Source organism: Tetrao urogallus (genome assembly GCF_951394365.1).
Source record: "Tetrao urogallus genome assembly, chromosome: 3".
Lineage (NCBI taxonomy): Eukaryota > Metazoa > Chordata > Aves > Galliformes > Phasianidae > Tetrao > Tetrao urogallus.
In genome coordinates, this window is record NC_136815.1 from 82,167,363 (window position 1) to 82,311,541 (window position 144,179).

The following is a 144,179-nucleotide window of genomic DNA, read 5'->3' on the forward strand; positions in this document are numbered from 1 at the left end:
GCTGCTTTTCACACAATTTAGAGTAAAATCTATGTATATTTTGGAAGAGACAAAATAGGCAATAAGGACTTTGTCCCTTACTCCCCTTCTGTAGTCGCTCTGCATACAGCCTGCAGCAGTAAAGAAATAAAACCTACAGTTATCTACTTTCATGCTCTGGTTTCCAACACACAAACAGAATTCATGGAGGTACCTTGCTCAGGGAACTATTTGCTTCATAGCAGGTACCACAGCTAAGCTACAGAATGGTAATGTGTTGCTAAAAATAATCCCCATGTGTTTTGACAGCAGCTTCAGAAAAAGCCTATCTAGTCAGGGGATTATCTTAATCTGGGTCAGGAGATACTGCTGAAAATTTGCAGAAGTCAAAAGCATTTGGGGTGGCATTATTCAAGCAGTTACAGAGAGGTCACAAATTCCGTAGATAGTCTAATTACAGAGGAAAGTCAGTATATCCCAAATGGGCAAGTACAGATGCTATGTTTGGTGTATGCACTATCTTCTGATGTGAACAGACATTTGCTAGCAAGGTAGCTCTTCTGTCTGGTGGTCACCCTGGAAGGACTCTGTCACACACCTGGAGAAAGAAAACGGTGATTGAAGCATCAGGGGATTTGCATTTGGGGATTTGCATTTGGGGATGGAGTTAAGAGCTGACTGTGCTGTTCAGAGGAGGCATGGGAAGGTGGTGGTGGGCTCAGTGACCTGTCTCTAAATCCCACAGCTTGGACTCTAATATCATGAAGAGTTGGCCAAAATTTTAAGTCATTGACAAATGAAAGATGATAGGAAAAGCATGAAAAGATAGAGATCATCTGGTGACATCTGAATGTGAGTGGTCTTTCACATGTTAGTGCAAACTGAATAATTTTGTTCATAAACAGAGTGGTGAGGCATAGCTGGTCAGATAGTAGGATGCACAGTGTTCAAAGATGAACGTAAAGTAATTTTATATTCTTTCTATCATAAGCAGAATTACTTTGGTCTTCTCTGTCAGTAAACATTTTTTTTTTTGATAGAGACTTCATCCAGCTGGTGAGAGGGCCAGCACTATCCTTTAAGTAATTGCATCCACTAAAAATCTTTTTGTGTGTCAGAGGATTCATCAGATGGCTGAGGGGCTTCTTTAATTGGTCTGAAATGATGATTTCAGTGATAGACATGGATAGCAATGATGTTAGGCTTGGCTAATTACAGGCTTTCTGAGTAGCAATTAACATGTCAGAAGCGTCGTAATGCTTAAGGGAAACGCTGAAACTTTCCTTGCCTCCTATTAAAAAGCACAAATGGAAGTCTCCTGTAAACTAATGAAAACAATCTGGCAGTGCTTGGGGAAACGTTTTGAGAGAACCTGTTTGTCACTAGTGTGACCTGATCCTTGCCTGTGATGGTTGTAAAGAGGGCTGCCAGCAGCTGTAGGTTTGCTGAAAACAAAGGAGATAATGCTGTGTGTATGAGGCTCATTAATGCCCCTGGCAGCTGTAAGAGTTTCCAAGACTGTAAAAGCAGCTTATCTCTTGAGAAGGAAAGCCCTATCCCCTCCTGTCCCTGTACCCGTCCCAATTTACCCCCAGCCCCCCAAATTAGATTAACTTCCTAAGAAATAGAGAGTTATTCCATCCTAAATTGATGCTGCTCACTCAAGCTAATCTCTGGAGGGCTGAAAGGCATCTTGTCTGTGATTGGAATCATATGATAAAGCCCTGCTTGCTTTCTGTTTTATTGTGCCAAAAAGTTTGTCTTGCTTTTTGATCTAGCTGAGAGCCAAAGCAGCTTTTAATGCATGTGTCGTATGGAGCATTTTGAGACAGGGTCTTGGACTTGTCTTGCTGTCCTCCTGGCTTAGTATGTCGACGTGTCAAACATGGTGCCCTCCTCAGGCCTCTACCATACTTCTCTTTCTTATTGACAGTCAATAGCACCTCTGAGGGGGCCTCTTCATGGACAGGGGGAGATTTTCAGACCCTTTGCAGAGTACTGGCAGTGAGCCTTTTCAACCCTGGTCACATAATGCAAGGCCTGGTTGAACAGCCTTGTCACGTGGGCTCCTGCACTGCTTCCAGGCTTTGCAACCAGCTGGAGTCTCAAGTCAGCTGTGCTGAGGGTTCAGTTTAAGAGGCTGTTATGTCCTCTTAAAGCAGTGATGGCTTGAGAAGATTGTGTCCTTGTCCCTAGAGGTTGGGAAAAATGAAGCCATGTCACCAAGCTCCACAAGAAAAGCTTCTGCAGAGAGAGGAGAAGGATGGCAACCAGATGCAGGACGATGGCTGAAATAAATTCAGAAGCCATAGTAAAGAGGCAGAAAATGTCACATCTTGATATAAAATAATAGCTTACATTTAATCACCCATAGGTTCCTTCTGCTCCTGCATAGAGGTGGACTGAAGAGGAATTAAAGCTGCTATCTTAATTTGCAGATTGTATTTTGAAGGCTGGAGAGAAGAGAATGCTGCAGGCCAGCAAAGTCATGTCTGCCCTCCTGCATTATGGTCCCAGACTGGGGTTGGCCCTCAAATTCACCACTGCTGTCCTTCGCAGCTGGACTCAGGCATGACCTGTAGAAAGTACTAGTGACAAGCACTGATTTGGGCTGTCTGCATAGTAATCAATAGATGTGAAGGATAATCTTTGCCCTGCCCTTCCCTGTAACCCACTAATCCTCACCTGATGGATGCTGATTTTAATTCTGAAGAAGAGAATCTGACTTTGGTGTATGCACTGTTGGAGGCTATACATAGTGTTGGTTTTGGTGTTTGTTTGTTTGTTTCAAAAAAGCAAAACAAAACAAAACTGATTTTTCCACTTTATAAAAAACTCAGTAGCCTTTTACATCAAAAATTTCTTACAGTATTTTTCCAAATTGCAAGCAGCCTTTCCTCCCCTGACCCTCAAAGAAGTCCCAAGTTAAAAAAGAAGTCTTTCCAGTGTTCAATACATCAGGGTTGTAAAAATGCAACTAACCATCAGCACAGGGGTAAAGTTTATGCTCCCCAGAACTGAATCCCCATGGCTCTGCAGAGCTAAAGCATGTAGGCTTTGCTTGATTAGGGAAAGATGGCATTTAAGAAGGAGGAGTAGTACTTCTTCCACACCATATTTTCAGAGCTGATGCTGATGTTGAGGTGTCCTCTGCAGTGCTGCAGCTGTAGGTGGTCATTGTGGGAACAGTCTTCCCATTTTGGCATGAGGAGCCAGGCTGGTGGGCTTATGACACAGCGTGGGAGTGCTAATGCCAGGCTAGTGCTGGTGGAAGCTTATGGAAATTGTGTGGATTACAGAGGGCCCCCCAGCTGGTTATTCTGTGCTTTCCCATGGTGCAGAGATTGATACCACTCCTGCTTTGTTTATTGCTGGCTGGGATTGAGAGTCCTGGGAAAAAACTTGTCCCTGAAAGCCCTGAAGGGAGGAGGAAAAGAGGAATTGCAGGGCATGTGGTTAGCTGAGCACTCTTTAATTTGGAAACACCAAGGCAGGCTCCCAAGCTCTCTTCTGATAAGATGAAACTTTCCAAACTGTGTCAAAAAATGAGGCTTCCAAAAACATCTGAATTCAGATCGCAGCTCAGACTGTGGCTCCCTTTCGACCTAATGTAAATCATGTAATCTCCCCTAAGAAGCATAAGGGGCTTTGCCCTTTGAAACAGTTCTTGGCTCATCCCCTTTCCTGTTAAAACTTCTGGAAGCCATTCTTGTTTGCGTTCGAGTTGTGAAGCTGACTGCTCTGTCTTCAGAATGTTTCTCAGAACAATGGGGAAAGATTCATTCATTCACTCAAAAGATGTATCTTGTTTCTGTCACAACTCATATTTTGAGTTCTTCGTTTTCTGTGTTGCTGGTCTGAAGTCTGTGAGTGAGTGACAATTCAGTCACAGTCTGATTAGTTTCTGTCATGTGTAGAATGAAACATTTGGAGGATATAGATAGGGAGGTTTGGTATGTTTTCTTGCACCTTGGGAAAACATGATGCTGGGGAGCCTGCATCCCCCACTGGACATCCCAATGCTCCTCTCCATACCAGGAGACAAATGTGAGAGAGCATAGCGTGTGCTTCATCATTTGAAAGAAACAAAAATAGAACGGAAAACATGTAGCACATAGTCTGTACTGTGCCACACACACCTATTTATATCTCTGTGGTTTTTAGGTTGGTGGATTTTTTTATTTTTATTTTTTTTAACTTTGCCAGTTTGCATTCACTGGACAGAGGTTTGATAACCAGTTTCACTTACTGGCTTTTGCGTCTTCCATCCATTTTGCAGAGGTCAACATGGATGTTATAATGACTGCTGAAGTGGAAGTGGTCATTGAGGGCCTCTCTTTATTTTCTCTTTCTGTGATGATCATAAAAACTTCATGTTTGTTAAAACATTTGTGGCATTTAATGCCTCACTGTTTTACTGCTTTACCATCAGGAAGAGAGAAATGTGTATTTTTCTTTACAACACACCAACCTTTGTCAATTGCTGACTCTCTTGGTCTTGTGCTGAACCACTATAAGTGAGTTCATTGTAAATGTTTAACAATGTGTGGCTCAGGCCTCGAGTTTTTGGGGATATGAAATCATATACTGATATACAGATATGTGAATGGCTCTGCTTCCATTCAACACAGGTAAGATTGTTATCTGGGGCTGTGATTAGCTTGAATAGAAGACTGGATTTAACTGCTTCCCTATGATAACTTCAAGACATTCAGATGCTAATATTTTTTTACATTCCACAGGTTCCTTTTTTCTCGCAGCTTCTTTCTCTTTTAAGTGGTTCAAAATACATGGCATTTTAATTGTGCAGATGCATCAGACACTCCAGAATGAAACCAGAAGTTTCCCATCTAGGGCCATGCAGTTCGCTTGTAATGAGAATCGCTATGAATCAATTACATGATACTTCATTACGATGAAAGAAAACAAACATGGGTTCAGCAGTCTTTGTTTCAAAAGAGAACTTGCAGAACCATTTAAGGCAAAATAAAATCCTAGAGAAGATCATCAAGGAGCTCAAATGAGAGCATAACGTACTACAGAACGAAAAATGTCACAAAGGCTTCAATGTCTTAGACATGTATGTGAAAAATTTCAGGCTGAGCCTTCCCACACTATGGGAGGTCATCAAGTAATAGCAGAGCTAGCACTGTTTATCTCTAGTCAAAACGACACATGACTTCGTTTGGGTCTTAGTCTCATTACTGCTGAAGTGTGAAGTGTCAGGTTAAAAAGACTACACGCTTTTTACCCATAGGGATTGGTCTGTTTTAATGGGCCAGGTCAGTGCAGTGACTCAAAGCATTGCAAACAGTTAATGTGTAATACATTTACAACATAAGTCCTTGAGAATACCAAGTTAACCCTGTGGATGCCTGTGAATAGGACTTGTAAATATTCCCCTTGTTTCAAGGATGACTGTGTGTGCCACAACTGCTGGCAGTGGAAAACTGAAATAAAATCAGAAGAGCATCTTTTTTTTTTTTTTTCTTAAATCCTATTGTTCTTCACAAAGTGGCCGTGGTAATCATTGCTCTTCCATCTTTGCACATTGCCAGGGTTGCCATTATGCAAACATGTCTTGGGCAAGTCTTGGAGCAAGTGACTAGTTTAGGTCAAGCAGGAAAGAACTGACCTCTCTTTTTCTTTCCCTAACACTTTTCCTTTTCTGACTCTACTTTCAACATCTCTCATATTGCATACCAAAGCTTTGGGAGATGGAAGGAGGAAGGGAAAACAACTTGTCCCGAAGAGAGGAGATATTTACAGCATATTCTTGAAATTTTTGTGGAGAAAGTTAGCAAGTAGAATGCTCTTGTAATGCCCACATGTTTAAAAAAAAAAAAAAAAGTTCTATTTGTTAAGAAAACACTGATGAGACTTTCCAACATACCACACGATACTTCTGATGGCTTGTGACATTCTGACTGTAGTGGTAGATGTCTAAAATGAGTAACTAAGAAGAAAGTGGTACATCTTTGTATCTTGCAGGATTGTTGCTTTTGTGGTGTTTTATCATGCCTTGATGTGTGAGAATGATTGAGAAAAGACTTGGTAAGAAACAACTTACTATACTGCCTTTTTTGGATTGGCGTGAGGACAATTTTCCTTAGTCACAACTTTAAAGGAATGCAATAGTCAATGCACTACAATGTTGAAAAGGAGCAAATTTTTTATGGTGGTAGCATTGTTCACTCGGACCTTTTTCTAACCTAGAGCAATGGGCAAATTTATTTCAGGAAGACATAGATAATGTCAGTGTTGAGTTCTGTGGCTGTATAAAACAGTGGGATGATGAGTTAAATTAGTGTATATTGATTTGTGGCTTGCTTTTTATATGGCTTAGTAAAAGGAAGCATGATTAAATGAATGTCTTAAAATTGAAGATCAGTGTTGTTCTTCTGAATGCATGATCTGTCAAGGTCCTCTTACGGCTCTTGTCATTCATATGTTGAGTGCGAAAGAAAATATTTGATCAGGAAGGCCTAATGGAAGGATCTTTCTAAAGCAGGATTATGAATCTCATAAATCTTCATTTCTGAGATATTTTCATTGTCTTGAAGCTGAAGCCAGCATGTCACAATCTGTCACTCTGAACAAATAGCTCTGTTCAGGTTCTAGTTTTGATTTTGTTTTGTTTTGAGTTGAACATTTGTTCTGAGGAAACTGAAAGACTAAGAATCACGTTGATATTTCCCCCTCACCACTGGCACTAGAGTTGTCTATTTTTATTTACTTTGAGAGACGGGGAAGATTGGACAATTGGCTGAACCACAGTAACCAGTGTCATCCGCTTCTCATTAATTTTGATGCTTCTTAAACTTCTGAAATCTTGAGACCATAAAGAAAGCCTACAGCCATTTCTTTTGAAAACCACACAAAATCTGGCAAAAATTCCAGTGCTTTCAAACAATGGCAGGATATACACTGTCGTCTTTGATGCATACATTGGGAAGGGCTTTACCCCCTGCCCCATTCCCACCCTCCTCTCTGCAGTTTAAATTGGGCTGTCAGAAGTAATTTCAGTGTATAACCCTTGGCAGACAGAAATAGATCAGCATCCCCATAAGTGTTAATTTGACTGGCAGTCCCCCCAAAAAATGTCAGCAGTCCTGATGTTCGTATCCCAGCTTATCTTTCTATGCTGTGTGATGAAGCTCTTTATAGGAGATTAGCTGTCCTGAAGATCAGTTGAGAAGCAGCTTTGGAGTTGGGAAAAGAATGCACAGCATGGATGTTATTTTTCTTTGTGGTTGGGTGCAGGCAGAAAAGGATGAAAATGTGGTTCAGAAATCAAATGCAGACAACCACTGTTCCCCTAAGAGGACTGCGCAGAAAATGTGTGTGTGCAGGAGGCACTGCTGACCACTCTCCACATCCCACTCACCATCCATTGGGGATTTTCAGAACCCTGAAGGAAGCCAATGGCAAGATATTTTTATATTTTTCCGGAGGGGCGATTTATTGTGAGTATCTCCTTTAAGCTTTTGCAGCTGCTGAATTGGTTTATATCTGAAGTTGAGGTTTCATCTGGACTGGAGGCTAGAATATTAAGAAAAGGTTCAGTAGACAAAGAATGGGGAGTTTATGCTGGGCAACTGCAAGTTCTTCCTGGGGATTTAAACTATTTGTAGATACAAGGTCATCTGAATCCAAGGTTTATGGAAGGGGCTTTGTCTTCCCTGTTTTTACTCCACCCCCAACTCTTTGAGCACAGTGGAATGAAGTTTTGAAAACACTACACTGAATATTCTTAGTCTTAAACGGCATTATTACAAAGTATAGTTGGCCATGGCCAGGCAGTGGCTTAAAACTCTTCAATTCTAACATATCGTACATAGCAATTTCTATCTGGCTTAAAACTTGTGTTCAGCATGCGAGCTCTTACCCCTGGGAACTCCCAGCCCATGTCCCAAAGTTCTGTAGGGTACATGGGTCTGACAGAGTTCAAGCATCTACTCTTCATCCTATGCTTGTGTGAGCACTGGTGCAACCAGTCAAACTGGAAAGGGATTCTTCCATCACAGCTCTCATTTGCATCACTGTGTAAGAGAGGCCAACGTTCCCACTTCCACTTGCAGAAGCTTTTCACAGCTCCACTTATTCTGGATGGTGTGCTTTTACAACTAGCTTGTATATGACTCAAAAAATCTTCTTCTCCTTGTTCAACTATTCAGAAATAATTCTAACAAACAGAAGTTCATGCTTCCAAACTTGTCAGCTCCTTAATGACCTCTCTGCTTGGTAACTTAAAGCAGGAGCTTACTGCTGCTGGTGTGGCAGGTGAGTGTGCTGGCGGGGGACTGGGGAATGGTTCCTTCTTGCACAAAGGAGCTGTGGATGCTCCATCCCTGGAGTCATTCAGGGCCAGGTTGGATGGGGCCCTGAGCAGCCTGAGCTGGTGTGTGGCAGCCCTGCCCACAGCAGGGAGATTGGAACTAATGATCTCTTCCAACCCAAGCCATTCTATGATTATAGAATTCTGTTATCTTGAAATGCTGGGAAGAGCACAATGTCTGCTCAGGATCTCACCTGTGATCTGTAAGAGTGAAGTATGCAAATGATCTGATGCTTGAAATGAGGAGGAAGGGAGGATTTAATTTTATGTTAATTTAATTTTTAAAAAATTGTCTTAATTTCTTATTTGACGAGCTAAGAGAAATGAATAAGTGTATCTGCCATGGAGACTCTTCTTCCTTCCTGACGGAGACAAGTCTTGATTGCCTGGAATTAGTACAGCACTGTGGATATCAGCTGTGTGCAAAGCCATTTCCCTCTCTAGATAATAGCTGCTGGTATAGCAAAAATAAGAGTTTCATGATGTGAATGCAAACTCAGCTCCTAAGAAGAGAGTTGGAAAGTTGCATAGTATGTCTGTGTGGACGCATTTGTTAACCAGTTCCTCATCACCAAAATGAACATAAGCATTTAACACGGCTGCCCAGGGAGGTGAGTGAGTCACTGTCCCTGGAGGTGTTCAAGAAATGTGTAGGTGCTGTACTCAGAGACATGGTTTAGTGGGGAAATATTGGCAGTAGGTGAATGGTTGGACTGGATGATATGGGAGGTCTTTTCCAACTTGGGTGATTCTGTCTATGATTCATTTGCATATCAACTCACTGTTGCTGGTTTACTACCTCGAAGAGCATGAGGCATGATACATGTGAAAAGAAACAGCTCAGCTGGAGGGTGCAGGAGCTGGCATGCATGCCCCTTTCCTGATTATAAAATGGTTATGTCTGTAGCAGAAATTGGAAATGAAAAAAAAAAGGGACAAATACAACCAGATTTTTTTTTATAGTTAAATATGTGATGTAGGCAAAGCTTAGCAAGTGCATGCACGTGTGGAGAATGATCAGTGTAAAGAGCAGATTTTTTTTAAGGTTAAATAGTCTATGAGACTGAAAGCATTAGGTAGTATTTGATCACGAGCTGTGATTTTTATTTGCTAATCTCTCTGAATGTCTACCACTGTCCCTTGTGATCTGAATGCTATTTCCTGCGAGTGCAAAATGTTGTTACAGTTTCCTACTATCTATAGAAATGCACAATGAAGTTTAAATAACTGGAAACTTTCTATTGCCCACATAGATGAAAAAGCAGATGTCAGTCTTTAGCTGATAATGGTGAACAGCCAAATAAAGGTCAGCCAATTCTATTGGGAAATAAGGAAAATCAAGGAGAGTATTTTCCAGCATTTAATTGCCTTGCTTGTCCAGCATGACACTGGTGTTAAAAATACAGATTTGTTGCAGATTCTAGCAATATATTTGATCTTTTAGATAGAAAAGGATTGAGGGAAGCTGAAAAATAATTTACGTTCTGGTTTCCGTGGCATTTTTTTAATAACAAAAGCAAATGCACTTCCATTTGTTTTTATGTAAGAAGCAAATAGCTGCAATTGCTAAAATGTTGGAAAGTGGAAGTGGTTTTACAGAGAACTCAACAATGCTCTGATAAACATGTACCTGCCACAGGCATGTGAAGGATGTGGCTGTTAGATCAGTTAATAAAAATTACTTATCCTGCAGTGCTTTTAGTTGAGGGACATTAGCAACAGTAATATGTGCATTGCTTTGGTGTTTCAATGCCTTGAAAGCACTATACAGCCTGGTGGTGTTCCTCTTTTGGAAGAGGGATGAGTGCTGCTTCAGAGGAATTGTGCTGGGTTTTTGTTTTTTCCCTCATGTTCCCATGGTGGTCTGACCTTCCTGTGGGGATGAGACTCCTCTTAGCGGAGGTGGCAGCCCCGGGAAGCACCCAGCACTGCTGCTGTGGTTGTACTTAGAATAAGTAATGTTTCTCAGGAGCCTGCTGATTTCATTAAAAACAAATGAATTAAACATCTTCATAACTATGGTGAAATGAGGCTGTTTATATCTTTTCATCTAGTGATTTCTGTTTTCTTGCAAGTTTGAATTTTCATGTACTGTTAAGCATAAAACCTCATGCGCCAGCAAGACATAAGCTTTTTTTCAAAACTTTATTTTCAGTATTTCAAGTCAGAGATATTCGGTCCCAATCTAATGTTAAACAGCATCCCCTCAGGGATGTTTAAGTTTTGGATGAATTATGGATTCCAGGACTTGTTGCTTTCCTTAATGCTCCAAAATAGAAAGTGAGTGGCAGTTGCAGCCAATGAACAGTTTTGCAAACTCAGAGCACCTAAGACTGAGTGTTAGGACATTGGAAAATCTCATTTGTGGTATGGAAGAGATGCTTGGCTTCTTAATCAGGGCATTGCTGAGTCTAGTTTACAGTTACCTGTGAGACATCTAAGCTGCAATGGTGTTTCCATAAGGTTTGTTAGTAATATCTAGTACAAAGGCAAATAGGAAAATCCATAGTGTCCCATGCTGAAGTTTTGTTTTCCAATAATGTGGAAATTAAACAACATAAAGTTTGTTAGCAAAGGCAGCTGAATGGAAAGGATTCTTTAAAGGAGGTGTCTTGCCACTGCCTAATGATGGTAAGATTGAGCTTGAAGTGTGTGTCTTTTTGGATCAGGCATTTCATAAGGTAAAGAGTAATATGTGCTGTGTTCTGAGTATGACATGTGTCTGCACCTGAGAATTTTAATTCAGCCCAGATTAGTTACTTAAGAGTGTGCAGCTTTCAAGGACATTCAGTTTGAAGAAGAAAACTAATCTATGTCAGGAAATGCAGTGTGTACAAGAAGCAGGTGTCTTTGAAGATGAGAAAGGGGACAGACTCTTTAAGATGGTCTGTTGTGATAGCTCAAGGGAAAATGGTTTCAAATTAGAACAAGAGAGATTTAGACTGGGTATAAGGAAAAGAAGCTTACTATGGATGATGGAGGTGAAGCACTGGAAAAGGTTGTCCAGAGAAATGATGGATGGAAACATTCGTAGTCAGGCTGGATGGGGCTCTGAGCACCCTGACCTATCTGTAGGTGTCCCTGCTTGCTGGAGGGGAGTTGGACTCAATGACCTTTAAGGGTCCCTTCCAACTCAAATGATTCTATGATTTACAAAGATATTTTGCTTTACACTGGTGAAAATACAACTGATTGGAACTAAAACAACTTGTATTTGATTCTGGCATATATATGCATTAATTTGGGAAGTTTATTAGTGCACATTTTGCCTGAAGCAACATAACTAAAATAAGAGGGCCCTGGCAAATCCTTGTAGTCTTTTATTTGTTGATTAGTAGACTAATTCATTAACTTTTTCTTTCTCTGACTCATCTATTCTGAAAGCATTGACTTTCAAAATGGGTTTTAACAGGGAGGAGGGGGAAAAAAAACAGTTTCTTTTAAAGATGTCTTGAAAAGTTTATCAGGAAAAGTGTCGGAGTGAGCCTTCAAAGATGCCCAGAGACCAGGGAACATGTACTTTGGCAACAAGATGTGAATGGCATCTGCATGGTCTGATGGTTGGTCATCCCATTGACCATGCCCCACATCTTGTCAGATGAGACGCAACTTGTGTGGGGCCTATGGCAAACAATGCATGTTAACTGTTCCAACTGCTGTTGCAGCATCAGTGCTGCTCTTGCTACACAAAACAGCTGTAAAGGAGCAGCAGAAAGATTATGACAGAGGAAAAAAGTTTTTCCTACAATTGAATCAGAAATATGAATTTAAAATGGATACATGGGAAGTCTTGTATCAGTTTTGCTGTTGCTGAGCATCAGCTTTTTTTTGTATTTGTAATCACAGAATCATAGATCACTCAGGTTGGAAAAGACCTTAAAGATCATAGAGTCCACCCATGACCTAACCATGCTACCCTAACCAACAACCCTCTGCTAAATCATGTCCCTGAGCACCACATCCAAACAGTTTTTAAACACATCCAGGGATGGTGACTCAACCACCTCCCCGGGGAGCCTGTTCCAGTGCTTAACAACCCTTTTTGTAAAGAAGTGTTTCCTAATATCCGACCTAAACTTACCCTGGTGCAACTTGAGGCCATTGCTCCTCGTCCTGTCACCAGTGAGAAGAAACCAGCCCTGCTCTTGCTGTAAGCACCTTTCAGATTTGGAAGAGAGCAATAAGGTCTCCCTTCAGCATCCTTTTCCTCAGACTAAACAGCCCCAGTTCCTTCAGTCTCTCCTCATAGGACACATTCTCCAAGCCCTTCAAAAGCCTTGCTGCCCTTCTTTGGACCTGCTCCAGCACCTCAGTGTCCTTTCTGTACTGAGGTGCCCAAAACTGAACACAGTACTCAAGGTGAGGCCTCGCCAATGCCGAGTACAGGGGCAGGATGACTTCCCTAGTCCTGCTCACCACACCATTCCTGATCCAAGCCAGGATGCCATTGGCCTTCTTGGCCACCTGTGCACACTGCTGGCTCATATTCAGCTGACTGTCCATCAGTACACCAAGGTCCCTTTCCATCAGGCAGATTTCCAGCCACCAGATTTCCATCCAGATTTCCCAAGCCTATAGGGTTTCCTGGGGTTGTTGTGACCAAAATGCAGGACCCAACACTTGGCTCTATTGAAACTCATACCTTGGCCCATCGATCCAGTCTATCCAGGTCCCTCTGTAGTGCCCTTCTCTCCTCAGGCAGATCAATGCTCCCTCCCAACTTGGTGTCATCTGCAAAGTTTCTGAGGGTGTACTCAATCTCCTCATCAAGATCATTAATAAAGATGTTGAACAGGAGTGGCCCCAATACCAAGCATTGGGGGACGCTGGCAGCCAACTGGATTTAACTCCATTGACCACAACTCTTTGGGCCTGGCCATCCAGCTACCATCGGAGCGTACGCCCATCCAAACCATGGGCAGCCAGCTTCTCCACGAGAATGTTAATAGAATAATAATGTAACAAAATAATAATGTAATAAAAGCTTGTCTTTGAACAGAGATTGTTTTTCCCACTAAACATATTTCATTGTGAGGTTTTTTCCCTAATTAAAAAAAAATAAACAATCCAAAGTATTAAGAACATGATTACAAGAAAATCATTTATTATGGAAGTACTTGTTAGTAAATCTATTGTTTCTACCAGTGTTTTTTGCATGCCCTGCTTTACCTCAATGCTTACAGCAAGATCCGAGAGCTTTCTTTCACCCAGACTTTTTCTGGCTCACCCTGAAGCAAGGTTGCTCAAACTTTTGATTTTTTCCACATGGTAAAGACAGAAATGTTGTCTTTGTCTCACAGAAAGTGTTTTCTAACTCTGAATGGAAAGATCTTCTAACACTTTGAATGAATGCTATCTCCAGTAAGTTTAACCCTCTGTCTAACATATTTTCCAGCTCAGATTTTCATCTGATGAAAACATATCATCTAGTGATTCTTTCCATGCATTTTGCTGACAGGAAAGGAAATAATGCTGCTAGAAACTCTTCGGGATCTTGAAATACAAAGGTGCCATTATTCAGACTTTTTTTTTAAATGGCCTTGGATGAAAAGCGTGGGTCAGAAGTAGTCTGAGAGATTGTATATGTCAACACCTCGCTGAGACATCACCAATGTGGAATTCTATATTGGGGTGACGACACTTTAAAGAATGCCCAGAAGGATTCTCTTCGGCTACTCAGGCGAGTGCATGTAAATCAGGTATTCACAGATCTTCAGAAAACGAACAGAAAAGTCCACTGAAAAAACCTCCTTGGAGTTGGCCTATTTCCTGTGATTTTCTAAATAGTGTCAAGTAGCCAAAATCTGTGGTCTAGACTGGTTTGTTCTGCTGCGTTTTTTTTTCTTGGGGATTTACAAACCACAGAGAGTTGGAATGGATCAGGACAAATATTTGCTCATGCACCTACTGACAAGAGCTTTCAAAATCCCCCGTCTCGTTACAACGCACACGTGAGCATTAGCACTCACATGGGTTAGGTAAATACAAGGAGTTTCCTCCCTACCACGACCTCTCTGCCTCAATTTTGATTTAATGGAGACAACACTTTAAACGTGGCGTGTTTTCATTTGGTCTCCTGTGGTGTTTTCTGCCTGGTAAATCTCTAAGAGATTGTTATTGTACCAGAGAGCGCATTTTTAGAAGCCTTTTTATCCCCCTCCTTTCCTATCAAGCATCTCATTACTCATCTTGGAGCGCTTCATCACTGCTGTTTCTGGGTTGGAGGTTTCTCCAAGTATGATAGCAGCTGCAGCTAATAACATAAAGTACACAACGTTGATGTTCCTGTGCTCCTATTTCAACTGGAGTTTACTAGGACGTGCAATGTCACTGCTGGTCGCTTTTGTGCATGTGCACGTTACACACAGCTTTAGCCTTGTTGCATGTACATGAGGACTGCAGTAAAAGCATCTGTTCATGCAGGCAAGAACCTCACTCGTTAGGGTGGTTTAATGAGCAGAGGTAAAAACAATTCAATACATGTGCATTAAAAATGTTTTTGCTTGTCAGATCTCCCTAACGTACGTGTGTTCGTAAAGAGAATGTGTTGAGAAGCTCGCCTGATCCAAGCTTTCTAATGATTGATGGTTTTCTTATTAAAACCCAACCAAAAATTGACCAGATGTGGCAGATGTCAGATCCGTAGCATTGCCATGTTGCAGTAACTTGAAAAAAAGATGTTAAAAGTCTTCTAAAATAGCTGATTTTTTTTTATATCCAATGTGCTTGCCACTGAGTCATAAACTAAATTCATTGTTAGATCAGTTTGGCCCGGTTGACAACGTTAAAAACACTTCAAGCATGATAAAAGATAAAGACCAATTTTAAGACCAACATTTGAAACTAGTTTGAGATTCTTATTCAGATATCCCTCTCTCTGTACATTTATTTACTAGAAATGGTCAGGGTCCTGATGGTTTTCTCCAACCATGGCATGTGAGTGGTCAAAGCAAGAGAGGAGGGCATTACTGAGGGAGAGGGAGTGGAAAAATAAAATCAGTGATGACAAGGCTGCATTGGGTGGGGCAGAGAACTTCTCAAATCACGAATCGCAGAGCAAAGACGTAGAAGCCAAATGTCTGAAAATTAATTTGTGGGCAAGCAGCTCTGCTGGGAATTTGAACACATTCCCTTTTGTTCTTTCTTAACTGCTGTCTCCAGGACCCAGATAACTTAAAAGAAAATGCTTTCAATGAAAGCTAGAGATGCCTATGTCCTGGCTGCTTTTTAAACCGGAGAGATTTATTAATATCTTGTTTGTTAACCTGAGGACTTCTTGAGTCAATTCACGTGCTGTTTCTTTAATACCATGTGTAACATTGATTTTAAATGCCTACATCATAAGGGTTGCCTTATCTATCTGGTGAAATTGAAATGGGGGAATAGAAAAAAAAAAAAAAAAAAAAAAAAAAAAAGCAAAGAGAAAGAATTTGGCAGAGTCTGTGCTTCTTCCTGCTGGATTTTTCTCAGGTGAACTACTCAGCTGTGCTACTGTGCTAAAGTCAGGCCAACTCTGGAGCTAAGGATTATTCCACAAATCCCACTTTAATAGTTCTTTTAACGGTGGTTTTCTGCAAGTCTTACTTTTTCCAAGCATTTCCCAACCTGACCAGGATTCTCCCACCTTCCATAAAGCATTATATCTCATGGGGCTTTTGGTCACGCCTGGAGCTACAGCCAAATGCTGAAGCTGTGTGTCCCACAGGTCCTCACCCGATGCAGGGCCGCAGCCTCCAATCTCTTTATCAGATGGACAGAAGCATTCCAAGTATGCTTCTGGTCACCAGGGGATGTGGGGATGTGAAAAGTAATGGAAAAGGAAGGCTTAGAGAAAAGCTGCTAGACAAAGTGGGGCTTTTTATTAAGGGCTTTTGCTTTATTAATTTTCTTTTAGGGATTATTTTTTTTTTTTTAAAGACTGAAATTCTTTATCCTTACGCAGGTCATTAAAGCAGTGTGATGTCATTTTCTAAAGACAGACTTTGAGAAACTGAAAGGCTGCAGACTAGGTAAAACTATTAATTACCATTTTATGACCAACTGCTCCAAACTGCTCCAACTCTGCTCCAACTGCCCACAGCGGCCACAGCTTTCTGTGTCTGACTGCTGCTTGGCTCTCATCAGTATTGTGTTGGTCAACAGCAGGCAAGACTTCAGAGCAAAATATCCACCTCAGGAATCTTTGTTTGCCAATGGGAGATGAGATGTGTTCACTCCAGGGTCAGGAAGATGCTTTGTCCATTTGGCTCGTCATTGGATATCCATGCTCTGTTTTTCCACATTTCTGCTGTTGTCTGCCCTGGGACCCATCGCAGAGGTTAGAGCAGCCCCAGGGCCTGTTTCAGGAGTTGGTGTGAGGTTTTTATTTTGCTCAGCTACGTGGCATTGCCTTACGTTATGATAAAATTGTCAACTGAGAAACTGATGTTTTGTGTGTATTTAGCACTGCAGTCATCTTTGGGTTTTGGAAGGCACGTTGTCATGATTATACTCTTTGCTTTGTCCTCTTGGAGAGCCTGGCTATGGAGGAGATAGGGGAGAACACTTCCCAGCAGTTCCTCAGTCTCCCTTTCACTTTTTCACTTTTTCCCTAGAGCTCAAGAGTTAGTACCAGTGTGAGAATTTTGAATATCCATGGGGTGTTCAAACCAGCATTCTCTTGTTGCTATGTGTTGTGAATGTGCTTCAGATTGTGTTTAAGATTAAACAGTTATTTAAGAGTATCGCCTAGAGATCTGCCCCAAGGTGGGATAGTTCTGACTGGCAGGGAGTCTAGGCAGGAGCCCGGAGTGGTGGGCACACACAGTGGCTTGAAACTCCACCTCTGAACAATTGTAGAATCCTGAAAAGCTAGTAGAAGATTTGGAAAAGTCTGCTGTCATCTTGGCAATTCTAAAGAGGCACAGACCACTGCAGCATGCTGGGGCCTGGCCTATGGCTATCGGGCTCTACTCAGTGCTATTCAGCATCCTCAAGGGTAAGAGAATACTTCTGGATTTGATGACAATGAAATGTACCCTCCAACTCCTGCAATGAGCCCTGTGGTCCCTCCAAACCCTTCAGTGAGCACCACAGTCATCCCTCCCCCTCCAAAAAAATAAGTAATTTGCAGAAGTGGAAGCCATCCAGCTGTCCATTACTCCGAATTCTGCAAATGCCACAGGCAGAAGGACTGAAAGACTCAGTTGAGAGACCTCCTATCACTGCCCGCAGGTAACTGGCCAGGTCAGAATTGCCTGTTGTGGTTTCACCTGGCAAGTGGCTCAGTACCACAGTTGTTTACTCACTCATCTGCCTTCTCAGTGGGATGGGAGAGAGAATTTTAAAAAACCAAAAACAACCAAAAGAAAACAACAAAAAATGAATTAGAATCTTCAAACACATCACTAATTCTCTGTCCTCATCTTTTCACCTTGCTTTGGCCAGACTCTGCTTCATGCAGTCGTTCGGAACTGCAGTCCTGTGTAAAATACTAAACTGTAATGCTCAGCGACACAACTCAGTGTCTGTGGGATTCACAAGTCACATCAGTGACACTGCTGTCACAGCTTGGTTGTGTAGCCTTTGGAGCAGCACTGCTATTTCTGAAGCACAGATGATTTTCTCTGTGTACTAGCATTCAAAGGACCTTTCTTCAGTGCTGGGTTAAACATTTTCAGTGATTTATCAAATCTTAAATGCTTTGCGCAGCATTTTTACAGGGACTGATTGCACTGTGTTGAGGAGGTACCTTTTTCAGTTGGGGCTATTAAAAGGAAAGCTGCCTATGATGCAGAGACCAGTGCTCAATAAAACAAAAGCAGATAAGATAGCTTGCAAACATTGTTACACTACCTGCTTTCCTAATTGCTGTTGGTTGATTTTCAGTCTTGCTGATCAACATTAAGTCTGTCTGATTAAAAAAAAAAAAAAAAAAAAAAAGGGAAAGAGAAATGTAATGAAGCTTTAAATGTTTTCCACTTTGCACAACTTCAGATTTGAAATTTAGTTCCAAGTGTTCAAGTGAATCGGTTGGGACTGCTGTAAATTTCTATAGAAGGGCAGATAATTTAGTGAGAGAGTGTGAGATAAGCCAGGTAACTGCTCACCATTTAAAAACTCTGAAAACATTTCAAGATTCAGTGGATTCACCCAGGGCAGCTGTTTGACTGCAGGGAGCTGCCACGTGAGCAGCAATTCCAGTGGTAAATGCAGCGTGACTTGCATCCATCCGGGAGCCTAGGACATGCAGCCATGGGTGCTAGCAAAAAGATGAGGGTTAGAAGAGGAACAGGACAGGGAAGTCCTCATCCCTTCATGTGTGGTGGCAGAGCGCTGCCAGTTGCTTGTGGCTGCTCCCACAAATGCTGGCTCTGCCTGCACGAAGCCTGGCTGCGATGTGTGTGTGGGGATCGGAAAGCATAATGTTATTTTAATCATAAATTATTTGGAAACTCGATACAGAAGTAGCTGCAGATCACTTATTCAAGAGGGGGGATTGTTTATTTATTTATTTATTAAAACTTTTTTGCAGTCGGGGTCTTTATCAGCTTCTCAGTGGGAAGTGCATTAATATTGCCACAAAAATGCAAACAGTAGTGCCTTGCTAAAAACAATCTGGCATTGCTAAGCAGAAAGATGTTTTGTTTTCCTAAGATACAACACTGTTTCCAGTGGAAGGACCTGCCATGTGTGCCAACATATGGAAAGAAAATACCGGTTTTGTTAATGTCTGCGTTCAGAAGCTTTTGGGAGGGGTTGTAGGAGGAAGCTACAAGGAGCTGCTACAAGGAGAGGGAAAGCACAGGAAAACTCAAAAGTTAATGCCATGGATAAGATGCCCATGGTTTGCAGTGAGCCTCCTGGACTTAACCCCCTGAAGCACCCCACAGATGTCTCCTTGCCACTGCGTGTGCTGATGCAAGCTGCCCCCCAGCACTGCCTGGCAGTGGGAACGCCTTGCTGACCGTACAGTAGGCGTCATGGTGGATAGCGTGGAAATGCCCTTTAATACTTTCTGGTGTCCCGTGGGTATTTTATGTTTGGCTAGTGCATTATTTTGATTTTTAAATGGCTTTTTGATTCAGGAATCCTGAAAGGAAGCTGTTGTGCAACTGTTTTAATCTGATTTTACAAGTCGGTTCCAGCTTGATTCCCAGCACAAAGAGGAGCTCAGTTGTATTTTTCAGCCAAAAGTAGAAGGCCCTCCTCTTTTGAAGCTTTAGAATGTTATGTTTAGAAAGTGATTTGCTATTGTTTGAATTTAATCTCCATAATTACATTGGAGTTGGATTAATGATGGGTTATTTTTCCGAATCATTGTTTTCTGGCACACACAACTGTGGAGCATAAAGCCAGGTTTTCATCGGATGTAAGCTGGCGTTGCTCCACAGAAGTTAGTGGAGTAATTCCACTTTATATTGTGGTGGCCCAGATGTGATATTATAGCTGTTTCTAAGAAAGTGCCCTTTTGGAGTTTGTTGGCCTTGACTCTTTTATTATTATTTTTAAGCTGTGTAGGCATTAACTTCCAATTGCATTACATTCATCTTAACATAACTAGACCACCTCAGCTGAACCCAGAGGGATAAACAGCAGGTGCAATATGAAATTCCACCTTGAGTATCTTGGCTTCTTACTGCTGAAAAGTTGCTTTTATCGTGAAGTATGTAAGCAGTTGTAAATGTGAAAGTTTCACTATTTATATCCAGTGAGCTTCAACTGGCTTCAGAATGAAGCTTAGTCTGTTCATGCTGTACTGCAGATCCAGGGGAGGTGTCTGAGAGTCAGAGGGCCCAGAGGAGGAAAGATCAGACCTTTGGAAGCCTGGAATATATGAGAGTATCATTTGGAAGTGCGGGGATTACACATGACATGGAAGATGGATCTGCCTCCGTGATCGTGGCCATCGGAGCCTGACGTCCATCTGACATTGGTGTACATTGTGGTTTAGTGCAAGAGAGACAGCAGCAATCCTTTACCTCACTACTTCCAGCAGCTGTCTGTTCCTGTTGCTGCTCTACTGTTGCACCTGCGGTGCACTCAGTATGACTCAAGTCCTGTTCCCTGTTATCAAGCACAAAGTACTTGTGAAGCATTTTACATTTCTAATCATTGTAATAAGCTGAATGGGTACATTGTACTCTTTGGGCTGTACTGATTGTTCTTCTTGTTCTATTTTACATAGTATTGAGGAAATATTGAGGAAATATTTCATATCTTAGCAATAAAAGTCAGTTTTAATCTGTCAGTTGAACTGTGGAAGCTGTGGTAATGCTTCAAGTATTTGTGACCTACCCAACAGCTTCACTGCTCCAGATACGATAAACATTGTTTACTTAATGTAGAAAGGGGTTGAAGTAAAATGGAGAAATTTTCTCTGATCTTTTTATGTTGCTATGGTGGCAAATCTCCTGTTAGTGACCCCAGTTTTCAGGGGCTTTCTTTACTAAAAAAGGGGTCATGGAGGCTGAGAAGAAATGGCAAGTAATATCTTTGTACTCAAATCTAATTCATGAATACCTGTGCAAAACTCATTGTGAAAAGTGATGAATGCTTGTTGCTCTTGCTGGATTTGTGGTTCCAGTGGGCCTACAAAGCCAAGTCAGAGCTGAAGCACTACGGGTGCAAAAGATTGTTCAGATATTTAATGGACACAGAATGTTCCATCCCAAATAGTTGTGTCTTGTTCAGTTGTGACCCCTCTCTTTCTTTTCCCCCCTCCAAAGAGCCAGGTTGCCACTGAAATTATAATTATTTAGCAGATAGTATATTATAAAAATGTTTGCTTGTGGAGCTGTATGTTTTATTATTTTTGGTTTGAGCTCCTAGAACATGAGCTAAAGACTTTCTTAGGCCACCACTGAGATTGTCACCTGAATACCTGACTTAACGCTTCCTCAACATCTAAGAACTTAAAAAAAATACCAAATATTATAATTCTTAGTGCTGTTGTTCTGAAAGAAAACTGTATTTACTCAGGAATGACAGTTGTGCTGTGTTTCTGCATTCTATTTACTTTAAAAAAGCAGAACATTCCTACATGTGAGAAGAGTTTATCTCGATGACTGCCATCAGAATTAGATTTCCTTTGGTCCAAGGTGTATGCAACTCACTCTAATGGAAGAAGGATGGCATTGTAACCAAAATAGACACATTGTGTTAATTTTTTTTTTTTTTTTTTTAATTATTATTGTTATTCTTGTGCACTGCTTTTAAAGTAACTAGTACTCTAAGCAGTGTGTTATTTTTAAACCAAGGACATTTTGTTCTGAAATTGACTATTGCAAAACTAATTCAGAATATACAAAATTCAAAACCACAGTAACCCTAATTTTGACATTCTTGTCTTTTTAACTGCTCAACAATAGTGTTCTGTTTGTATAGGATTTAAAAATATTTGTAAAGGGGGATGTAAAGAGCTACTGGCAGGCTTCTCTGTTAACGCTTTGTGTGCACACATCCATTCTGCTTAGAATGAGTTGTAACAAAAACTCCTAGGGTCCGTAGCTCAGAGCCAACTCTGTTTGCAGTGTGTCTGCCTGAATCCGTAGCCTTTAAGGATCTTCTCCTACAAGAGAGTAAGAGTGCTCAGAATAATAGTGTGAACCTGAGGATGAATTTTACCCAGTTGTAGTTTATGTCATGACCTGTTTTTGTCCCTATTTTTGCCTGGCTTGTTCCTAATGTGCTGGCTGACAATGAGGATAGGTTATGGAACGCTCCTTGCATTCAGCCTGTGGGGCTTTGTGAAGCTGAGACTTGCGTCCATTTTCAGCCAGAAATCAGCTTTGGATTTACCATCTCTCTGGTCAGACCAACCTGAACAAATTTGCGTGGAAAAAGATTGGAAAGAAGCTTGAGAAATGATTGCTTCTTTTTGCTGTTGTCTTGCACTTTGGCATGCGCTATCTGCATTTTGAATAATAGGTCATCTGATGTGATGTAATGCGATAGCAATACAAACTGGGTAATCCTGGGAACCAGCAGCTCGGATCTTCCCTTTCCAAAATTTACTGTTCTAAAACTTGACTTCTTTGTTAAAAATGAACTGTTTCCAGGGAATAAAAAGCCCCCAGAGAAGAACTGTTGGCATTTTATATTTTTAAGCTGTCTTGCTGAATGAAAACAGTTGATTATGAACTTGATGGGGTGACAATGAGTATATAGAACTTAAATATCTCACCACTCCCACAAGGGAAAAAAAAAAAGCACTCTCCATTGTATCATGGGAAGATACATAGCCAAAAAAACTTTCCAACTCATTAAACTTTTATGCTCCCTTCATACAAACTTAATGTAGGTTTTATTTTTCCATCCTGTGATGATGCAGGAACACTTCTGAACATAGTTGAGAAAGACACCATCCACTTAGAGCCGTTCTGAATGTGCCTTTGCTGTAACAGAAGAAGCTAAAATGCTTAATCTGAAGGATTAAAAAAAGGCTTACTTGTTTGTGTGTCTCAGGTTGTTTACTCTGCCAGCCCTGATAACAAAATCAGTCTGAATGCTTCCTCTGTAATCAGTGTGGTCAGCTTCTCTGATTGTCAGATGTGCTCGCGTAAGGACAGGGGGAAAGGAAGAAAGTTTAAAAAAAAACAGGAAAATACTATTGTAAACATATCACACAATTTATAATCTGGGAAAGGGTACTCGGAGTCAAACACCATACCTGCAGCTACTCCTGGTGCTCTGTGGTGGATGTTTGAGTGTTTTTTCCCCCTTCTGTGGCTTGAGTTTGACTTTTTATTAGAGGGGCAGATCTATATCCCATTTAAACAGCAAGTTTTGTAGCCTGCTGCCAGTACTGGCGGTGTTCTTCCTTCCCCTTGTCCTCATAGGTCTTTCTTTACCGTATGTGGTGAGGTTGTTGCCCATTGTCCTTAGCCATGAGTCTGGGGAAAAGCAGCCTTTCTGTGATGCATTGTGTCCTTTCCTGCTGGCCATATGAGAAGGGACGAGGGTTTCAGCAGGTTGTTACACCCGTGAGCAAGGATGTTGTGAGTTCTAAATCGAGACTGGTTGCTTCATCCCTCCGTCTCTCCAAAACAGCTGGTGTAGACGTTCTCTCACCATTAATTACATCCTCTCATGTTGTAGCTGCAAGCAAGCAGCCAGGCTGGGCATGTTGTTCTGCTGTGGACAGCCAAACATGGCATCTGAGTGGTTGGACCCTGAAAATAAGCAAGTACGCTGTTTCAGAATGCGTGCCCTGCATCGAGGCGTGGGGTCAACAGGCAGCTCTCCTTCCCCACAGTGCCCACATGAGTGACACCAACCAGTCCAACATTTCTGGGTCACTATTGGCTAACTAAGAGGCAGCAGATGCTCCATGTGGCGGGTGAATTAATTCCTTGATGGTGTTGCATCGTTTGACTTGGTGCAGTGACTGAGATGCTGAGTATTACCACCTCCTTTCTGGAAGTCACAGGCTCCAGTCACCCACATCTTTCAGTCTTTTGACATCCAAACTACCCAGATAACATTGTGAGAGTGCCAAAGGATCTGTTGGCCGGTAATTTGTTTCGCCCTGTGGCAGCTGCTAAGGCAGCACCTTGAGGCGCGGTGTCCCGCAAAGTGCTCGGCAGCAGCCATGCGGAGGTGAAAGGATTTCCAGGCGAGCTTCAAAGAGAAGGATGTGACTAAGTGTCTCAGAGGGAGCCAGGATGCTTGTCCAGCCAGATGAGGCGGCTCACACGAAAGGGCTGCCAGAGAAAAGGGAGAGGACACTGACGAAACTGAGACTGGGGGATGAAGAGGAATAGGCGCTTGGGAAAGGTAGAGAGGAAAATCTCTGTGGGCCATTTCCAGCAGCCAATAGATACATCTGCTCTCCAAGAAGGTCACCCATGAATAAAGCAACGAACATCAAGTGCGTAGGCCATCATTCCTGGCTCCGACACAAGCGGGACACATCGATCTCCTTGTGACTCAGTATCCTGTCTGTAAAATGGGGACTGCAGCTTACCTCATAGGGTGTTGTGAGCGTAGACTCAGGAACACTCTTGCACTTTGATGCATCAAAGAGGAGAAGGGAAAAGAAAGCAACAAAAAGTGAGCACAACACTGAAGTGAGAAGGAATCTATGCTTCCATCACTGCCGTCTCTGAGTTTGATCATCTTCTTAATGATAGTGTAATGGTGACTTATTCATCACTGATGTATAATGCCTCAGTTACATGGGTGGGAATGATTTTTTGGGTTTAGTTTTTCTTTTCCCTGGGGCCTCAAAAATATAGTTATGTGTGTTTATATAATGTGTTGATGTTTTAAGCAATTTCTAACAGAAAACTAGAAATATTGAGCAATTAATTGAATTCAAACTATAACTAGTTGCAGTCAAATGATACAAGCTTGGGATGAGAAGTAGAATTTGCAAAGGGCACCCCAAACAGAGAAAATACAAATCCTCAGGCAAGGAGAAGGAGGGTTTCTGGTTCACACCTGAAACTCTGTACATGGGAGCTTACCTGAGGAGGTCTGAGGCCAGGGAGGACGACTGCAGAAAAGATGATCCCTCCTTGGTTCTCTCAGGATCAAATAAGCTCCTGCAAAAGGAAGAGGCACCCAAATGTTTGGTTGGCCTTGGCCCTTGAGAGAAATGCCACGTTAATCTTGCTCAAATCACAAGGAGGTCTCATGGCTAAAGCACAAATCTGGGAGCAAGAAAACAACAGCTTTTAGGATCATTAGTGAACAGATTGACCTCCTGCTAGCACTTAATTTTGTCTTTGCCTTTATATACTAAAACAAAATGGAGCTAATGGTCTCCACTGCTGGAAGAGGCATGTGAGAATTATGGAAATGCCATAAAGAGTATGGAGATCCATGGGTGGAAAATGCCAAGGGAGGTCATAGCTTCAGAGTTCTTGTGGATTTAATCGGGAGAAAAATGGATGGTCATATTTCACTAGTCAAAGAAAGTAAAAAAAGAAATCTCAAAGGAACAGGCTAGAGAAGATGAACATTTATCTTTTCCAAGTACTGTATTTGAAAGGCCTTAGCTGCATAAGCTTTCCTGGCACATACCAAGGCTGTGTGTGGAGAATAAATATAATTCCTGTTTTGAAGGAACAGGTGGCAGCTTGTGGAGTCCATTTTTTAAAAGTTTTATTCACGGTTCATTTTTGTCTTTCCTTTCCCATCTGCAGTTGAGTACGACAAGGAGTTCACCCCTCACCAGCAGCACCACAAGGAGTTCAAGTTCAATTTGTCTCAGATTCCCGAGGGTGAGGCTGTCACAGCTGCTGAGTTTCGGATCTACAAGGACTGCGTTGTGGAGAGCTTTAAAAACCAAACTTTCCTTATCAGCATCTACCAAGTGCTGCAGGAACATCCAAACAGGTAGGCCATCACCTCCTGTCCTGGGGAGGGATGATGCCAGAAGGAATGCTCAGTGGGACTAAGTTTTGTGCACAAGAACAAGATGTGTCGCTGCACAGTCCTTCCCTTGTGGGAAATGGGCATACTGGATTGCAAAAAGGGCCTCAGCCGAGAAAGTCCATGCTGTGACTTTTTTGATGGCAGTACAAAGAGCAAGAATCTGGTGCGAGGCCGCAGAATTTTAAACCACAGACATTATATTCTGGCATTGCTCATGCGTACTGAAATACATGTAGCCTATTTCATCTTGATACTACCCAAATAAAAATCATACCCATTTTGCAAATTACAAGTGATTAGTGCAATCTTGACCAACTCTAGAACAAATAAGGCAAGAGAAAGTTCAACATGCTGACCACAGGTACAAAGCCACTCATGGGCTTTCAGTGGTGATGTGATAGGCGAGGAAGAGCTGTCATGAGGGCAACATCAAGCAGCTGTTATTCTGTGGGGAGTGTGGCCTTTGGGAAGGCAGAGAGAAATATTACACACGTGATAGTGAAGAACGTGTTTTTGGGGATATTGTTCCCTTTGTGAGTAGGCTGGAGTGTCTTTTGGGATAACAGTACCTCAGTGCCACGTGAAGAAAAGAAGGAAGTCAGATGGTCATGCACATTCCACAGATGTTATCTGCATTGTTCATCTATGGGGAAAAAAAATAATTGTGAGTGTTAGCTTGTTTTAGATTTCACATAGATAGACCCCATCTCTGGATCTAGAGGAAAATCTCTGCCAAGTGTCAATGGAAGTGGTAGATAATCTGTTGGTGATGGTCAGCAAAGAAGAGCACAGAGTAGGTCAGGCCTGTCTCTTTTAAAGCGAAATGATAACTTTTATGCGTTTATAACAGTATTTTAGAGTAACCTGAACAAGCAAGTAATACACTGCAAGAAAGAGAATAAATCACAGGATAGACAAACCTTACTAACAAATTCATGAAATCTTTGTTAGGAAGTTAGCTCTTAGTTCTGTATACAGGAATGGTGCTGGCACTTTGTATGTTTATTTCGAGCAACATGCCAGAAACTTGCAAGAAGCAGATTGTGCAGTGAAGTTGCAATTCATGTCCCTTGGAAGGAAGTGCTTCAGCCTTCATGTGTGCTGAGCAGAGCTGGCTGCAAAAGGCCTTTGCATGTAATGAGCAGGTTCCTGGATGCTGGTCTCCAAACTAGACTCAGTGGGAAGCTGGTGAGTGTATCATTTCTTTCATGATGAATAAACTGGTCCTCCTTCCTCCTGCTGTTTGACATGCAATTGGGACTGGAAATAGGGAGGTAGCTTCATCTAGGTCCAGAGTGCCAGCAACTCACCATCCTTCCTTTCATGGGCACACTGTGAACTGCTGACCTAGAGATGAGTGTCAGTAGTTCATTACTGACCTCTGACTCATCCAGTCTCTCCAAGCCCTCTTTTTCTTTCTTTTACTCCTTTATTTATTTATTTTTCCTGGTGGGAAGGAGGGATATATTTAGCTAAAGGAACTCGTGATTCAGGTGAATCTACAAGACTTGTCACACCATCTGTGAATCAGAAGTGGCAAAATGTGGCTCATTGATTCTTGCAGCTGTGAAAAGGAGGTGACCTTCTTCACACGTTGTCCTTTCAGCCCAAAGGACCGTATCATCTTTATATTAAATATACAAACACATGTGAAAACGTGCTTGTGTATAAATGTGTACACATGTAGGAATTCTTTGTACGTATCTGTATATAGAAGTATATATATTAATCAACCTCTCAGTATTAAAATAAGCAGGTGGTAAAAGACAGAGTATTAGAAGCAGCTTACCCTCAGTGTTGCCTTCAGTGTAAGTTCTGACTCTGTTAGCTGCTGTTCCTGCTGGAGATTCAAACATACAGCCACACTGACATGGTGACGTGGGTAGGCTGTGGATGATAAACATTCTTGAAGACAAATAGTAAAAAATCACAGTTGTTTGCTAATATCTTTTAGTAGGGGGAAAAAAATCTCTTCTCTTTGGTTGCTTGTTTTGCCTCAGATTCTTCTAGGATGCCTAAAGGAGTTTTCTTTTCTTGCTGAAAACTGTAGAAGGTTAAAAAAAAAAAAACCTAGCACTATTTTTTGAAGGAACTTGCTAAATATTTGAAAGGCTTCTGTTGCATTTTAGTGGACATCTTATGAGCCAAAAAATAACAGCTGCCTTTGACTTAAAAAAAAAATATTGTGTCACACTTCCTTTAGACTAATAGTTTGAATAACAGCCTGATATTTCCTGACATATGATGATATTTTATTGCATAAAGAAGAGTCTGTACTGATCTTGAAGTTTAACTCGTGAGCTAGCAGGTGACATATAAGGAGTTGAAGTAGCAACTTTCTTCGTCTTGTTCTGTTGGCAAATATTCCTTCTGCTTAGGAAAGTTCACCTCTGAAGGCCACAGAAAATGATGTTCAGACAGTGTTGACAGTCTCAACAGAAAGTTCAAAGGCACCATCATAATTGTGGCTTTTATGAGGTTAACAGTTGTCTGTGACAATTATTTGTAGATACTAAAATACTTTTGGTTGCAAACAGCTCTTACCAGGGCATCTGGCATAAATGGATTTTAACCTCCTCATAAAGGTAGTGTTCACCACTGAGGAAAAAAAGGTAAATGAAAAAAACTTTTCCATTCCTCTCAAAGAAATGAGTTTGCAAGGGTGGGAGATCTGTAAAGAGGGAAAGAGGAAGATTCAGTATATCCAAATTATCACCTGAGCATGGAAGTATCCCTTTCTTTTGATGAAGTTTAAGGGAGTGGCTGAGTTCAGAATTTCTTAAACAAAAAGCCAAGAGGATAATCTAGGGAATAACAGCGTCAGCGTGTGACTCCAATCCAAATGTGGGCTCTGTTTAGCAGAATCACAGGGCATTGCTGGTAACTCCCTAGGGCACAGCATGTTGGCTACAAGCAAAGCAAAACCTGAGACTGAAAATCTCTATCTTCTGCTGAATTATCAAACTTATTTTTGCCAACATAGGCAAGGCTAAAAGAAAAGATTATGTGCAGCAATTTGAGACAGTCTCTTAGGTAGGGGTGTGTACAGAAAGAGTGTGGATGCTCAGAGATCAATGCTTATTGAAACAGCAGGAAACCTTCAGGGAGCAACTTGGCACTCTCCATGTTAAAAGCAATCAGAAATATGAAAGCGATACTCACGGAGTCTCCAGGCAATGAAACACACATTGTGGACAGTGTGGTCTGAGCACATTCTCTCTTCAAAAAGAAAACATTTTTAATACTGACTCACTTGTGTCAGTAATATTTTCATCTCCCCATTCCTTCCACCCTTTCGTAAGGTTAAAAAAAATAGTGCCTGGAAACTAAGCTTTTGTTTTATAACCAAACCACGGCTCGCAGCCGCATTCTGTCGTAGCACAAACTGCTGGAGATGCCAGTGGGATGTTGCAGAGAGATGAATGAAACCTTCAGGATAGGTCAGCTGTTGGTTGTGTGGATTGGACTGCGGAGTGGAGATGAGCGTGGCAGTGCTGGGGTGGCCTCTGGTTTACTCTGAGTGGGATGGCTTTGGGGATTGAGATAGACTGTGGCCTGTTTGAAAGCTGGGGTGGGATTTTTTCTTCTATTTTTTTTTTTTCCCTTCTATTGGTATGTGTAGAAAGTGGAGAGATGATGCTTGTCCCTCTTGGGCTAAACACAGCCTTGTTTCTGAGGTGAAGAACTGGTTTTGTGGAAGACCAGCAAAGCCCTCTGTGACTTCCAATAGCTTTTGGGGTTGGATTGCTATGTAAGTGAGACCTTTGCAAGGGAAAAGAGGAAATTAGTTTGTCTCTGGAAACAGATCATTAATTTTTTCTCCTTTCTCCATGTTTCCTCACTCTCACCCAGTGAGGTGTCAGGTCAGGAGCAGGGAGGGAAGGCAGTCTGTGGCTGATCAAAGATGTTAGTCCTCAGATTGGATCATCAGTGTGTTTTCAAGTGTAAATATCCTGTTAATGCAGACCTCGCAACACTCCTCCACTGTCTAAACAACCCATCTATGAAAAACACAGAGGCCTGTGCTAGTGATCAAAGGCAGATACCATACCTTAATGGCCAGCGTTTATTAAACAGTTTCATTTGCACCTGGAATGAAATATGAGAACTTGAGAAAGATTCCTCCGATGTGATGAGACACATGTGGACATCAGGGCGCCCTCCCCAGCCACTGTCTGAAGAGCACGTTCTTCTGCTGAGCACAGCTCCGTAAGGGTTAAGGCTGTCATCACTTTTTAGCTGCCTGTTACGGCAGGCAATAAAGTCTTCCTCTTTGCAACAGGATATTTATACAAATACAATCCGAGCTTCTAATCTAAAGGGCAAAATGATTTGCCGGCAGTGTTTATAGCTTAAAAAATAAATAACTGTCCTCAACTGGATTTTGGACTGGGTTGTGTAACACAGATGACAAAGCCAGCATCAATCTGTTTCAAGTTAGGGTCAGGTTTGTATACAGTGTGCATATATTTGTGTATGATAGAGCTGTTTCCATGATGCTATAGAGAAGTGTCTGTCAGCATTTCAGTTCGACTCCCACTGTGTGTATGCAATTTGTTGTGTTGTCGGGTGGTTGTTTTTAGTAGTTCAAAAGTCACAGTTATTCTGGATGAGACTTAACAGTTCCATAACCAGATGGCTTTTTCTGCTAAAACTAAAGAATGCTATGTAAGCGCCTTGTTTCTCTTACATACATTTACACTCTCCTCCATGGCTCAGAAATGCTGAGGAGTTGTACTCTTAACCTTCACTACAACTACAATGTCCCTCTAGCGTCCTTAAATCATCGTCAAGGAAATAAGAAATATGTGTCCTATCCATCTGCTCTGGGCTGATTTCTTTTTTTTCACTGTTATTGTGGGTGAAATGTTCATTCCTGAGAGCTCTGAAACTCATAACCTGGATATGCTGGATGTGAGGAAACACCTTTGCATTCAAATATCAGTGCTGGCTTTGCTGGGATTTGTCACGGACGTGTAGGCTGAGCTTTCCCCACTATTGGGCTGGGGGAGCCACATCCAGCAGCCAGCTCAAGGTTTCTCACCTCTTTGCCAGGTGCAGCCTTAAAACCCCTCTGCTCTTCCAGTAAGTCTACAGGAGTTAACCCCACACCCCTGCAGACTTTACCTGCAGGGGCAATTGCAGTGACACAGGACAGCCTTTTCAGCGCCTGGGAGCTTTTATCAGACAAAGCAGTGGTGGGATGAGCAGTGTGAAGCCCAGCTGACCTGCCTGTCCCTTCAGATGTGTTCCTGCACTCCATTCTATGCATTTCCCTTCAAATTAGTACCCAGTTGCTGGCCTCCTGTTTAGTTCTGGAAATATCTTCATTTGCAGGCTGGAAGCATCTAATATTTTCTTTCACATTTCTAAAAACTTCTTACAGGATGGGCAAATCCTCTTCCCTGCCCCAGAGGCGGCATAGCTTCTTCAAGTCAGTTAAACAGATGCTTTCTTCTTTTCCCTATAACGATAGAGATTGCCTTTGCTTTCCATGACAGCCTGTTGCAGGTGCAGGCATTTCCTTGCCTGAAGCTCTGTGCATGAATGAGCGTTGATGGATGAGATTTTCTATGGTGCTTTTAAATCTCTGGAGTAATGATTATTTAAACATACAAAGTTGTTAGGACTTTATATAGTATCTGTTGGCAGTGCCTCATGCTGTATGAGCTTCACATACAATATGTTCTATAAATAATAACATTTTTTAAGAGTTCATGGACTTGCATCTTTTGAAAGGTGGCGGATCTACAGTTTTGAAAGGGCTGTGATTTCCAGGTTTTATTCTACGTAGAGCTCCATTCGCCTCTGTAAGAACTGTATAAGTGCAGTTATTTGTCGCTAGTTGATAAGAGCAAATAATCTTCATAGTTTGCTATGTGCAGAATCATTTCTATAGAGAGGTAGTGTCTGTTCACACTAAAGACTCATATCCAGAGGGACTCAGAAGAAAATAGTATTTACTAAGTGTGTTAATTAAAATGTAAATCCCATGCATTTCTGTTCAAAATTCCCTTTTGAGAAACTGCTGTTAGGCAGTCTAGACTATTATGTCAACTTGCCTTTGAAGAAAAGTAAACAAAAAGGTTCAGATGAGGAAAGTTTTAGAGATTTAAAGTAATTAATGCTTTGGTAAATGGCTGTTGATGCGTAACAATCCTTTAAACACCTGGGTAATTGCAAGCTTTGAAGTTGGGCCAAAAATGTTGTTCTGAGCTCTGTAATTAAAATAAGAGACCTTTAACTTGGTCATTTTGAAGGTGAGAGTTCTGTTTATTCTCACTGTCTCCCTGGTAAAACTCCTGCCTTCTCAGGGAAAAAAGGCCAGGGAGGGTGGGAAAGTAGAAAATTTAGCTCAACATATGTGTCTTTATAGTCAGCTTTTTATAGCTTTGGTGTTTTTGGTGTAGCAAAGTTCCATGTTGTAATGTGCAGCCAAAACAGAGAAATTACTTTAATGGGAATGTTTCACTAAGTATAGTTACTTAGATTAATCACTTGACCTGGTTACTAATTTGACTAAATTCTAATCTAATTAGTGTTCAATTAAAGAGAATTAACACCCAGAGACATTTTCTTGAAAGGTTTACACAGAGGTTTAAGTTAACAAAATATTTTTCTTACGGGGTAAAAAGCACTGAAATTAAATGCAAGCTGTTTCTCCTGTAAATGCCCTGAGTGCATGGTTGGGATGCCGGTTTTAAGAATAGTAGCTATATCTGATATTTATATCTGACAAATCATATTACTCTCCGTGGACACTGGAGCTAAATCCTGCTGTCTGAATCACACAGGCTCCATTTCTACAGTAAACTGTGTACTTTCTGTTTATTGCAGCCACTTGTGATTACTTTGTTGACCTTAGCTTCTCAGTCCTCCTCCGGTGTCTTCTGAAGGCCACGGGAAGACCTCCATTTCTTTCCTGGGACTTGAGGCAGTATCTTGGGCCCTGATCCTGGACAGAGAGATCCTAGTTTGAGTTAGACATCCTTAGCTTGCATCTTCCTCTGTGGAGACCACATTGCAACTTGTCAGCACTTGAAGGGATTACAGGAGAGGACTGACTTTATATGGCTTTAAACCAAAAGAGAGGAAATTAGGCAAGATGATAGGAAGAAATTCTTTACACAGAGCATGGTGAGATGCTGGCATAGCTGCCCACAGAAGCTTCCATCCCTGGAAGCTCAAGGCCAGGTTGGATGGCACCCTGAGCAGCCTGAGCTGGTGGGGAGCAGCCCTGCCCATGGCACAGAATTGGAGCTGGGTGTGCTTTAAGGTCCCTCCTAAGCCATTCTATGATTAATGTCCTGTCTTGTCTCAGGAAGCTTTTTCAGCTCATAGGCTTAGTTCCTTTTGTTTGTCTTTAATAACATATATTATGCCTACAGCACCCTCATAATGGAAGTTGTTAATTAAACTTATCCAGATGGTTAGGCAGACTGAAAATATAAGTGAGGCTGTCGAACAGTGTAGTAACAGTACCCTGAGGCAGGTTTAGGCAGAGAAGATTCACCTTCTCCACTCTTAAGACTTCACCTTGAATATGGATTTGCATTTGCTTGTGTACAGCACTCTCCAACATGATGTCTGCATTCTTCCCAAACTATTTCCTTCTTGACCTGGCTGTAAGGAGAAATTTGTGGCATTGTTTAGTGCAGACAAGAAGCTGATGCATATACCAGTGGGGGCAGAATGTCTCCACTAGGTTTAGTTGCCATTTTCAGATGCTTTTCCTTTATCCATCAGCATCCTTCACTTGCAGGAGACTCCTGCTTGTCTGCTGTGTGTGGGCTCCAAGTTTTGAAACTGGTAAGGTCAGAGAGTATGGACCCAGTAAGCAAAACCAAGAGAAAAAAAATGGTCCCTGCCAGTCAGCCTAGAGACCAGAATCAGGAATGGGAGTAAGGCTATGCAGCACCAATAGCTCTTACACTTCCCTTCCTTCTTTTGCAAACCTAATAGGAGAGGATTGGAATAAAAATGTTCTCTGTGGTCTTTAGAAAGCAGAATTTGAGGAAAAAACAGGAGGGAAAAAAAAAAAAAAAAAAAAAAAAAAAAAGATGGGCAAATGCATTTAGGTGGCTGCATTTCCATGTGAATGTATTAGGAGCAAGATGAGGAGTATGGGATTCACATCACTGGAGCCTGTCTTTCTGTTGGCAGCTGTGTTGCCACAAATGGCAGCAGTTGCAGGTTGTTCCCCTCTGTAAGCCATTCCTACAGGAAGGTTCCCGTGGTTTCCCACATAATTCTAGAAGCAGAGGAATGCCAAGTCACAATGTTTTGTAGCCTGGTGAGGTTCAAGTGACAAACATTAACTGAAAACAGACTTGGGCAGAAAATATGAGCATGTTACATGCTAATATCTATCTGGTATGCATGGTATCTGCAATACCTGAATCTGCATTGCTTCATCTAGCCAAGCAGGGCAAAAGCCAGCTGAATGGAGGAACTGACTAAAAAACAGTCCTGTATTTATGAACTCTTCATTTTTAGAAATTATTAACTGGATTGGAAAGACCACTTGTCCCTTTTTCTGCATTTAATGAATGAATTTAAATTTGCCCAGAGACAGTGTGAAATACTGGGCTGAAGTGGAGCATTCTCATTTGGTGGCACTGTACCTTGGTCAGACAGTTTGCTTATTATATTTTTAGAAGACACTGAGATGGGGAAGACCCAGTGGAAGGCAAATCTGTAATGCTGGAGGAAAAAAAAGTGTGATTTGGTAGAAAGAAGAGTTACATTTAGGCATGATAATTCATTGATGTAAATACACCCTAGGAATTGACTGGGCACTTTGCAGTTCAGCAGCATGAATATAAGGATTATAGTGAATCACAAGGCGATCATGAGTTAACAGCATGGGTTTTGTGAAAAAGCCAAAATACTGTTCTGTGGTATGCAAGTAGAAGTACAGTCTCTGAGACACGTGAAGATTATCCCTCCACTGTGCTCTGGATCCGTCGGATCTTGATCAAAGCTGGGTCTATAAAATAGCAATGAGAATAGTTGAGTCCAGAAAACATGACTTGCAAGGAAAGACCGGAGACTCGAGGTTGTTATGAGAAAAGATTTTTACATCATTTTAGTTAGAAATTACAGATAAAATAGAGAACAAAACAGAAAACCTTCAAGTGAAGCATATTGGACTTCCTGGAAAGATGGTAAAGTTCTAGAGACTGGAAATCCATGAGATCAGGTCAGGCAAATATCTCACAGGAGTGATGTGGATGTAGTTGATCCTGCTGGAAGTTCAGGGGATGAATGACAATTGGTCCTTTCTGGCTTTATAGGTCTGTGATGGCCAAGTTCCTTTATAAAGTGCAAGGCAATGGGAATTTGCCCAGGGAGGTTGTGGATGTTCCCTCCATGGAGGCATTCAGTGCCAGGCTGGATGGGGCTTTGAGCAACCTGGTCTAGAGGGAAGTGTCCCTGCCTATAGCAGGGGGGTGGAACTAGATGATTTTAAAGGTTCCTTCCAACCCAAACCATTCTATAATTGTGTGTGTGTTTTTCTGTGAATTAAGGTCTAAGCCTCCTCTTTACATTTTTGCAGAGTTGACTAATTCCATATGCTTGAGTGTTCGTGAAGGCCTATACAGGGTTTGATCTTAAAGAGCTCCAAGCAGCTTTGCAGCCAGAGCTATTTGATTTGGGATGGATGCCCTGACCACTCGCTGCAGTTGGAGAAGGTCAGAGTCATCCCTGAGCCCTCTTTCCATTAGAGGAGCGGTGGCAAAGACTCCTGTGGGGAAGGCTGCTGAGTCAACCACAGAGTGCGGCTACCAGTGAGGCAGAGGAAGGCCTCCACGTTGTAAAAATAGCCGCACGAGGAGCCCTAATATACTTAAGTGCTTATTTTTCCATGTGTGATGTCATGTAAACCAAACTGCTGGGCAGTATGACATAGCAGTTGGCCAAAAATAAAATGTAACCCAATCAAAACTTCTTTTTTTCTGAAGTTAACCTTTGATGGGTGGAAGGGGTAGGTACTCTGTTTTTCCAGTAAGTTATTGTTAGAAAAATAAATCCACAGGGGCATAGGCAAGTGGAGATGAGACTGGTGCCTGGTATCCACTTTGTGACGCTGATCTCCTGTTAAGGACAGGAATTGTAACTCTCTTATACAGAAAAGTTATGCGTGTAATATGTATACAGGATTTCTCTGGGTCCTTCTACAGTTGATTTCATTGAGCTAAATTTTTGGGCTTGCTTGATTCTGCAGAAAAGGCATAGATTTGAAAGCATTTGAAGCTGAAACCCAGGAAGGAGAGCCAGTACCAACATCCTTGGAACAACCCTCTCTAATCCATGTTTCTAAACCATAGCAAAATGTTTTTATGGGCCATATGGTAGTTCATCTTGTTTCAGTTTTTGATGCTTGGCATATTGCTTGATTTTTTTAATTTTTATTTTTGTCAATTGTGGTAGATCTGCTTTGTGGAAGTTGGGCTGAAACCACTAAAGCCCTTTCAAAAAAGTCATTGAATGCCTGGAAGTTCTGGTAATTTGACTGCTATCCTGCCAGGGCTAGAATTACTCTCTTCAGGAAGAAGAGTGGCTTATGAATTTCTTGCTGATGGAGAAACGCCCAGACCTAAGGACTGAGATTCCTTTTCCTCCAGCCTAGAAAACAGTGGAAAAAACTTTGCAATCTTGTTTCACATGCAGAAGCATGTGCATGGTGTGAAAGAACTCTGCATACAAACAGGCAGAGTTTGTGGGTTGTTTTTTAATAGCTGTAAATATTTCTTTTAATGATTTCTGCTTTTGTTTCCCCCAGCACTGTACCAGCAAAAGCTAGGGGAGAAAAACCCAGATATCACTATCTTGTCATTGCTCTTCTTTGCAGAGCCTCTGACCTGTTTCTGCTGGATACACGGGCAGTGTGGGCTTCGGAGGAGGGCTGGTTGGAGTTTGATGTCACTGCCACCAGTAACATGTGGGTGATGAATCCTCAGCACAACATGGGACTCCAGCTGAGCGTGGTGACCCGCGATGGTAGGTCATGGATCAGTTAATGCGAGTTCATCTCACAAGCCTTTTGGATGCTGTCTGGAAGTGGTGTTAATGGCGGCCAGTTTGATGTTGGGAATGAGCAACCAACCTGCCCTTGTGGGCTGGTGAGGGCAGCTGAAATGATAGCATTTCACAGGAATTTGAAAGGTGGAAAAGGAGAGAAGAGTCTGCAAGGGAATATGAAATTGGGTTTTAGAGGATAAGCAGTGGGGACAGAAAAGATCTAGGTGAGCACAAGATCACAACAAAAGGCAACGACGTCTTATCTCTACAGGAACAAGCCTCTAATTATATGTTTTCTTTTTATCACTTCATCTTAGAGTTTGGTATGCTTGTGGGGTCAAATGTGACCAGAAGGATTGTCCACTCTATTCCCTGAGGAAATGTTAGTGCCTCCCCAAATGTGCTGAGGGCCCGTTCCTGTGCTCTGACCAATACACCTTGTTTCTTTGCCCTCTGCTTTCCTCAAAGATCTCCTAAACCCTTCTCTGCTCCTTGTGTTTCACCAGCAGCAGAATAATGTCCTGAGACAATCAGGCTTTGTGTTTTATGTATCTTTCTCTATACCTATTTAAGACCTAAAATGGAGTAGAAGTACCACAGGAGTACAAAGAGCTGAGTGCCACGATGGAGCCTCTTGTCTCGGGTGGACAGGTTGCTGTTGTAAAAGTGTCAATAGGTTATAGTGGCAGAAGGGAAGCAATGGAAGAGAAACAGCGTGATCAAGAAGAGAGGAAATAGTGCTTCTGGGAATGCCGCAGCTCTGGAAATAGCAATCCAACTGCACAATTTCTCTAACTCTCCTGTTCGATTTGAAGGTTTCAGTGTAAATCCTAGAGAAGCAGGCCTTATAGGGCGAGATGGCCCTTATGACAAGCAGCCTTTCATGGTGGCGTTCTTCAAAGTGAGCGAAGTCCACGTCCGGACTACGAGGTCAGCGACAAGCAGGCGCAGGCAGCAAAATCGAAACCGCTCCACTCAGGCTCAGGATGTTTCCAGGGTGTCAACTGTCACAGGTAATCATGGAAAGCCCTTTCTGGCTGGGAATTGGGGTCGCTTCTTGGGACGTTTCTTTTTGCATTGATGTACAAAGGCAAGAAAGGGGATCTGAAGTGGGATGCTGCTCTTTGGGGGTGCAGGTTGCATCTGCAGTATAACGGGAGAAGGAATCTCATGTAAGGGGTCTTACAGGAGTCCTCAAACCCGGGCTGGAATACAGACCATCTGTGAAATCACAGACATTGAATTCAGTTTTTGCCTAGACTCACACCATGTGAAATACCAAATTTACAAGACTCAATATTGGTGTACACTGAGCTCTAGCATACTTCACGCATGCATTTCCAGCAGGATCTTCTGTTGGTTTCCTTTGGAAAAGCTGGTAGAACAACACAAGATTTCTTTTTTTCCCCCCAAAGGGAACAGCCATGTAAATGGTGATGTATGTTTTCAGGCATGCAAGCAGACTTGCTTGTTTGCTGTGGAAAGTTTGCACATTGCAGGTGTTGTACAACAACAATACTGCAGATGCAACCTGCACCCCCAAAGAGCAGCATCCCACTTCAGATCCCCTTTCTTGCCTTTGTACATCAATGCAAAAACACGCTGTTACGTGATGGTGGGATGTATGGGAACTGCTGAATCAGGGCCTCAACCTCTGATTGATCACCTGAGGCGAGCCATGAGTCAGCCTGAGGAGCACAGGTGAAGGCAATTCAGCTGTGCTGCCAGAAAGAGTGGAGCCTGGCTGTACCTCTCCTAGAGGTGGCTGCCAGTGGGGAAGGATCTCTGCTGGAGATCGCCTCTACTGGTGTTTTGTGGGTGAGCCCTGGATAAGAAGGCCTTCTATTTATTTTCTTTTGTTATCATAGTCTACTTTGCCTAACTCTCTTGTTTATTTTGTGACCATAATTTCCTAATATTCTTTGATTATACGTGGGACAACTCTGAAATTCTGACAAAACTGAGAAAGTCCTGCCGTGTGCATCTTGTCTGCTTTCCAGCTGCTCTGCCTTATATCACAGTGCTGCAGTCCTTCATTCATCATGTACCTTCTTTCCTCTCAAACATTTCAGCCCACTCCAAGCTACTTGATTAATTTGCCTATGCTGCCCCCTTCTTTTCCAATAGGATCCCTGCTTTTCCAGCACCTATAAATGACCATACCCCCAGGAAGGGAGGTGATTGCTTTTTGTCAGTGTACCTTCAGACCCAGCATGGGGAGATGAGCCAGCTTGGCCAAAACTGCAGTGAGAATTCTTTGGCTGCCTTCTCTAGCATGCTTGGGCAGTGGGCAGGCTGCACCCATGATGGCACTGCACATGCTGACAAGGTGCAGGTATGGCTGCCAGCGGTGCTGTGCTGGAGGCTTTGTCCTCTGGGGCTGGCAGGATAGCTGGGGAAAGTGGGCTAGGATGAGACACAGGGACCAGCATCCATCTGCCATGCCATCCTATTGCACTTTGTTGGGGTTAGTGGCTGGGTAACCTCCCTGCCCAGAATGTACTGTTTGTCCATATAGGTACTCGCTTCAGACTCAGGATAGGCTCAAGCTTCTCCTTAGTTCCATATGCTTTGCAGTGCTAAAAACAAGTTTTGAGTCCTATTAAATCAAAAGATATAGCTCAAAGCTCCAGAGGGAAAATATATATTGGGCCAAAGGGCCATTTTTACATTGCTGCCTTCTTTACTGCACCAGGCATCAGATTATAAAAGTATAAAAAGACAAAAAGGGAAAAAACGTAGCTGGCTGTTCTGCGGTCTTAAGTGCTTTTTTGAGCTCTCATAGCTCAAAGGCAGCTTTAATTTAAAACTTGGAATTTGGCAGTTCAGTCATCAACAAGGTATAGTTGAGCCTCTGTGGATTTAAGGCGGGGAAAGGGAGGAGAATTTGATGTTAAGATGTATGTTTGTTTGGTTTCTGTGTTTAGAAAAGAGAGACTGTGTCAGCTTATTTTCCTTTCTAAGTGTGACACTCTCAGACTCTGTTCTCCTTAAAAAGTGGTCAATTTAATAGCTTGAGAGGCACCGGGCATCCCGAGGAGGGATGACTTCATGAACTAATGTGCATTTTTAGCATTGGTGAGAAGAAGGAAACTTCTTTTTCAGTTGAGTGGGTTCCTGTGTCCGTGCTGCACTGATGCACAGCAGGCCTGGGGAAGCATTTGCCATGGGACAAAAAGCAAGATGCGGGTCCAGAGGTTACCCTGACAGTCATTTCACTCCTGGGGGTGCCCAGATGCAATAGGATGCAAGGCAGGCACAGTATCATGCATGGTCCTGACCTGCACAACTTCCTCTTTCCGTCTATCTTGCATCTCATCATATGTTTGGTGCATGCTTGTCCTTCAGCAGGGATTGATACCATCTACCAGGCCTTGAAGGCAGTTTCTCTCCTGGAGAGTTTAGCAGCTGGCTGGAGCTGGTGCTTCTCCCTTCCCTCTCTTAGTGATCACTTGGTTTGTTGGTTGGGTTTGTTTTTTTTTTTTGCTTCATTCCAAAAGTGATCCCCTTTTCCAAACGATGCTGTAATTTAGGTCATGGTAGTATTTAAAAAAAAAAAAAAAAAAATGCAAAATGATCTAAAAATGGAAAGAATTCCAAGTCTCACTGTTAGGAGCCCTTGAAATGTACTGCTGGATTTGGCACTGGATCTGGGGAGCCAGGGATTGTGCAAAGGCACGCTGCTGCCTGCAGGGCTGGGATCCTGCTGTGTCCCCTGTGATGTGCAATTCTTGTCCTGCAGTCATTACCAAGCATTTAGAAGCTAAGGTTATGGCTGTGGCATAAGAATCCAAATAGTCTGTAGTTTTTTGCCAAGAACACTTATTTCCCTGAATTACAAACACGTAGTTACAACTGGAACCGACTTATATAAAGCAGAACTCAGTAACCCCCATGGCTATGAACTGCTTTGACATCGAGTCCTGCGTCAATGCATTCCTGGATCTGAGCTCTGCTCATCTGCAGGAGGAGGATGAGCAGGATAAAAGAAAAAGTGGTTTTGGTTGTTGAGGCAGAAAATCATGCATCAGCTCAGGCCCAGGACGTGGAGGCACGAGGTGGCTGGGAGGAGAGCGAAGGTGTTTCTCTGTTTCTTGTGAGGTCTGGAGGCCATTGCCCAACCATTTTTGCAGTAGGTTCAGACCATGGCCCCAGGCTCTGGGCTGGCCATGTTGTTACCAGAAGAGCTGGAGAATCTTCAACTCAAAAAGGCAGCAGCCCCTGAATGCTAAAAGCATTATTATTCCATGGTCAGCTCCTCCATGACTGATTTTGAGTGGTTCTGTGTGGAGCCAGGAATCGAACTCAGTGATCCTTGTGGGTCCCTTCCAATTCAGGATGCTCTGTGATTCATAGAATGCTCCCTTCTTGGGTCCTTCTCTTCAGTGTCAGAGGCTCCAGGGTGAATAATATGAGGTGCTTCATCAATGGGGGGGCCCCTCAAGGCAGCACTTCCATGCAAAGATTCATACGCCATGCAGTGCTTCTGGCAGGTTATCCTGGTGCATGTGGGAGCTCAGTGCCACTAAGGGCAGTGCAAGCAAAAACTGAAGGTAAATAAGGCATGGCCAGCTCTCCTGTGTGTGCTGCCACGTGCATGTCCTCTCCAGCCTGACGTCTCCCCTTGTTCCCCCACAGCAGGCTGCTTTCATTTGAAGTGGGCTGTTGTTATCCACACGATCGGTTTACACTGGTTTCATCTGGGCTGATCACCAAAGTCAAACACCAAGGAGAAGTGGCTGGCCTTGGAGACCTCTGTCAGAGCTATCTGGGACTACAGAGGCAATTAATTACCCTGTGGAATTTGGTAAACTGGCACCTTTGGAGCAGTGAGGGTATTCTCAGGCAGCTCAATCTCAGTAAATATTTATATCTCCTTTGCCAGCACTTAACATGGGAGAGGAGGTAGGAAATCTGAGGTTGGTGCATATCTATCAGTAGGAGGAAGATCATTAGGGTCAAACTATTCCCTCTCCTCTTTAGTGATGTAAATGCCAGTGTCCAGCCTTAAGCGAAACATCTGTGCTGGCAGAGGGGCAGGCTTGCATTGTGGTGCGACCTCATTGAGGGCCATACAACAGAGAGGAGCCATCCTACTTATGCTGCTGGGACTGCCCTTACATATAAGAAGCCTTGGGACTAATTGTAAGTGCAGAACAAGAGAAACGTTTATGGCTGTTTACTTTGTTGTTGCTTTTTTTTTTCTTTTTAGTCTTGCAGCCTCTTGCAAGTGCCAAGCTGGTGTTCCCAACCAGAAAATGCACTAAACCTACAGTGAGTCTATAGGAACTCTGTAGCAGCTCTGTGGACTCTCAGGAGTTGTGGATGTCTCTGGCACTGAGCATGGCAATGTGGGCTAAAACAGTTGAGCACACTGGCCTGGGGCAGCTGACTGCTTTCCAGGGACTGGGGGTAATGTGTCATGGAGGCCAGGTTCACTAGTTCAGTAAGCTTGAGCTCTCAATCAAAAACTCTTTTCTGACTCATAATTATGTGGCTGTAGGGCATGTGCCAAGCCCCAAACCATCAGGAATGGATCATTATGTGTGATGATGTCCACCTGGGATGGACAGTAGCTGGTGAGCAATGAAGGGTGTCAATTTGGTGACATTCAGGATTTTTTAGGGCCAGTTTCACACAGTGTGAGAACAGACTCATAGCATGTTCTGTTTGTTAAGCAGTAATTTTTTCCTCTGTTTTCTTAAACTTTTGCTCGCAGTCTTCCTTCCCACTCCTGTTTTCTCTACTTCCCTCACCTTCTTCCCTTTCCCATAGGTAATTGGGGTAACTTGTATTTGGGAAATACTGTAGTTCTGCTTCCTTGGTTAGGAGTAGAATCATAGAATCATTAAGTTTGGAAAATACCACTAAGATCACCTAGTCCAACCCATCCCCACCATGCCCACCAACCACGTCCCTCAGCGGCACATCTAAATGTTTCTTGGACACCTCCAGGGACAGTGACTCCACCACCTCCCTGGGCAGGCTGTTCCAGTGTCTCACCACTCCTTGTGAGAAAAATTTTTCCTAATATCCAACCTGAACCTCCCCTGGTGTGACATGAGTGCATTTCTTCTTGTCCTATCACTTTTACTTGGGAGAAGAAGCCAACTCCTACTTCATTGCAGCCCTCCCTTCAGGAAGTTGCTGGGACTGATAAGGTCTCCCTTGAGCCTCCTCTTCTCCTTAAATATTACATACCAAATACCATGTTTCTCATAGAACAATTAAGTAGTGTTTTCAAGTACTAGCCTTTGACCACCAAAAGTATGTTATTTTTTTTTTCCCCCTCATTATGACCAGATCCTTTAGAAGCATCTCATGATAGGAATTTCATGGACCAAAAAGCTTCTTTAAAAACAAAACAAACAAAAAAAAAAACCAACCCAAGTGGCAAAACAAACCAACCCACACCCTGGTTACGGCTTGGTAGGTCTGGTTTGCAAATGGAAAGGTTGAACAGAAAAAGCCTGAGCTACTGGGCATGGCTGAAATAGCACATGTTTATGCTGCAACAGCCTGAGAGCCGGCTCTGCTCACCTGGTTACGTTTGTGATTGAAGCAAAGCTATTGAAAGCCTGAAATGCAATCCCAAATGTTTAAAACCCAAACTGCTTCTAAAAACAGCTCCCTAATCTGTGGTGGTTTGGAGGCTGGGTTTGTTTTGAGGTGTGGGTCTTTTTTCAGACCTCGGTGTTAACTGTACCCAGCTGTGGTGCTGGGCTGCCCTTAATGTCAGTTGGATGTGCTTTTAGTATTATAGTTTTCTTTTGAATAAATATTTGCATTTGTAGTTCCCCAACTTAGGGTTGGTGGGGTGGGGGAGGAAAGAAAAAGAAAGGCTTATTCAGAGCCAAGGAAAAAGTCACTAAAAATATTTTTCTATCCCAGCTGCCACGTTTGTGGAAAGCTGTGCTGGGACCATGCCCTTTCACGCAGCGTTAGGGGCACTGGGGGCTGCTTGGCCAAAACGAGGTCTCAGCATCCTCATGTGGCATCCGGCCTTGTATGGCAGCCTGCCGGGCCGCAGGCAGAGCGTGCAACAGGAGTGGAGGCCCCATTGGTAGGGAGCTGGGAAGCCAGGCCCAGATCCTGCCTGTGGGACAAACATGTTGGTGTCCTCCATCCATGCTGAAGGCTGGCTCTTTTGTTTCCTGCCACAGATGCTGTTTTCTTTGCCCTGCCTAGAGTCTTGGGCATGGCTGCTGGGCCACATGGCTCAGCTGGATCTGGGCAGCCATGGGGAAGTGAAAGGCCCCTCTGTCACAGCATGAGTCCTCCCTTCACCATGGTCCCAGGTGCTCGTGTGTGGAGCCGCCTCACTTTCCAAATATAGAGAGGAAATTCCATTCACAGACAAAAGCTGCATTTTGTAGGCATGTCTGAGCAACTTCTGCATGGTCAGAACTTCACTAACTGCTATGGCAAGGGTCAGAGCTGGGCATCCTGTGCTACTCTGTGCAATGGTGGCAGCACAGAGCAAGCTAATGGTGAGAGCTCATCGACTCTCGTGTCATCTGTGGATCAACATGTGGTGGTGGGCTGTGGGAAGTTTTGCAAAGTATGGTTAATACAGGTCTGAGAGGCACCTCTGTGCAATGTGGAGCCACCAACTGGGCAAGCTCGGGGAAAGGTACATGACTTTTGACTGCAGGACATCAGAGCTGTGCAAGGACTTCTGCTAACCGGCACAGGGCAACAAGGAACCTCCGAGGACTTGTGATGCCCTCAGGAACTGTGTGGGTTGTGAGTGCACCCTGGGGAAATGTGCATATGAGCGGCAGCAGAGATGTGGCACGTGCTGGGTGATGGAGCAGGGATTTATTTTGAAGAAATGATTTTAGTGGAGGTGTTTTATGAGCACTGCTCATCAGGTTTTTAAGGGAGGATGAAGGAGTTCTAAGCCAGTCACTGTTACTTGGGTGCCACCGTTCCCATAGGTATCTTGAAAATCTCAGTCCTGCTTTGCCTGTCCAAAGAAGAGTCTCTGCAGTGTACACATCTGCCCAGCTGTGTGCTCCAGTGATGCTCTGCCTCTTTAACTTTCTAAATTCCTGTTTTGTTCTTTTTTATCCTAACAGATTACAACAGCAGTGACTTAAAAACAGCATGCAGAAAGCATGAACTTTACGTTAGCTTCCAAGACTTGGGATGGCAGGTGTGTGATGTTTCTCACTGGATAAACTAGACATTTTGTTATGAAATGTTAGCTAAACAGTGTCATGGTAATTCCACTCAAGGTTGCCATTATGCTTTAAGATGTCCCTTGTGCCTCCCTGCTAAAACCAGTCACGGGGAAGGGCAAATAAATATTGATAGTTGTGACATTTGACAAAATCCAGAGGAAGCGTGATATTTTATGATACAAATATACAGCCATCCTCTGTCACTCATGGGAGTCACGACAAGGACTTGTATCTGCATACCTCTAATGATAAGGAAAAACAAATGGGTTAAGTACCAGTTTTAACAAAATCAAGTCTTTCTAGTCATCAACCCAATATTAACCTTCCCCTTATGTTAAAATCCCTAACTGGTGCCCCCAGGAGTTAGCACTGGCTGCAGTGGGTAGACCAAAGATTGGTTTTAGTTGCAACACTGCAAGGCTAGGGGGGTGTCTCAGGCAAGCTCTTTAGGGCCCAGATTCTAGTGCATTAATTGTCACATTTCAGTCAATGTCCTTTTCTTTTTTTATTTCAGCACCTTTTTGTGTGCAGAGCTTGCAAATCTTGCCCCTCCACACCCTTTGCAGTGCTTCCCTTATACAGCACTAAACCACAAATGTATTCACATTATCAGTGCTTGCCTGTATATCAGGAGAGTGCCTGCTTTACAAAGAGCAGCTTGCTTAACCACGAGCAAAATTATAGCTGAATGAGTATGTCAAATGTAGTTTTGGTGTGCCCAGGAATCCTTGTGTCAGCAATCGCACCACAAGCTTAGTTAAAAAGCTGTGGCAACAGTTGTTGGCTGTTTAGTTACTGCTGTGGCAAAATTCATGCTAACCCAGACGTGTTGACACCTGATGTCAAGGGAGAAGTGTCTCCTGATAACTGGCGATGATGACTCTTTAAAAACACCTTTCTGCACTGTTAACACAAGGACCGTTTTTTGGTTTTAATTTGCTTTTGGCTCATTTGTAGCAGCAGGAGAAAAGCTGTAATTTTCTTGGTGTTATCCCTATGGGGAAACATCATTTTTTTTTAATTCCCATGGCGTTGTGTTCCTTGCTGGGAAAGCCTTGCCACCTGCAGCTCAAGGAGGCCACTCTTCCCCACATGCAGAGAATTTAGACAGATGAAACTTCCTCCAGTGGCCCTAGCTGTAGTTCAGCCAGAGGACCTAACCTGCAGGAAACACTGGAGCATAAAGGCATCCAAACCACAATCCTCACAAAGTGCCACAGCAGCAGTTTTGGAAATAAAACTGTTTTCATTTGTGGCAGCGAAGCGCGTAGCAATGCACCATTCTTTGGACACGAACATCAGTGTCCATGGAAAAGTCACAGCTTACAAAAAAAAAAAAAAAGAAACAACAAAAACCTTCAGTGAAAACACATTTTCCCCCTCAAGAAAAAGTGGAAAATTTTCAGCTGGCCTTAATTGGGTGCAGTTGTCTCTAGAAGCTGGCAACTTTTTAATTAAAATCACGTTCCGTTTGTTTCCTAAAAAAGGACTGGATAATCGCTCCAAAGGGCTACGCAGCCAACTACTGTGATGGGGAGTGCTCCTTTCCTCTCAACGCACACATGAACGCAACCAACCACGCCATTGTACAAACTCTGGTAAGTCTCCAGAAGGACCTGTGCTAAAGCCATAGGTGAGTTTGTAAGTGAGTTACCATCGTATCAATTATGTTTTCTTTTCGACAACAGGTTCATCTTATGAATCCTGATTACGTTCCCAAACCATGCTGTGCACCTACCAAACTAAACGCCATATCAGTTCTTTATTTCGATGATAATTCTAATGTAATCTTGAAGAAATACAGGAATATGGTAGTAAGAGCCTGTGGATGTCACTGACAAAGTCTTCACGTGGACTCTGTGATTCTACCATGAACTTCCATACTACCTTCCATAATTTTACAAACTACCTGACAGTGGGGAGAAAAAAGTTGATGAATCACCTTTCAAAACACCATTTATGTGCCTTGTGCGAGGAAAGGGCTTGTGGAACCACATGGTGTGGTGTGAGCAAAGAGCTGGAATTCTTCAAACGCGACCCTAAGCTGCAGTGGCTGCTCAGCTCTGCAACTGGAGCTCGCAAAGCAGCAATATGCCTGCACACGTGCTTATTGGCTGGGATGGTCTTAATCTCACCTAGCAGCTTGGCCTTATCAGTTGCTTGGGTGTGTGCTACAGTTTAAGCAGATGGACATCCAACACCCAAAACCAGTGAGTTTTTTGAGGGGAGAGGGTCGCTAAAGAGCATTGTTACTACATCTGACTTAGTATATACCATGTGTACAATAGTAATACGAAATTCCTAAGGGTAGGAATTGCCTTTTGTCTATAAGGACCAGCTGTTACACCTCTCCTGTTAGCCTTCTCTGAAACCTATCATGATAGCATGCATTGTGCCAAAGCAAATCTTTTGGGTACCTTGGTCTCTGAGCACAGTTTAAATCTGATGCTGAGAGAGTAAGATGGCTTGGCTGCATCCTGTGTTAGAAATACTAGCATGAACTTAAGATCGTGGCTGATCTTTCCTGATCAGTGTTTGACTGTGAGTAGGGTAACTTCACATATTTGTTCTTACATGACTTCCTTCCACTCCCTGAGCGGAGCTGCCTCATCTTACTACCACTTGCCCAGGAAGGAAGTCTGGACACTTCTCCAGCTGTAAGTCAGACGTAAAAGTTTAGGGGCCATTCATTCTCTAGTTGGACAATTTATTTACAGGAAGACAAAATGTCAGCAACTGACTTATTCAAATATTTGGCCAACCCTTCCCCTTCAACTCACGCAACTAACAAACTGGTATAAAGGATGCATTCACACGGTAGCCACGGTTTGTCTAGCAGAAGCTAACAGCAAATTTTGATCAATATTAAACTTGTATTAAATGCACTTACCTCTTGATTCTTGCATTTAAAAGGCTTCTTGTAAATACAAGCTATAATTTATTGCACTTTTCACTGTATATTCATTGTGCTGTATCATTTATAGAAAGACTGCTTTTTAAAAAAGTTTTTATTTAGAAAAATCTCAGTGTAAACAATTGTATCACTTCGATTTTATACAAGAAACTCATGAGATTGTGCTTCACTAGAAAGTTGTTAAAAACATGATAATAAAGGCTTCCTTTAAGGCAGAAGTATGTACATTGATCTAACACATCTGCCATACAACACTTAGCTTCCATTGTGGATTTTTCACCTTTGCACATTTTTAAATTGAACAGAACCAAAAGGTTCTTGACAGACAGTGAAGTACCAGGAGCTATCCACTGATTTCAAAGTTCATTACTGTTCTATTTTATTTTTTTTTTTAATGAAAACAAACCTACTCCATATGATGGATAAGATCAGAATTTTGACAGATTAGTCAAATTAGCCTGTAGTTTGTCACATTCATTCCATGAGTTTCTGTGCACACACGGGATGGCAGAATTCAGTCCTTGGTTTGCTGCTGTCATTGTACTCTGACAGTACCTGCAGTGTAATTCTTTGGCTTTCAACTGTCAAACCTGGAGCATCTTATGCACCAAAGAACAGATCCATATCATAATCCAAGGCAACAGGGAGGGCATGGGCCTAACATTTAAACTTAGCAACACTTACACCTGGAAAAAAGGTTAAGGCTCAAGAAGAGTGGGGAGCTATTTTAGACGACTGTCAAACAGAGCAGAAAAATTACTTATATTGTACTACTTGTTCTCCAAGTGCTCTGACTAAAGAGCAGGTCAACACAAAGGTGAAGGTAGGAAATGCATGTAATCAGCTGTGAGGTCTAACTGATCATTTAATATTAATGAAGTAGCTATAATAGAGCCAGTTTGCTTTGACTCTATATAAATAGAGCATAGTTACTCCTCTGGAGCTAAAAAGCAGTCTACAACAAAAAAACATCCACCTGACACGTTCACTATGGCATCAGTAATGTTCAGGCACATGTTACAGTACCATTGCTTTCATTATGGCTGACCTCCCATGCAGAGAGGATTAAGAGGAAACAGCTCATGGTGGCCTGGTATCTTCCAAATGTGTGTTTTCAGCCTCCTGTGACTTTTCATTTCTTAACCAGCAGCCATATTAAGACAAACAGGTTGGAAGTACCATTGTAGAGGCAGTAGTTATTTAACACAGCTGCAGCTTTCAGCTTTCTAGCAATAGTGTGCAGTTTGGAAGGATTACTTTTTTTAACCAAATCTAACCTGAAGACAAAAATATTCTGCTGGTGCCCTTAGTTTGGTTTTCTTAATGTATTTTAGTCTCAATGGAAACCATTTACACTTCACTGCGGGAATGCAGAAATGTAGCAATACTACTAATACTGAAAATACTCTCCGTTTGCATATAACTACTTGTCAGTTCTCCTTCACAAGTAGGGTAACTTGCCTTTAACACACACAGAGGGAAGATACCAATGTTCAGTACATTCCATTTCCTAAAAACAAACCAACAAACAAAAAAGCCCCAATTCCCACCCCACCCCCCAACATACTATTTGAAAATTAGCAATGCCTTAAATCCCTCAACTACCGTACAGAGACAGCCAGGGACAGAGCATTGAGACTTTTATTACAACTCATCCCTTGCCTGACGCAAAACAAAGCTATGCAGTGATTCCAGATCTCTCGTTCCGTTGTGTTCACTGACTTTCTTTCCACCTCGGAAAAGCAGAAGCGTAGGATATCCACGTACCTTCAAAAGACACACAAATGAAACTTGTTACTGATTTCCAGACTCACTGGTATTTATCTGACTCTGAAAAGCTACCAAACCACTCTAAATAAACAAATTGATTTAATTAAAGATAAAAAACAGACAACCACACAACAAAAAAGCACCAGAACTTTCACTGCCAACCTGCAATTTCTAAAAATTGTTAAGTGGGAAAATACATGGTACTCTAGCAACTATCAGCAACTTGAAGGCCAGCTTTATCTTCCATTGTGTGGCCACCAGATCCACAAGCCAACCTTTATTTTCTAGGAAGAGAACATTTCAGTGGCTATACCACAAGACTGGTGGTTTCAGAAGGCTGCTGGCTCTCAAAGCAGGAATTCCTTCACCTTTTTCCAGTAGTGAGAATGACCAAGTCTGAGCAAACTATCAGTGAAAGAAGCCATACTATTTCTGGGCTTTTCTCTGCACCATTTCAGGTGCATTTCTGGGCTACATTTTTGTTTGTTTTTGCTAATGGAGAACAGGGTTGTGCCTTCACCAGGCACCCACAACACAGCAGCCAGCTGGGCTGCATGCTGGAGCTTCTAGCTTTGGTACACAATACTATCCAGTTCATTACAGCTCTTTCACACTTACAGAAAATCTGTTGCAGACGTTACGTTCTACAGTGCAGTCTACTTCTGCTATTTTGACATCAGTCAAACCTGGAAATTGCTCTTTGGCAAGGCTCTCCCAAGTCGGAGCCAAGTTCTTACAGTGACCACACCTAGAAACAAAGAAAGAGATTTGTTTAGCAGATACACCTTCCCATTTATCTCTGTCTAACTGCAATATCTGCAAGTTTAACAAGCTGCCTTTCCCATCCCCTAATGATTTAGGCCTCCAACTCCCTTGCACTGTTATGTCAGTCAAATGAGCTAAAGAAACAGAAGTGAACGATATCTTCTAAGCACAACACTGAGGTAGTCTTCACTCTCTTCTTCTGGAATGGTATTCTGGTTGTCAGCACTTCACAGAGGAAAACAAAACCAAATAAGAGAATTTTTAAATGAAAAACCACAGTCACATAGATATGAACGTGTTTTGAATAAGATATAGAATGTTTGCACCACTAATTAAGCTTTTTAAACAATGAATTAATTAATAATAGTTCATCAGGTAGTATATGCCATTTATGGTTAGTTTAAATGGCCTGAGTTTAATTACCTAAATGAGATTTTGATTTCCCTACTGAATTTCCTCCAGTTCCTAATTGCCTCCTTGAGTAAAGTAGCAACTCCCGGTGCTGGAAATTCAATTTTAATAGACACATTTCTCAGCACAGATTCTCTGTTTGAGATACACACTGGTAGTTGAATGTACTTTTCCACAGGGTACACACTGAAGGACTAGCATCAGAAGAGACAATGATGTAAAATGGCAGGAATTATAACCAAGTATTAATGTTGTTGATAGTTTGAACAGGGCTTGGCTGAGTTAATAACTTGAACTTCTTATTGCTTTCAAGAAGAACTTCCAAAGTGCTTCAGACTTTAAGTCTGTGCTCCTTCTATTCTAACCAGCTGCACCTTAACTGGGTAATTAGAACAGCCCTTTAATTGCCCTGAAGCTAGATCAGGGCATTCACAAAAACAATGAAAGATATCTCTGCTAAAGTTCACTTAACAGAAGCCTACACATGTTTAAACCACCTTGTTAAGGTACAACACTATAAAAGCTTTTTTGACTATGCACAAAACCTAACAGAAACAGGACAGTTTTTATGCTTATTATGCAAGTTAGCAGGAATATTTATCCAAAACTAACTGAAGTACAGAACTAGCAAGCAATATAATAGTGTTTGCTGAGCCCAGTGAAAGTTAATTCACTTGGAAGAGAAAAAGGTGATTTATAGGCAGTGCACTGTAACTGTATACATAAGCATGACTTTGAGAGCTAAAACTGGATATCAGCTACATAAATATAAGCAGTATTTTCCTAAATGGTGGCTTCCTGAACTTTACAGCCAGGGAGAGCATACTGATTAAGAACATGATTTTTTCCAGCAACACCCCATCAGATTATCACAAGTTGGCTAAATTGCCACGCTATTAGGAAAATGTAAATATAAATTCTCAGTTGTTTTTAGTTATCTGTGATTTTTCCATATGACTCTCAGATGGCCAACTCCCACATCTGCCAACAAGCTCTGGGTTCCAACTAGAATCTTTCTGCTTTGTGCACAGGTATCAACTGAATACTGAATTTAACAATGAGTTCTGCTGGTGGCATAGCAGAATGGGCACAGAATCTATCTCAGTCTCCCACAGTGCACAGAAAGGATAAAGTGAAGAGAGAGCAGTAAACAGAGCAAACATGAAGGTGTGTGGAGTGGGGGCTGTTTCTTAACACAGTGGTGTCAGATACATTCCCACATCCAAAAGCAGATCTAGACATAAAACAGGCAGCAAATCACACTGCAGTAGAAAGAGTGACAACACTGGAAAAAACAGCATCATTTAGACTATACAGAAGTGAAAATTTTCCTAGTACTTCTTTCTTACAATCAGAAACGGAGTCACACCTACTGGCAAAGTTAAGAGGCAATATTTTGATACTCCTGAGTACATCTTGAAATAGGTTGCATTTACCTGTGTTGCTTTGCAATAGTTATGATCTACCGCCACAAATAAAAGATCTTTCTACATCCCTCGTGGGACGGCAGGTCTCAAATCAGAGATGCATTATCTTTCACAGTGACATTCAATGTAATTTTCTTCTCTCCTCCCACACTAGGTTTCTTCTTCATCCAGGAAATGGATGAGAAAGACAGCAAACAAATTTTGTGAAATTCCATCAGACATATATAGGATGAAGTCCAAAAACCAGAGAGACAAACTTGAATAATTGTTTTAGTCTCAGAAAGGAAAATATTCTGTGCTTTTCTACTACTAGGGTCTTATCCCAGCTTGAATGCTAGGCTCTGCTGGCCATGCCAGAAATGGCAGAGGCCAGATAAGAAGGACATCATTACTTTTTTTCCCCCAATGCTTTCAACTCAGAGTGTGCCTACACCATCTGCATCAATCATTTCTACCACAGGTTGCTGTAAGAATATATTACACAGAGCGTTTAATAAAGTGTTAAAGTCATCACTTGTGCCAATTAGTTTTTTTAATCAGATATTTGAAGAGTGACAGCCCATTATCCAAAGCTCTACAGTCTGTACCAATTTTCAGGTGCTCAAGTAATGCTTCCCAGAGAAGCTGGTTGTGGCACAGAGATCCCAATGCTGGCATGTTCTCCTTTCTCAACCAGCACTGCCGATAGCCTTCCTTCAGCTTCCCCTAATCAAGGCAAAGGAGCATGCTAAGCCTGTGAAGAAAGCTTTGCTCTCCTTGTTACCTGACATAAGCTGCAGGTTAACATGGTAAAGCCTCTCTGTCAGCCTTTCCACAGAGAGGAATCCCAGGAAAGCTAGAAGAGACCCAATTTTTGGCTGCAACTCTTGCGAACACACTCATTTTTCAGTTAATTTGCACTTCGGATCCAGGCAACAAATGCACTACTGCAGAGGAACTCAAAGGCCTACAACAACTAACGCACAAATTAAAATAATAACTCTGAAAAGGAGATACAAACTACTTACCATGGAGCATAGAATTTAATAAAGGTGATTCCCCTAGCAATGGTTTCATCAAAGTCTTTTTCAGAGAGAGAAAGCACTGTAGCCTGCTAAAAAAGGAAAGTAAAATCATTGGTGTATGTTTAACACTGGCCAAATGAGCATTTAGCTACCTGAGAGGGAAACTCAAACTGGGAAAGACAGCATTACTGATGGTATGAACAAGATTAAAAGCAATATACTTCACATTTACCCCTTAGCTACTTTCCATCCTTAGAGAGATCCGTATCTGAAGAAATAAAACATGCCCGTTTTCAGGGGACTTTACTAACAGGCAAACTTCTATCTGCTCAAAAAAAAAAATCACCTTCCCTTCAATACGCTGTCATGCAAGCATTTCAAGAACAATGAGAGCAGTTGGCATAAAACCTGTGATGGCTGATGGAGAGTTTGTTCCATGAGGAACTTATGGCATACTAGAGTTGTCTTGACAGCTGATCTCCCTCTGCTATATCCCTGTGTTGCAGACACAGAGAAAGCTGTTAGCAGAAACACGTATCTGGCTGCCAGGAGAACATCACCACACCACACTCACACGGACGCCATGAAGAATTTTTCCTCCTGATAACATCAGAAGCAATGGCACAGGAGAGAAGGGAGGACTGCACACTGCTTAAAGGCAGCCTCACACATTGTATGAGAGCACAGAACCATAACTAACTGGATTTTTGTGTGACACCTTTACAGATGGGAGGGATTCAAAATAAATAAATGAGTGAATCTCGTGCCTATAAAGGTTTCAAATTCAAATGAAAGCAAAACAAACACAAGAGCGTAGCTGCCAGGATTTATCAATTCTGCAGTGAAAGTTTTATGAAGAGAAGCCAAAAAGAGACTTGAACGCAGACAGTGACAGCATCTGTGTTGGTCACTCTGCCTTAACACATCTGGATCATTTTTGAGTACTTTGGGTAAGTGTGGCTGCTCTGAAGCCTGACAGGTATAAAAGTTCAACTTTTGTGAAATGACTGACATGCAGTACGTCCATGTAAGATAAGAACTCACACAGGGTTGGAACACAACATTGGAACACAGATTTGGAGTCAGAACTCATGGCTCTTGCTGCCTGAGGTACCAGCTGTGGCTGCTAATCACAGTCAGTGCTTTCTGGCTACATGGGTTAGAATCCTGTAGACTCATGAGAAGAAAACCAGAACCAAGGTGTTTGAAGGTGAACAACCAAGAAGTTGTGGCAATACTGAGTTGAGATGTAAAGTTGCAAAGAAAAAAAGTTTAGTACTACACTGTATCTACTGTTATTTAGGAAAACAAAAAACAGACCTGCCTCCCCACAGTCTTTTCCCTTTTGCATGTGCAGTGGTGCAGACAAGGTGTAAGTGGGAATTTGCATCATACATAGTTTATGTTATTTCTTTAACAATAGAGAGTGAAGACTAATTACTTCCTGCATTGTACTAACACCAGCTTGTTAATACCTTCCAAATATGAGGTCAATTTAAAAAGTTGAGAAAGATGAAAACTGCATCTCTTAATATCACTATCTGGAAGCCACCTTACACAAGATGAGCAACCCAACTGGAAGAAGCCAAATAGGAAAGGTAATATTCTCTTGTGAGAAGCTGCATATAAGCTGTATTTGCATTAATAATATTAATATTATATTATAATGTATATAATTAATATATTATAATATATTATATATTATTAATATATTAACGATATATTATTAATAATAATAATACTACATTAATAATATAAACATTTTTAATTATGTAAGTATTTATATTATGTAAGTATAACGTACATCATAAAGGAGTGTAAATCACCATCCCTTACTTTCTGGGCAGAATTGTGTTTTCCATATTTGATAAAACAGAACGCTTAAAAATTATCCCTAATTATTCTACCAGACCAATTTGATATTCAGCTGCAAGAAAAATGGCAGATGAAATGCAGAAGTGATGAAAAAAGACAGAGTTACATGACATGAAGCACAGCTATGCAAAGATGATGAAGTTATTCCTGACAGTCCTTGGCAATATTCATAAACCCTCCAGTTGCTACAAGCAGGATTAAAGTAAGCCTCAAAACCCAAGGAGTTTTATTGCCACAGTGCACACTGCCCTGAGACATTTAGATCAATCTTCATCGTCTTTGCTTGTTTGCTGTTTCTGCAGAGAGTCTGTAAGAATGGAGATCTGGCTTTTTTTCAGTGGCTCAGCACTGTATGCCATCTCCTTGGGTTCAAGTGAGAATCTTGCAAGTGACATTCATCTCCCTAGCAACAAAGCATGCTGTCACACATACGGAGGTGCCAGCAGTTCAGCACACCAAAAAAATACCATACTTACAACACTGTCTAAATCACTTACTGCAACCATTAAAATAAAAGGAGGTAGTTGTTCATTACATTCTCTAACTCAGGTTAGTAAAAGTGTCAGTAAGATTTATGGCTGGATTCCCCTCACTAATTGCTGAAAAGAAAATTAAGAAAATACTTGGCCCAGCTCACATCTAGAAACTGTGGGTCTAACAGAGAGAAAAACACATGGAAAACTTGGACAGGCTGCAGAAACTCTGTTAATACAGTAGCAGAGTGCAGGAGCACTTACCTCAGCCTGGGTGGGTTCTGCAGGTGGCTGTGGGGCTTCTGTGGGTTTACTTGCTGGTGGTTCTTTCCCAGAGCTCTGTAGTTGGGAATCCACATACTCCTTCAAGGAATCAAAGTCCCTCTTCCCTCTGTACTGGTCACCCTACAATTATCAAATAGCTTGTGTGAGTGTAGTTAATCTAACACAGGTGTAGGTCACTCCAAAAGTAATGCCTCCTCTTTATGCCACGGAAATGATAACAGCTACAAAGAGCACAATAGTACCATTTGATACAGCAAATTCCCAGTTTCAAAACAATGACTATTAGCTCTGCATTTTCACCAGCAATGAACAAGAGCCTGCATGCTGTGCTCAGAAAAATCTGCACCAGCAGTGGTGACCCACTGGCACTGCTGCCACTGCTGAAATGCCCTACCCACCAGCTCACTGTGCTACCTTCTTGTTCATATCCATTATAGCAGGACAGGGTCAATCCACATTCATTCCTCACAGGGCTTCTGCTACCTCAATCTAACCAATAAGGGTGTTGTGATGCCGGTCAGTTATGACAGAATGGGTGACGGCATTACGGACAACAATGCTGGATGGCTGAACCAGCAGCCCTCCTCTTCCCCCATGTTACTGAACAGTACAATAGTGGCTAGAAGGACTTCCAGGAATCTCTGTGTTACATTATTGGAAAGTTGCTGTTTTTGTGGGTTTTTTTTTTTACATTTAAATATATCGTATCAGCCCACAAACAAACATGTGATTATGATGGCAGAAAGTCACCAGGGAATACCAACACTGCCAGTGGAGACAGGCCAGTTTAATGTCAAGAGAAATACATTGTTCAGACTAATGGCTGAGATTCATATTAACCAAATACAATAGCAGTGATCTGAGTTCTTTCACTGCACCCTTTATTCACTGCAACTTAAACTTCAATAATTATGGAAAAAAAAAAGTCTGGCTTTTGAGAAAAAACACAGCTAACTTTTCAACGCTGAGCCATTACAGTTCTGGCAAGTTATCCTGCCCTTTGTAGCCATGTTAAAAATAAAAACAAAGCAGTTGGAAAATCATGCTGGAGCAACAGCAGAACATTTCCTGTTCTTCAAACTAAATCCATGAACAGACCGAATTCTTGCTAACTGAAAATGCTTCTAACCTTGGATGTGCCATTTTGTCCAATTCGAGCTCTCTTTCAGTTACACATGATAAGCAACACTACAACTCACAGTATGTTTGCTACTGTTCACGTATGCAGCATTAAAGTATGCAGTATATAAATATTTTACTTTCCCCAGACTTCAGAACATGGTATCTCTGAATTTCTACAGGGAAACATCAGCTGGGTGCACAAGACCCTCACTCACAGAGTCTGCATGAAGATTTCTATAAAGGAAGGTGTCCATTCTCAGACATCACTCATCAGATTGGCATCACTTACAGATAAGAACCCTTTGATACAGATTATGAAAACTGAATATATTTTTATTACTTCTATTTCATCTAGTGTTCTGCAGGAGGCAGAGTCTTAAGATAAACAGAGAATTCCTCTCACATTAGCAAACTTCAGGATAATGCTTTCTTTCAGATTTACGAACACTGCTCAGTTGTTTGCAGAGAACACTGAGCAAAACGTACTAACTTTTACCTGTGGATCAAGTATATCTCTTCTAGTACTGGTTTGAACCTGCAACATCTTTTGTGTCACAAGTGGTCTCTCATATACGACCACTTGACCTTTTTTCCCCAGGATCCATGGGTAGTCCATGTATTATTCAGGAAAAAACAGTCTGAGCTTGCAGACTCACCTTTTCACCATTCCTAAACCAGAGGAGTGTAGGATAGCCACGAACTTGATTTTCAGAGCAGACCTCATAATGCTGGGTACAGTCAACCTACGATTTGGAAAAAAAAAAAAAATATATATATATATATATATATATAAACCATTCAATGTGTAAAATAAACACGCAATAAGCATTAGAGCCTCCCTCGTATTCAAAAATCCCAGAAAAATACATGAACAGTGAATACATAGCTTGGCAAAAGCCAGTGCCGAGTATTTTCTTGACAACAGTTATTTCAGCCTTCCAAATAATGTTCTGGTTGTGTCGCTGGGAGGCTGTGTGTATTTTTGCTTTTATTTCAAGAGGGACAACAGAGGGAGGGAGGAAGTAGAAGAAACAGCAGCAAAGAACAATGGGAACGTAAGTATTCTAGTTAAATACTTGGAATACTAACGTGCAAAGGCTTTAAAACAATGGATAAGCCAATATATCTTCACCTGAAGGTAAGACTACTCTTTGAAATCAGAAGGCATGTCAACAGCTAGGAAGTTAACTTGACTCCAAAGGAAATTCCAAGTGTGTAGCACCGTTCAATTCTAATTTGTCATAAACCAATCTATAAAGTTACCTGCTCATAATCTTTCCCAAAGCAAAGCAAACAGACAACTTAGGCACTTAAGTCTTTGCTCTACACTTGGATTTTGAATTTTACACTAGAAATACTTTGACCCAGATCCCTGAAGATCAGTTCTAAACATTAAACACAACCATGCCAGCAGATAACATTGCTGCTAAGACACTATTTCCCCAGATTACACAAAGGTCATGATTGAACCTTCTTAGAAACAGCTGTATTTCCTGTTTAATTACAGACTTAATATCTTAGCCAACACATTTCAAATAGTTTCATAACGTATACAGTTAACCAAAACCGACTAAACATCAAGACAAATCTCAGTGGCTTCATTAGAGAGCAAATATCAGCAACAGGGACAACTGTGAACACAACAGACAGCTGAACATGGCTTCTGAAAATTTTTGGTTTATATTCCTCTGGATAACAGACTGGTAACTTCAAGAAGATAGTTAAGCTAAGCAATGATTTTATCAGGCACTCCACATTCTCAAAAGTTAATCAGCATTTACAAATTTGGTGCAATGGGTATCAAAGCAACGTTAGTTTCTGATACTTTATTCTCAGAGGGGAGTGTATTTTATATCAACCTGGTCTCAACAGTAGATACATGTCTTCTCTAGAGTTTAACCATGCTGATCTGCGCTCTGCATCTGTGGCATATCTGAATTAGCAATTATCAAAGCATTTCATAGGGAAAAAAAAAAAGTCAAGTTCATCACCCCCAGTAACAGCTGAAAATACTATGAGAGCAGAGACACAGATTGCTGGTTTCTTGTCTCTCTGCAGGACAGACAGCACTGCTAAGTGTCATGGAAGCTTTCAGACCAGCGAACCTATCTGAAAGCTTAAGGATATGAAAATTGAGCCCTGTCAGCTTTCCACTAGTGACAAATACAGGGAGGTTCACATCATTAGCGACCTGAACTTAGGTATGGGTCAGCAAATAAAGCCAGTAACTAGAATTGCCAGACCACCTGCATACCTCTGCACAGAAGTCACTCCATGTACAAATATCAAGCTCCCATGGTAAATACACCACAGAATCTGGTTATCATCCCTAAGAGAAATAGTAAAGCAGGACAAGGTATCAGTTTTTAGGGTGGGAGACCCCCTGAAAACTTTAGAAAGCTCAATGGGAATAAACAGGAAAAATTTAAAAAGTATTTAGACTTATTCCCAAGTCTCTCTGAAACACAGGGAGGAGTATGCAATGTTTCTAACAAGTTCTTGTTTAAAATGAGTGAGTCCTGTTAATTGTAACTAAACAACCATCTCTTCCAACATAAAGTAGAACACTGAACGTGTGAGAAGAAAATAACCATCATAAAATTAAAACAGGAACTATGAATATGAAGAGATTTAAAAGCTATTATTTGCAAATCACAGAATGAACAGCACGGCAGTTGATTGAAACATCTGTATGCAAAAACATCTGCAAATTAAGAAAAGAGTACGTCACCTACCTTGCCAATCTTTACAGTTTCTGAATGTTCAAAGGCCAGAGCCAGCTGTTCCCAAGTTGGGGCCAAAGCCTTGCAGTGACCACACCAAGGGGCAAAGAATTTGATGAAGTGATTACCTTTGAAGTCAAAGAAAAAGATTTAACTCTTTTGGAATTAATTTGGCTGCCATTAAAGGCTAGGCATTAATCTCTGTCTGCAAATTTATCATGGTATTTCCTGGGTTAAAGATACGAAACACTGAATAAAAAGCCAGGGCAGAATATTTCAGCAATTAGGTTTTCAAAACTGTATGCAGTCCCTCAGTGTTGCCAATTTCCCTGAAGATCCAAGCAGCTTTACAGACTCAAGCCAACAAATGAAGTATTAGAACTACTACTAAACCTAACAGTCTTCTAGAATATCTAATTCTACTATGTCAATCCCTTGCCCTATTACACAGTAGAAAGAACAAAGGCATGTGTATTTGTAACAGCATAAAGCAAAGTATAAATTAGACTTCAACGTACAAATTTCTAGGCAAACACCACTGCTCTGTGTCCAAGAGCTGCCTAAATAATTTTCTTCATCTTACAATTCTCTCTGTTTCTACCTTGCAAAAACTGCTGCTTTTGTAGAATTTCATGGCATTTTACAGAGAGGAGAGTCTCTCTGCTGCCTCACACTAATATATTGTTTAAAATTATTATCCTAATTGCAGATTACCAGAATATGTGATATCCTTTCATTAGAATTACTATTAATTCAAGTTGCTGCCTGCTTTTGCACACATCAAAGCAATGCTCTCTTAATATATAATAAAAATGAATTTAATTAAACCAAAAACAAAACAAAACAAACAAAAAAAAAACAATTTGAAGGAAAAAAACAGTGATTGTGGGAAAACTTTAACAGAATTACAATCCTTTGAGAACTACTGTGGGGGCTAGAATTTCTAGAATTTCTGGTTCAGGGGGTTGTTCACAGAAGGAGGTCAGGCAAGAGATACCACAAAAATCACTAGGAAATGTAAACTGCAAAAATACTTTAGTCTTAACTTGCCTACTGTGTACCAGGAATACCTTCAAAAATGATTGACTAGCTCTGCTTTGACCAAGTAAAGACAATACTGAAATTTCTCATGAATTAATTAAGAACACACAGACAAAAGCAGCTATTCTGTATCCTTTACTCTGTGATACTCTCCTCTGATTGAAAGAAAATAAATGTATCTTCTAGCCCCAGAGCACAGAAAAGGTAGACAGAAACTGTTTTTAAGAACCAAAGTCAACCTTCCAAGCAGAACTCCTAAGCCTTCAGCTAAATTTAAGCACTGTTGAAGTCAAGAGAGGACAACAGCTTTACAGATGATCATAAAGCTGCTCGACTATCAGGTATCACCGTGAGAATACCTCCTCCAATCATATATGAAAGCCAATGGATACATATTAAAACATTCATGCATGCCCTAAACTTAACAACTGACAGAATCTTCTCAAACTGTTTAATGGTTAGTGTTTCCCTGATGGCTGAATGAAGAATCTCCTGTAATTTCCACATAATTCTCTGATAAGGCACACGTACAGGGAAATTTGCTGCAGAAAATCCTCCTTCACATTTTACATGATTCTAATTAATTAGTTGGTTTCTTCAGGAACCTTTAGTGTCTGTTTCATTCACCTTATCACATGGGCACAGGCAGTTAATTTAATCTGGCCTTAACTCTACTGTCTTCTGGTTGGAGTGCTGTTCTTATGCTTTCTACTGGCGTGCAAAGTGTATGTAAATAAACTATAGCATTTTTACCCAGCATGTAGGTTCATCCTCTTTACTGAGGCATTACTGGAAAATTAACTGGGAAGGAGGCACGTTAAGAACTAATATTTCTGCTTCCCACTTCCCACTAGGCAGGTCTCTGTAAACAAGTCTCTCGTGCTTATGAAAGAGGTTACCTTCTGCTATGTGCGTCTTGAAATTGTCTGCTGAGAGTTCATACATTCCCTGCTTAGGTTCGGGGGCTTTTGGTGGTTCCACAGTAGATTCTGAATCCTATTCAAGAGGGAAGTACATTTCATGAATTAGTTAAGCATTTAATGTAAACTTATTAAAAAGATCAGTTTGTGCATAATCATTTTCTAATTGTGCTCAGCATGTAGTTATATCTTGATTAGCAACAGCAATTAAAAATTCAGTTTTAGGCAAGGCTTGTCTAATATATGTAAGTGCTAACTCAACGGTTCTCCTAGAGATGATATTAGTTTAACTTATTTAACCAATTAGTTTAATCCCTTCCTGTAGACTACAACATTATCAGCTAATAATCAAGCTAAAGATAGCATCCCACATTGTTAAGAGGAAATTATGCAATTTATCCTGTATTATAGACAAGTCACTTTTCTTACTCCAGAGATATTATAGCCTGAAGGTGCTAAATGAATTGACATAAAGAATTCAATCTTCAAATATCAAAACGCTAAACATTAAAAACTGCACTTTGTACTTCCTGTAGTTTTAAATACAGGCACAAAATGTAGCTCATAGGATATCAGATTTTATTATTATTCTAACTTACGTGGAAGCTGCTCCACATCGTTTTCTCACTTGACTTTTATTCTCAGGAGCAGATTTTTCTGCCAGAGAGTGAAACCTAACCTATAGATAGAACAGCAAGTCTGCAGAAGGAAATATTTCCTTTTCCTATTCCCTTTCCACTTACAGATGGTTCCCCATTTAGTTTTTCCAACATCCAGTTTTCCAGCGTCTGGAAGTCTCTAGGGCCTTGGTATTTCAGAGGTTCTTGTCCTGGTTTAAGCAGCTTTAAACTGAAGGATTAAAATGCAGAAAAGAGTGAGGTAAAAATTCACACATGTGAAACATTCCAAGGAAGCTGAGACGCTTTATTAATTCACAGCAATTCAGCTCTCTTGATTATTCCCAATTATTCATTTCAACACCACACACCTCCCTTAACTTGAAGGGTAACTTCTAGAACTTAGGACTCTTTTTCATTCCCATATCAATTTTTACAGGGGATTTAAAAAACAACCAGTTTTTCATTCTTCTTTAGTATTTTTCTTTCTCTTCTCATTTCACAAGTTGTAAAGAAATGAACATATGAAAGTGCTGAAAAGCAACACAATGCAAGTAATATTACGTATCCCAAGGTGATAATAGATAACCATTCAATTCTTCCTTCCTCAGAGTCTCTGCCATTCTTTCTATTTTTGTAAGGAACGGTGCCACAACATAAACTATACAAACATACAAAGGCAACCAGAGTTTGCTTCTGGGGATACTAAAATAAAGTTGCAAACTTCATTGTTTCTTGGTATTTCTAGCGGAACTAAGCCACAGATTGCCCTTAAGGACAATTCCTATTTCAATGAGGACTTTGCTATTTATAACTCTCAGCTTCTAATCAGTGGCACTCATCTGCGTCAAAGCAAATGTAGCCACGGGTGGATGTCATGTTCAGCCTGTTGCTGAGGTCAGCAGTAGCACCAGGCAAAGAGAGCCCAGGGAAGGAAACTGAAAAGCATGGGCTGTGGAAGGTGCTTGAGAACAGGGTATTATGAGAGAGAGGAGGATAATTCTGGACTTTATTTGAACAGTTCATCTCCAAGACATAACACAGTTTCTTCGGAAGAAAGAAGAGCAAGAGTAGCATATATCACATCATGCTTGGCAAGACAGTAAAAAGGATTAAATGGAATATAAGAGATTCACGGGGCTACAGAGAAAACTACCAAAACACAGAGCTAAGAAATTAGTTTCAACAAGTTGGCAGAAGATCATGGAAAACTCAAACAGAATGACACAGGACCAGATCTCCTTCTATACTTACGTAGGGTATCCTCGGACGCCAAATTCAGAGCACAGAGGAGTGTCTGTAGTACAATCCACTTTAACAACATAGACCTGTGGGTTTTCCATGTTGTTGTATTTATCTCCCAGATCATTCCAAGTTGGCTGGAGACGCTGGCAATGTCCACACCTGCAACAGAATGAACAAAATATTTCCTTACAGTTGTTCTCTTTAGAAGGGAATGAATCCTTGGAAAAGCCATACACAAAATAATCAGAGATGCTGATACATTTAAAAATAGCTAAGTTGGACATCTTCCATACTCAAACGCTGCTACAGTAAGTAACAGTGAATAGTACCATGTATCGTGTGACAACACTGCAAATGCCTTGTAAAAACCACCAAGAGAAGGCCTACTGAGCACCTTCTGAACCTAGAGATGCTATTAAGAAAAGCAGTCTGCATTTCCCAGCTGCCTAGAATTAAAATCACATGAGGCTGACCAGCTTTCTATACTCTCCAACATTTGAAAATACCGTGTCTTTTAAGCAGCAGGAAAGAAGTCTTTCCAGAAGGATTTCCATTTCTCTTTAATGGCTGCTTTTGCCAATCTTTCAGTGCATCTAGAAATACACAACTGGATTAACCAGAAAACTTTTCAAGTAGTATGAAAGCTGTTTTTGCCCTTGACATGACCTAGAAGGTCTACTTTTTAACAATTAAAACAGCATTAGGATGTCAGGGGAAACTGTTTCTTATTCCCTTCAGCTCTTCCATTTAAAACAACTTCACTCATACAATTGGCTTTGAGCCCACTTGGAAAATCTGCACAGATTCACATCTTTCCAGCTTCTCTGGTTCATTGAGACAAAAAAACATCACCATCTTTCAATCTTGGTAAGATTCTGTTGCAGTTGGTCATACTGGGGGGCATATATTCCCACCACGTAGAGGAATATATCCTCATTCTGAATTATAATGGTGAAGGAATACAATGTGTATTACTAAACTTAAATAATTCTTAAATATTTAACTTCAGACTGAAAACTGTCAACTCTCCATGGATGGAGCTCCAAGAGGATGACTTGGGATTCTCAGTGAATACTGACTGGTGCTCAATAACTGGGAATGGAAATCTGTGAAAGGAAATCTCAAGTAATTCACACTTTTTTTTTTTTTTAATATTTTTTTAAGTACACAACAGAACTACCTTATTCCTATTTAACACCGTGATCTTTGCTCTATACAGTTCACCATTCCCTTCCTTCTTCAGATTATATGAGCTGAAATTGAAAATAAAGCAAGAAAAAGGCTCGTATCTGAATCAGAAACAAACTAGTTAGTCATTCTCTGTTTTCATAAAAATTCAGTTTATATTTAAAGAAGTAAAAGGCAAGACTGTCCCCGAAATACTTTCTTCTAGAATGCCTAAGATGTAACAGGAGACTATATAAAACCTGAGAATTCAAAACCAAAGACAGCAAGCCTGCATAACATTATGCATCTTTCTTAGTCCCATGCACACACACAGTTATCATCCCCATTTTATATCAGAGGGACTGGAAGAGAAGAGCAGCCAGCAGGGATGGTAGAGAGCTATCAACAAGCAGCTCTGCCTTTCCTCCCCTACATAATCTGTGTTTATAAAGATAAATCAATACGCAAAAGAGATGCTACAGAAAAGATTCAGATTGCTGAGAACAAAACAAAACAAAAATCCTTCTTCTTGTACACTACTAACATCAGGACATAAGGAGAGAGCTTTTTTTTTTGTAAGAGTCCGCAGCTAAGTTGATCATCTGAACTCTAACCAATCAGTGCTTCTCCCCTGGAAGACCTGACAGTGGACTTCCTAGGCTAGGATTGGCTATTGAGGAACAAAGACATTTTTGGATGTCACCAGCACATCCACAGTTCTGCACTTAGCTAAGGTAACTCCACAGCAAGACATGATGCAAATCATTACCTAACTTAAAAACACCCACATACCCTAGGCTAAGTAGGCACAAGCATCTTAGGACCAGCCCCCTCTGGACAAGAGAGTTCAGCCAAGATCAATTCCAGTCAAGAGATTTCAATACAACCACAACAAACTCTGGCAATCCAGCATGCTAATGCTTCAGTTCAGTTGACTTCCAGAATATGCTAAAAGATCACAGTGGTCAAAATAAGGCAATGAAACTACTCATCTGAGAGTCCTTCCAACTAAGGAATCGGGGAAACTTCCCTTTTCTGTAGGCACACAACTGGCTAGGCCAAAATCTTAAAGCTATTTAGTATCATTGAGAGTCAAACCTGTTCAAGCGTAGATACCAAGGAATACAAGCTGATGATCAAAAATCTGATGGCAAATGACCTGGTGTGCTTTTCATTTTATTTATTTGTATTGGCCCACAGTACACAAAACAAATGTGAGACCTTATTGGTGCTGCTGCTATAAGAATAGGAAGAAGGAGGCGCATGGCAATGTTTGTTTGAAGAATTCTGCAGAAGAGGCTGGTCCTGTTTATCTCAACTCATTGTCAGCCTTCATTATCTAACATTACCAGCATCTCTAACAAACTGAAAGAAAATTCAACTGAACATTGTAGAATTTGCTAGGCTTCTCCTTCACTAACTAAATGGATCAGTGTCAAAATGCCTGCATCAGTGAGAAGCACAAGGAGATTAGCACACTGGAACCAACTAGCAGTATGGCTGTCGGTTCTAATAGAAGAGTCTACAGTCTATTCTGGGGCTGTTAGACTGCCATCTGACATTACCAATGATAAAACTACTAGTGTATATACGCATCTCCCTCCAGCATCTGTTCCCCTCGCTTCCCCTTGACCATAAAACCTGGACCTGTTGCTGCCTGTCAGGAGCCAGAAGTCCAGACCAAGGACCTGGAGCTGAGACCCAGGAATTTGGATTAGGCACGTTAAGCACGAGAGTAATGTTCAGAGAAGCTGGAGCAAATGTGGGAAAGGACACAGCTTCCTTACACGCATGCTGGGCAGAAATCTGCAACCCTCCCAAGGGCACAGAGTGGTCCAAGTTTGCAAGGCCAGAGCTCTCTCTGATGCACAGTGAGGATGTGAAACATATGCCGGACTCTGCAATGGCCTTCTTGGCACAGGGTCTCCTACAACTGTGATCCTAGACGAAAGCCCATATGGCTTCAGAGATGCCTGTGAAACAGTCAGTTGAAGCTTGAACGCAAACATTACCTCCTAAGCACTCCTGCTCTGCATAGGAATTTCTTACTCTCAAAGATCCTTCACCAGCAAGTTGGGCTTCCTCCATTTTGTAACTTTCAGTGAGCAAAGAAAAATATCTGCTCTTTCAAGCTTTCACTTAACTTCTCTATATGTCATAAACAAGTTGATGTCAGTAACAAAAAAAAAACAACAACAAAACAATTCTTCATTTTTTAAAGGAAATACTTCTCTAGCTTTGATTTCAAAGAGTATCATGACATACATGCGCCTCAGTGGCACCAGGTACCAAAAGTTTGCAGTAGGCACGTTTCGGTCCAAAGCTAAGACATCATTCCATTATCTCAACCTAAGAAAACTTGGGGGGGAAAAGAAGCAACCCTGACAACAAAACTTGCAATAACACTACTGGATAAATCAGAGATGGATAAAAAAAAAAAAAGGAGAGTGAAGCAGAAAAGGAGAACAAGAGCAACCACTGCAGAGGCCCAGAGATGAGAACTACTGTCCCACTGACTGCTGTAATGCCCATCCAAGTCCTGCTCTTAGGCTCTGACTATTCTCGTGTCCAACGTGCCAGTCTAGAACAAGAACCTAGTGAATATCTTGCAGATATGGTAGCTCCCCAGCTCTGCCACTATTACCTGCGGCCTGAGGGACTTCCATTTATACTGCTTGGAAGCTTTCATTTCTATTACTTTCGCAGCAAACTTATCCTCACATCTGCAGCAGTAAAGAGGACTAAACTTCTTCAAGAAAGTATCTACAAGGCCGGGGACGCGGGGGCATGGAAGTCAGCAAAGCCTCTGTCTCGTTAGTACAACGAAAGCCCTCGGTCTGCGTGCAAAGCTGCTGCAGGCTCCCCACACGGGCTCCCCGTCCCACCTCCGTGACAGGGCTGCTCCGCGCCATCCCCATCCAGCCCAGCCCACCCCAGCTGCCTCCCCTCAGCGGAGGGTCCCATTTTAGGGCCGGAGGTCCCGGTCCGGGCGCGGCGATTCGCACCAGGCTTCACCCCGTCCCCGGCCCGGCCCTCCGCTGCCGCCATTCACCACGTGTGCCGCCCCTCGCCCGGCGGAAGGCGCACGGAGCGACCCCAAGGCCTCCCCGGCCCGGCCGCCTCCCGGCGCCACGTCAACGGGGGAAGAGGCGGGCTGGGAGACGCCGCGCAGGGCCAGGCCAGGCCGAGCCGAGCCGTGCCGGCCCTCCCGGCGCTCCGATACCCACCACGGGGCGAAGAACATGACGAAGTGCGGGGCGGCGGCGGCGCCGTGCCGCAGCATCTCGGCGCTGTAGAGGTGCCGCGCGTGCGGGTCCGCCTCCGGCTCCGCGCCCGGTTCCGGCTCGGCCCGCACCGACCCTCCGCAAAGCACGGGGCCGAGCGCGGCCCAGGCGAGCAGGCGGCACCAGGCCGGGCCGGAGCGCAGCGAAGCCATGGCAGCGACGAGGCAACGAGCGGCGAAAAGCCCGGGGCGGCCGCCGCCTCCCTCCCTGCCCGCCCGCCGCCGGCCCCGCCCTCTGTGCCGCCCGCCCCGCAACCCTTCGCTCCGGCACCGGGCTGCGTGGGGAAGTGGAGTGGGTGAAAAGCGACGCGTTTGCGAGAGCCGTCGCTAAGAGCTCACAGTAATCGCAGAGAGGGCAAAAAAAAAAAAAAAAAAAAAACCACCTAATTTTATTTCCAACGTTCAAACTAACCTTGAAAGGTACGGCCTCTTCCAAAAATCTTTATAAGTGAAGCGGTTGCAAAATACTGGTACTGTGTTTACCACCAAGCTTGAAAAAAAAGCCAGCTGGGATAGTCCAGTGCATTAACCTGTACCACATTAAGTACCAATCTACTAACTTTCTCTTCAAACGAGTTTATCTTCCCTTATTTCTGTACTAACCAACTTCAGTGACTGAATAATCATTAATTCAAAAAGAAAAAGGAGAAATGTAGATTATCCCCCCTCTTTAGCATATGAAAAAGTACCAACAAAACCCCGTAGGCAAAAATAGCAATACAGAGAGGGTGAGAATGAGTAATTCTAAGTCTTTGAAGAGCCGTGTCCCGATACCAACAGGTGAGCTCTCCAACCACAGGCAGCACCTTCTCAAGTTATTTTTCATGCAAGGTTATTTTCGTTGTTTCACTCTGTACATCTAGCACATTTAAAAATAGGCTTTTTCATTAAATTAAGCATTTCTATGACCTTAATTAAATAATAGGTTAGTGAAAAGCCATTTTAAAATCATTTTTAATAAATTCGTAAATCCCCTGCAGTGCAGTAAGATATAGATCACATAAAAATGACAGAAATAAATACAGTATTACTTTCAGATGTAGTAGAAATAGAAGTACGGTTCATAATTCCCAGGGTGAGCAGGAGAGCCGAGGCAGGTCACAGCTGAGCTCTCTTTAATCAGCAAGAAGTGCTGCTAGGTCAGAACTGCCAATAAGAATGAATCTGCCTTTGCAATTACCTCATTCCTCTCCGTAAAATGCTAATAAAATTGATATCGATAATGTAAATCAGTGTTTCCAGCTTGCTGATTTAGAACTTGATTAAAATCAAATTGCTCCACCTGTCCCCCTTGCTCCAGCCCTCTGCTCCCTCTGCCTCTGGAGCTGATGAACTTTATTTTCAGCTCTTGCCCTCCTCCCATTAACTGCATTAGTACACAGCAGAGCTGGAGGAGAATAGCAGCCGCAGCTTTGTAGTTCTTCATAGGACCCCCACAGAGGTCTCACCCATCCCAAACCATAATCACATCCCATCACGCAAGGTAAAGGTGTGCCAGATAAGCATAAGACTTCAGCCAGTCAACAACATCCGTTTCCCTCTCCCTTTCTGCCATCTCCATGCTGCATCACCTCTGAAGGCAACACACAGTACCACCTCACCTCTTGCTTCTCCAGCCCCCACCTCCTGTGCTCCAGGCATTCCCCAAGGATGATCCATTACAGCTGCAAGTCACTGACACCCGGGAGCTGTTGTTCTTCGCAGACATGATCCCACCATGGGGCAGCTGAGCTGGCAGGACCTGGGAGAAGGGTCCTTAAGACAGAATGACAGAACAACAGAATGGCCTGCGTTGGAAGGGACCCCAAGGATCATGAGTCTACAACCCCCCTGCCGCAAGCTGGGCTGCCAACCTCCCCATTTAATACTAGACCAGACAAAGAGTTGCCAGGAGCTGTTACCTCTTCTTAGGGAGAGAATTAGCAGCAACAGGTTATGATTGCTGCAATTGCTTCTTGCTGATCAGCAGTTAGCAGTGTCTAATCTTTGGATGCAGACAGTTATTGCTGGCTCTGACTCTCATAGCCTCCTATAAGCCCTGCACGTGCACCTCAGTCCCAATCTCCTAACCTCTTCTCACACCTGGAAACACAACTCATAGAATATCCTGAGTTAGAAGGAGTCCCCCAGCATCACTGAATCCATCTTCTGGCTCCACACTGGACCACCTAAAATCCAAACTGGACAACAGCATTGTCCAAATACTTCCTGAACTCCAGCAGCCTGTTCCATGCCCACTGCCCTCTGGTGAAAAACCATTTCCTAATCCCCAGCTGCCCCTGCTTGATGCAGCTCCATGCCGTTCCCTGGGGCCCTGTCGCTGTCGCACACAGCAGAGCTCAACGCTGCCCTTCCGTTCCCTGCGAGGAGCTACAGCCGCCATCAGGGCTGCAGCTCTCCTCAGCTCTGCTCTGGGGAACTCACCCTGGGATCTTTGTAGGCTGCATGGTGTGCAGAGGAGCAGTCCTTATACAGCTCATTCCTGCCTGCTGCTTTGCCCTGCAGAGTTAGCACGTTACCAACAAGTTATTTATCCACATGTGGAGGTTGGCCAGGAGGTGTACTTGGTGGGCAACATGTAGTCAAAGAGAATGTACATGGCATGCGTGGAACCTGGGCCTGGCAAGAGGTCAGCAAGAGCTCAGAGGTCACAGCAATTAGTCCTTGTAACACCATCCTATGAGCCTGTTTGTAAACTTTCTTAGCTCGATTTTAAAATGACTGAGAGATTTTTGCCTACGCTACTCTGAAAGTTAATTCCTTGCCTAGGGTTATGAACATTTTTCAAAGGCAGCCTTTACTTATTGTTGACTTGTACCAGATCATTCCTATGTCAGCATTGGCCATTAGACAAAATACTCTTTGCCTCTTACTGATAGTGTCTGGAGGTAGAGACGGCATCCTTTCTCAGCTTTCTTTCTGCTAGGCTAAACAAGCCAACGTCTCCCACACATTCACAAATGCTGTCCCAGAGATCTTCCACACAGACCAGACCAGCAAATAAAAAATAAGCCATCCTTTCTTCCATTCACACAGCTGAGCAGCGAATGCTTTGTAATACCTGTACATCTTAGTCTCCTTATCCCTGATGTTAAATGTATCCCTAAAATGTGATTAGTATCTTATCTAAGAGTTCGTCTGTGTTGTAGATGTTTCGCCTTCCATTCATGTCACAGACAACTAGTTCCATGTTATCGTTGTCACATAAAAAGATGATGTTATGTATGCATCCACTTTGCGTATGTTTTTCGTTTGTTTTGGTTTGGTATGTTTTATTTTAATGTATTTTCTTGCTGGCAACCTAAGCAACCTAGAGCAAGTGACTGGCTTGCTTCCAGAAATAGGTGCTCTGCAAACCAAAGTTTGATTCACTCATATGTGTGCCACACTTTTTCCTCTTCCATGTTACTCAATATAGATTTTTTACCACCTAATATAGAGTTCTCCCCTTATTTGCAGGTGGGAAAAAATGACCCCTTAGAAGCAGTACTGTTGATCTATTTTCTTACCCTTCTCCTTCCTCACATCATTTTTCTTCAATTTCAAGGACTTTGATACTACCAGGCTTGTTTTGTTAAGATCTTCCTGTTTCTGCAGTGTTTTACAATAGGAACTGAAGTTGTGTGAGCAGGGAATACTCATGTTGAGAAATAGTGAGGGAAAACAAGAATCTGCCTGAGACCCACAGGAAAGAAACACCAGAGGTGTCACCCGGTCCAGTTAATGAGTCATTTGAGCAGGAAAAGCTGAGCCTCGGGGTTTAAGATCTGCATTGGCCTAGCTTAGATTTCCTGTCTACTGTTATTTAGAAAGGTTTTAATTTCTTTTTTTTTCTTTTTTTCTTTTTTTCTTTTTTTTTTTAATGAAAATGACATACGCACACTTCTTTCTTACATTCAGCTTTGAAGGAAATGAAAGTCACCTTATAGAGCCGCTCTGACTCCTCAAAAACAGCCCTGTTCAATTCCTTCAGACAAAAATGTGGCTCCATGTTTTTTGCCTAAACCAAGATATTTTTTCCAGCATTTCTCCTCTTTTGTTTTTTTTCTTTTATTCTTCTTTCCTCTTTCTGTTTTGGGAAATGTTCTAAAACTACTGTAGTTTTTCCTCCCGATCACAGTGGAAGACTAGACTGAATTTCCTTGATGTAGTGCCTCTTCACAGCAATTGGCAGCAGTGGACAGTATTACAGCACAGCTGATTTCAAGATATCAGGAAACACCTAGAAAATCAGAGCAGCTTTTACTACACGTTGTACAGCCTAATAACATACGAAATAAAGAGAAAAGTCAGTTTCAGTGTAGGCTACCAAACTGCACTGAGTCAGTGCATTGCTGCCATTTATTTTCACCTGTGACCCCTGTGATTTACAGCAAACACAAGTTATTTTAGTGTGTCATCATATCTCAGGTGTTTCACTTAACTTGCCACATAAATGTCATTTTCTAATTTACATTCCACTGCTAATTCTATCTATGATCCACACGAGAAAAGAAAAAGCCAAACTCATCTGTACAACCCCCTAAGAGACTTCCAACGCCCAGAATAGAGCATGTTGTATTTTGACAGCTGTCCTTTGAATCCTAAAGCATAACCTCTCAGGGGAAAGAGCGTTACGTAATTTTAGTGACAGCACAATTGTCATTCAGCTAGAAAGAAGGATATTGTGATCTCAATGGAAAAGAAAAGTGACACTGCCATCTGTAAGCTGATAGCCCTTTTTCTTTGGTAATTCGTACCTCTCATGAAGGGTTGGGAGTGGAAATTATTACAAGCTGTTGAAGAAAATGACATCATTTTGCCACCCACAAAACACTAGGAGTTTGACAACCCAGCAAATGGCACAGCAGAAAGGAAAGAGCAATCCAACTGTATGGAAGATCTCTTGCTTCTGGAGGAAATGTGTTCTCATTGTGATGGCCGTCCACCATCTCTGTGGGACTCTGACCACTACGGCCACAGAACCCAGCTTCAATAGCTCCAGCAGCTGCAGGAAAGGAGGACATAATTGATGGAAACGCTACTCTCTCCATGGTCTTCAGATTCCTTTGGTTTGGTCAAATGAACCGGATTTTTCTTTTGGGCAATTTACTTTCAATTGTAAGTCACAACACCACAAAATTAATAAACAGGGAAATTCAGTTATGCAATTAGAAGTTGCTGGGAAGAATAGCAAAATATAGATTGAAGATTTCATGGATCATAAAGAAAGAATTTCCTGTCTGTTAATTTTGCAGCTGCTTTAATGCATTCCCCTTAACGATGGAATACTGGAGGCTATTTTTTTCCATGGTTGAATTCTCTTCCATTACATGGCACACACCCTCTTAAGTAACCTGCAGCTGCTTTTATCTGCCACTACTAATATTGGTCCATTGTAATGCCTGACACATTACACAGCCCCTGTGATTTCTCAGTATACCCTGAATGAAACCAGCTTGAAGCACAAGAAATGGGGGCTGCATGCAGGAGCAGAATTTTGGATACTTGAGATATCCAGAAGGTGAACAAAGTTTTGAAGGAAAAACATACTTGTGTAGACCGTTACTCATTTGTGGTTTCTGGCCAGTTCCACATGCAATACAGTAAGAAAACTGTTTTTAATTATTTTTTAATCAGCACTTTCTCCCTGATTTGTTTTGTACCCATTTGGTGGCTCGTAACCAGGACCAGCATACTCTAATATCCACCCAAGGAAAAGCTGGACTCTGAGGTTGTTCTTTTGAAGCCAGATGCAATTTAGGGGACAAATAAGGGCAATTTCTTTTCCTTCATTTTCTTTTCAGAATTGCAGCACCACCTCTCTTTAAAAAAGAAGTCTCAAAGGCATGGAGGACTATAATTCTAACCGACAGAGTTACCATTACTTAACATTCAGTTTATGCTTCCAGTGTGTCATGTAATCTAATCTGGAAGTTTGGGAACAGTAATCAACTTCTTTCCCCCTAACAGCTGATGTCAAATGCAATATCTATGGTTTCACAGAAGTAGAGTGTACAGAGAATCAAGAATAAAGCAAACAGCCAATCTTTCACATGGGAGCAAGCCGATTAGGATTTAAACAAGAGTGCCTTCTTTATGCATTTCACTCACTCCAAACTTGTCTCTTTGGTTTCTGCAATCTACAGTTTTGCACCTTTGGTGCAAGGAAGTTTTTCTCTCCATCCAGCTTCGTTCTCTCTTTGTTTAGCTCTTTGTCATACTTCTTTGTACTTCTATTTCTAACTATTTCTCTTCTCTTGCTATAGAAGTCTTGTCCTTCAAAATTTCATTCACTTTCTGGATATCTCAGATTAATTGAGAAGCTGCTGTATACCACATTATTTTATGGCTTAGAATATTAATTTTCTAGATACCGTATGATAAATTAAAAATTAAAATAAAAATAAGCAGCCACCGTAGTTAATACTGATTGTGTTTCTTTCCAAGGAGGCTAACATTCAACTCCCTTTCTATTTCACAAAATTATTTCACAAAGCCATTCCAGTCATTCAGATACATGACCTACTGGTCACATTCACAAAAGACAAATGTGTCCAACAGGGTTTTACTTCACATCACCAGAGGAACAGCGCTACGTTGAGAGGAAGAAAGTCTGGAGATAGTTTAATTGTTACTAAGAGAGAAGAGAGGAAGAGGAAAGGGAGGAAAAGATGGAAGAACATGGTGAAATATTTCCCAAAAAACATGAGGGAGAGCACTCATCGAAAATAGGGCAGCAAAGGAGAGAGGAAGGTGGTAGTGACAATGATCATGGTGTTCAAAACAAAAACAAAAACAAATGAAAATCAAGAAAATCTTGTTTGAAAACAAGATGGAGAAAGTCAAAACTAGCAGAGGAGCACGTCATCATTCCTCTGAACACAGAAAGTTATCTAGGAAATCTTTAGAAGTGAGTATATATAGTGAATTCTATTTCTGAACAGAATTTAAAGAGAGGAACAGCTGTAGGTAATGGTGATTAAATATAAATAATTTAGCTATGCCTTTTTTTAGCTCACCCCAAGCAATTTGTTCAAGCCCAGCTTTTTAGAGAAATACATCAAAACCGAGCACGTTAAGAGCTGTGATCAACACAGAGTCACACAGGATCACAGAATGGCCAGGGTTGGAAGGGAACTCAAGGATCATGAATCTCCAACCCCCCTGCCACATTACAACCACTCTTTCATGAAATGGGAAAGGGGCTGTGATGGGATCTTGGGAGGTTGTTGTGAACACCTGGAGGCATTGTAGCTTCTCTTTTCTGCTTGTTCTTTTGTTTCCTGTTGTTTTCCTTTGGCATCCAAGTGGGTTCCAAGCAGAGAGCTTGAAGAGCAGCAAGCACAGCTTTGTGCTTCTGCACTGCTCTCCCACGCGCTAGCAACCAGAGGTTTGGGCATCAGTTATTGTAATGAGAAATATTAAACTGCTCTTTCCATAGAGAGCGTTTAGTCTTATCTAGTGAAACATGAGTGTGTTTCTAGTATAATTAGTATGCCAGAAAAGTATTAGATACCTATGTTTCTGATCTAAAGTTTCAGTAAATATGACCAAATCAGTGACTGTAGCTTTAGGCATTCAGCCAGAGCAAAACTAATTTTCCGTGCTGATGTTCTTGATGAAAAACTCAGATATCTCAGTTTAACAAATCTAAACATGTTATTTTTCTGTGAAGGCTCAGTTTGTGTGATAAAAACCAAAACTACCTTTTCCTTGACTGCCATCTTGCCTACTTGACTGTATGCATGCCTACTACTAACAAATATTAAATTAAATATTTTTTTCCTTGCTGTGAATTTGAATGCAATTTGATAAAGCTCTTCATGCGGAAAAAAAAAATAACAATAATATAATTAAGCAGTTCTAGCTCAACACATTTTGAACAATTTACTTTTTATAGAAACTCTAAGCTACTAGCTGCTACTCCGGAATAGCATATTTGTCTTATTTTACTCTTTTAGACTGATCTACAGCAATTCATTCTTCCTCAAGAAGCATGAGAGGTGTTCTGAAAGCAAAGAACAGACAGCCAATCCCCTAGGTACAATGCAGGTTCTCACTGTGTCTGTACACTAGCGTGGCATCCTGCAGTCACTTTCACAGAGGCTGAAGCAGTGACATCACCACTGACTCAGAGTGTTGTGCCTCTGACCTATGAACAGCTTGCCCTAAGCTCCGTCTACTTTGTGCTTCCATGTCATGCAGAAGACAATGCTCTGTGAACTTCAGGCTCTGAAAAATTATCCAGGGAATCTTTAGCCAGTATGATACTTAGAATGAGAGGTGATAGCATCAAGCTGTGGCAGGGGAGGATCAGGTTGAATATTAGGAAACATTTCTTCTCAGAAAGAACGATGAGACACTGGCACAGGCTGCCCAGGGAGGTGGTGGAGTCACCGTACCTGGAGGTGCCCAAGAAATGGATGGATGTGGCACTGAGGAACATGGTTAGTGGCTGTGGTGGGGATGAGCTGGTGGTTGGACTGAATGATCTTAGTGGTGTTTTCCAACCTTAATGATTGTGTGTTCATATCCCGCACAACTCCTGTCTCTAGCAGGCAGAGAATAAATAAAAGGCATTTGCCAGTGAGCTGCCATCATCTTCTCACACTCCTAAGGTTGCTCGTAAATGCAGCCAGTCAACAACAAACTCACCCTCAAAAGCACCATGCTTTTCCAAACTGCCAGATAAATAAAATGCCTTTTATTCCACGTGTTCTGCTGCTCGCTTTTCTGTTTAAGGTGGTGCAACAGGCAGAGTCTTACTCAGTATAATATTTAAAATGCATTTACCCTCACACATTTCACACAGAACTCGTACTGTTGATGCTGATCCATGATGCACGCACTCAGAACCAGCAGTTCAGGGTCCAGATTTCTTTTGCAGAAGAGGTCCCTTATCCTCTACACACCGAAGAAGCTGAGCCATAACTATTTGCTTTGCATGCATACAAAACACTGTACCGAGTCTGTGATGGCAAGCAGATCACATCACTATAATAATATAATAAAATAATACAATAAAGGCACTTAGTAGTCACTGGCACTGCAGAATGCACATTAGTCAGTGTAGGCTAGGCACGTACCTCACTCTCTAGAAGAAAAGGAGAGAGCCTTTTCTCTGGTACCAGCAAAAAGCCTGCGAAGTGGTTGTGCTTTCATCTAAATTACAGTGTTAACTTCAAGAAATCTAAAATTCTCTGGAAAGGCTGACAATGTTCAAACAGCATCTTGGAGTCTTGTATGTTACTCTACAAGCATCAGGACAATGATGAGTGTAATAATGACAATAATAACAGTAATGGACAAGTAAGTTTTGGATAACGGGAGCAGCAGAAAGGTGAAACTCAGGGTTAACATGTGGCTCTTGTTCACTTGGCATTTAGTCAGTGTGACACGGTTCAAATTTAATGAATCTATTCTGCATATCTTTTATTCACATTCTAGTGTGAATTTGAAATAATTCAAGCAAAGAACAGAACTGGGTCTCCTGCCTAACCATTTTAAAATATTCTAAGAAGTTATTAAGCATTTGCCTTTTATTGCAAAGCATATTTCTGCTTAAAGATCCAGGAAACATCCTTCCTTTTCTTCCATTGTTTGGAAATACATACCAGGTTCTGGGCTCTGCAGAAGCTTTCAGCAAAAAGCCATCTCAGACTTTGAACTAACCACATTCAAACAAAAAGGCATGAAAACAATCAGTAGAACAGCCTTTTTCCTCCATGTGTGAATGAATGAGGTGGGTTTGTCTGGAGGCTGCCTGGAACAATTGTTTTGGCCATAACATCAGCAGGCTGAAATAACTACCAGAAGAGCTGGGAAACATTCTGATGTTACCTCAGGCAATGCACCAGCCACTGATCCTGTACAGATTGGGATCCTGTTTGCCATGTGGCAGATCCGCCTTGAGCAGGTGACACTGCAATGCAGGCACTTGGCTCATTCACCAAGGTGTGCTGCTGGCAGCTGTGCCCTTCTCTATCTCCTCGTGGATAGGAAAATGCAGCTTATCTAGATTAGACTGTGTACATGCTGAACACAGGAACAGAAGCTGTTTTTTCAGGGAAGATTCTGCTTTTAGAGCAGACCTTTTGTTGTCTGCGTACTGTGCTGGAATATATATAATGATTTCTGCTAGGCTGAAGTCTTCAGCACCTTCAGTGGACAGGCACTGCCTGCCTGAGCCTGCTCCAATGACCTTCATCTCCAGTAGCCCAGCTGAAGCCTCTGGTGCTCCCAGAGGGACACAAGAACTATAAAACCTTGCTGCCGGGTCACTGCACAGTGACAAACCTGCACTTCTGCTTTGCTGGCCCAGTTTCCCTCTGGAAAAGAAATGTTTACATGGTTTGCAAGTGACTACTGTTGTAATACGTGCAAATGACTTTAGAAAAAAGGAACATACCATACATAGGAAACATATTCTTCTGAGTGCTGTAACTAGCAAATATAGAAACAATTTATAGCATATAGTTGGCTTTTAATTTGCTTTATTGTCCCTTTACGTTTGTTATTTCCTGGTCGTTATGGCGCATTCACTCCTCCTACAGTAATGCTACAGCTATCACACAATTCTTCATAGCCCTCACTATGTTTCAAGGATAGATCAAAACAGGGATATTAAAAAGATAACAATGAAAAATAATCACTGAAAAATAATATTTTTAAGATCTATTATTACTATTAACACCTGTCATCACAGTGACTCTGGTTTGGGAGCACTATTTGCTCATGCAGTTCAGGTACAGAAGGAAGTAGAGTTCCTTGATACAACTTCACAAGTCAATACAAGCCAATGACTTTATTACACTGAGTCATTCTTTCATTAACCTTTGTACACTCAGCATCTGATGGTGAAAGCAAAAGCATCATCCTGAGCATTCTATTTGAGCAAGTACTACAGTTGGATTGTAATGGAAACCTGAGTCATAAATCTGAGATGCAAATTCAAACTTCTGCAATGTTGGAGGACACACCAAAGTCAAAGGCTTTTTGTCCCTCCCACCTCTAGAAGTGCCACACCTCCTCCAGATCCTTACGTCTTCATCAGTTATTCAAAATGAGATACTTAAAAGATGGGCTCAAATATTCCTCTTTTCTCATACTGCTTTGCCTGGAGTCCCACTGAAACAAACAGACCTGACGTTAGGATATAAACCATTAATTTTTCATGGTAATGCTATGCAATACTGTGTGTTTACAACTATTTTTACAAGGCACTTCTCTGATAAACCAGACCCCTTGAGACACTGCTTTTCCAATCAGCCACCTTCACTCAACTAGTGGTGGGAAGTTGAGATGGAAGAACATCTTTATAACTTTTTCAAAGAAACAGGGAAGAAAAGGAGAGATGAATTAGTTCATAAAATATTCTTGCAGTTTGTAAGAGGCTTAGACAGAAAGCACACAGTGCAGTAGGAAAGACACTAGCCACAGACAGAATAGGAGGAAAAATACTGTCCTGAATTAGAAATGATCAAAGATGGGAAAAAATCCAAGACGCAATTGGAAGAAATAAGTGGTCAGTGGACAAATGTCCTCCTTATGTTCTGTGTATGTTCATCATGTGGCACAGAAGTGACATGCCGGTGACATGGAGGTGGAGAAATCATTCTCCATTTACATCCTGGGACAGTGAGGTGAAGGATAAGGAAGGTTGAGTTACAGGCTGATCTAATGAAAGCTCCACCAGACATCATATGCTGCAACAGAGTTCCAGAGGAACACCTGCAGAAAAATCAAAGTTGCACCTTCTCCTTCACTCCTCGTGGCCCAGCTCCCATCCTCCCTGCTAGCCGTCAGAGAAGGAGCATACAGTCCTGACAACTGTATATGACACTGTCGTATACAGAGACATTGCCATGTGTGGGACACTGCCACCTCCACCTATGGTGACATTGCTGTCACTGTGTGTGGTGATACTGCCATCCCTATGTATGGGGACATGGTCACCTCCATGTAGGGGACACAGCACTCCCTCGTATGGAAACAATGTCACCCCCATGTATGGGGACATTGCCACCATCATGGATAGAGATATTCCCATATGGAAGCAATGTCACCATCACATAGGGATATTCCCACGTGTGGGGACATGGCCACCACTGTCTGTGGGGACATGCCACCGCCATGTATGGAGACATTATCACCATCCTATATACGGACATTGCCACTGTCATGTATAGGGATGTTCCCATGTGTATGACCCCTGGTCACCCCCATGTATGGAGACACTGCCATTCTCAAACCCATGATGAGCATTTTCAAGTGTATCATGAAATACAGCCCTGGCAGTCAGTGTCTCATCTGTTCAGAGGAAAACATTTTTCTTGCATGCTCACGTGCTACTGAACAACAGCAACTTGCTTTACTCCAGTATCAGAAACTCAACTGCAACATTTGCCTCTCCACCATATTCTCAGGGCTTATGCTACTTCTCAGAACATTACAACAATGTAGACAGGTCATTCTTATGCTGAGCTCTGTGTAAGCAATGATAGTAGTACTTCCTAATGCTTTAAAGCTGTATCCTTCCTATGCCTGACTGCTCACATGTAATGAACAGGAACTACAGGCAAAGCTTAGTGAGACAAAGCCCAGTGCCAGCCGACCTTTTGGCAGATCCCAACCACTGTTGGGCTGTTCTGGTGCTGTGTATGTACCCTGTCTGAAACTGTGTGCTCTGGGAAACCTTCAGCATGCTCTTCATCAAGTAAGAAAATTGCTTTTTCACGAGTGTAATTAATTATTAATACATTTGAGGAGGAAGACATCATGCTTAGAGAGCTTGGAAAGCCGTGTTTGTGGAGAAGTCGAGAGGTCTGCTAGCTCTCTGTGTCTCTAATCTGCTTAGATGCATCAGGGGACAGATTCCAGCAAACCCATTGAGCTGGATTATATTAGGGCAGGTCTCAGCTTGCATATTGTTAGAGGGTTATTTGCCTTTGCCACTTTTCAGATGCTATTTTAAAATAGTGTCAGGTGCTCTTTTACAAGCAGGACGCCGAGCACATTCAGTACTCAGTCCGTGCTCAGGCTCCTCAGCCTCAGCAACGTGTGCCAGGTGCACTTGCTGAGTGTTAGCTGACTGATGCACAGGGAGGGGAGAAAAACCACAAACAGCTGCATCTGTCTATGTGGAAAGGAAGTGAGAAGGCAGTTGTCAGCATTACACAACTTCTAGGGCTCCTTTAGTCAGAGAAAAGTTCTCACTGGCGTGGCTACTAGATACAGATTTTGGGTGTAGTCTCAACCCATCTGTGGTGGGAAGGAGCTCAGGGAAAGCTGATCTGACTGGTCAGAGTCCTCTCTGAGCCAATGTTACTGCTGTACACGAAGGAGTAATCCTTACAGAAGAGTGATGGGAAAAGCAGGAGGATGAAAGTCCAAGTGAAAGACTCACTGGTAGTATCCACCCAAAGCCAGCCCGTGTCAGTAATGGTAGGAAATGCTCCTCAGAGTTCCTTGAGAAAACTCTGTGTTGCTGGGTGTGTGAATACAGAACTGTAATCAGTAGGAGGATAAAAAGTGCTATCAGCTGCCAAATGCATCCTGAGGGTATAGATGGATAGAGAACATTCTTAATGATAAGTTACAGTCTAATATGTCTGTTAACCCTGACAGCAGTGGAAAAAACTGAGTCTTGGCAGCACATTACAGACTCTTGCACCTCCTGAAACATAACTTCTGTACTCTTCTAAGCTACTGCTCAAATCCAACCAGTATTCCTTGGCCTTTCCAGGTCAGATAGCTACCAAGAGCTGTCAGAAGCTCCAAGCTCCCTCCTACACAGCCAGTCGCAGTGCACTTGAAGTGGCTACACAGCTTGGTCTCCTTTAAGAAAAGCAATTCTGACAGTGTTTCCTTCTTATCCCATCAGAAGGTGTTTAACATCCTCACTCACTGGATTTCTCTTGGATATACAGCAATACAAAGACAACAATTTGTCTTCCTTTTCCATAGCACCTTACCACTAGACAAGAGATCTACAGCTCATTAAAGATTAAATAATGTCCAGCGTTGTATTTCCTATAGTTCCAAATGGCTGGAGAAACATGTTCCAGCATCATCACATCCTTGTATGAAAAATGAAAAGAGATAAAATCCAGTTGAAAAACAGAATTGAATTATAGGTAAAATTGCTACACAACCACAAAAAGGATGCAGAAGACAACCAAATGCCAAATGTCCAGGCCTCACCTGGAGTTTTGGCAGCCTGTGAAGCATCTAATGCCTTACCCCTGCAGCCACTGCCTGCAGCAAACACCTCCCCAGTCAGGACACTTAGGTGTCCAAATGTCCTTTCATGGCCTGATAGTCTCTTTAGTGGGGAACAGGGGTGCCACAACAAAGACAGATTTCATTCACATAGTAGAGAAGAGTTATTTCTCATAATGTGTGACTACATTTTATAAGAAAATGATTTATTTTTGAGGTTGTTAATTTCTTATTTTGCACTGTGATCTAATGTAGCATTTTCCTTTCCTTCCCTGGGACCACACTGGTTATTATTTATTTATAGAGCCCATAAAAATGGGCAAAACATTAAAAAAAAAAAGATATGGGAAAGGTGTGGTCTCCTCCTCTACTGCTGACAGTCTAACTTTAGATGTGATGAGATAAAGTTGGAGTGAGAGGAGAAGAGAGGAGGCTGACGTGGGCTCCTGGACATAGATTATAGCCAAGTACATTTTAGGCATTCAAATTCTATACTGTCGATTCAGAGGAAGTCATCACTTGGCCACCTTAAACTCAGATATAGCTTGGAAATCAGTTTCTCATCTCTTTGTCCAGCAGTTCTGAAAAATTTTATTGCAAGCCATCTTCACGTCGGTTTTTGCTCCTCCCCTCTCTGTTGTGAAACAAGAAATAATGTTAATGGCTCATTAAATCCCACCTTTATAATTCAAAATACCAGGAAAGGCAAATTTCAGAAAGCAACAGTAATTTTGTGTCCCTTTGTTGACGGACTCAGAGTTTTAAACACAACATAATGTGACACAGAAGCCAACTCTGAAATCAGAAGTGAGAAGAAGAACAATCAGACAAATAAAAGCAAAATTTAAACTTAACACCTGGCTTTTCTGGGAGAAAAGCATGCATCTCTGTGACGCTCACAAAGAGAACGTTGCAAGAGCTGAAGAGCCGCACGTGGTACAATAAAAGTCCAAATGAGAGATTTGGATGAAGTTATGTTATAGACAGAACTGCAGGAAAAGAAATGGAAGGATCTCAATAAGATGCAGCTGTGCAGACCAAAGAGAGGGAAGGATAACAAAAAGTAATCTCTACCAAGGCAGACTGGAAGGGTGGTTTCTGACATGGAGTCAAACAATGAAGAAAATTTGGATAAGGCATAGAAAGAAGTGCAAAACAAATTAGCATGCTCCAGCTTCTCCTTAATCTGAAGGGGGTTTAATTATATGAAGGCCAGCTGCAGTAAACAACCCACAGTATACCACTTCATGCTGCTTACCACCCTAACCACACAAATTTGCCATATTTTTTGTTAAATTAAATACATCGAGTCATATTTCACTATCCACAACAAGCTTTGCATCACATGAATTCCATCTTCATTGTCTTTTTAATTAGCTTAATTACTACTTATAAAGATGTCTGCTTTGTCCAAAAAGCCATGCAAATAATTGCTGTGCAGCTGTGAGAGTGACTCTTATTGTATTTGTGTGATATGAATGGATTTGACTCATAGAAGGGGGATCTTACCCCAGAGGGAGACACAGTGTGGTTTCAAGGTAAAATTTTGACAGTTCTTCTCAAAAGGAATTTACCTATGGTTTTCTTCTTGGACACACTCGAGGTGTGGATGGGGCTCTGAGCAACCTGCTGTAGATGTAGGTGTCCCTGTTCATTGCAGGGTGGTTGAACTAGATGGCCTTTAAAGGTCTATTCTAACTGAAATGAGTCTGTGATTCTTATTCTTTTTCTTTCCAGCAAGTGAGTCATCATCTTCAAGCAGAGCTGACTTGACCTGAGCAGGTACTCAACATTTTGCAAGAGAAGCACATGCCAAAGAGCAAACATATACTGCTGTGAGTGGCTCTCACATCACCTGTACTGTAGAATGTGACAACTTGCTCACACTCAAAAACCACAGCACTTCATATGAGAAGATCCCAGTTAATTAAATGGTATGTCCAGATTAATGAATAAACCATTCCTCAGCATCGAGCTATCCTCAGGTTTTCGTTGGTGTGGGTTCAGCTCTTGGGAATCGCCTGTTGCATTATTCCACCATGCCACCAGCTACAAGAGTGGCTGGGGTATCATAGGGCCCTACATTGCCAGTATGGCCTTCATGCCTACTTCTGCCTCCCCCCAGGCAAAGCTTACCATGCTGCCTCAGCTCTAAGCTGCATCCTGCTGTTTGTCTGTGGCAGGCAAGCAGCAGCACTGCTTTGGAGCCATCCAGCGTGCTGGTGATAAGTGGTTCGCAGAGTCCTTTCTGCCAGTTGTTCTTGGCAAATGGGGTGGGGAAGACTATTGTTGTTGCTGGCTGTTATCTCTGCTTCTGAGACCACTTGGCAGAGGCACAAATCCATCTCTCTGGTGTGGAAACAAGCTGCTGGATGCTGGATGAGTCAACTCATTAATAAACAAAGGAAACGGGTATTGGTCTTAGCAAAATAAATGCATAAAAAGTTTATTGGATGCTGTGGTGTTTGTCCTACTCGGCATGACACTGTTTTATCTCGGGCCCCAGCCTTCCTATTAAAAAATGGGGAAGTTAGTACTTTATCAAATCTTAATCAGCTTAAATGTTGATATATTACTTACATAGCATGGAAAGTATTTTCTGTATTGTTCCTGATGAAGGTGGGTTATTTTTAGATGTTACTTTTATATCTTCTTCTCTGTTTCTAAAGCTTCTGTGCAGAATGCACTGTTGGTATGAAAAACCTACCAGGTTCTGTCACTTACCTTATTTCCATTGAGAAATCCAAGCCAGATGCTCAGCAGGAAGCTCAGTACCCAAGTATTAAACTCTCATACTTACATTTTTCTTACAGCAGCACTGGTACAGCCTCACATGTTAAGTTCTTCAAAAAGCAAAGCTTATTTATAGTCAACATTTATTAAGCAAGAGCAAGTAAGTACTACAAGTTTAGCAGAGGAGCCACCTTGTCTTTCAGTACCTTTGCAAGAAAAATTTATTCCAAGTCCCCAGAAAGTCTGTCTAATTGTGTTGATCTATTTGCTTCACAGAAAAAGTGGGATTCTTTGCATCTTCCCAGCAGACTCTCCCTCTGTCTCCCAAATCATCCCAGCTCATGGTTACCCACCTACCACTGTGCAAGATGCAAAGCCATCTCATCTCCCACAGGGTGTTTCTGACAAACAACACTGGCTTGGGTTGTTCTTTCTGCCTAATATTCACCAACAAGTTTAACTCTGGAAGTAAATCACATTCTCACAGGAGAATGCATTCTTCTCATATAGCATGTTATGAAATACATCTATACCTGCATCTACCTAGAAAAACAGCTAGCAGGATGAGGAGAGGGGATTCTTAAAGAAAGAAAAGAATGCAGCAGCTGAGTTTTGCTAAAACACTGTTGTTGTTTTTTTAATGCATTCCTATTCCAATTAGTTATCTAACTAATTGTGAATAACCTAGCAACCGTTACATAAACATATTTAAACAGCGTCTTTCACACCGTAAGTAAAATCCACGTACTAAAGCTGAATCTGATGAGATGCCCTCATCTGCATGATGAGACACTGTTGTGCAGAGAAGGGTACTCAAAAATTAGGAAAGGTCATGATGAAAAAAGCTAGAGGAAAGTTTGCTAAATGGTGCCTTTCAAACGAAGGGTGGGCAATTTTCCCAGAACATTTCACCTGGAAAGAAGCAGTCAGTCAATAGCAGCCCGTAGAATGGACTAATCGACTGCATTTTATGTAAAAATCAATTCCTTTAATCAGTTTCAATATAGATACAATTAGTTTTTTCTCTTGATTCTTGAATAATAATTGAATAGACATTATTTATTTTCTCTGCACCATTTGCTATATTAAAGATTCATTCTTAACTCTCCAACTTAGACCTCCCAAGGTTTCTCCCTACATACTTCTATCTATTTTCACTGTCATTTTCTTTTCCCATCTCAACCCTATCCCATCTGAGATCAAGCAATCTGTGTGCAGTAGCCTATATGAGTGCACACTACATATCATGTTGTTTTATTTCAGTATTGCAAGAACTGAAGAGATGTTTTCACTCAGTTTTCCACAGCAGCATGCATATCTTTTTCCCTGGGCGATTTCAATTAATTTAAATTCCAGTAGGTATAAATAGTCAAAATTGTTCTCCCAGTTGCTTTACTCCATGATCAAAGGTCCAATATCATGCCTTTGTTAGGTCCTCCTCATCCTTTCTAAACGCAACTGAGTAATTTTTTGTCATGTGTTGACTTTGCCACCCCATCGTTTGTGTGCCTTTCCTCCAAATCAAATATTAGACAGCACCAGCACCAGTACAAGACTTGGGGAAGTCTGCTTGACCTTACTTAAACTTTCGTTCAAGTCTGAGACCTCCTGCCATAAAGTAAATCAAAGTGACCTTTTCAAATTCATGAACAAACAAATAAATAAATACATAGAACTCAGCTCTGCCACCCCTGGCTTATCCTCAGAGAAAAAACAGCCCAGGATGAGGAGAGTGAAAGAGGAATGCTAGAGAACACTTCTCTACAGTGTCCAACACAGGAGAGGAGAGCAAGGTGGGAAATAGGAGGAGAGAATGTGCCCCTATTTCTTGGCTCTACCACTGCCACACTGCATGGCGTCAGAGGGGACTGACCACTGCTGTAAGTACACATATCCTAGAGATCTCCTTTCCACTACGTGCAAACATACCCACTGCCAAGCAGGTCATGTGAAACGCAAAAAACAAGTCATAAAAATGAAAAGAAATTAAAAATAAGTGGGGGAAAAAAAAAAAAAAGGCTCAAATGCTCCAATCCTCCCAGGTATAATTACAGAAAATAACAACAAAAATGAGGTGGCTTCTGGCATTTTTGGTGTTCTGAGGCATTTACTGTTTTGAGTCTCGACTGCGGTAACGCGTAGGACGCATAAACAACCATGTTGGCCAACCAGATGGGCACACGATCTGCTAATTGGGGAAAGTCTGCCCCAGGATCCGGCCACGGTTGACTGCAAAACAGCCCCCAGAAAGTCAATTTTTATTTCCTTTTTTTAATTATTTTAAAATACTGGCTGAACCAGTCATCTAAAAAATTAAACTAATATGCATTTGATAGGGCAAAAGAAAATTCCTTTCTGAATATGTATTACCTTTCATCACGTCTCTACAGCATTTAATAGCAAGAACCACAGGCAGAGAATCTACAGGTTTGGTTTTAGACTTAGAAGCAGTAGTAGAGATTATAGAAATCCTAGGAGTAAGATGTTATATTTATCATAAAATGCAGCCTATCCAGTGAGGTATTCAGGGAACATACAAACAAACCCACTGACCTGGGATGCAGAACACAGTTACGTGTTGGAAAGATGTATGATTTCACACCTTTCCTTTTCTTTTGAATAGTACAGAAAATAAATTTTCGGGCTTCTTGACTCAATTGTTTGTAGTGTAAGAATGTAATTATTTGTAGTTGAAGATTGTTTTCCATTGACATTAAAATATCCTGAACAGATAATAAATTCCACTGTAATAAGCTGTACAATTGCTTTAAGAAATAGATTGCCCATGGTTTCAGAACTGTATATCCTACAGCATATTTATTTCCAAGGAAGTTAACACTTGAATCAACAATCTCATTTTAGTTGTTTATCGTTAAGTTCAGTCAAAGATTTAGCAAAACATCTACACAGGTATTACTTACTGAGCTCTCTGGTTATGCTTTTTCCTCTGTCTTCTGTAATGGAGGGAGGCTCTGATTTGCAGTCTGGGTTTAAATTTGTGCATGCCTAATAGCACACGCAGAGGATTATGCAGATATAACTGCATACTTGTAATTGTGAAAGGCGGTAAGTGAAATCATGTTCCACGTTGTAAATTATGACCTTTTGATTAAACATCTGTTACCAGCTTAATGGCCACCAGAGGTGTGTTAGTAATAGAAATTGTTTATTATTGCTTTCTCCTGTCAAATTTGGATTGCCAGCTCAGGAAGGAGCTGCAAGGAAGTAAAAGAATAGTAGCTAGAGAAGCAGACCACGCAGCCCTACAGCAGGGTGGCATCAGTCTGAAGTCATTTGACAAGAATGGGGCTGAAGCCTGTTGGGCTCCACTAATACAGCTGTGGAAGCTATTAGCCAAGCTGAGTATAGAAACCAAAGCAAAAATAGCAGTGACACCTTCATATATCCCTGTTTCTGCATTGAGGGCTGGCAGGTAGGAAAGGAAAAGAGCAGACTTATTTTAGCTTTAGTTTAGAGGGTTTTTTTCTTTTTTTTTTCTGAACATGTGAAAGTCACTGTACTTCTCAAAATGGGTAAGCCTCCTGTGTTGTTTAGGTCGTTCTATGAGGTAGTTCACCCTGTCCAAATGATCCCTTGTAGATGCTGAGTCCACCTGAAGATGCCAAGTACAAAGTGGAACATTGCAATGTCTGCAGGGCCTGCTGCTGGGGCTTCTACAGCTGCCCCAAGAGGGGGTGAGGTGAGTTGGGCACCTTCTCTCAAAAGAGTAACAAGAGAAAAACATAGAAAAGCTATATGATACATGTATCTTCTCATTAAATCAGAATGATCACCTTTCAAATTAAATATAGTTTCCATATTTCCCACTTACGGCCACTTTCTTCAAATTTAATCCAGGAGAAAGAATGAGAGCAGGTGCCATTAGGAGCTTCTGGATTTAATAGTGTTTGGTTTGGATGTGCACTGTGTTGCACAATTTTGCACATGTAGGACAAATATAACAGACAAAGGTTCATTGTGCTACCTTGCTAAATCATAATCATAGAGTCATAGAATGGCCTGGGTTGAAAAGGACCTCAAAGATCATCTAGTTTCAATCTCCATGCTGTGTGCAGGGTTGCCAGCCACCAGACCTAAAAAGCTTCCCTTTGGATCAAAGGGCACATTTCTTCAGAAGTACTTTCCACCTGCTTGGTTTTTAAACACCAAAAGTGAGCTCTTCAAGAGCATCAAGAGCATCAACTCCCTCCCCCAGGAGCAACACTACACTTTCCTGTATACCTATACAATATCTATTATGGGGTTCAAGTTTGCAATCCTACCTACGAACTACTTCTACTGAATTAAGTGATGAGTAAGCTGAGAGTTACATTTGACAAAGAATCTGCACAAGCAGTATCTGAGCGCATATTTACTTTTTTTCCCTTACACTGACCAAAAAGTGCATGAAATAACTGCAGACAGTAGGTGTAACCAGACAGTTCAGACTGAAAAGATTCTAAGATAATATCAGTAATAACTGCTTGCATTGAGATGCAAGATAGGTGAAGATGTTTTTTCACTACTCAGTTATTTCAGTTTATTTTCCCGTTATGGTGTGGTTCACATACTATTCCTGTTTTATTTCACAGAGGTAAACTGGCAAAATAATAATGTATGTATACGCATATACATCTTCAGTACGCTTTCCTACCTCTGAATAAGTTCAGTTCAGGGTGCTTTGCTGTCAGGTTCCTGTTCCTCCTCATGCAATTGATGTAGTTGCTGCTGAAAGCTCATTAAGAAAGAAACTCTGCCTGTCGACCGACAAAGGAGGATGTAAAAGTGCTCCATTGTTCCCGCTCTGTAGAAAAACAATATGCCACAGCCAGACCCCGCTCCCAGCCGTGCCAAGTGCGTGCTAATTTATTACCTCTGGATGTCTGATTCCAAGTGAAGGAAACTGGAATGTCATACCTTCATTCAGAACACCATCTCATGGAATTATTTTTTCCGGATTCCTGGGAAGTTAAAATATTTGAGAAGAATATCAGGAACTGTTGTTTTAGCCTGTTTGGTGAGTAGATAATTGCCTTCCAACTCCACTCTTTCAGGAAATGATGTGAGTGTCGCATTGTTCCTAGACGGGGGCAGCGATGTTTTTTAACAAGACGCACACATATATATTTTTAAAAGAAACAAAACACAACAAAAACATGCAGCCTAAACCACTGCACCGGCCCAGACTGATTGAAGCTGGTGCAGATAAGAGGTTGGCCCAGACGACTTGTCCGCATTTCACATAACTAAGAGCATTCTTTAGCGGGGATGTAAGCAACGCTTTTTGTTGAAGGAGAAAAGAAGTCCAAAACAAAACCCTTTATGATGTGGGAGTAAAAAGCTCATTCTGTTAAGTGATATCAAACATGACCAGAAAAGGCCCTAGGGAGAAATTAATACTTTTTTATTGGATTCTGTGGAACAAACTAGCCTGGGAACTTGAAAGCACAGGGAACGTGCACGTGGAAATCACGTCATATATGAAGAATAATTCCTTAGCGTGTGAAAATTATTTGGAAATACTTTTCAGCTGAAGTTTCTCTTTATGGCAGCTATTTCAAAAGGAGCATACTGAGGCAATGACCCACGGTAGCACTAATACAATAGCTGCTGGATAACCTCCTTGCACAGTTCTGTGGTCTTAGGCCAGCCCTGTGTTTACAGGGAAAAAATAATCAGCAATGAAACTCAGAACCAGAGGCTAAGGCTGAGCACCTTACTTGACTTTTATTGAAGACAATTTCAAAATTCCAACCCAGTTTTTGAGTTCCAATTTAGCTTTCACTAATAGTAAAACTGAGACTCAATAAAGAGGAAACCACTATTTTGTTTTTAGGAAAGACTGCAAACGGTAAAAGGAGTGGCATACAGAAACTCTGTCTGGACTTCTCATGTCCTGCTTTTGCCATGGCACTTCTCTGCAACTTACTTCTTTTAAATACTAGCAAACTGGCTTTTACATTTTGTGATCCTTTGGTGATGCTGACCACCACCTCAAGTGAAGAATACCAACCACTATCAGGTGGTGTTCCAGACCCCTCACCTTTGCAGCCCTCTGTTGGACTCCCTCTAGGAGATCCCTATCCTTCTTGAATGGAGGAGCCCAGAACTGGACACAGCACTCCAGATGCAGCCACACCAGGGCAGAGTAGAGTGGGAAGATCGCCTCCTTTGACCTGCTGGCCATGCTCTTTTTGATGCACCCCAGGATACTATTGGCCTTCTAGGACACAAGGGCACACTGCTGGCTCATCACCAACCTGTTGTCCACCAGGACCGCCAGGTCCTTCTCTGCAGAGCTCCTTTCCAGCAGGTCAGCCCATAACCTGTACTGATGTGTGCAGTTCTTCCTCCCAAGGGGCAAGACACTACACTTGCTCCCGCTGAACCTCATCACATTCCTCTCTGCCCAACACTCCTCTCTATTCAGGTCTCTGTCATTCATTTCCTCCCTTCTGCAGCATCCGGCCAAGAAATAAAAAAAATCAATAATTAAGCAGCCCTGGCATGTAAAATTTTGTAAATGGATGTCTTAAAGGAAATTACTTTTGCTGTACCACCTGCAAGTTGCAGCTGCACAGAAAGTTTGTAAACATGAAACATCCCTGTCACCCCTCACATTTACAGATATTTTTATGATGAGAAACAGCAGTCTGTTTTTGTGCCCTCTTCTTCTGGATAGTGGATATGAAGAAAGCCTTTCACACACAGAATGAGCCAAAGGTACTGTGCTACACTGGCTCTCTGACCAGCATTTTTTTTCTATGCTTAGAGCATCCCAGATCATACATTAAACACACACACCTAACGCAGTGAGCACTTCTCAACTTGCTCAGGATACAAATACTGAAGTCTTGCTATCTCTGAGTGCTCCTTAACAACAGAAAACTAATTCAGTCTTGCAATGTACTGCTGGCTCATTACTCTGAAGAACTTCTTTAACCATTTAGACTTTGACAGTTTAAAGGAAAATTCCTCGTTAGGATTCCAGGCAGTAATTAGTTGTTCGAAGACCACGCTGCTAAGTGTACTACTGTAATTCTTTCTTACCATTTTTAACCTTGCTTGAAAAACATTGTCTATGTTTGGAATTCTTTCAAATCAGTGCACAGTATTTCCTATTTATGTAATTCAGGTTAGAAGCTTTCTAGATGACATAGCAAATATTGGAACAGGTTTAGAGACATCTGGAGAGGGGATTTTCAGGAACCGGAATTTCTTTAATGAGGGCTAAAAACATCTGGAAAGGACAAACTTGGGTCCGCTCACAAAGGGCTTCCTATGACCTCAAGCAGGCTGGAACTAACTTTCCAGAAGCTGAAGCTACTGAAAAATGCAGTGCACGGACTAGGACACACGTTGCAGCAAGAGGCACTTTTGCATACCGTGGTTTGGGAGAGCACTGGCTATGTGCCATCCTACAAGCTTTGCAAGGCGTGCTTGCAAATTTATTTCATAATTAACTCAAAGACAATTAACAATGCTTACCCGGGTCCTGCAGCGCAAAAACTAAAGTTTTTTCCTCTGATTACAGGGACCACGTGTCATAAAATGCTGGATAAATGTATAGATTGTGCCCCTGCCAGAATGTTAGTAATGAGCAACATGCAAAGAGTTACCAACAGCGCTTTGGTTCTCACCCAGTGCCATTACATTAGAAGCAAGAACATCCTGAGCTGGAACAGCCCCACAAGGATCACTGAGGCTAACTCCCAGCTTCACACAGGACTGCCCAAAATTCAAACCGTACGTTAAACACGACATCTGTTTAAAAATAAATACATAGATAAAAGCAAAACAATGATACGCAGAGGCAGCTCTCCCTGTATCCACCCAGTGACTCACTGGGGAAGAAGACTGAAATACAAGGCTTATTTATTAGATTAAAAGCTTCATTTTAAAGTACAGCGTTATCCATTATTCACTGCAATTTTCTTGAAAGATCATACAGAGGGGTATCATCATTCAAAGGGGTCAGCTTTTTCTTCATTATCTCTAAAATTATGTTAAAAATATATCTGAAAGTTCAGATTTAACCCTAATGAAGTGTTTCGGAAGGCACCTCTACAAGAATCCTAAATCAGGAAGCACAAATCCGAGCCCTGAATTTTTAAAGGCAAAGTTGCCAGGACTTCTGCAAAACTTTCTTCATTGCCACTTGGATTACCGGGCTCTTCCTGAACACAAGGGATGCCTTCCAAACCTCTGCACTCCTGGGACATTTCATTTCTCTAGATTTCAAGCAGATTTCTTAGTTCCTTCTTCAGAAATTTCAAGAATGGTGGGACTCTGTCTTAAGTAGACAGACACAAAACACAGTTTATGATGGCTCTTACTCCAATGCAGTCTAATTAATGGAATACAAGGCAGCAAAAGTCTGCAGTGCATACTTGTTTTTCTTTCTCCTTCTTTCTACACACAAGACTGTCCTATTTCAGACTAACACAGTAGGTAACTGCGTGCCCAGTTAACTCATACAGATTTAGTAGAGACTTAACAAAGCAAGACAACATTCTGAGTAACATAAAACACTCTATGGTGGTGATGTAGCAAATAAGCTCAGCGTTATCTTGAAGAAATGTGTTTCTACTTTGCTCACAACTATATAGAAAATTGCCACCTAGAAAACTGCAAAGGCGTGCAGTTTAGTGCACTTCTCAGAATTGGAAGTTACCTACACACACTGTATCACATTTCTGTGCGTTGAAAGAAGTCTCTTATAAAGCTCCCTTTGTGTTCATTTCCCCCAAACACATTTAAAGCCCTTCCGACTTCTCCTTTCCCTTTTAAATGTCTGATATTTGGAATTTCTGAAGAATCTTACAAGAGAGCTACTGATGAAAGCTAATTACACTCCTCATTCACATTCTGCTGAAACAGCTGCACCTGCATCTTCCTCGAGATTATGCCAGATCTTGTCCAACATAACATAAGCTGTAATCACAGCACTGAGTGCTCAGTATCTCTGATCCTTTGAGAAGTTAGTGTACTTGTACACAAGTCAAGCAAGTGGCACATTTATAAGTACACGGTACAATAATTCTGTTCACAACAATTCCACAGCAGTCCCCTTTTCAAAAGTATAAAAGAATAAATAAAAAAAGTAAAAAATGATGGCACAATCTCTATCAATAAAGTTATTTTCCAAACCAATTCAGAAAATCAGAGCCACTACGCCAGGCAGCAGGGTTAAGAATGTAACTTTTGCAGGTTTGCATCTCTGACAGCCTAATTTAATTTCTAATATATTTTAGCTAGAACACACAGCTACCATGATCAACACTGTTCAAACAAGCATATCTTACATAAATCACTTTAAGAGTGATATGAGATTTTTGAAGAGTAATGGAGCAAAATGCTCCTGATAGTCTTTTTTTCTTTCCTTCTTTCCTCCTTCCTTCCTTTCTTTCTCTGTTTCTTTCTCCCTTTTTTTCTTTTTTAATTTAAAAGCATGTGGTTTCATTCACTGAATATCTCATACTTACACAATATAGTGAACTGCAATGGAACAAGAGTATTTACACACTCCACTTCATGCATTGACAGGCTTCAAACCTTCCCTGTCAGGCTTGCACTGACACCTGCTGGAGAATACTTGTAAATCAAAATCCAAAGCCCTCAGACACGGGAAGCTTTTCAGCTCAGGAGGGAACATCGGTTCATTATTTGGCTTATTTACTATTTAATTTGACTACTGAGAAGAGCCATGGTTTTCAAGAAAAAACTTAGAAATCCATAAATTAAAATATCACAAGATGTGCCAACTGTCATGATGGAATTTATCCTCAAGAAGTATTTCTTACCTTTGATTAGCATAGAAAGAAGCTGAATAAGAGCAGGTAAGTCAGCTCTCTCCCTCCCTTAAAATATGTGAGAGGCTTTGAATATAAAACATTCCAAGGAGAATCATCTTTAGATTTATTTAAACACTGAGGATCCATTCCAGCTCCTGGAATCCTTGCAAATTTGTAACAAGTTTGAAAAGCGTTAAAGCCATCCTCAACACTTTTAAACCTGTTCTTCAATTTAATCATGTAAATATTGCAAGTTTAAGTGAAAACACCTTCTTCATGCACCAGTGACACAAAACAACTTTCAAACCATTCCTTTTTGTGTTTCTATTTCTTCCAAATGGTAGAGACTACTGAATAAGTATCTGAATTTTACCAAGTCCCATTGTACTGCACAATTGTGTCCACTCTCACTCTGCTAGAAAATGTTCAGATATGTTCTGTTTCCAACATTAACATTTAGAAGCTTTTACAAAGAATCTGTAGCACAAATCCCAGAAGTTTTTGGAAATACTTCTTTATTTTCCAGTGGACATTCAACTTGCAACTTGTACCATTGCTTAAGAGCCCTCAAATTGACAAAGTACTAAAAGGTACAGCTCCAGTGCAGTTAATTAGGAATTGAAGTCGTAATAAAAACGATCAGTGCAAAAATAAAATGAATTCAGTATACAGTTAAATGCATTTTGTTATAAAGATATTTGGACTTTGAGCACAGTTAAGGAATCTGGTAAGAGAGAAGCCTTTTTGAGATTGTTCTTAAAACAAAGAAAAACAATTCCGCACCCAATTCTAAAGACAGGCAGGGGCTTTTTAAATAGAGGAGCTTAATTATGACAATGATAAGCAGGTGCATAAGCTGAGAAATATCACAGAGATCACTTTCTGCTCAAACAAAAAGGAAACCTCTCTGTTTTTCAGGTGGGAGATACCTGTGAGACATCTGTGTTTTTCCCATCCGTAACAGAGAATTAACATTCCAGCACACCCCACTGTCGACAAGTTCTCTCTTCAGTCCAGATGCACGATGATGATTGATGAATCTGTCGTGCCTACAGTAGTGGGCAGAGCTGCTTGGCAGGAATTCAGTGTTATTGAAAGAAATCTCAAATACTTACTCCATCTCCTCTGCTAACTTTAATCATGCTATCAACGCGCTGCCAGGAATGGAGCCTTGACACCGAGCCATAAAATTATACAAGCAACCATTGTTGGCATATTACCATTGCAATACAGGTAAAGGGTAAATTCTGTTTATTTTTACCTATTTCCATTCTATATTGGACACCAGTTAAATTACGGAAAGATATTTCCTGTGTTACCGGTTAGCTTGCAGCAAATTTCATTAAAGTACTATGTCTCATTTTGCTTAGTTAATGAGCTGATTATGTTAACTTCTTCAGTTACACTGCTGTTAAATGCAAGTTTTAAATAAAGGAAAGCAGTGAAGGAGCTTCACATGCTCCCCATGAGTAAAAGTTAGTAAGGAAAAAGACCAGGACTACAAGCATTTTACCACTAACCTGCTCATGTTTGCTAGGCTGAAAAACAAACAAAAATCTTTTCTCAATTGCTTTATAAAGTTCTCAAAATTTTATCTTAAGTGAACAAACAGCATGTCAAATATTTAAGGTAGATACTGTATTAGCTAAAAAGCTAACACAAAGATATGTTCCTTGTGATTAGTACTGAGCTTGTTTTGGCTTTGATTAGAACAGTAGAGTTGATAAGAGGTCTGAAATATTTACAGGGACAGAAGATCTCTTGTTCAAGCTCATTTACCATTACTACGTTAGCAAAAACCATTTAAATCTCAATTCCACTTCAAAATACTGACCACAGAAAACATGAGTTGGAATTGTAACTGAATTTAGAACTGTGCTGAGATCTTTCACCACTGAAATTTCAAAGTTTATACTTTAAAACAAGTTGGTTTTCCTGAAATCTATAAAAAGAATTTACAGTTTTCCCAGTGAATTCTCAGCTAACAGTGGATGGAACCTACTACACCTACTTTTTGGGAAAGGGCTGTGGCTGCACAGCAGTACAGTTAACATTACATTAGGCTCTATTTTCCCAAATGATATGATACACTATGCAAATTGAAGAGAATTCCAATTTGCAACTCCCTGAGCTGATGTAGTCACACAATGTAATTTCCAGTTCCACCTTCCAAATTCTGGCATTCCACTTGCCCTTAACAAAGATAGGCACTTAAGTTGAAAGTATGCAAAACTTTTCTTCCCGTACCAAACATGTGGAGGAGATTCTCCTTTTATCTTACTTGGTTCAGCTTTCTGAAAGAATCTCACCTTAATTCAGAAGCAATTGAATATTGGCACAAAACCAGCAATACAAGAACAGAAAGGTCTCAGAAAGAAACATATTTGGCCAGTTCCTTCTCCATCTCAGAATACTGCTCTCTGAGGCGCTCCATAGCTTTTCTGTGCTCTTCGTCCACCTCTTCTCTCTTGTTCTGTTGTTCTTTCAGGAATGTCTCCTGCTGAGCGCCGCGCTTCTCTTCACCGGCCATGAGCTTGTCGGACTGAATCTGAGAGGAGAAAAATGGGAAGTTTTAGCAGCCATTTCTAGATCAATACATGGGATTTAAAGGAGGTCATGAGATCTAATCTTAAAGCATCAGAGGAACTGGGCTTTCACCACAGTGGAGGAATTAGAAAAAAAACAAACAAACAAAAAACCAAACCAACAAATCATACAAATAAGTGAAACAAAAATCATAAAGCACAGTCGATGCAAAAGAATGCTAAAATGTTTATGAGGCTTTTAATTATAGCAACAATGATACCTTCCCTGCAGCCTGGTGAAAACTAACTAAGTGGAAAGACACTTTAAAGTCACTAGCTGATTTCTGTCAGTCTCCAACCTTTTACTTCCTGCATTTACACCTCTGACTACTGACAAAGTTGTAAGTAGTGTAAGCAGCTGATACCAAACCAGGTTACCTCACAAAGACTTTCTTTTAAGACAAATACCCATCTTGGAAGCATATTTTTACCTCCTTCAGTACAAACAGTCCCCCACCACCCCATTCACACCACAAGAAGCTGCCTTCTGGGTTCACTCAGAGGTTCACTGCTGTGAAAGTGCTTCTATCTTAGAAACCAAAAGAGAAACAATACAAAACTAGCCGCACTTCATTTCTACTAAGTGATCTTAACAAACTACAAGTCCTTATCTAGTATGGTGAGTATAGGGAGGTCTCTGCTGCGCATGGTATAGACTAAAAATGCACTAGAAATTTTACATAGCTGATTCTAGGAAAATAAAAATATCAGGCCCACTATGGTTCATATTGGCAAGTGGTAACAAAATAAAATGTCAGAAAGCTACCTACAGTCATCATTTAGGTACATGTACATCAAAACAGACTAACAGATCCACATCCGTGTTTGAGGTGTGAGTTTTTGTCAAATGTGTGTCAATAAAAGAATGATTCTACATTTCACAACAAATTTATGGTGGTTAATAAAAGCATATATGAATTATGACAGCCAATCCTTCAACATACTGCTCCTGTTTTCTTTTTTTGTTTACTAGTTTCCTCTCAAATGTCTCATCTGTCTCTGCTGAGTACGTCACACAATTTGTAGCTTACATATTGATAGATTGGCAAAACACTTGTTTTCTAGAAAACAATACAGACAGAATTTGATAATGTGCCTGGCAAATTAATTTCTAAGCTGATTTCATAAGGGAGAAGAAAATACCATCTTCATTTAAGTTAACACAACTTCAGGTACTTTTTCATCAATTTGATACCTAGGCAGTTTTCTGTCTTTGTATTACATTTCTCACACCAAATTCTGGTTACTCAAAACTGAAGAAATAATCTAAATTTAAATATCAACATAAATAGATGCTATCTCCGTAAGCTGCAGGATCCCCAGGTGTGATGCATTAACTCAATGCACATTTAAACTCGTGCTAAGTAGAAAAGAACAAGAAAATTACAGTGAGCATCACATAAGGGGTACAAGCCTTGAAATACATATCATTCTTTTGCTAAAGAGGGAATGAAAAAGAAAACAAAATTAAGGCCCTAGTATCTCCTGCACTTTGCTAATGTATGACAACAGTAAGAAGAATGGCGGGTCTCTGGAGATTTGTATCATCTCAGAGATACTGACACATAAATTCCCAAGAATTCTTTCATGAGTTAGAAATGACATTTCATCGTGACTAAAATAATTGCTAACAATTCACACTCCAGCTTCTGCACGTTGTCACCAATTCTGCACTCAGCAAATGTTTAATAGAATTCTGAGCAGCCTCCAACATTTACTGGCCTTACTGCCATAGGCTTAAGAGGAAAGAAAAATTCACTCCTAATACAATAAATACATTCCAGTGAGTTATCATTCTTTCACATCTGCGTACATGAGGTAAAGATGCCAGTCACACAAAGAGTAGTCTGCGTTTCAAGGTGTTGGAACTGTGTGATTTTACTTTCAGTACCACTTTACTTACAGAATCTAATTCACATATCCCAGTTCACAGGACCGGCTCGGTATTACGGAGCTGCAGAATATTTCAGCTTTAATTTCTATGGTTTCCTTAACTAGGAGGAAGTTTTGCAAACAGAGGGTGGTGAAGCACTGGAACAGGTTGCCCAAGGAGGCTGTGGATGCCCCATCCCTGGAGGCATTCAAGGCCAGGCTGGATGTGGCTCTGGGCAGCCTGGTCTGCTGGTTGGCAATGTTGCAATGTAGCAGGGGGATTGAAACTAGATGGTCTTTGAGGTCCTTTTCAACACAGGCCATTCTATCATTCCATGGTATGACTCCATGGTATGACTCCATGGTATGACTCCATGAAAGTGCTGGGCAGCTTCTAGCAAATGCCTGCATCCTTCCAAATAGGATTACTGAAATAAATAAAAGAATACAGTACCCTAAAAAATGTTTACAATGTTTCTTGAATTCTTTTCTGGTTTCCCTTTGAAGCCTCACACAGCTTGAACTACTCACTAAATAATACTGATATGAGCAGAAGAATATCCAACAAGACAGAGGATTCCATGAATGCTTCTCTGAGTGACACTCCTGTAATCACAGATTATTTAACACCTTAAGTGAGAACACAGTAGGGAAAATCATCAGCATCCTTCTGTCACTTAACTGATACTATTAACAGAAAGGAGTTGTAAAAAAGATAAAGGAAACCTTCAAATTCATTCCATTCTAAACTGCTTTTTTCTTTTCCAAACCAAATTATTTCAGAAAGAAAAGTAAGGAGAAAATATTTATCCTTGAATGGTTGAATTGCAGTGACAACTTATCAATAATTCAAAAAGACTCCTACCTGTTACTACCCGCATTTGGAAAGTCTCAAAGCCAAAACGTCTTACTATACAAGCTGAAAGAAATATTACATATCCTGAATAGCTATTAGCATTGCTCCAGCGCATATAAATTTTTTGAATGGAAAAAGAGCCAATATTCTCAAGAAGAATAGTTTCCATTCTCACTAAATGAGTTCATTTTATAAGTCATAAAACTTCTTCGCAAACGTTTACTTCAAACAAGCAGTAGCAGAACTACAAGATGAATTTCCTACTTCAGCCTTCTACCAATATCTACAGTAGTGCTGGACACAAGCAAACTCTGTCAGGGCTGAGCAGTGCGCTATTCACACAGTGCTGGTATTCAACTGCAACTGGGCTGCCCATCTTCATTGATTACAAAAAGGAAAGAAAAACACGGCTATCGGCTTACATAAATCAATGCACAGCCTATTTTGTGTGATGGCCACAGAAATGTCTTCAGTTTGCCTAAACTACTACCTGATTATAAATAAAACCGCCAGGAAAAAGATAACATTGAAATACAATCATGAAGGACTAATGGGAAAACATGAAACTAATTTCTTGTATAATTTTCCAAATTTTAGATTCGGAGCACATGTATTTCAAATGAGCAAAGTGTAGCCAGCTGAAAAGATTCCAATGATTCGCATGTTCCTATAATATAGCCCTTCATTAAACAACCCATCCACAAGTGAAAAAAAATCTACGCTTCCTTTTCAGCAAGCAATACATATAATATACTCAATGTTCTCAGCTAACTAGGAAAGATTTACATTTCCATTCTGCTAGGTTAGTAGGTGTTTTTTGTTCCACAGAAAATAACTTTTCTTATTTAAGCTTTTCCTCTATGTGACAAATATTATAGTCTGAGCAAGGAGGGGAAATAAAGCAAAGGAAATAAATGAAAAAAGAAATATGTTTCCACACATTAGGAGATTGTGATCCATTCAGATTAGCCCTAAAACATACACACTGCTTTATGAATTCTATAATTGCAAAAATCACTTCAAAACTTTTAGTGTAAGTATGTAGGATATAGAATAGTTTTTAAGATTTGCTATAGTGAAGGCAGGTGGACTTGCTGTAGAAGCACGCGAGACTTTTCCTTAAATCACATTACAGAAATCTATCCATCCATCCTTTACCTTCCTCCGTTCGTGCTCCTTCTCTTGTAGTTTGTGGATCCTATCATTGGCAGCTTGCACTGAAATAACAAATTGCAGTAATCAGTCTGCTGTTTTAAATCACAGAGAACCTTGCCCAAAAGAGACTTAAGAGACACAAGGTCGCTGTGTGCCAAATATTGTATCCCACTGTGTCATTTACCTCTGAGAAAACAAAGAAACCCCAACTCATTTAATCCATACCTACATAAAATGTGCTATACTGCCAACTGCATGTAGGCATATCACAGATATCAACCCTTGTGTGTTCTAGAAGATGAAATTAGAAAGGCAGCCAAGTCTTCATGTGCTCATATTCCTTAACGTTGCAGAGAAGCTCGTGCTTGTTACTCAGCGCGTCACAAGAAAAAACTTATAAGTCAATATACAGAAACAGATGACCAAGCACTGTGTTTAAGTTCTTCATTTTTTTTTCCTCACCAAATGTAAGAATTAGTAAAACAATCTGCACCAAGAACATCTTTATGCTGGACCCAGCCTCTTCTACTGAGACTGTGTCTAGGAAAACAGTGGAAATAAGGACTGTACTCCTATGTAGATTTCTCCCCCACTAAAATGATAAAATAATTAATGCCAAATTAAATTAACTAATTCCTCAAAAGCAGTCATCTTCCTCACTAACACAGCCTAGTACTGCAAAATATGTTACTCGTTTATCATCAACTTAAAGACATATTAGCTGTTGACTTCTCTCTCTAGGAGGAAGGCTCCTGCTCTCCTAGGACTTGCAGTAACAGAGCAGATTTACTGCCTTTGTAGCTGACATTAACTGGAGAGCCACAGAATGGAGCATCACTTGTGGAAATGGCTGAGACACTCAGGCCCACTGCAATAAAGCAGCAAGTGATAGTGGTGAGAGACTCCCTGCTGCCCATCCAATCTGCCCTGACATCTGTTTACTGCTTGCTGGGGGCTTACACCTGGGATGCTGTGAAGAGGTTAGCAAGGTTCATCTTCTGCCAGGATGATGTAGATATCAGTGATACTGCAGAAGTGACTTCAGAAGCACCAAGCATGACAACAGGACTCTGGAAACAGTGGTACAGGGGTTTTGGTAGCATTCTCCTAAACTTTCCGGTGACAGGGATCCAAAACAGACCCTGTGGGCTTACTAAAGAGGGAGCACCTTGAAGAAAAAGCTCTCAAGACTGTTTCAGGGAATATCAACAAGCTGAAATGCCACTACACCTGCAAGTAGTGCGAGGAACAAATAGGAGCAGTCTGAAGTCTATGTGCAGAGATACCACCTCACTGGGATCACAGAGGCATGTGACTCACACAAGGAATGGATGAAGAACAGGAGTGGAAGGGAAGCTGCCCATTAAGTGAACAAGCAGCTGGTACACATGGAACTCTGTCCCACATTAGGTCAGGAGTATGCCAAGAGCTTCATTTTCAAGGATTGTCTACTTCAGGTTCAGGAAAGGTCCAACCCAATGAATAGGAAATCAAGCAAAGGTGGCAGGACACTTGCACAGATGAATAAGGAGCTCCTTACCTGAATTCAGATATAAAAAGGATGTGATAGGAGGTGGAAGCAGGGGCAGGTGGCCAAAGAAGAGTATATGGTTGCTGCCTGATCTTCTAGGGACATGGCTAGGAAAGCCAAGGCTGACCTGGAGTCAAATCTGCTGAGGGATATGAAGGCAAAAAGAAAGCATACTCAAAGGAAAAACAGAAAAATGAAGACCAGGGAAAATGCAAGTCCTCTGCTGAATGAGTGAAAGGCCAAGGTACTCAATGCTTCCTTTGCCTTAGTTTTTACTGGTAAGACTAAGGCCTTCAAGCATCCCAGGTGCCCTAAAACCAGAGGGAAAGTCTGAAGCAATGAAGACTTATCCTTATTGGAGAAGGACCAGGTTAAACAAACTGGAACTAAGTCCAATAGGACATGGCAGGTTGTTGTGTAAAAGAGTGCTGAGAGCTGGCTGATGACACTGTGAGGCCACTATCTCTGAAAGGTCACTTCAACCGGGAGAGATTCCTGAGGACTAGATGAGAGATGTGGAGAACTACTGGCCAAGTAGCCTCACTTCAGTCCTAGGGAAGGTGATGGAGAAAATCCTCCTGAAAGCATTTCCAAATAATAGAAAGGACAAAAAGGTGACAGGCGATAGTCAGCATGGATTTACAAAAGAGAAATCACACTTAATCAACCAGACCAACTTTTACAATGCAACAACTGGCTTGTTAGGTGAGGCGTGAGAGAGAGTTGTTGTTTATCTCAACGTCAACAATGCCTTTGACAGTATCTCCAACATCCTCATCACCAAGTTCACAAAGTATGGATTAGGTAAACAGACAGCGAGGTGGTTCAAATACTGGCTGAATGGGCAAGGCTAGAGCTGTGATCAGCAGCACAACATTGGATTAGTGGAATACCCCTGGGATCAATAATGTGGCCAGTACTGCTTAGCAATATCCATCAGCAAGCCAGATGACGGAGCAGAGTGCAGACTCAGCAGGTTTGTGTGTGATACAGAACTGGGAGGAATAGCTGACAGCCAATTTGGTTGCGTTTCCATTCAGAGGGACCTCGACAGGATGGAAGATTTGACTGGGGGGAATCTCAAAGTTCAAAAAGGTGAAAATGACAAGTTTTATCCTTAATCTGGGATAGAATAACACCAGGCATGTCTGTCTCTCACTGGTGAGGCAACGCTGGTGGCATTCTCCACTTCAGAGCCCCCCAGTGTAAGAAAGACACAGATTTACTGGAGCAAGCCCAGCAAGGGGCTGGAGAGTTCCTCATGAGGACAGGCTGGGAAAGCTGGGACTGTTCATTCTCAAGAAGAGAAGGCTCAGAGAGGATCTCAGCAACGCGAATAAATATATGATGGAAGGGAATGAAGGTGAGGGAGCAACATTCTTTCCTATAAAAACACATGAGATTCCCCATTTTTTCCAAGAGGGTGTTTAAACACTGGAACAGCTTAACAGCTTGCCCAGAGAGGCTGTGGAGTCTCCTAGTGTAGGTATATGCAAAACTCAACTGGACACAGCCCTGGGCAACCTACAGTAGCTGACCCTGCTTGAGCAGACACAACATGCCACACAAAATGCAAAAGCCACAACAACATGAATTTCAGCTGCATGAATTTGTCACTTAAAGCTTCAAAGCCATATTTCCTTAGAATGTCTTTGAGAAACTATCTTGGTGAATGAGCTAGAAAACAGATGCTGAAAAATTACTGAAACAAATTTTAAACTTTCTTTTAAAAATGTAAGTAATACAAGGTATATTAAAATGGTTATAACTATGAAAGTAGGGTTAGCATATAAGAATTATTACTACTACTCTATTTGAAATTAAAGATAAGAGCAACAACATATTTCACATCTACCCATCTGATTTTGTTTTGTTTTAAATTAAGTAAGTAAAGTAAAATTAAGTAAAGTTAAATTAAGTAAATTAAGCAAGTTTTGTTTTAAATTAAGTAGGAGGGGTGGTCAGTATTCTGTTTTCCCATGGAAAAATTAAGAAACTTGAAGGTCACACCACAGTGTGCTTGCAACAAATCAGAAAGCTGGAATTTTGTCTATGGATTTAGCCAACAGGAGCAAACACCGCCCTGCTTTTACATTTGACCAGAAATAGCTTCTAGCAAGTCAGCCAAAAGCTTTAATGTAATCTTAGTTGGCTGGACCAATATATTTTTTTGTTTCATTGTTTTCCTATCATTGCCCTTTTAAAATTTCAGAAAAATGAGAACAAAGCACATAAGTGTAAGAAGATTTACCTGAAGGTGGTAGTTTTCCCCCAAATTATATTTTGAATCCAAACTATTTATCCCATCCCTCAAAATGATGCAACAAAGCCAGTAAGAAGTAACTTGCTTACATCTCTGGAATACTTCATTGAGATTGTCATGCATTGACTGCTCACACTTAGGAAGGATGCTTTCATTTGTTTCAAAGATGGTTTTCTTTAGGTTTTCAAGTACTCGTAGCTCTCGAAGGCCACGTTTCTCCTGCCAGAAGAATTGAAAGAGACTGAGTGGCAAACAAGAAATTCCACTTCCCATAACAAAACACTTTCTCGGCTTTATTTATTATTTTTAAATTATATCTTTAAATATTCATTTATTTTTAAATTAATAGCTTTATCTCAAAAGCTCCTACCATTGCATGTGAAAGTGTTATTCTGCTTGTTTGGTGCCATTGATAAAATCAGTTTTATGTATGTAAGTAAGCAATGCTCCGTTCTTCACACTACATGAAATACAGGAATACTCTGACTGGTACTTCTGGTCCTTATGGGAAAAGTTGGTATTTACAAATAAAAGGCACTGTATGGAAAAATTCACTGTTTTGCTTTGATAATTTATAGCATATTAAAACCAACACAGATAAGAGCTTGAAAACACTGGATATCTTTAACTCACTTGTTACAGAAAAATAACACAGCAGTGATTTTGCTTTCTTGATATCTGATGTTCTAAATTCAGTACATGATAATGTCACCATAATGTCAAGTTGAATTGCTTTTACTGAAACAAACCAGTGGAGGCTAAAAGATAACATAACTCAGTAGCTCATGATTAGCTGGAAGAACAAGCTCTTACTTTACCATTTACACTTTGAAAATCTCATTTATTGAAGCCAGAGCACAACTTCCACTTTGAATTTCACCAGTACTTTCCACAAGGCAAAGGAAAAGATTCTGGATCTGCTGGAGCTTGCCCTTACCCAACCTTTTCCCCTCTTCAGAGCTGTTAGGTGAGTTGCACAGAAGCATGCCTGCACTCTAAGCTGCTGATCATAACGGGGCTCTTAACAACTGTATGGGAACTGCTGAGTCACGGCCTGAACCTCTGATTGATCACCTGAGGCGAGCCATGAGTCAGCCACAGGAGCACAGGTGAAGGCAATTCTCCTGTGCTGCCGGAAGGGGGGGAGCCTGGCTGCACCTCTCCTAGCCCTATTTAAGAGCTGGCTACCAGAGGGGAAGGATCTCTTCTGGAGATCACCTCTCTTGGTGTCTTCTGGTGAGCTCAGCCGAAGGGTAAGCTCTTCCACTTGTTCTCTTTTGTGATCGTTGTTTACTTTGCCTAATTCTCTTGATTATATTGTGATTATAACATCTTGATATCTATTGATTATACAATTATATTGTGATTATAACATCTTGGTATCTATTGATTATACAACAACCAAAAAAATACTGCAGCACATGAGGTGAAGAACTGGATCACTGTGCTGATTTTAAAACTTCAGAAACAGAAATACAAACAAAGTAGGTCAGTTAATCTGGCTCCAGGCTTCCTGAATGCAAATCTCCACTCTTTACACACTGGATGCTAATCATCGTAATGAAAAGCACGTGTTCAATCAGAAAAAAAAAATCTGACTTGTCATATTATTAACAAGGGTAATTTTTAGAAGAAATTCTAGGCTGAAAAAATGTTGATAATCCTCTGCTTTGCTATTTTGCCCCAAAAGTATACATCAGAAATTAAATGTCAAGCAAAGATTGAAGAATATATGACATTTGTGTAAGAAATAAGTGTAGTGAGATAAATGCATGAATTTAGTTGCAATTTTGTAACTGGGTTTAAAAATTTCTTTCCTATGAGAAGCCACATAAAACTATTCACAACATCCTATGATCTGTTTATGAAAGTCAAAAATCATTTTGTGACCTTCAAATTTACACAATAAAGATCTGAAGAAAGTTTAATTCACATACTTATTTTACTAAACCAGTACAGATAGAAATAAGATCTGGCTGAAATACCAGCAACAATCTAGGAAGAAAAAAAATAAAAATTTGTCTTTTTTTTTCTTTATAAATCAGTCCTGCAGACAAGAATCCTGAAATACAGCTCTATTTTCTGGACTAGTGATAAGATTTTAAATCTCACATTCTTTAAGAGTACTCTTACTCTTTGTAAGAGTTATTCACACTGACAAACATCCTTTTGCAACACGAGAATCTGCTTTTCTAAGGTTTTGCTGCCACCTTGTGGAAGCTGTATTACACATCCAAAACAAAGATGAACATAAAAGCACCCTTTAGTCCTTCAGTATTTCAGATTTGCAGACAATCAGATAGCACTCATTCATTTTTTTTTAATGATCTTCTCAACTGGTGTAAGGTGGTGTTGCTCTTCTCTTCCAGGAATACTATTTTATCCCATGGCATAAAAATGAAAACAAAATTAATTTCCAACTGACCTAGCTGACTCCATTGGAAGCACAAAACCTGCTGCTTCATCAGATGTAAGCCTATACCTGCCAGCAACAACTGAATTTTAGGTTCAAACTTTAGAGACTCCTCTAAAGTATTAGGACTACATCATTCTCCTACACATATATTCATAGAATCATTTGAGTTGGAAGGGACCTTTAATGGTCACCTCGTCCAACTCACCTGTGATGAACAGGAACATCTACGGCTACATCAGGTTCCTCAGAGCCCTGTCCAGCCTGACCTTGAGCATCTCCAGGGACAGGGCTTCCACCACCTCTCTGGGCAACCTGCTAGTCTTTAGGAAGAAATAATATTAAGTCTCCTTCAAAACTTTTTAAGCAGCAACCCAAATGACTGTCTTGTCTACAGAGGATGCAAACATATACTCCAGGAGCACTAATTATTTTGGGCAATAAATGCACATTAAATCTTTCTGAAGCGAATTATATATGCATGACAACTTGTAAAAAGATGTTACAACTCTGTGACTCCTTAAGGGTAGGTACCATGATACAAATACTTACTTCAAATTCTTTAACAAAGTAACGTATTTCTCCTTGAATTACAGGTCTGTGATCCAGGAGTCTTGAATAGATTTCCCCAACATCTGGAAAATTAATGAAAGTCAGTTTTGATCTCATACTCCAAATTTGGCTATGCAACACGAGGCACTACATCACACTTAACTGCAAGAGGCACTCCTGTTTATCAAACACACACAAAAACAGAAGAACAGCAGGATACTTGTTGGCCATTGTACATGTGCAGCAAACCTTAGACTCCAATAAAACACAGCAAATCACTATTCCAGGTGCCAGACACCCTGCTGTGAAGGTGCTTCTTGGCCCCTGTGTTTGAGTCCTCCTCCTCAGCACACAGCTTCCATACGTGGCTGCTAACAGCCACAAACACCTGATACAGAGGAAAGCTGATTTCTGTGGTTCAGCAGAGATTCACAGCTTAAGGCTGGGAGTCTCCTGCAGCGAGAGGCAAACGGAAAGCTCACAGCAAAACAGAACTGTGATTTCTTCCTCCTCATTTCTTCAGGGCTGAAAACTTGAAACTCAGTTCGTATTTACAACACATACGTATGGAAAATAAGCTTGGTTCGCCAATAAAATAAAGCCCGCTTCACTGAAAGGCACTTCAGTGAGATGGCCAACAAAGGCCATTTAACGAAGACTCGCACCCCTCCGCACCCACACCATTTGCTCCAGAAGTCCTACCTCCGAACAACAATTATTTCAAGCCTGGGGCATTCCGGACGATAAAGCAAAAACACTACAAACGCTTCCGAGCGCCATCCTGACACCGCTCCTCCCGCCCCACTGCTAACGCCCATACATCCCCGCTGTTCGCTTACCCTTGATGATGGGCTGAAGCAAGGTGCCCGCCGCCGGCACCTCCCGCTTCCTGTCGCCGCTCAGCGACAGAGACAGGGGCAAGGGCAGCTGCAGGGCAGATCCGCTCCGGCCCGGGGACGCGGGGCTTACCCCGCTCATGGCGCCCGGCCCGCCCCGACGCATCGCGTGACGTCATCACCGTGCGACGCCATCACTGTGCGACAGCGGCCGTTGCTATGGCAACCGCGGTGCGGCCTGCTCCAGGCACGGCCCTCAGGGATTGGGAGAAATCCACGGGCGTTTATTGAAACCGGCAGAATGTTTCCAGTACACTTCCCCTCCCTCCTTTACGACGATGATTTTTATTATTTTCTTCAAGTGTGCTGTCTAATCTCAATAAATTTCAAAATAACACGATCCTTGTTTCTTACACACCCCCTTCTATCTGCAGCACTTACCCCAGTGCAGATATAATCCTATCCTGCACAGCTTTTACAGGTAGCAGCAATAGTCTGAGGTGGGGAACAGGATTTTTCTCGTGTTATTTCAAGAGACAAAAACAAAACAAAACAAAACAAAAACAAAACCCAAAAAACCACCAACACTCTTTTAATTACTAAATTGAATCCCATCATCACAGTTCAGAAACTGCTTGCTGAAAAGATGCATATTTTTAGATTTGGCTTTATATGTAATCTTCTAAGCCCATCCTTGATCATGAGTGAATCCGTTTTTTGTAATCATTCTCCTCAAAAATCAGTTACAACCTGGGTAAAATCTGTTCAAACAATAACACCGTTGTTGCATGGGGAAGTGTTGAATACTTCAGCTCAATTTACCACTACGTTTAACATAAATATGTAAAATATAGTTTTTAATGCATTCACTGTTTCATAGTCTGTAAGTAAAACACATTAATTAGTCAAGGATTGACAGGGATAAGTATCACTGCAAAATTCCTACCATTTTTGTTTCCCCCCCCCCCCCAAAGTAACCATCCCTTGCTAACCTGTAGACTAGTATTAATATTTTTTTTCTGCTTGGATCCAAAGCACCTCAGTACTTGACAGTCACCAACAAATGACATTAGTGCTTGTACGGGAACTGCTGAATCACAGCCTGAACCTCTGAACCTCTATCCAGTACGGAGAGCAAACCAGGCATATACCATCAAGGCACTCTCTAAACTGATGTCTGCCTACAGGACACCTCAAGTCATCGAGAGTGACCAAAGGACTCATTTTACTGGTGCAGCGATACAGCGCTGGGCAGAAGAAAATAACATCGAATGGCGATTCCACCTGCCATATTATGCAACAGGGGCAGGCCTCATTGAACGTTATAATGGTATTCTTAAGGCTGCCCTGAAGACAGACTCCCAGTCCCTGCAGGGGTGGACAAAAAGACTGTATGAAATCTTGCAGACCTGAATGAAAGACCTCGAGATGGCAGACCCAGTGCCCTGAGAATGTTGTAGACGACATTGGGCCACCCTGCTTAGGATCCAAATTACGGGCACTGATCATCAGGTAAGACCCCAGATTGGTAACAAAAATAATCTTCTGCTCCCTGCCCCTGAGAATTTAGATCCAGGTACCCATAGAATAAAATGGCCCTGGAAGGTGCAGGTAGGACCCAAGTGGTATGGCCTACTTGCACCTTGGGGGAGATTGTTGGAGGTGGGAGGCTCAGTAGTCCCTCCAGTAATAGGTACATGGCCTGCTGATATTGTGGTCAACACTGATTTTCATTGCTAAAGGGACCCCCATCATGTCCCTGTGGCAGATCAGGACACCTCCTTTGGTGCCTGATATCGTTATGCAGCCGCAGACATCCGGCCAGAAGGTGTGGTACAGGCGGCCAGGACGTGCCCCAGTACAGGCGGAAGTGTTGACCCAGGATAGAAATATGGCCTGTATCTTGCCCTACAGAGCAGACCTTCCCCTCCTGGTACCTCTGAAACATCTGTATTACTCCCCGTGAGTCTGTGAGCCTTCAGGATCACCAGAAGGAACAAAATGCCATCAAAGCATTCCAGTGTTGCTGTCAGATCACATGCAACACCCGGTGATGGTCTACACAGGACTGATGGAGCAGAGGACGGACCTGCATCTCATGACCACACGCCTCCAGTAACATCATCGAGCACTGGCCCATAAAAGAACATCAACGTTCACCGATCATCACTCATCTTGAATTGTACCAACATGCATAATAACAAAAATTGTGTAAGTATCACGATGTATTGGAACTCTGTATTAGAGAAAGCCTACCTTTAGTCAACTCGATCATTGGTTCAGGCTGTGAAGGGGTGGAGTGTATGGGAACTGCTGAATCACAGCCTAAACCTCTGATTGACCACCTGAGGCGAGCAATGAGTCAGCCACAGAAGCACAGGTGAAGATAATTCACCTGTGCTGCCAGAAGGGGTGGAGCCTGGCTGCATCTCTCCTAGACCCCATTTAAGAGCTACCAATGGGGAAGGATCTCTTCTGGAGATTTCTCCTCTTGGTTTCTTCTTGGTGAGCCCAGGATAAGGGTAAGCTTTCCATCCATTCATTTTTACATTCGTTTTTAGTGTGATAACTTGTCTAGCCTAACTTTCCTGTATATTTCTTAATTATTACATCTGTATATTCATTGATTATACATTGCTTATATTTTAATTGCATCTGTAGAATATTCCTGCTGGCTTAATGATCACCATCAATTAGGAGTAGAATTGTTTGGAGGTTTATTTTATTGCTGTCCAGGTGAGCTGCAGTGCTCCCCAAGCACTAGTCTATCCTTCAGACAAAATGTTTCCCCCTCTGAGCCTGTAGTTAACAGGATTTATAACTACTGCACTTCTAGGAAAGACTTTTTCCTTCCTATCACAAACAATGTCAGTTCTCAAATTTAGGGACTGCAAGAAGAGCAAGTCCTGTGAAAGATAAATGCCTTGTTTTCTAGGACTACTATCCTGAAACCATTTCTCCTCTTCGTTTGAATTCTCCTTCTTCTTGTTGTTACTATCATAGGAAACGCATTATTTCCTGCATTTATGCCTGTTGTCTTTTTTCTTATTGACCTCACCATGCTGTCAAGCTTATTCTCAAAGCATATTTAGAAAAAAACAACTAAGGAGGACTTAAAAGAGGTGATGACTATAAAAAGACAATACTTGTGGAGCTCCTAACCTGTCAGTTTGCAGGCAGTAGCCATCAAGTCATAAAAATATGGAAATATCTATGGCTCGGAGCATGAAAATCAACATATGTAGTCATCATGGGGTTTTTTTTTTTTGGAGGATAGGCTAAACAAACTCTGTCACTTCTGCCTTGCACTGGAACCCGCTTTCTCTTTTAGGGATCACTCTGCCGTTTCCTATTAGCGTTAGCAGTGCTCTGAATTGCAAAACCTTCAGATTAACGTGCCGAATCCTGTCATTTTTCCCACAGGCTGTCTGGCAATGATAATCCACTAAAGGATTGTTTCATCTGAGTGGCGGTGTCCAAGTCAAACGCTGGCAACAGGCAGGGGAACCCAAACCTGTTGAGGCAGACTTCTGCCGCCATGTGAGGAATCGGAGCGACAGGCTGCAGGGGCGGGAGGCAAGGGACACGCTGTGCCCACGCAGGGCAAGTCCATGGGCTGTGCCCGTGATGGAAGACCGCGACTGCCATCATGATAGCTGGAAGTTTGTGGGCCACGATGCCGATCCTGGTCAGAGCGGGCCTGGGGCTGCGCTTGTTGGAGCAGTGCCTTGTCAGATTAGCCATACGGCTGCTGTGTGCGATTCTCAACCTGGACAGACAGGCCTGCCAGGCAGAAACTGCTCAGGCAGATGATGCTGGGGAGGACAAAAATTATCCACTGCAAGACTAAGAAGACAGATGACACCCAGCAGGAATGGCGAGCCAAATCTGCGGAATCCACAATACAGCTGGCTAGCCCTAGGCTACCTGCCTCTTTGAAGTGGAAGAGACATCACCGATGAGCTGTCAAATTAGATCACCAGCCTGGAAACGCTGAAAGAGATTTAGTTCTTCCAGCAGAGAAGGGGAAGTGTAATAGATGAAAATCTTCCTAAAGGGGCCAAGGTAATGTGGGAGGGGAAGGGGGAATCCTGAACATGCAACAACAATGAAAAATTACTAGCCTCTCTCCTGCGTGTATTGGAAAGATGAAGTTGGCTGCGTTACATGGCAGCAGGAATCACTGTAGTCACTACCAGCATGGGAAATAAGGGCGATGCCTGCAGGAATGTGCACATAGCAGCAACAAGTAAGTGTTTCTATAAAATCAAATTCCTTCCCAGATCAGTGATGTCTTTATATGTCACCCCAGAGCTGGGATCTAGAGTAGTATAAATCTAATATTCAAAACGTGCCACAGAGGGATGCAAAGACCCCAATCTAACACTAAAAGCTCAGTGCAGCAGAGGCACACGATGGCAACTCCCCCCTGCTTTCTTCTCCAATAGCACTTGCTAGTATTGGTGCACGGAAGATCCAAGGAATGCAGTTCAGTTTTGATGGATCAAAACCAAAAATTAAGATTACCAAGTGCACAAGTATATATTCAGGTGCATGGTGAACGTGACACCTGACCCTCTCATTAGGGTAGGGATGGCAACAGCATGATCTAATTGTACATTCAAGGAAGAAATACTGCTCTTGGTGAGGGGGAAATATTAAATGTAGTAATCCATTAAAACATCCATCACTGCAAATACACTTTGAATTTAAAAGACCATGAAACACACTAAAGATTAAAAGTAATGATAAAACTGAAAACAAAAAAGGGGAAAAAAAAAAAAAATTAAGCCTACAAATCCCTCCTCCTAATTTCAACTCCAGCAAAACAACAACAAAATTCCTTAATAGGTGTAAACATACAACTTCAAAATCAATATACATTCATATTAAGGCAAACTTATTTGGAGAAAAATTACGATAACCTATTCCCTGCTTGAGCATTCATGTAGCAGACAAACCACAATTCAACTGCAGAGATTCAAACACAAGATGCTAACAGATCAGAGAATATTATACAAACTAGACCTCTGGATACAAGAGCTTACATAGGACTTTTTAGTATATAACAATTTGGATAGGTGTATCTCTTCCTTCATTGTTATTTCTCTCAACTAATCCCTTTCTAAGTACCTTGCCCTACTCTTCTGCAAAGCCACAGCATCAAGGAACGGAGTTTTGGTTATCTATTGCATTTTAACCAAGACGAGATTAAAGAAGCTCAAGTAGTAGAGCAATCTTTATCTCTGGCTTTTACTAGAGTGTATTGTATTTCAAGGATAGAACCACATTAACGCTTCAAAGTTACATTTTCATATATATATTTCAAAATAGTTAATATACATGAACATCTTTGAATTACAGAGTACTCGTGTCTGTTTTAAACTTGTCTCAACTCACTGCTGACAACTTGGGATCCACACCCATGCTTACTAATCTGTTACTCTACCATCAGCTGTACATATAGTAAACTTTCTCAGTATGTGCGTGAAGAGAGAAAGAGAAAAATTATGTTGTCAATATATACTCCAATAAACTATGACATCTGTTGGGAAGGTTAGGATGCAACTTAAATAATAAGTCTCCCATTTTTAGGGCTATGTTCTTCCAAAGTATTGGAAATTAGCAAATTCCTGGGAGAGGAGATATTTCAATTTCAAAATACTTAGAGGGTGGTGTAGCCTATGGAGGACTACAAGAGAAAATGGACTAAAAGGATGTGAAAATATTACCTCTTACAGGCTACCAGCTAGGATATGTCAGCATCCAGGTTTCATGCATTTTACCCGAAGAATCACTGACAACTTAGTTGATTCCAAGAGGTTTGCACCTACTCAGAGTGGGCAGTGAAGACAAGTAACAGAACTTGTTTGACTCAGCCACTTCTGCTGTTAACCTCAAGTAATGCCTACATTATCTGCCTGCCTCATAGGTAAACCACTGATAATACAAAGAACTTAAAAAAGAAAACAAAAGTATTACACACTGAACCTATTATCAAAATTTTCTTTAGTTTTGATTCTGAAGAATGCAGATTTCAGTTTATCTGAATGGCCAGGTTTTTTGTTTGTTTTGTACCTTACTGTAGCACAGACCCTCTTGAACTGTTCATTCCTACCAACTCTTCTATATAGCCTTCCTATATTAAATCCAAATTTTTCTGTAAATCACCATTGACCAATTTTAAGTCTATGCAAGAACTGCCCTTAGATACTTCTGCAGTTCAACTGAACTCTGACTTCTCACTTTAAGTTACTCATGCAAAGACAGGTAACAATCATCAGTCTGTTGCTGATCTATCCAACACAACACTTGAAAGTCTGTTTGAACACGGCTTGCTTATGAGTGATGCCCATCCCAGTATTGAGGTGAAAAAGACAAGCCAAAGAGGGGGAAGTGTAAGATTCCACTGAACACTTGCAATTATCCTATTTATTTCACTGCTGAATTCTTCCATTGCTGAAAGGTTGTCACGCAGTACTATCTCACCATATGGCAACAACCTCAAGTCCTAGAGGCACATACTTAAAAGACCATAACATGTCAGGGCCCCTTGAATAAATTAAATAGAACAATTATGCAAAATAATAATACTGCAATGATGAGATACATTAACAAATGAGACTGTCACTGTTCATGAAACGCCATGAAAATAAATTCCACACATCACTGTGGTCATCATCATCATCAAACTGTGAAGCAACAGAAGTAAAACAACATCACAGTATTTACTGTGCCCTTCAGCAACAGAAATTTTCTGAAAAAAGAAGAGGTTGCAAGGGAAGGAAGTCACTTCTAGCAATATTCAATAAGGGTATAACAAACTATTACAGAAATAGACTAGCAAGGGTTTTTTTTTTGTTTGTTATTTAAGAAAACAAAACAAAACCCCCACAATAGCATGAGTGCTTACCCACGCTCTCTTTAGGTGGAGCGTCAGCATTCATCTGACAGAGCTGCAGCACGTTACAACTCAGTGGTAAACAACATGAAGCTTCATCTTAAAAACCTACCTCAAACAATTTTAGGCCAAGGTACGTTTTCGTATTTACTTTCATTAATTTTATTACATACTCAGTGTCTAAGATCAAAAGGTATTTGACAGAAAGAAGTAGCATGGAGGAAATCAATACCATCTGGTTTTCTCAGTGTTCTCTCTGAAGCAAAATGTCTCAATTCATCTTTCTTTCCTTTTAACTCTCTATTCCACTTATCAACTAATCTACATAGGGGAGTGAAAACTGAAATGCTCGAGCTAGCATATGACAGTCACCAAGTGTACTTCTGTCAGCACAGATCCAGATTTTACTAATCCCTTCTAAACATTTCATGCTTGGTTTTTATTTTTTATTTAATTATTTCAGCAGCAATCTACACTTCTGTTTTACATCAGAGAAAATAAGAGGCTAGGATACTGCAGTCAAAGCACGTAGCAACGTAAAGAAATCCTGACACTTAACACAGCAGCTGTTTGGGCAAACAAACACCTCAACACCAAAACAAACACCTTATGCCCACCGTGTTCTGTGGCACAGTGACCCAACAACATGTTTCAATTGACAACAGTCTCTTTGGTTTTAAAGCAAACTTTTAAAAACAAGAAGCGAGAGTGGAAGAGCAGCTCATCATTATCTCAAGTACCTCCTTCCCCATCTTCTTTTTTAGGACCCTGAAATGTGCAGTCTTTCTTCTGTGGAAATAACATGAAATGACAGCATATGCAGAATCTCAATAAATGCTAATATTGTTGACTATTGTCATAAATGCTAATAAATAAGTGATAAATGCTAATATTGCTAAATATTGTGAAAGAAAATGCTTCTGGAGTCTACATCAAAGTCCATAAAATGAAGTAGCATGTGAACTAACTTTTATTTTATTTTTTTTTTAATAAACTACAGACTTCCACAGCCAAATTAAGACTACAGTTTTAAAATAATTTATTCAGTCACATAAATACTTTGTAACATTTTCATGTTCCCTTTTTCACATCATTGGCACACAATATAGCTCTTAACTTTTACAAAACTAGTGTAAACATTCATGGAAAATAAAATGAAAAGAGGGACGTACGCAGAAACTCAATAAATAGTAAAATGAGCGTGTAGTCAAAGGAAAAGAAGTAATTCTTTCCTACAAAGACCATGTAATTACAGTTGAACGCTTAACTAAAAGAATATTTCATCTTTAAAAAATAGTGAATTAAAACTCAATTCCCATCTTTCTGCCATTGTTGCATTTAATCAGATACATGATAAAATTCTGTAGCCAGTTCAAATTCTTGAACAAAGAATAACAATTCAATGGAACTGTATTACTTGAGGCATCACCAGTTTTGGTTCACATAGAGAAGCTTACAAACCAGTATTTGCAAGGCAGTGGTTTTGGACAATTCTAGACTCCCAAATACCACTCTGACACAGTATTAAAATTCTCCTTAATGAGCATTAGTATATAATCTGTTCTTGATAAAGACGACATTAGTCAGATGTTGTCGGACACCTGGATAATGCTGAATGTGGTTGAACCAGCGAGATACATTAAGGTAAATCTCCTTTTCTTGCACAGTGAGGTCCACCTGCGTGGGGAAGAAAGAAAATTGCATTATGAATATTATGAAACGTGGTGAGAAAAAAGAAGTGCAAAGCTTTGCGGCTGATTTCAACTTGCAAAAGAGTTGTTGCTGTCCAGCAGTGTTCTGCCTCCATTTCACAGATAAAGATTCACAGCCCAAAACACGTGTTCAAATGAACACATCTGCAGAATAGAATATACTTTTGTATGACATACTTGGAGGTGGGGGAAAGGGTGTTAGCTTGCTTGAATTTAACCAGTCTATGAATCCTTATAACACCGAGGAGCAGGGGAGAGTTCCTGAACTTGCGTAAGTCTTGTGCCCTCCTCTCATTCAGCAGGTGGTCTCGCCTCACTGGCCAAGGGCAAAGTGTATTAGAAGTTCAGGAATACATTTTTTTCAGACCATTTCATACTGCATAGGAAAGAGGAATGTTGTTTTCCTCTTTGAGCAATAGTTCTACAGTAGTTACCAAGAAACAACACAGCACAGGGCTTCACAGTACAAGAAGGACGTGGAGCTCTTGGGGCAGGTCCAGAGGAGGGCCACCAAGATGAGCAGTGGGCTGGAGCACCTCTGCTATGAAGAAGGGTTGAGGGAACTGGGCTTCTTTAGCTTGGAAAAGAGAAGGCTCCGGGGAAACCTCATTGTGGCCTTCCAGTACTTGAAGGGAGCTTATAAACAGGAGGGGGAACGGCTGTTTACAAGGGTGGACAGTGATAGGACAAGAGGGAATGGTTTTCAACTGAGACGGGAGGTTTAGGTTAGATATTAGGAGGAAGTTTTTCACTCAGAGGGTGGTGAAGCACTGGAACAGGTTGCCCAGGGAGGCTGTGGATGCCCCATCCCTGGAGGCATTCAAGGCCAGGCTGGATGTGGCTCTGGGCAGCCTGGGCTGCTGGTTGGTGACCCTGCACATAGCAGGGAGTTGGAACTAGGTGATCACTGTGGTCCTTTTCAACCCAGGCCATTCTATGATTCTGTGATTCACTGTTCAAATGTGCTATCTAGCTTTATTAGGAAGGCAATTATTATGTTAAAATAAAATGAAAGATGTCTGTATTTCATAAATGTATTGAAATTTTTATTCCTTACTCCTATAGTTATTTCTATCATTCCCAAACTTTCAAGTCAGTATCAGTCATGTGTTCAGTGTAACTCAGAGTTAAACAGCCACAAGAAAAGCCAGGATTATACAGCTACTCCAACTGCTCCTTGCCACTGCAATACTGGGTAACAATTATGAAGAGCTTCCGGGCTAGTTTTATCATAGTATTGACCAAGCAAAGTCATTTATGATTACATGTAATCTATACTATTCAAAGTCTTCTAAATTAAAACAAGCAAAATCCTTAAGATTCTCTTTTAAGACTTATTACTTCAGTTTATTTCAAGCAGGCAGTAGAACTAACTACTCCCATACTGTACCACCTGTATTACCTTGCCTTGATTACTAATTCCGCATCTCATTCCTCTGGAACCAAGTTAGTGTATCAATTTAGACAACAATCTGCTTTTTGTTTTACCTACTGTACTGAGTAAGCTTCAAAGCTATAAAACTATTGGGAACAAAACATGATCTTCATGTGAGCTACCCTATCTTGTCTCCCCACACAGCCACGTCGAATGGGGTTCACCTCACTTCAGTCAGCCATCAAGATGCACTGATTCACCTCCATGCCTGCAGTTCTAGCTGAGCTAAAAAACTTAGCAGAGCTTTATTAGGAAAAGAACAATACTGGTAAGATGAACATCTTGTTACAGACAGAGGCGTTACAAACTAAAAGTGGGAGCTATTAAAATGTAACACTGAATGCTTTTTTAATTAAGATACTTGATAAGTTGCCTGAGGTTCTTCAAGTGTGCTACACTCAGGACAAAATAAACATGCACTACCATTTAGAGGGAGATGCTTCTAATCACATGCAGTTTGTTGTAATTAATGACAGTGTGATGCCAGTGCTTGCTATGAAGCCGTAGAAGCATTTACAAAACAACAACAGTATGAAAAGAGCAACATACAGCCAAAAAATCATCTAAAACTAATAGTTATCCTCATTTGTAGTAAAGTATGAGCAGGTACTAAAAACACTAAGTTTGGTGACTAAGGTACACTAAGTATTACAATGACTGTTGTAATTAGAATACCCCATTTCCAACATCCATAGCGGGCAAGCACTTGGTTATAAGAGTGCTGAAAATAAACTTGAGATTTGGCAGGAGATACATTTCTTCTCCTCGAGATTTTATACTTTTAACTCTCCATCTTCACATTTCTTTGATATTATTCGAAAACAGTCTTATGAAAATAGTCCTCCTCCATTCTGTAAGTATAGTGAAAAAACATCTGCATGGCTTCACAGGCAGGTTCTGTAAAAGTAAAACCCTTTCTACTTCAAGCACAGCATTCAAGATATCTTTGCTTATTTACATAATGTATTCTCAGTGAAATATATTAAAAAGCACTCTGTGGCATGCTCTATTTTTTACTCAGGACATAACTCTTAGGTTAATTGTTTAGAGATCAGTTCCATGGCGTTTTTACAACATTTTGTTAGATGGGTATTTTCTATTCTTCCTCATTAAATTAGATAATTCCCCCAAGTTAAGAAAGGCTGCTGTTCTGCTGGTAAAATAATTATTTGCTATTAAAGCAATTATTTCAATAGCAAAGAAGCAGACACTCAATTTGATGACTTTTTTTTTTTTAAATTATGGGGAGAAAAAATAAAAAGCCTTACTCTTCTGCCACAAAGCTCACAAAAGATAATGAAAATGGGCATCACACAATGCAAACAGAAGAGCTTCTAGAAGGACCGTAACTATACCAGCTTTAATTATATTTGCTTTCAGTAGCACTGGGGATGCAGACAAACTCCCATGCCTGTACCCTGGATGTGCATGGGAAGTCTAGAAATACCTGTGTATATTTAGAGTTCTTCTGCATAAAGAGAAGGACAGATACTACCAGTTTTTAATCTAGCCTTTAGATACGGAAATAGAGGTGAAAGTAGAAAACAAAACAGCCAAGTTCAGAATTCTGTAAGACACATTTCACATGGTCTTAACTCATTTTCTGCTGTTAGAGGAAAAGCTAAGAATCAAGGTACCTTTAAAGTTTTTATTATTTTTTGCAAATTGAGGACTGTTAGCATAATTCTTTGGAATGAAAGCCTGTTATCCAGGTTCTAAGATAAGTAGTGTATCAATGAATATTAAAAGAAATTATGGTAATCCATTAAATACTGGAAATCATCCCAGAATCATCCTAGAATGGCCTGGGTTGAAAAGGACCACAGTGATCACCTAGTTTCAACCTCCCCGATACATGCAGGGTCACCAACCACAACCTCCTTGGGCAACCTGTTCCAGTGCATCACCATCCTCTGTGTGAAAAACTTCCTCCTAATATCCAACCTAAACCTCCCTGTCTCAGTTTAAAACCATTCCCCCTTGTCCTATCACTGTCCACCCTCATAAACAGCCATCCCCCCTCCTGTTTATAAGCTCCCTTCAACTACTGGAAGGCCACAATGAGGTCTCCCCGGAGCCTTCTCTCCTCCAAGCTAAACAAGCCCAGTTCCCTCAACCCTTCTTCATAGCAGAGGTGCTCCAGCCCTCTGATCATCTTGGTGGCCCTCCTCCAGACCTGATCCAAGAGCTCTACATCTTTCTTGCGCTTGTGGCCCCAGCAAATATTATCATGAAAAAAAAAAAACAAACAAACAGGAAAAGAAACTACTAATGCAGTCTCATTATATTTCTACATTAGTAGTTCTGACTTGAGGAGCATAACTCACTTGGTTTGGTAATAGATCGTACTAGAATTGACCCCAAAATTTTGACTGAGGCTTCTGTTTGTAGATACATAAATTTCACCCCAAGTTATTTTCCAGCACTCATTAAATAAATTTTAAATTCAGACATACAGATCTGATATGACTACTTTGGTTCTGCCTGAATTTACAAAGTAGGAAAAAAAAAAAATAAGTCAGATCAGCCTCTGTATTGATAATTTCTCTTAAACATTTTTAAATAAGACTTCACTAGTTTGGTTCTATTTACAAATTAAAACATAGGGAAAACTTTAAGAACAAGTTCATCACCACAGGGGAACTTAATGCTCACTGATTGCCTGAGTTATCTTCAAGCAGTGTTTTCTAATTCATATTTTCTTTGCAATCTGAGCTTTAACCTAGCAGAACTTCACTGTTGATCACATTCATCTACATAAACATTTGAGTAATCTGTATGTCTAAAGACAAGAGTGTTTATACATACTAAGGTACATGGTTCAGAGGGAAAATACTGAGGGTAGGTTGATGGTTGGACTGCATGGTCTTGGAGGTCCTTTTCAAACTTGGTGATTCTGATTCTACATTAGACACATGGAGACATGGAATTACATACGACAGTGTAAGTCACGGCAATTTAAAAGAATGCATCTGAGAGCTAGCACCAAGCATTACACCTTTTGGGGTATTTGAGACCTACATCATAATGCAGAACAGTGTACACAGTTTACTTACTGCCTCATTATTACCAGTGTATATTTCTAATTAAGAGACTTATTTTTTTCCCTCTACTAGTCTGCATGAAGAACAAAAAGATTCCCTTAGTGACCTTCACTCACTGAAATCCTAATTCCTTGGTCATTGCATGGATTTCTAGACATCTATTGTTGTGCTAAATAGAAAAGAACAAAAGAAAGGCATGCGACTGTAAGACTAAAAGTTGCTGCTAGTCTATTTGAATCAGGAATCAGTTTTTCCTATTGATTCTTCACTGACAAGAATATGCAGTTTCCAGAACCCCACCTGGATAATGAGGGGTGCAAAGCAAAAGTGGAAGTGGGGAGGATTATAGAGATGTATTATTTATACACACAAACACTAATAAAAGAAGGTGGAGGAGTTAGTAGTAAAAGCAGGTGGTCTTAATTTAAACTGTTTCCAATATCATGTGCATGAGATGGTTTCAAAACTTTTAATACTGCTCAGCTCATGCAGTGCAATCACAGTATGTCACAAGTATGTAGAGTATTTTGATAGAGCTATCTGTTACCCCATCAAAGACAGGGAGATTGGCCCTAAGGATCTTTATCAACAACCCTCTCAGATCCATAGACAACAAGAACATCTCTTATTTTAAGGGATTATCAAAGACAAAGTATTTTGCACGAGGCTTAGCTCAAACAGCAGTGGATATGAGGAACTGCTTCCTTGGAATGCACCACATTAAAAGATGGAGCAGCTTTCCCCTCCACCTAAGGCTTGAGGCACAGAAACAGTTCTGAAAGTACTCTCTTCTCATTACAGGAAAAAAAAAAATAGTCACAGGATTCTACAGTTCAAGATATCTTACTTCCATTAACTACTTAGTTAACTACTCACTTGACTACTAATATTAATCAATTTTAAAGCCTTAAAAACATACACAATCTAGCTAATCCGTGGCGAGCAGCTTCTGATATTCCTCTATTGGAGAGCAGCCCCATTATTTGCCCTTTATACCTTTCTGAGTCACAAAATTATCATCTTCTACAAAAATCAAGCACTTCAGAAGCAGATGTTGTACAATAAACTCGTCGCAACTAGTGTCTGCATGGTTGCAGGCACCCAGGAGCACTAAGTCATTTGTTTTTACCATCTGCTCTATTTCCCAAAGCAATAACTTGTGTCTTTTCTTCTTGATTAGGTGGTCTACTCTAGAGCAAACTCCAAATATAAAATACGCTTGATTTTCCCCAGCCTAAGGTTTTTTTTTTTTTTAATGTCTCATTTGAGTTTGTATTTTCTTACAGTTGTATTTTTAAAAGTATTCTTACGCATCTGTACTGCCATATAATATGGGAAAGGTAAGCATTTGACATATAAGTTAACACATCTATCCTTTACAAGGAAAATATGACTCAAGTATAACTTCAACATAAGATCTCTTTCATTTTTGGTTATATTTCATTACCTGATCTCTTCCCCCGCCTCCTCTCTTTAAAATCCCTTCTGTAGCACAGCATTCTAGTACTCTGCCTTTAATTGTGTAAACCAACAATTTAACTAGCTGAACCCTTTCCCCTGTTTCCTATTGTAAAACTCACTGACTTTATCCTCTCGAGACTTTGGCAGACTGGTTTGATTTGTTCAGCAGTGTTCACTCAAGAGAAGGAGCACTCACTATCACATTCCAGTTGCTCAAATACAACTAGCTTCTATTTCTTCATGTTCAAATTACCTCTCGAGGTTCAGAAGTGAGGTGGAACAATTTTTAAGCACTTCACAGTAAACGCCAAGCTACACATGAAGAACCTCTACATCATTCTCATTCAGTAAAACCCCTTGCTCCCCACTCCAAGTACCAGCTCCTCATGTTATTTCCATATTCAGTGTTATCAAGTCTTATCACTAAGTCTTGAAACACCAATGACCTTTTATCCTGGCTGACACTTTTATGCATTCATCCTTCAGGAACTTGACTAATGTGCATCTTCAATAGCAGCGGTAGTACTTCTAACAATTTTAGTACTTTCAGTTCTGACACCTTTTAGTTTCATTTATCAGCTATCATACTGGGGCTGTGGATGCCCCGTCCCTGGAGGTGTTCAAGGCCAGGTTGGATGGGGCCCTGGGCAGCCTGGTCTGGTATTAAATGGGGAGGTTGGTGGCCCTGCCAGTGGTGGGGGGGATGGAGCTTCATGATCCTTGAAGTCCCTTCCAACCTGGGCCATTCTGTGATTCTATGATTACCCCCATAGTTCTGCAAACAGACACGTTTCAGACCTGAACACATAAGATTCCTCATAGGTAGAAACAGAGGGACAGGTATCATTCTCATGTTATAGATAGGAAACTAAAGCAGTACAGACACGGTACTACAGATAAAACTTATTTTCACAGATCTATGGCTAAATGTAAAAAAGATTAAAAATGAACATTTATAGACAAATTATATTTGAAGATCTTTGGAAGAAACCTCACTTTTTTCCCCCCATAACTGTCATTGATTAATTCAGTAGATCAACTTGCACAGCAATAAATTGCCCTTCACATAAACAAGCAATTACAATGACTGCACACACGTAGAAGTAATGCAAACAGTACTTACCATAACATGATGCAATCCGTAGTACATCAAAATATCTGCTAAGGTAAAACTGTTTCCTGCAAGGTAGACTTTATCTTCAAGGTGCGCATTAAGATCCTAAACATAATAATTGAAAAAAATGATTATAGTGCTGATGTGGGTAGACAAAACACTAAGGCAGTTAAAAAAAAAAGAGAAATTCCTCTGAGATCATACATGTACAATAAATGCCAGCTGCAATTTATTCAAACATAGAAAAGAAGACAGACATACAAAGATGAAAAATTTTAAGTACTTCCTAAATACTTTCAAATCCATCTTTTCCAGGCTACAATTTACTGAAATAAAAAAAATAACCTAGAGTCATGCATTTTCTTGGCTAGCATGTATGACTCATAAGAACACCAGTGCTTCAAAGAAACGCTTAAATTACAAATATGCAACAAGTGAGGAAAACAAAGGTATGATGGGGTAGGAGGGGCATTTCAAGCTCCTGTCTGGAACTTGAAGCTAATTAGCTGCTTCCATTTGACCCCTGCTTTTATTAATGTTGAAATCACTAATAGCAATTCACAATCAATACTGTCAATTCAGCCACTACAGAAGCCCATACAAAGGAGCACTGCTTCTGAACTTCACGTGTGCCTCTCTTGCTCAGCAACTTCGTATTAGATGCTACAAGGCTGTGTAGCAGAGGGCTTCCATTTCAGTTCAATGAGTAAATAGTTCAAGTCTGTATTACTTAAGGACTCCTTTAATATGCAATCATTCTCTGCAGGAAAACAGAAGGCTGATGTTTACTGTTGCTCAACTGCATTGTATCTGAAATTCAGGTACTGCCTGCCAGCTCTCTCTTCACCCATCCAGAAGTAGTACCCTCCATTTCACCATACCTTACCTACTTCTCATCTAAGTCACACATCTTTGCACCCTCTACCTCCCTCTGAAGAAAACTTAACAGCCAGCAGATTTACTCAGCTCTAATACTAAGGGCAAACTGGTTTTTATGATGTTCTTTCCTGAAAGGTAGGAAAACAGTTCCCCGCCTTTTCCATGTATGTGGAAATTTCCTGCTAATGTTCCTCTGCTGGTTGGAAAACAAACAAGAAAACAAACAAACAAGCCTCCAGTAAATGCAACTTCCTCCTGGAAATAAAGGTAAGAAGCTTAAACAATGTTTTTCAAAGATCAAGATTATCAGATCACGATTATTCAAGATTATCAGTCTCAACTACAGCTTGTTTCATTTTAAGGGAAGAATATGGGATATATTCATTGCTGAAGATAAAAAATAATAATAGATTTAGCCTGAATTGCAATTCTAGCTCCATAATTCTGCTTTCTCAAACGTGCAGACATATCCTACAGTGCATACATATAAAAAGAAAAAAAGGGAAACATCTGACCGTGCATTTAAGCATGGCAAGTTGGACTCCATTATGCAATATTCTTTGGCAGCCTCTTTATGACAGGAGTCCTGTGCTTCCTAATATTTAAACATCCAAGTGTCTGCTTTGATTTACTTTTACTAGAGCAAATCAAGGAAAAATATTAACCCCTGCATAGTTCAGAATCTGTATGGTCATCTGCCTCCAGCTATGCAGCTATTTATGTTTTTCTAAGACTGGTTTGCTGCTTTGTTCTTGTTTGTTAGGTCTCACTTTAAAGATGTAACTACAGTTCTGTAGTTGAATTTTATTCATGTAACAGAAGCAAATGCTACGTTAAAAAGAAAAGAGCTTACATGAGAAAATCTGCAAGTCAGTACATATGCTGCACGGTATATTTGTAAATACTCAAATTATTTATCAGTAAGAAATAACTCAAACTTCAAAGTAAAGTTACTCACTGAAATGTTAACAATTATTCATTCTAATTAAAATTTTATCAAGTCACTTAACTGGCAGTTTGACAAATGTGGTTTAGTCGTGGATAAATCAGCATTAGTCTGCATTTTTCTTTTGGAATGCACACATTCCTCTCATAAGATACAGAAAAATACTGATTTCATACTGTCAAAGTCAAGTTAATTTAGAAACACCACAGAGCATTCCTTTCCATGTGCACTAGGAACATTTAATCAATCCTGTTTCATATGTTGTACTTCCCGTGGATTATTATATTACTGGCTAATTGCCAGCTGTGTTAGAATTCCTGAAAGCCAAGCCTTCTTAACTGTCCTCAGCATTAAATTCAAACAGCTTCCTGTCACGGAGAGATTAACAAAAATATGAATGCAATACTCCATTTGAATTTCTATTACCATCTAGAAATTCAGGTCTGTTAGCTGTTATCTGTGTCACTGCCTTTCATCTACTTGATGTCTTCTTAAATCAATTATGTATTTACAACTCTAATAGCAAGTGATTGACAGAGTCTTGCAAAATGCTCGTAGCTAAATTAACTTCTTGGTGCAATCCTGCAGGAACCCCTTCTCAAGTTTCAGATACATTTAAAGTATAACAGCAGTTTACTGTAATAATGTGCACTGAACAACTGCAGCAATTTCAATCCCAGTTTTGGGTACGAATGAGGAAAAAGCAAGAGAAAAAAATACAAGATGTTGTATTATTTATGGACTTACTGATGGATTTCTAAACTGATATTCTATGATACAAAATATCCTGATGCACAGTGACAGCTCAACACATCCCACACACAGCACATTTTTCATGTGGTTTACTTTAGCTACGAAGCACAATTGTCTGTAACCTAGTTCATCCATTAAGATAACTAAACCCCTCCCAGACCACAAGTTGAGACAGAGTCCACCATTGCATCTCAGGTAACAGCTGCCTCCTACAATGACTCAATAACTTATAAGGGATCTAATCATACCCTGATTACATTTTGGATACTTTGCCCATAGAACTGCTCTGCTGGTATACGTACTTTCTTTCAACATTCCTTCAGTCAGCAACAGTCACAGGGGCACTACACAAAGAGAGTTAAGCACTCACATGTCCCAAACAAATCCTGGACAACACAGAATCCAAGAAGAGGATTCAAGAGTCCTTCCAAGAAAGGCACAACTTCATGGTTAGGGGTGTATCCTTATTTTCAGTTCTGATGCAAGACATCTATCTAAAGGTGAGCTAAGCCTGGTCTGGAAAAATAGTATATTCATAATGTGATTTCTGCAAAGGATAGAAGAAAGATAGCTCTCTTAACAACTGCTGCTCAAATAATCAAAACACAATCTTTTATGCCTGCAAGCAAACAATTTCACTCTTAGAAAAAGGAGAGGAGTGGAAACAGGCACAGAGTTCCAATCAAGCTTGCTGGACAAGCTTGTTGAAGTGGTTAGGCAACCCATTGAAAAACAGCATACAAGAACCATGGATTAATGCCATGAAGGCAAATGCAATGGATTAACCTACACAGTGATACAAACAGTACATAGTGATAGAAACAGTAATTTTTCAAACAAGTACAACAATAACTGAAGCTTGTAACAATTTATTTAGATTTCTAATTGAACTTCATGATTGGAGCCAGAAAGCACAAGAAATTAGGACAGAATTGGCTGTAATCATGGAATATTTTTTATATGAGATGCTGCAAGGAGTACACAAATTCTTGGTTATAATCACTTTCCAGAAAACAGAGTTAGAACTTTCTACAGCTCCACAGAAGCTCTTCTGTGAAATCCAGTAGAAACTCCCAGCTACATTTTGAATAGACATTATTTGCTCCCCCTCAGGTACCAAGTTTTCAATACATAAAATTAACAAATCAGAGACATTCAAATCTCATGAATGGAATTTGTTAATATGCAAGCAGAAATTTGGTGGCATGAGCATTTCTCAGAAGTTCTCAGTTCTTCGGCAGAGGAGCAGAATCCGTACTTGGTATCAAGAAAAACTCAAGAATTCAGATATTCCCCCCACTCCTCATATGTAATTTAATTTCCCACTAATTAAACATCATTCCATTGATCAGAAGCAAAGGAAATTCAGTCTCATTCTGTGGAAACTGAAGTTAACATAACACATTGGACTGATATCATCACCACCATTGACAGTAATTATTTCTACACATCCGTAGACCAGCCCACAGGCATTGCTTTTGTTTATTTTGTCCAGCACAGCAACTCAACCCAATTTGGACAGAACTATTTAACACTTGCATTGAAAATTTCTGAACTGCACGGATTTTGCTCCAAATAAATTAAAAATTCTTCTTGAGGTGGCCTCCTTCACAATTGTTTTCATGTCAGGTAACAGCTTTAGTCAACTTGCCAGTCAGAACAAGCTTACAAATGTTTTCTTAAGGCTAACAAAAAAACCCTCCCTCTCTTCAAATTAGCAAACATTACAGCAGTTATTAACTGATGTTTTTCAGAACCACATCAGCTCATTTAAGGGTTAACCAGTGGCAGCCTAAAGTTTACAACAGAAGCAACTGAACTGTTTTTGGCGCAGCTTATTATAAATTGTGGCTCTAGGCTGCAACTGTCCCAAGACTGCCATTGATTATTCCAGACACGTTGTAAAACTACAGTCTCAGACTTGCCTCCCTATTTTAGTCCCCCCCCCCCCTTTCTTTTCCCTTCTCATACTCCCTTTTGGCATAGTATACTTTAATGGTAGGCTGCCTCTTGTTCTGATTAATCACGGCAGCAAGAGAACAAATTAAAAAAAAAAAGTTAATTGCTACCCTGCAAAATTATTAGTGCTGGAGCAATTCCACAGCATCAAGATAAACTCTGGCCATTCAGCATCTGCTATGAAAGAAAAGCTGCAGAAAAAATTAAGTGCTATTTAGGATCTCTCTCTTCGCACAAAGACACACACAAACACACACACACAGGCAGTCAGCGTAACTTCAGGGAGACTTTCTCAATGATGAACTTTTGTTTGGAAATAATTTATCCACATGTCTGTTTTAGCAAATTGCATTTTCTGAACCGTCAGCGCTGCTGAGGGCAAAACTGAAAAAGACAAAAAATACCAGCTTCAGAATGAAAACGTATCTGGTGTTACCACCCAATCAGCTCTACAAAATACTTGTGGGTGCAATGACAAAGCAGGTATCATCATTTAAGCCACTCAGACTTGAAGTCTTTAATTTTTGTGAATTAGACTAAGGGCAAATCCTTGCAAGATGCCAATTTGTTTGTTTGGATGTTGCCTAGAATATTAGGAAGGTAATTCGCGACTGCTGCGATGAAGCTCTACGTAGCTGAACAGTCTTCTATCAAATTATATATATAAAAAAAAAAAAGGTAGAAAGGGATCTCCAGCAGCCACCTCGCCTTGTCACACCTCCTGTTCAAAGTACAGCTAAACTTTTAGTTAAATCATAATTAGTCCATGCCTCTGTCAGTTGAATACTTAAGTCTTGAGGGATAGACAGCACTTTCAAAGAGTAGCTCTGACTGTAAAGGTTCTGATACCATCCACATAGAAGATAAAACTAGTGCTGTTACAGGAAAAAAAAAAAAAAAAAAAGCAAGCTTGTGCTCATCCCATAGATAAAATGAGATCAAGATAACTCAGATTATCTGAGGTGTAAGTGAAAGAAATGATTCTGTAGGATGCTCACCAACTCAGTCTTTTTACCGGGCACGATATCCCATGGCCTTAAGATTTAGGGTGCTGTCACTTAGAGAAGGATAATGAATTAATATTGCTCTGCACCACTCCCAAAACGTAAAATCTCCTTTGATTTCAAGCAACGCAGAAAGTTACATCTAGAAAAAATACTGGAGCAGCAGCCTATCTTTGGCTTGCTGCAATTTTATTTGACTCAGATCTGCCACACCTAACAAAAATCAGAAGCATTAAAACTCTGCTATCACGAAGAATAGACAATCCAACGCCTAGCAACTCACAAAGCCACATCCAAATCTAGACTGATTCAGTAGCATTTGGGTCTTTCTATTTAAAATTGATATGTGTTTCATATACACTTGGTAAACAGTCCCTCAGTACTTAAAAGCATAAAGCAATTTTTCTCTTCAAGCTCTGTTCCCAAAAGATTGCAAAGATTCCAATTATCAGTCACAAGGAGTAAGCAGCAAAACAGAATAAGCTTTTCAATCTACTCCCTGCCATCTGGCTGCTTAAATAAAGGGGTTACCCCTGAGATTTTTTTTTTGTTTCCACCTATCTTAGAAGAAGAAAGCTTCAGACTACAGGAAAAAAACTGAGTACAGTTGTCTGAAGGCTCTGTACAAAGCAGCTTCATTTGAAGATCAGTTTTGCAGATTTGCAAAATCTGAAGGTTTTGTTTTTCACTGTTTCACAACACAACTGAGACAACATCATGTATGGACTATATTGCAATTACTAAATCAGGAGGAAAAAAAAATCTGTATCTGCACAGTTATCTTGAAATACAGCACAGCTTGTTTATAACTGAGGTTTTATGAAGGCAGAAAGAAACCAGAGCATCACAAGACAGAGCTGCTAAATAATCTCTATCTGGAATGTTCTAAGCAGTTCACAGCATTACAGCCATAAAACGTGGTAAGAGATCGGCTTCATGTATTTTTGAGTTTGCTTTCAGGTGGCTTTTATGTTTTGCTAATAAAAATCAAAAAGCAGAAGAAAAGCCAGCACTGAAAGACACTCTCCAGTTACTAATCACTTACTTGGTTTTGCTCATGTTAGCACACAGATATTTTTCAAGGCCTAATCTCTCCAAAATGCATTGGCAAGTCAGAACTAAGCACTCCTTACCTTCAGAACGGTTCTGGTATCTTCTCTACTAGATTGTCTGCCTACTTGAGTCACTCTGTATTCCAACCACTGATGAACCACTGCTTTCTCCTCAGCAGAACTTCCAAGCAGTTGCTCTTTCTTAGCCTGTTTAACTAAGTATGAAGCTATGGTAACTAATCCTGTTAGACCAGGACCGTTGTTTGTCTGCAGAACAGGAACCTAGGAAAAGGAAGAAATGTTGTAACGTTATAAAACTCACTCAAAAAAAAGCACTCTTTGTGAGCTTAACTATTATTTCTTTGTAGTCTCTCAGAAGACTCTTAAAAAACAATGTATCAATTTGTAAGCATTCAAGCTAAAAGTAATAAAGTGAAATATGCATGTTGTATTTCTACTTTTTGGGGTGGTTTATTTTCAGTTTTTACAGATTACACATTCAGTGCGCACTGGGCAACCCAGAACTCCTTCAGCTCAGTGCACATTTATCACAAAATAATCAAGCTGCACTAATATTAGCAGTAAGTAGTAGTGTTGTTCTGACACTGTCAGGAGACACTAACTGAACCATGATTCGTTTTCAGGTTCCAGGCTCCAACTTCAGTTTCCAGTTTCCATCACGACAGCCTGACTTAGTGAAATACTTATACACACTTCCTGTGCTATTGCCAAATAGCAGAACAAGCTATTAGTTCAGAGAGGACAACATAACACAAACCTCTAGCTTGAATTGCGTATCTGTTAGTGATGTTACCACGTTCAAGTGATTTTAATTAATTGTCTCTGGGAAAAAGCATTAATAAATCTTTATAATAATAAAGCATAACATGTCTTTAACAAAAAGGAGCATAACTTAAACATTTCAGTATTTTTAACCACAGCAAATTAAAGATCCCTGTTATTGTAAGAACTGATTATATTTAAGTTGTGAAATTAAATTGTATTTTATGAAGAAGCAGAAGAGAATCAGTGACACAGAATTTTTAAAGCAACGTACTGGAGTTACAAAACCACTGTTCAAGAGCACAACTTCACAACACGGTCCTCATCATTGTTTCACAAGCATTGCTTCAAAGAGAAGCATCAAAACACATAAAACACTTAAAATTGAACATGTTATAGGTTTTGGGGTTATAGAAAAATGAGTAGCCAGTTTGCCTTGAAAAACTCCTTTGGAACACACAATTAATAGAGCAAGTATTAACAATCTTTTACAGCAGGAAAGGAAACTCAACTACTAAGAATCAGAAATGAAATGAATGCAACTTCACTGCAACAGCCTAAAGTTTATTCACTCATTCATGGCGTCACATGGTGGAAAGTTATCATTTCTTAAGAGTATCTTACCACACAAAGGACACCATCTACCTTCAGATTTAGTGAATGTAATAAGATGTAAGTTTAATAGACAGTATTTAATCTGCAGTTCTGCCTGGAGTCCTTGCTTGTGCATTTTTTTCACTGAACACATGATCAGGAAAAGTGATGGACAGCCAGATTTCATGACTCACACCTTCAGAGTAATGCCAGTCATGGCACTGAAACATCACTCGAATTGTTAACTAAGTAAGCTTACTGCATTTGAAAGCAAGGAATGCAGATGTGGATATCAAGCACTGTAATCATAAACAGTAAATTAAGTGAAGGAAAAACAACACGTACAAAAGCAGAAGGGAACTGCACAGTTGCTTTTCTCTCGTATTCTTCTCAGAGAAGAGCCTGCAAAGGCTCCCACACATCTGCCCTTCCTCTGCTCCCCACACTATTTCCCTCAAGCCCCCGTTGCCTTCCAAGCTGCAGAACATAACGCTTTGCTGCAAGCTTCAAGATACTGAGACATCGACTTTAATTCGAGCAGAATTTTAACGCGCAAATCCCTTGTCCTCAGATGCATTTCTAACATCGAAACCCTACCCTTTATCTCACCACGTCAGCACAGATATAACCGCACTGACACCAGGGAAATGCAGGCACAAGGAGAGCGCCGCATGAGTTAAGCCGACGTGTCTCCACGAGGCACAGTAAGACTTTTAACCCAGAGGGAGAAGCTCCCTGGACGTGCGGGCGACAGCGACCCGCCACAGCGAGAGGAGAGCGGTGAAAAAGGCGATGGAGAGGAGATGACGGCGCAGGACGGGGATAGCTGAGGGAAAGGACACCCGCGCGCCGCTGCCCGCTCCCGGCCCCGGCCCCTCCTGGCTCCCTTCACCTGCCGCTCCCCCTGGGCGCCGTACTTGTTCCCGCTCTGCAGGCCCAGCGCCTTCTCCAGTAAGGCCAGCTCATCCGCTACCGGCCCCAGCCGCGCGGCGGCCGCCATCTTTCTCAGAGAAGCACCTGGTCGGAAAGGACCGGCCGCAGCTTCCACCTGCCAACAACCGCTAATCCCATTGGAGAACACGCCACCACACCTCCTCAACAACCGTTGTTGCCATTGGGCTGAAGGACTCAGCCGACCAATCAGACGCTCGGCTCAGTCCACTCTTGCGAGGAGCCAATCGAGTTTTGAAACCTCGGGAGAAGCGAAGGAGGTTCCGCGGCTCGCTGAGTGCGCATGCGCAAAGGACGCCCGCGCGCAGAGGTGGGCACGCCTCATTTAATAGATTGCGCATGCGTGGAGGGCGGGGACACGCTGCCAGGGTGTGACGTCCGGTGCTGGGCGGGGCGGTGGTTGTGCGCGGGGTGGAAGGCGGGCAGGGGAGGTTGGAGGGCTGTTGGGTTGCCTGGCGCTGTGCGGAGCCGCGCTTGGCGTTCGTCTGTTTGTACGGGTGCGCGTTCAGTGCGGCACGAGGCGCGGCCTCATCCTTAAGCGAGAGTGGATCCGTGGTTGCTCCTCTGAAAGAGGCAAATGAACGGAGAAAAACAAGCAGCGCTGAAACATTCATAGGGTCACAGAATCACAGAATGGCCTGGCTTGAAAAGGACCACAATGATCACCTAGTTTCAAATCCCCTGCTACATGCAGGGTCACCAACCAGCAGCCCAGGCTGCCCAGAGCCACATCCAGCCTGGCCTTGAATGCCTCCAGGGATGGGGCATCCACAGCCTCCTTGGGCAACCTGTTCCAGTATTCATGCAGTGTTCAGACCATCGTCATCAGCTGGCCATATGGCATCTCAATATAATGGCAATACCAGCTTGGAGAATCCCATTTTCCGTATCGTCTCAGTGCATTGCTGTGGCAGTGGGTTTCTCAGCTGCATGGATCTGTTAGTCAAGCTGTGGTGTGCTGTCTGGGAATATCATGAGATTAACTAGCCAGAACACGTCTCTCAGTCCGGCTTCGTAAAAGTACAGGGCTGATGAGGTGGTACCACCTGCCCCTCTATGTATAGGGCCTGCCTTCCACCCTGGGACTCTCAAACCTGTTGTTGAGCTGCAGCCAAATTTACTGGAAAAGCTGACATTTCAGTTAGATTACTAAAGATTTTGTGAGGTGAATGCAGGGAAATCGCTTGGCCCACTGTGCGTGCTGGTCAAGGGCATCCAAAGAAGAGGATGCAGAGCTTGTCACCACCTGGCCTGACTAAATACCATATTTAAGATTCGTTAAAGGTGTGGTTTAATCACCTTTCTGACGGAAGATATTCTGCTGCAAATACCACATCTCCATATCTGATCATAAATGTTAGAAATTAAAACAATTTTTGATCGACAGACATATTTGTCCAGCATACCAAAGTGCCATTCTTGATAGAAGACTTCAATACCAAGCTGATGTTTTTACTAAAACAATGAGCTGATCTTGTCCTGCTATGGAGAATTTCAAAGCACAGGCTCAGGGCGATGGCTGTGTTCGTCATCTTGAATAAGATGATCCTGACAAGTGTCCTGGTTCCTCACGGAAACGCTTGTCTTGATACAAGGCGACACTTAGATCTGTACCTTCTGTTGCAGAAAAAGTCCGCAAATGGCCACGGAGCCTTCATCTGAGTGAGGAGCAGTTCTGAATGCACGGGTGGGTTTTTCTACTTTTGCAGAAATTTGTCTGCTCTTTTATATTAACGTCTGCAAAGCACTTCAAGATTTGAAAAAAGAGTTGTGCTGCCTTGAACACGGCATCGCTTTTTGGTGTCGTTCTTCAGTTTGTTTCCTGGAACTGTATTTTGCAGTGCCAGAGTTCCAGCTGCGTTCCAGTGGGAGGCCAGTAAATGATCAAAAATTGTATAGAACACCTTAATTTTAGTGGTAATTTGATCTAGACATTTCATTGATTTTTCAAAAAGCCAGTTGATTGGTTGAGACTCTCTAAATCCACAAAGAAGAAAAGATTTCGTTTTCCAACATCTGAAAATTAACCACCAATCTTTATGTGTATTTACCCTCTTCACACATATTTACCATCTACTTTGCGTACTTGTAATTTTTAAACTATTATAACAAAAGTTAAGGTATTACATCAGTGTGAAATTTATCAGTGGGTTGAAATATCTGTCAGTAGCAATAAAAAGAAGGCTTCGATTTTGGTCAGATTAAAAGATAAAGCTATTTTGTTTAGCTTTCATACCACTTCAAAGTTTTAATGTCCTTGGAAAGGGAGACTAAAATTAGGCAGAGGAGATAAACCGCTCATGGTTTCGTAGCATTTTTCCCTTGATAATACTATTTAGCAGCTTCTGCGTTCCTTTTTCTCTACAATTCTCTCCTGGCTCCATTAGGTGGAGCTTTATGATTAAGACTGGGGAAGAAACTTGCTTCCGAGTCCAAAATAATTCACCACAGAAAGGCTGGGGGAGGAGGCGAATGAAGTGTACTTTGCTTAGAGGTATCAATGTCCTGTATGTGGGCTTGATACACAAAAATCTGAATCAAGACCCTTGCTCACAAGGAAAATAACTTGAAAGATCGATTCTGTCAAATGAAACGCAGCTCTAATCTGCTGTTATCATAGTCAAGTCCTAAATCTAAAATACCCTAGGTTATAAATTAAATGTCAAATATAATTAATTTGGCACTTGAAACATGAAGTGGATGACTGTCCTTTAGAGAAAGCCTGACAGCTTTATGTATGTCACATTGGTATCTGTTAAAATGAGCTTTACATGCCAGATGATCCTTGTGTGAATCATATTGCTGTTGGCTGTACCAGAATTTTGTCAATGTAATAAGTCTCAGAAGAGTGTTCCCCCTAATTGTCTTAAGCTTTTGCAAGACAATATAAATCAAGTGTCATCTGCCTCTTCTATGCAAAATAATGGTTTTATCATACATGAAACAAGCGATGTATTCCTTATTCATTACAAGAGAAGACACTCTTCAATATTTACATATGAATCTATTTTTTATACAAACAGAGAATGTTTTCTGCCCTGTGCTTCAGACCCACTGCAGTTACAATTTGATTACATTCCCTCCCCCCCTGACATTTGGCAGCTGCAGTGGAAGTCCCGGATACCTTTCAACATGCAGATCCCAGCAATGGCTGCATGCTCTGCTCCCTCCCCAGCCCCTGCCCCTTGTACACCTTTCTCTCTGTGCCTCAGACCAGAAGTGAAAACTTCTTTCCTCACTTCTTGCATTTTCTGACCCTGCTTTGCACAATGAACCACGTGCATCTTAATGCTTGTTTATTCACAGGTACCCCTGGGGAAGAGGAGAAGGCAGGTTTGCCCTATAGACACTTATACACAGCTGTTGAAATAAAAATATTGATAAACCACATTATTTCCCGCTTACTATGACTGGTAGGACCTTCCTAATCCAGACCTCATAAAAATTCTGCAAGCAAAGATTTTTTAGCAGAGTGCTGCAGTGAGGTTTCATTGCTGTAGTTTCACTATTAATTTTCTAAATACAAATGGGCTAAATGTTTGTGACTGATAACCTTTATACTGCTGGATCTACAGCCTATGCAAGCTCTATTTCTTTAGATGAAGTGCAAAGAAGAGGCTGAGAACTCAGTACTGTTTTTCCACTAGTGGAGAAGAGGGGAACGTGTGCAGCACAACTGGAAGCTCCGCACTTGTTCCTGGTCCCTGTGGCAGCCATATGAAGCCAAACGAAAATGGGTATTTGTAAAGTTCTCTTGGAAAACCAAACACATGAAAAGAATGATTCATGAAACAGCTACCTCTCCTTTTATTCTCTTTTCACAGCCCTGTGCTGTACAACAGAAACATGAGCCCCCGGTCCACGTTAAAATTTAGCCGATGTTATATGTTTCAGGGAGAAAAAAATAAACCAACACAACTTAGAAGTAATATTTGAAACCTAAAAAGCACAATAGTTTTGTCTTTTTGTCTCATTTCTACTAGGTTACACTGACACAGGGACTTCTAGTCCAAAGCTTTTTTGCAGGCAATGACTCAGAGCTGTGTCTGTTCCAGCAGCCAGCAGTTGATTTCAGCCAAGGTGCGTACTGGGAACAGGGGAAGTTGCCATGATATTGCTGCTGTGAGAATGCAGCACCAAAAGTAGGGCAAGGGAGATTTGTTACACTCCTGAGAAGACTGATCAGATGCACGTGTGTCTTAATTTAGTGAAAAATGCATGTTTCTATTCATTGAAGTGACAACAAGATCCATCACCAACCATTACAAAACTGACTTACTTATTTTTGTGTTCTTTTTAGTGCAAGATGACTCGTTTGTGCCCAGTCAGTGCAGGACACTGCAGGGTTTTAAGAGTGTTGTCTTATTGCAAGGCAGTGCCGGATTCAGAGTCTGTACAGCTGCATCACTGCAGTACTGCATAGAAGCTAATTAGCCCAGGTAGGAGGCAATTAGCTCCATGCTGCTGAGCCTGTTTTTATTGTGTTCCCAGAGCTGACACAGTCATTCACAGCTCAGGGACCTCTGTCCTTTGTCTTCTATAGGCATGTCTCTGAGTGGATCTCAGAAGTGTTGTGACTTGGCTTCGAGGTTAAACAACTGTTGAATGCGGCTGTGAGTTTGGGTTTGATAATTCCAAAATAATCCTTAATAATTTCTGTGATTTGGAGACAATTCAATGAAGAATATGCATATACGTATATACTGTATTTATTAAAAAAAAAATGACAAATTATTTAAAAAGTCATTGAAGTATTTTTGTGAGAAAGTAATTTGATTGCTCAGTAAGATGAGAGTCAGCTCTTAGGCACCAAGTATCACAGATTTCCACAAGACTGAAACTCTGTGTGGCACAGGACCAGTTTTTGTTCAGTGTCTGTGCGTACTAAGCGTGAGCAGCTCTGTTCCGGATAGATTGCTAAACAGATTAAAGAGGTAAAAGCTAAAAGCTAAAAGTAGACTTAGAACTCAAGTTTTCAGTGGCTTGTCTTGTGTTAACGGCTGTGGAAAATGTAAACTGCTTCTTTTGCAGCTAAAAGAGGTAAGCTGGGTTTTGTCTGTTGTGTTTTTGAAAGCAATGCGATCACTGCAACCGAATGGCTGCTGTTTTGAGGATATACCCTATTGCCAAAAAGCAGAACCTCACAATGAAAATGTGAAGCTGTTTCCAGCATGGGCCCTCGATAATGTGCCACATTCACTCAAATTAATTTTGTTCTTTGTTCTTCTGCTGGAAGTATGCTCTGAACATACACTAGATGGCAGGCGGGTCAGGTGTCTGAATCCAAGCCTCGCCAATTCATCACACAACCTTCCCTGCTGCTTCTAAAGATCAATGGGGCTTCCTTGGGTCCATCCAAAAGCACCTTTGGATTACTGTACTGTGCATGAGTGTGCAGTCAGCAGGCTGGAGCTGATCAGGCCCTCTGTCCACAAGATGCCAGGCCACGTTGTTTCTGACAGATTTGCTTTTGCCTGTTAGCCGACAAGGAGAAGATGCCCGATCTGTAACAGCTCGATCAGTAGCAGCTGTTGTTGAGAATAAGGCTTGTGCTAAAGAAGCTGATGTGTTAAAGAAGTGCTGTCAGCACCTGAGGCAGGCTCTGATGACTTGTCTTCAGCAGCAGACTCCTGTATTTGCCCTGCAGGAGATGATGGCAGCTTGTCGCAAAATTCTTGTAGCAGAACATCTTTCTGATGCTCTGTGCTTGCCCCAGGATGAAAGATGCCCTCGACGTTGCCCTTAACGTGGAGATCTGGTTGCGATGCCAGCATGCACAGCCTTGAATACACCAGTACTCACTGTAGGATCCTTTGGGAGCTGTAGAGACACGAGGTCAGCTTCAGCCCTCACATAAAATGGTGTGATGTCCGCTTGACCCAAAGCTCTGTTAGTGTAAAGCGGAGCTGTCAGCTTTCACCTCTCTTGATGTCCTTGAGGAAAGGATGGATTTGAAAGATGTCACATCACTATCAGATTATGCTAATGCCATAGGTGAGTCTCACAAGGCTCTAAGAGTAAACCACATTAAAAAAAGTTTTTACAACTTTTTTTTTCCTATTGGTGATATTCCTAAGAATACCACAAGTGGTGATCAGTGCTTTTTGCTTTTCTTTTTTTCTTCTTTCTTTTTTTTCTCCCTGAAACAAAAAGTTTTCTTAGGGTTGCGTGGCCATTACCAATGGCAAGATTTTAATTATCAGCAAATCTTCAGTGTGTGTTTACTCTACAGTAAGACACATGCCCATGTAGTAGTCAGCATAAATAAAACAAGAATGTCCTGAGAATATTAGGGTGTTTGTTTTATCTGTTATAAGACTAGAGCATTTACACAGAAGCAAGGTAGTTCTTACTTCTTTACTGAAGAAGTGAAAGGTGCAGAGGGTCCTTCAAGGAAAGGCAACCATCAAAAGAAAGCTTACGAAACCCTTCTTCCTGCAAACCCCACAAGAGATATTGTGTGGAGACAACTGGAGTGAATAACAAGACAAAGCCAGACAAATGAAAATACGGAGCAAATGATTCATCATAGTTTGAGCTTTCTTTTGTTGTTCAAGTCATCAGCAGATTTATCTGCAGCAAAGCCCAGTGAAGCCAGTATTGCTAGTGAAAATGTTCCTTCATTTTTATTTTGCTTCTCTTTACTCAGTCTTTTTCACCTGCAAACAGAAATCTAGAAAGTAAGCAAACATACTCAGAATATAAAGCTATGATTAAAACAGTACAACATATAACTTTTTAATGTTTCTTTTTTTCCATTAAAGCAACTTTCTTAAAGCTAAAATGTGTTTGGAGTGAATATTACAGTCCTATGCAGCTTCCAGATCTGCCTTTGCAAGAAGAAATTTACATTTAGCTTCTGGCAAGTGTGTGTGTTTGACGTTAGCACAAATCTGTGCTAGCATGGAGATACCACGTGATGCTCTGCTCCAAAGAGGCACGGTGGCTCATTCAGGACTGCAGGAAGAATTACGCACCAAACTTACGAGTTTAAGAACTCCAAGTCATGTTGCACCATAACTCATGAGCTTGATAATTGATCCACTGGAAGAAAACCAAAGCACAAAGAGAAAATTATCCTGTCCTCCAGCACCTCTGCAAAATCAAACAGTTCCAACTTTTTCTATTTTTTAAGAGGTATTTACTTTTTATAATAAACTTTCTTCTTTTCCCCCATTGCTCCCTGTGGCGACCTTAGAATCATAGAATTGCTCAGGTTGGAAAAGACCTTAAAGATCTTCAAGTTCAACCACAACCTAACCGTACCACCCTAACTCTAACATCCCTCTGCTAAATCATGTCCCTGAGCACCACATCCAAAAGATTTTAAACACATCCAGGGATGGTCACTCGACCACCTCCCTGGAGAGCCTGTTCCAGTGCTTAACAACCCTTTCTGTCAAGAAGTGTTTCCTGATATCCAGCCTAAACTTACCCTGGCACAACTTGAGGCCATTTTCCCTATTCCTGTCACCTGTCACCAGTGAGAAGAGACCAACCCCACTCTTGCAGCGATCACCTCTGAGGTATTTGAAGAGAGCAATAAGGTCTCCCCTCAGCCTGCTCTTTCTAAACAGCCCCAGACTAAACAGGAGCTGCCCATCTCCCTCCAAAACCTATCTAAACCATGCCCTACAATGCAGCCTTTCTTTATATCAGCTATTTATTTGCTGCTGTGCTTTCGAAAGCATTTTGTGCAGGTGAGAACTGAAGCTTATGTGATGATGGGTATTTGAATTGGTTGCAGCAAGGAAGTATAATGCATAAGAAGGAGGTTATGATTACAAGCTTCTGAGTGTTGTTCAACACATCAACATTGTGAAAAATCTGGTTTGGAATTATTTGAGCATGCAATTGGATGGACCATAATTGGGGTTGATTCCACAGGAGTTCACACAGGTTCAGGCAATAGTTTGTAAAATATAGACAGAGATCGAAGTGGTTTAAAATTCAGACTGATTTTCTATCTTCTTTTTTTTTTTTTTTTTTTTTGGTTTAGGAAAAGTGAATAAACCCTCAAAACACTTTCATTTAAGTCCAGTTCCTGCCAGCAAGGGAAATTTAATCCACTCAAGCCACCAAATCATTGAGTACATTTATTCATTAAAGTAATCAATCAGTGGAAATAGGTTTTTCTTTTTATATATTAAATGGCAAAAATGATGAGTTCATAAAAATGTCAAGAAATTTTCATCTCTGCTATCTCTTTTCTTTGGTCTGCTGTCTTCAAATGTATTATCCCATTTGTAGGAATCGTATTCTGTCTTTCTTGTAGAAAGCTGAGTATGGAGTATTACACAGAGATTAAAATTGAGTAGAAACTGTAGAAAATGTCAAACATAGCAGAAATCATGACACCTGCTCTTTTGACTAGTCGGGAAAGCATCAACAGTTGTTAATTTTTGAAGCCAGTACTCTGCCAGTGCTACATTAAGGCATCACTCACTGCAACTTTTTGTTTACATTTTTGCTAGCATCTACAGGTTTGTCAAGATAGATTGTCTCTTTCCCTTATGCAGTTGGCTTCTTTTATTTTGACAAATGAACCCTTGCCAAGAAGTTATGTACGTGCCTTGCACATCATCATTTGGAAGCAGGAGACAACGTTGCGATTATCATTTTTCTCTACTATTTATAATGCAGGCCATTTCTTTGAGATCTTTTAGAGGAAGAGACTTGGTAAAGAAAAACATCAACTGTCCATTTGCTACAGTAAATAAAATTACATGTGTTGTTTGTCTGACGTACTCTAAACCCAGAACATACACTCCTTTCAGTTTGGGAATGATGACATTCTTCCCAAGTTCTCCTTTGAGCTCATGTACATTTAGGAGACTGGGAATATGAAGGGACCAGCTGTGCTTCATGAAATTCAGTGTCATAAGATTGCAGGCAATCCTGGGATGCAGGGCATTTATATATTTGAAGGGAAAACATAACAATTGCTATAAAGGTTCTAACCTTCAAAAATGGTGTTATGGGTAAGGAAGAGATGAAATAAAGGGCATTGCCAATGTTTTGGTCAAAGCATGGATTTCTTAGGTGACATTCCCAGATAATCTCAGGAAGCCAGCCATGCCCCAAACTCTGGAAGAGGAGTAAGATTCCCAGCTTATTTCCCAATGTAAATTTCCTTCTTGAAATGCGTTGTTAGCAAACCATCAGTTTGTTACCGTCAAGTGTGGTGGCAGGTTTAACCCAGAGAGTGTGAAAAAGACACCCTAAAGAAACACCTGAGCTTCCTCAGTAATGCCAGGAACGTCATGCCAAGAACCTCCCCCAACACCACAGCTCCATCTGTGGCCAGTCTTCAGAGAAAACTGATTGACAGTAACACTGAAGTATGGACTAATTAAATATAAGTAGGTTGCAGTGAGCACAGATCAACTTGACCCAAAAAATTTTGGTTCCCAGATGTCAGCAAGACTTTCTGTTTAGCTCTTCAATACGGCCAGAGCTCAGAAGTAGTCTCTGTAAATAACAGGACACCTGCAGGTTGGTACTCCTTGCGGTTTTAAAGTTGATCCGCAAATCTCTTGAAGTGAGCAGTCTCTAAAGGACAGCCAGAGGCCTGCTTATATGGGAAAAGAAGCATGTGGTGAGGTAAGATGAAAACTGCTGGTACAGGAGATGTCTGCGCTTGTTCTTCATGGGGACAGTGGTGAGCCTTAAGGGCTTTCTCAGATGGTCTCTGCCAGTGCTCACTGAGGTAGGTGAAGGCATCACTGTCCATGGATATGGGCCTTGCCCTTTTGCTGGAGGTTATCACCCCTGTTCCAGTGCTGGCAGTTAAGAGCACACCTCCACTGTCCGTCACAGCCTGGTGCGTTCACTCAAATTACTAAAGGACACTGATTTGTGTTAACGAGCCGAGTTGCAATTGATGAGGGCTGATGAAATGAACCCCATCCTGGTTTGTTGCCCCAGCTAATGGACAGAAAACTGCTGTCAAGATGGACAGGTGCCATTACTAGGATGACTTCTCAAAATGTGCTGAAAGATTCCAAACATTTCTTTGTGACTGGAATGAAATAAATATTATGTTTAATGATGAAAAGCACCCTCACAGAAAGCAGGGCAGAATATCTAAATGTTTGCATATTTGCAGTGTACATATCAGTGTCTATACAATCTTACGCTGGCTTATTTGGCATTTTGGCAGATAAAACTGCAGGTTTCAGTTATTCAAAAACATAATGAAACAAGGAAACTGTTCCTTTTCGAAATAGCAACACTGTACTGTTTTATCAGAACTCAACTGTTCTCACATTCTGGATAACATTAAACAGAGTAGAACTTAGTCTGAATAAGATTGCACTGCTACAATGCAGCTATCATTGATTTATGTCTCTAAATGGGATCACAAAACCCCTTTCAATCCTGCTGAGTATTTCCTTAAGTGCCCCCATTTATTTTATTTTATTTTTTTTAGATTGTAATATGGGTCTGCCAGTTTTAATGCATATCCTTTGAGGCCTTAGGATGGTGCACCATCATCCTTAGGTAAAGAGAACAGAGACTGAAACAACCTCAAAGACTTTCTATTCAACCTGGAGACAATGTTTGCAGTGAATAATATGTTGAACACCTAACAGAGAGCTAACAGAGTTTGATTGATTCCTTTGCATTATTAAGGGAATTCAGGTAGTTTAAGAGTATGTAGAAAACACAGTTAAGTTTCAAGCTACTGTAGGTTAGGCTCATAGTCTTATCATTATAGCTCACAGGCTTAAAATGATTGATCTTTAATCCTCATTAGGAATCTCTCCAGATGGAGAGTAAACAACACTAATGTGAATACTATTTCATACTTGCAAACTCAGCTTCTCTTCTGATGAGCAACAAAACCAGTTTTGGAGTAATGGACA

The 144,179-nt window shown here is 41.1% G+C and overlaps 4 protein-coding genes across 4 annotated transcripts in view; 1 reads left to right on the forward strand and 3 right to left on the reverse strand.

Annotated features, from left to right (window-relative positions):
- BMP6 (bone morphogenetic protein 6) overlaps positions 1-46,727 on the forward strand; it is a gene marked incomplete at both ends in the record, with an annotated part of 81,247 nt that extends 34,520 nt beyond the window's left edge. The window contains 6 exons of the mRNA XM_079533731.1: positions 25,447-25,639; positions 36,534-36,682; positions 37,519-37,716; positions 44,785-44,861; positions 46,377-46,487; positions 46,578-46,727. Coding sequence (XP_079389857.1) covers positions 25,447-25,639; positions 36,534-36,682; positions 37,519-37,716; positions 44,785-44,861; positions 46,377-46,487; positions 46,578-46,727 — 878 coding nt within the window. The remainder of the gene's footprint in view (positions 1-25,446; positions 25,640-36,533; positions 36,683-37,518; positions 37,717-44,784; positions 44,862-46,376; positions 46,488-46,577) is intronic.
- Positions 46,728-49,447: 2,720 nt separating this feature from the next.
- Positions 49,448-68,084, reverse strand: TXNDC5 (thioredoxin domain containing 5; the record flags this gene model as incomplete). Its single annotated transcript, XM_079533124.1, has 10 exons — positions 49,448-49,570; positions 50,192-50,321; positions 53,184-53,269; positions 55,793-55,933; positions 57,592-57,678; positions 59,671-59,786; positions 61,599-61,695; positions 62,363-62,468; positions 63,491-63,640; positions 67,876-68,084. 10 exons carry the CDS (start codon positions 68,082-68,084, stop codon positions 49,448-49,450), a joined length of 1,245 nt encoding a protein of 414 aa, XP_079389250.1.
- A 28,944-nt stretch (positions 68,085-97,028) lies between these two features.
- Positions 97,029-108,865, reverse strand: BLOC1S5 (biogenesis of lysosomal organelles complex 1 subunit 5; the record flags this gene model as incomplete). The annotated part of the gene is made up of 5 exons (XM_079533987.1): positions 97,029-97,208; positions 101,132-101,190; positions 105,012-105,141; positions 107,888-107,970; positions 108,727-108,865. The coding sequence occupies 5 exons, from the start codon at positions 108,863-108,865 to the stop codon at positions 97,029-97,031; spliced, it is 591 nt and encodes a 196-aa protein (XP_079390113.1).
- An 8,295-nt stretch (positions 108,866-117,160) lies between these two features.
- EEF1E1 (eukaryotic translation elongation factor 1 epsilon 1) lies at positions 117,161-133,360 on the reverse strand (the record flags this gene model as incomplete). Its single annotated transcript, XM_079533140.1, has 4 exons — positions 117,161-117,301; positions 124,400-124,495; positions 131,065-131,265; positions 133,253-133,360. 4 exons carry the CDS (start codon positions 133,358-133,360, stop codon positions 117,161-117,163), a joined length of 546 nt encoding a protein of 181 aa, XP_079389266.1.
- Positions 133,361-144,179: the final 10,819 nt, after the last annotated feature.